Raw genomic sequence first — 122,897 nt, forward strand, 5'->3', positions numbered from 1 at the left:
CTTACGAGTTGACATCTTACAACATATTTTTGCCAAATGTATTCAAGGCTCGTCGAGCTGCCTAAGGTCTTGACCACCTCCTCTTATTTAAAGAAAAAAAAATTGTAGAGAAATGGTTAGGAGTACGAGGAATCCTAAGAAAATTCTTTTCCAATATGCCATTGTGGTTGTGGTTGAAAGGAGAGGAGAGTGTGTCAGGGACAGAGATAATATTACCTTTGGAACTGAAACTTGTGAAAAACAGAGGAATTGAAGCCTGAAGGAGGTTGTTGGTGTTGGAATTTTTGCTCTGCTTTTGAGGGATGATGTAACGTGTAAAATTATGGAACGGAGCAGAGAAGGAGTGATCCGGGAGAAGAATGAAGGAGCAGAGAGAGTGAGTGGGAGATGTGAGTGAGTGAGAGATTAAGTAAGGATTATTAAGTTGAGAGAAATGGGTTGTTTATGAGGCAAAGGGGTTATTGGCGTGAGAGAGAAGATGAGGATGAGTTGCCCAATTTCAGCAAGTAAGTGGCCAAATATAAAGGGAAGGTTGTTGCCCAAGTTTCAGCAATCCACCAAAGGTTAGGTCGAAAGAAACATTTATACAAATTCATAAAATTTATAATGCCACTTTTACTGCCTTGAATATTCATTTTGTATGTGTCCATTATTTTTCTATGTATTGATCTAAGATGGAAAAATCTTTTTACTAAGCAGGCTCATATGGTTAGGTTATCCCAATACGAAAATCAATTAGTTAACCTAGAGATCCATATCCAATTTTTTAAATGGCCTAATTTTTCAAAGAGAATTACTTTTGCAACCCTATTGATTCTGGGGCGCGCCATACGAAATTGCCAATATACCCCTGACCGCGACTTAGGACGCACGCATGCACGCACGCACACATATATAGGACTATGATCAGAAAAGAGTAAATAAACAGTGATGGTAAATGAACATTAATGGGAATAACAACTTTGATAGTTCTGTTAATGTCGTCTCTAAATTATAAAAATTTGAAAAAACTTATTTTATACGGGATAAGTTCTAAATTATATAAATTTCAAATTAACTATCTGTACAAGATAAATTCTAAATGATAAAATTGAGGAATATTTATTAAATGTGAGACAAGTTATAAATTTTAATTTTATTTTTAAAAAATACTTTATACGAGATAATTTCGAACTTATATAAATTTAAAATTAATTATCATATACGAGACAAATTCTAACTTATAAAAATTTCAAAAACTTATTTTATGCCGGACCAATCTTTTAGACCAATGAGAATATCTAACACACCATAAATATGTGAATTATCTTGGATTGAATTTCTCGCCCTTTCACTTCTGCCAAACTCATGTGTAGGGCAAGCATGAGCTGACCAAATCATATTTATTTCAAAAAGAAATTACTCAAATTAGCCAAACCCATACAACCCGCTTTATAATCCAAAAAAAACATGCATCTACCAAACCTCATGTTCAAAACTTACAAAGGTTAATAGTGGTAATCATAGTATGCAGGAGGAAATATAACCTTTCATGAGTGGATGACAAGCAATGATAAAATTATAATAATGGGTTAGGCACATTATTATCATACATATTCTCTAAGATTTGTCCTATTATCGGTGCTTAGTACAATTTAGGTGAAAAAGGTTACTGTGGTTAATGTGTAAGAATCCAAGTCTATAAATAATAGTAGTGTTACAATTCTCTCTTCCTATGTTCTTTTTTCTTGCTGCGTGAAGTTTATTTGTGTTGCTTCTATGTCCCATATTTTCTCTTAAGAATCCATATTTTCTTCTTCTTCTTTGCTCAAAACCTAATGGTACTAGGAATGGTATTAGGAGTAAATGAACATGTTGAAAATGAACATCAACAACATTTTAATGACAACTTTAATAGTTATATTAATGCCATCTATATTTGTTTTTATGTTACTGTTATTCTTATTGTAATCTTCTTACTCTTTGCTCTTTTTTTGAGATAATCCGTGTACCTTTTTTACAAACTTTTTTTCCTAACCGGCACCCGAACCGCCGTGATGTTGAATCTCCTGTGAGAGAACTTGGTCATTCATTACCACTCTCGGTTTCAATTTTAATGCCTGGAGAAGAGATTCCTACATTCATTGCTAACCCTGCGCCGCTTCCGTCTGAAGGAAGTTCATGGCCTTCCCATCAGCATACAACATAGGCGAGTCTATAGTTGAATTAGAATGTAATTTTCATTTTATTTGTTCCTGCAAAACAAACATATGTATTGAGTTAGTTGTTATTATTATTATTATTATTATTATTATTATTATTATTATTTATCCCACTTTTGTGTTTTTTCTTTTATTTGTTGCAATCTTTTGTTTTTTTTTCTATGTCACTGTGTGAATCAATGTTGCGATGCTAAAACTAAAAGCATAGTGGCACATTATACTATTGATTATGCATTTAAGCTTTAAGAGTAAAATTGATAGTCTTTAAATCGTTCCTTGGATGTAAAACAAAGTTCAATTAGTTGTCATGTTTCACACGCACGGACGCAAGGACGCACGCATGCACACACGCACGTGCGCACGCACGCACACATATATAGTACTATGATCGGAAAAGAGTAAATAAACAGTGATGGTAAATGAACATTAATTGGAATAACAACTTTGATAGTTCTGTTAATGTCGTCTCTAAATTATAAAAATTTGAAAAAACTTATTTTATACAGAATAAGTTCTAACTTATATAAATTTCAAATTAACTATCTGTACAAGATAAATTCTAAATGATAAAATTGAGGAATATTTATTAAATGTGAGACAAGTTATAAATTGTAAATTTTTTTTAAAAATAAATACTTTATACGGGATAATTTCGAACTTATATAAATTTAGCATCGCAACATTGATTCGCACAGTGACATAGAAAAAAAAACAAAAGATTGTTAGATTTGTTCCCAAAAAAAGTCTACGAGAGAAAAGAATAATCTTACCCCTAATTAGAGCTGGGTATGCGGGCTAGCCCGCCCCGTTTAACCCGCCCCGCATAAGCCCGCATATTAAACGGGGCGAACAAGCCCGTCATCAAATATAAACGAGTTTTAAAATTAAGTCCGAGTTCGGTCCGCGTAAGCCCGCGGGTTAAACGGTTAACCCGCAAATTATTACAAAAAAAATCTTTTTTCAAAAAAATAAACAAAATTAGTAAAATATTGATATAATAAAAGTTAAAAAAAACTATATTATTAATAATTTTATGTTATAATTTGAACTAACAAATAAAAATAAATAAAGTTTGTGATATATCATTGAGTTTATCTAGGGGTGATCGTATCCGAACCAAACCAAAAGCAAAACCGCAATCCGAACCAATCCAAACCGAAACCGCAAAAAACCGCATTTGGTTTGGATGAATTTGGATGATTTTTCTGCTAAACCGCGCGGTTCGGTTCGGTTGGCGGTTTTCAATTATGAAAACCGAACCAAACCGAACCGAACCGCAAGTATACACCAATTACATTTATTTCTATTTCCAAACCAGCCCACAGCCCAAAACAGAACTCTCTATATCCAATTATCCATATTTCAAAACTAGGGTTTCTCATATGATTCACGAAGCTAGGTGTCTCCTCTCTCTCCGTCGCCGTATCTCATTCACTCGTATCTGATTCACCGTATTTCAAAACAGAACTCTCTGTCATATCTCATTCACCGTATCTGATTCACGAAGCTAGCGTTTCTCCTCTCTCGCCGTCGCCGTATCTGATTCACGGAGCTTCAAAGTTTTTCATCTCTCGCCGTCGCCGTATCTGGTTCACGGAGCTTCAAAGTTTTTCATCTCTCGCCGTCGCCGTATCTGCTGTGTTGTGGCCTGTTTTTTTCTGCTGGTGTGTTGAGATTTGTTGCGGTTCTCAGCCCTGCCGTGGTTCTTGCTTTGTCTGCGTGTTCTTGTTTTTTGGTGTGTTGTTGCAGTTTTTGCCTTGCTGTGTTGGCTGCTGCAGTGGTTCTGTGCTGCGGGCTTTCTCATGGGAGTTGTGTTTTTGGCTTGCTTTTTGTTGTTTATTTCACTTGTTTTTGGCTTGCTTTCTTCTTGTTTTATATTTTGTAATGTTATTTAAGAACTATTATTAATGATGTAATGTTGACAGTGTAATATGTATTTTGGTACTGTAATGTTCTTGTATTATTGAAACTAAGGCCATATAATTTTTTTGCAATCCAGTATGTTATATTAGCCTAAAATATAGTTGGTGTAACCGCACCAACCGAACCGATCCTAACCGCATTGGTTTGGTTTGGTTTGGTTTGGATGTCTTTTTAAAAACCAACCGAACCAAACCGAACCGCATGTATTTTCATCTTGCGGTTAGGATGACTTTTTCGCTCAAAACCGCACCGAACCGCACCGCAATCACCCCTAAGTTTATCTATCTTCTATATATTTGAAAGTAATGCAACTAAAATCAAATTCAACTCATTTTTATCGTAATTATTTCTCCACAAATACCTCAAATCCATAAAATAAACCCAGATGATATTGAATAAGAACTTTAACTTGTTCAAAATATAAAAAAGAAATTTAATAGTCCAAACCAATATTAAAAGTACAACCAAAAATCTAATACAACCAACCGATTCAAAAACAAAACAGTAATGTATATAATTAACTAATTGAAAACTGAAGGAAAATAGTCACTCCTGCTTGATGCCTCCATTGTAACACTTGAAATCCCTACATTAAAGCATATGATTAAATTGTGTTATTTTGCATTAAAACAATAAAAGATAAACTGTCTAATAGTTAAACAAGAGGGCTTAAGATTACAAACCCAAAACAACAGACGGCATATCTCATCAATCATCAATAGTTATACTTGGTTCATCTTTCTCATCATCTTCATCATCATCACATTCATATTTTTCTACAATTCGTCACATCATAAATCATAATTCATAAAAGTGTTCGATTTGGATATGGACCAAATTATTTATAAATGGTAAATTTTGTAATTAATTATATATATAAAAAAAGAATGTGGGTCACGGGCTAACCCGCGAACCCGCGGATTTAACCCGCATAACCCGCGGTTTTAACGGTCCAACCCACACGGGCAAAAATATAAACGGGCCAAAAAAAAATGGTCTTAAGACCGCGCGGGCTGTGGGTTAAACGGGTTGGCCCGCGGACCTTGGTCCGTATACCCAGCTCTACCCCTAATAAGGAGTAAAAATTACTAATAATTTTTGGCATTACCAAATTTTTAATTCACATAATTTAGTCGACCATCCATGTTCAAAGAGGGAGGTATTAGTAACTATTAGTATCCACTTACGAGTTGACATCTTACAACATATTTTTGCCAAATGTATTCAAGGCTCGTCGAGCTGCCTAAGGTCTTGACCACCTCCTCTTATTTAAAGGATAAAAAGTTGTACGTACCATAAAGTGCAAACTAGACTCCGCATCTAGATCAAGTTACCTTTCAAACAGCGTATTCTCGGCATCCATGCACCAACCCCAGGCAAGACCCGATCAGAAATAACCCAAGAGGAATTAGAAGAGTGGCTGAAAAGCTCCTTTAAGCCATCAAATTTCCCTTCATTTACACGATATTCTTTTTTTTTTTTGTTTCGCGTTCGTACGTCGTTTAAATTTTTTGAGTAACAATTTTTTGAGTAACAAATAAGTCTTTTGGGTCATGTTAACATCCCCAGATCAAAAAATAGTTGGACAAGAATGGAAAGAAAAAAAATGCCATATCATTTAATCCCTTTAATGTTTTTCGAAGTCATTGGATTCGAGATCATATTTGTAGCATTTAAGACCATGTAACAACAACTGCAACATAAATGTTGTACTTGTACGTTTTAATCACATTGTTGAAAACATTAATAAAATTAAAATGGCACAGTACTAACAATCTGAGTGGTCAACAACAATGAATGAGACATATCTTGATCACTTTATAGTTGCTCTGGAAATGGAAGATGTGCATGGTCCACCAGAAGTCATAAATGGTATACCCTTAAATGTGGCCACGCCATTGTCATCAGTGAAAAGATTCTGCATGGCCAAAATAGAATAAGCATGAGCTTCTGAACATCATAACTACGCGTAATAAACATATGTGCAAGGAACATACCGGTGTAATCTTCTCCAGCTGTTTCTTTTTTGGGTTAAGTACATCTTCTGGCTTTCCATCAATCCTGAATTTGAAGAATAACAACAAAGTATGACTAAATTTAAAGATATCCGGTAAATTATGTCCGGTCACAATAAGACAAACAAATTTCGAACCATATACAGTCTAGAAATGGCTATACAGTTGTAAAAATGGTGAAAATTCATCCATTGATACGATATATAGGTCAAAATAGGACCAATATATATACTGTATTTTTTTTTTATCGATAGTTTAGTGTAGCCCTTACAATGAAACTCGATCTTATTATGATAATTCAAGTGTTGTCTTCAGTCCTAATGATTAATGAAAGGTGTATAGGGGAATATTATTTACAAATGATTTGTGTATTTGGCAAACTATAAAGAGGATAGTATCAAAACTAATAAGCATAACATGTCTCCTCTTCTCTAAGATTGCTGGCTACTAACCCCACAAATATGAAATATCTGCTAACCAATTAAACATTAATTTTTCTACAATACTGTAAACTCCTTCCAAACTAATCACTTGAAAGAATAAAACTGGAATTTTAGTAAAACAAAAAGAGGAGGGCCAACAATAAGCTCTGCATTATTCAATGAAAATCATGTAAAATCCCTACAAAATCATATCAATCTCACTCCTTATTTTGTGAGACCAGCATGTATTATTGTGTTGAAAAAGGTGAGTTACAGTATTTTTAAAAAAATTAAAGCTAATTGTGCCTACATGGTTTGAATGGCTATGCAAAAGATCCAAAATCATATTAGTAAATGAAAAATGTATTGCCTTTGGGTTAAAAAAAAAAAGATATTTGTTTTTGGGTAAAAAAGAAGTATTGACTATTGACAAACAACCTTTAGCCTACATACTACACAGGGCATCCAACCCTTAGCCCTATTGTCAGTTTACTATCAAACCCATTTCCTGATGGGCTGGCCCAGACCAGCTTGGCCCAATACCCAATTTTAAGTGACAACAGTAAAGTTTAGAAGCACTAGAAGAGTGGCGAACTATTAACTTCCAAGCTACCAGCTAACACATAGTTATGATGAAATAGTCATTTTCACTTCAAATGTTTTATCTAGATTCTAGAGGTTTGAACAAGTCACCTCAAAAAAGAAATGTGTCTGACTGCCCAGTCTAAAAGATTTTGAATAGCATACCCGGCAAAAGAAACACGTTCCCCAATTTTAGCTCCTTCTGGAGGGAGCAAGGGCTCGACAATGGTGGAACCTTCATTTGAAGCACACAAGACCTGTAAATAGAGCCAAATACATACAGACATTTGAGACTAATCGGCCATCACGAGAAACAGACTAGAAAACTATGTAACTTGTGTAACAAGGGCACAATAAGAATAAGATAAAACAAATACCAGTCCTTCAGACGTCACATCGCGTAGTTTTCCAGGTTTGACATTTGTAATAAGTGCAACTCGTCGGTTCTGTGCAATTAAATCAAACAGTGGGACAACCAAGAGTTAAATACAATTCAAAATGAATACAACAAATCAACACACTTGGCTTGGTAACTACATTACCGTCAACTCATCAGGATTGCAGTACTTTGCCAAACCACTGACAACCTGCCGCAATTTGGCATCGCCAACATCTATCTCCTCAACTAGCAAACTGCATTATTTAATTTATGCCATTATTTATCTAAACAGATGTTAAACGTATCAAAGTATAAAACGATTCTTAGGTAGGTTTGCCAAATGACCTATCTGCAGAGGGATGCTTCCACGCTTTGCGAATTAGCCCAACTTGAATATTAAGCAAACTGACGCTTAGTTCAGTCTCTTTCGCAGCCGCCTCTTTGCCAGCAGGTTTTGCTTCTTTTGCTGCTTTTGCCTTGGCTTTAGTAGGTTCGGTGTCTCCTGTTGACTTTCCCTTAATATTACAAAAATAAATGAAATGAAATTGTAAAGCCGTATCGAAGCAACTGTATGAAGAACTAAGATTCAATTAATCATGTACAAAGAATGAGATATATTGGAACTTGTAACACTCAATCTTTTCTAGTAAAAAAATCTGACTATCCACATAAATATCAACCATGAGAAATATTCATATGATGAATGAAAATGTTACTATTCAACAGCATTTTCAATCTTCTATATCAAGAATTGTCAGCCAGAAATTAAAGTAGTATTTCAGAATTCAGATCATTTTACTATTCTCATTTTCTTACTATGGCATTACGGTTGTCGCATTTTAAGTAAGTAGATCAATTTACAAATTTGAAGGAGACCATTGGAACAACATCAGGAGTTGTTTGTATGATTAGAATGTCACGAGTTAGTTTGCGGAATCAGCATATTGTAAAATACAAGGTAAGCATGCCCATAATAGATCTATAATGGATCTGACCCTACCATGTCGTGAGATCTATATAGTGCCAAAATCAATTTTCAAATTTAAAAAATTAAAAAATATACAAGTATTTTGCATTATTACATATGGAACAAGAACCGTGATGGATGTATATGCCACGCTTATCAACCCAACATGTGCAAGTGCAACACTGCATAACACATAATTTTTCTCGAAAAACGGCTTTATGACATTGTCTTAGATAAAACTAATACAACCTCAAACTGCCAGGTATCATTATATAGGTTGTCATCCGATGCAGAAAAATAAAAGCACTACATTAATAGATTCAAAAACCGGTCACTGGAAAATGATGAGATTGACTTACCTCAGCTTTGCTTTTATCCTTGCTTGTGTCTGTTTCTGACTTGTTTGCATTCTTTATGCTTTGCTCAGTCTTGTTTGGTTTGGTTTGCTCAGTCTTGTTTGGTTTTAAATCAGATTCCGCAACACCAACAGATTTTGTTACCTAGAATAAAAAGTAGGTACCTATTAAACTTGGCCGATCTCCATATTGATGTTTAAGGGTGCATAAATCATATTAGTACTTCTAAATACATAAAGACTGGCATGAAACCATTATTCATTCTAAATGGCATTTGCATTTCTCAAAGGATGCTCTGATTATCCTATAAGGCAAATGTCATTGAGTTGGAGTTATAATGAGATCTTCTAGCTACACTGTTTTAGATTTTGCTTGCAAACCAAAAAAATTAAAGATATTAAAGATATACTCAGATAACAAAAATAATACAGACAAATCTAGAACTTACTACTAACAAGCAGTTATTGGTTTCATATTAGCTACATGATGTTTCTTTAGTCTATGAAAACAATAGATTCAACTTGTCTTTTGACATTTTATACAGAACCATCCAACCCTAAGTTAAGTACTACATGGAGAATTGGAGATTGACTTTGATGTCAGCAAATCATTGGATCATGTTGACTACCGTGTCAGAACGATCAAAATTATTTAAGGAATATTTTTGAGGACCTAAAGTGTTATTTAACTTGTGTTTGTTTGAAATACGTGATATTACTTTTTGAATGAGTTATAGCCTGTAATGCATGCATTCCATATGAAATTTAGAATATTTCAACAACCATATGAAAAAGTATAATAAATGCATTCCAGCATAAAATTTAGAATATTTCAATTTGTAATGCATTTTCTAAAAATGTACAAAAACAGTTCCTAAAATGACTACAGATGTATACATTGGAACCTTTCATTGTTAAGTTATAAACACTCAGAAGTAATGAGGGAATGAATTCTCACCGGAGGCTCAAATTCAGGCTTCTGCAACAAAATTTCCTCAAATAAGCCTACAAATCCCTGTTTATGCTGAATAAATAATAGCAGTCAAAAAGTCAGAACTCAAAACAACTAACAAGTGGTTTTAAAAGAGAAGTGGAACAAAACTGAATAGATGTATTTGTTAAGGCAAATTGAACAAATCTAGACAAGTGTGTACTAACGCCGAGGATATTGTAAATACATGTTAAAAGACTTGAATATTTAGTCAACTTGGTAATGCAGACATAGCTTATATAGTTTTTAGGATAACTTATATAATTGTTAGGAAATGTGGTGTTAGAATATAAACCATTAGAACTGTAGCCTTGAGGTCCTATATGACTATAAGTTTAGAAAATCAAAAACCTACGTTTATACAGCAGAGAAGGTGTTTCCGCAGTAAAAACACAAAGTGCACATTATATTGCCTCATACCTAGAAAACATGTCATAAGTTCCAGTCCAAAAATGGTATCACCTAATTTTAATTAGGTTCCATGGGTAATTAAATAAGGTATCACCTAATTTTAATTATCAAGTATCAAAGGCCAGTGGTCTACTTGCTATTGATCTTTGCCATTTGTTATAGGAATGAAAACATGACAATAAGACACGGCCTTATAAACCAGCAGCAACATATTCACTATAATTCGCAGATTCTGAAGATGCCAAAAATTTACGATGGACGTAGCACTAATCAGTAATCACAATAATATTGTGTACATTATTACTTAGTGGTAATGCAATGCAATCTCTAGAGTGCGAACAGCTATGAGTATAAGCACGCTTATGCGGCTGCAAACCAACAATACCTGGATGTAGTCCACCCATCGCAACACATGTGGCAACTTTTCCTTGTTTGTATCTGGAAGGCTGATCTGGCAATAAGCAACCAAAGACATCCTGTTATTAAAGCTTAAAAGTTTAATCATTGTTAACAAACCAATTAAATGTATTGTGTTCTGTTCTTAAAATTTTAAAAGTGCCTTCATTTTTATTTTTTTTGCATAAGTGCGCCTCCACTTTAGTGCAAAGGAAGAATGACATAACATTAATTAATCTAACACAATGGCATGATGTAAGTACCTCAACTCAGATCAAAAGTGTTATTGACAATTGATATACACTACATGCATGTATATTGACAAAACAAGAAACAGCGATACCATTAAAACAAGACAAAAAACCATCTGATCAACTGTTTTCGTTCAAGGGGAATGGGAAGAAAAGTTGCTGATACACTCTTCTAAAAGCATAGTAAGTGTATGGTGCATATGTCAATGTCCATACCAGTGAAGAATGAATTGCTGAAAACACTATAACATCAGCTTCAGAGGGTTTCAATCCATTGCCAACAAGCACAGACTTTCCAGAAAGTTCATCATTTAATTTCTTCAGATTCTCGAAGCATTGATCAAGAGCCACCGGCAAAGATTCTGCAAATGCTACCCACTTCAACACCTGAAATAAAAATGAAGAATATGCAACTCAGAATTATTAACCGATAAAATGCAAAACAAAACAAATAGTCCCCCCCATAAGCTTAGCTCAGTTGGTAGGACATCCCATTATATATGCATGAGCCAGGGTTCGAACCCCAGACACCCCACTTATTTATTCACCTTATGGGTGAAATTCTAAACACTCGGCCACTTGACCCAAAAAAAAATGCAAAACAAATAAGCTCTTCTGAGCATAACAATTTCCGTAGGAACGCTACATTGAGATTCTAAATTAATGCTCAAACCCCATGATCAATTTCTGGTTGATCAAGGGCTTTTTACTGCACTGCATGCAGAAGCATTAATACAGTGAATCCGATGAAAGAACAAAAATAAGCAAAACAACGAAAAAAAGATACCTCATCAGAATGATTAACCTCGTCATGTCCAGACGCCGCCGCAATAATGCTTAAGTAGAGAGACTTAATATCACTGTCTAAAGTATCAGCTGGAATAACACTCTGCAAATAAACATAAATTCAGAAAAATTGCATGAAACATATGTATCAATCACATTAAAGTTAAGAAAACCAATCTAATAATTTTACTATCTATCACTATTACTAGACGAATATTTCGATAAAAACAAAAACATAGTATTCAAATTGAAATTGCATATTGTATGTAAAATTGTGAACATGGAATGTACTTACAGGATCCAATGAAAGGTAGTTGGAGAGAGCAAGAACCAGTGATTTCTTTCTATTGTCAACGGAAGCCATTACTGAATTATGCTTTCAACTTCAAATTAGTGTCTAAGAAACACGAAATTGTGGTTCGTTCTGCAATTTGCAGGGTTTTAGGTTTAGGGTGTGTCTTCTTCTTAGTTACTGTGTGTTTCAATTCAATTCAGAAATCAGAAACGATATCGTAGCTCTCATTGGATTGGATTGGATTTCAACAGCGGGCCTTTCCGGTATAGTTAGATGGCCCAATAACTAATATTTTGGGCCCAACTGTTTTCAAACAAAAATTCTTTACAAAATTTGCAAATAAAACTATAATAAACGGTGTTTTTCATAAATATTTACTTTAGAGATTTTCTTTTATTACTCTACTTATTTTTTCGTGCATTCTACGAATTTATCAAAATATCTCATTTGCTACTTAGATAGTGGACACTCCCAAAAAGCATCCTACATACCTTAATAACGTTTGCTAATATGCATGAGCTTTAAAATTTTATTTTTTTTAATCTTAAACAAACATGCCCTAAATCGCATGCAAAATTAAATGATTTGTACTACACAAAACACAACTGATATACAACAACGTCAACACTCAAATCCAAAAATTACAAAAAAGAAAACATTCCACACAAAAATGTTGATACGTTTCAAAGAGACCCATAGGCCACAACCACAATGTGGATTCACAAAAGTTATTTTAGCTTACTATTAATCATAGTAGGGGTGTCTAATTTGCAATAACCTACACATAAGGAGGCAGACCTTGATAGGGAGACCTTGATCGATACAACTTAAACAAGCAGTTAATGAGATCTTACTAAGACGAATCATTTAGTAGAATTCGAATTAAATTCTTAATAAAAATAATTTTGTAACTGAACTAGTAATAATTATCAGAGCCCCTTCCAAAACCATAACATTAGTAGTAGGGGTGGACAGGTTTGACCGACCCGACCGAAAACCGAGAAACCCGGCAAAACCGAACAACAAACGGGTGGGCTGGGTCGGTATGCGGGTTAACATGTGATAAAAATCGGGTACAAACAGGTTATTACGGACGGGTGCGGATCAAAATCCAAAACCCAGCGGTGTCCGTCCAGATCCGTTGGTAGGCAATTATGTATTGATGCTAGTGATAATCTTTTATGCCAGAGTGAATATGACAGGTCAATGAAAAAGTTAACCTCCACATGATAGATGAAGTTTATCTTTAGTACTTTATTATTATATATTATTATATTAATACGTAATAAGAAACAAATATTTTACTTCCTTTAATAGATTTACTTATCTCCTGTAAAATCATGTGTTGGTTCTCTCTGTTTGCTTCTTCAATAAAAATGTTGTTGGCCTGGCTCTCATCACCACCCATGGAAACTAACAGAGGCATAACCGTCCCATACACTTTCTCATCCTCCTTTTCTTTTTCTTTCTCTCTCAAATCTCAACTTTTTCATGTTTTAGTCATTTGTTTTTTTCAAAATTTAGTTCTTTGCTTGTTTATGTTACAGATCTGATGCTTGAGGTTGATGCCACTCATTTTTCTAAGCTTTTCATTATGTTTCTGTCTGGTTTTTATTTTTATTTTTATTTTTGTTAAAAAAAGATGTTGGTTGCTTGAGTTGTTGTTAACCGCATGAAACCATCCGTGTAACCCGAAAACCGAGTGACCCGAAACCCGCAAAACCCGCATGAGGACATGAGTCGAAGTGGGCCAGTGTATACCACCCGTGGTTTGAGACGGATCGGCAGTTTGGGTCCGCACCGACCCAACCCGATCCGTTGTCCACCCCTAATTAGTAGTACATAAAAAAAGCATTGCATTGCTGGAAAAGGTTACGGCTACAAGTGGAAGGATTATTGACCAACACACAAACCCCAAAGCTGTGTGAGATTCTCTACCACTTTGTTTTTGGAAGTCACAATTCAGTGGGACCAAAACATTGCCATAGTTTTGGCATCTACTTCTTGTCCCTTTTATCACTCTCTCTCCCTTCCATTGACATTCCTCCAATTCCAATTTTGTCTTCCACCTCATGCATTTAATTCTTCCGCATAACTCTCCTACTTATCACATTTTTAATCCCCTCCTCTTACATTAGACATTGCATTTTTTATTCATTCAATTATAGTCCTAAGTTGCTTTGTGTCTTGTTTTTTTGTTACTCAAATTTCATGTGGTCCTAGTGGTAAGTCATACACATGCACATGCTCAACTCTATACTTACCATAAATTTTATTTGTAATTGTTAGTTTCTTTTATTGATCGTTATACATGAAATTAATCTGACCAACTGAACAAAATTTATGAGATGTAAAGAATTAAGTTGAATGTCTTATTCTGTTGGTTGCAGAATAAAACACAAAGGGATGGAAATAGGATAGGACATAGGAGTCAAATGCATAGCGACACAAAATAGTATAATATAACTATAGGAATTGCTAAATTTAAATGGAACTCACGGGCTTTATCTCATCTCTTGCCAATTCACATCATTGCTGGACACAAATATATATAGTGCATAAAGGAAGACATTTTATTTTTATAATTTGAGGAAGACATTTTATAAGAATTACTATGATATAAGAACACATTGAGTGATCTACACCGTATATAATATGGTTGGTCATATTTCTTAGAGAGCTGCTATGGGAACACAAAACTTATTAAGAATATTAATATTAGTAATATTATTGTTTAAAATGTATTTAAATACCAACAATGAATTGGTTTAAGTGATAAGAGATTTAAACTCCTTAAGTAAGTAGTTAGATGTTCGATTCCTGCTATTATGTTCATAAAGAATTCAATTGGAGGAGAAAAATTCATCTTGCGCGCCATGACTACTTCTAAAAAATAAATAAACCATACTCAAATCTATTAACCAAAATTTCATGTTTGAACCTTGAGCATAAAAATTGGGTTGGATCTGAGAAGTCTACACTAAAAGTAGTTAATCAAATTTTTAAAGGAGATTACTCATTTTATATAATGGTCAGAAAAATGGGATATATTCAGAAGTACAATGGTTGCCGGGGAGGAAGTAGAAGTGACCCTCCCTGTATCCAGTTTAGTTTGATGAAATCTGAACAAAGATAGTACTGTATACACTGCTCCACAGCATTCACTCTCCACCATATTTCTCTATTTACTTTAATTGCAACCACCCACCATGGCCACCTACTTACCTTTATTGCTTTTCTATTTTCTTTTTCACCAGCCAACTAGCTTCCACTCTAAATTGTTCAAAGTACAAAATACCCTTTATCTTTTTCTATATTATTTATTTATTTGTTTTCACCATCAGCATGTCCACCAAATCGTATAATTGGTTTGGAAGTCAGTTCTGTCATCAACTGATTTCATCATCTTTCAATCGCAGTTGGAGATGGTTGAACATTATTTATTTTTATTTACTTAATAAAAGTCTACCCCATTCCGATTAAAAAATTTAAGAGCACATGCCATCCACAAAACTGGTGTTGGAATGGAAACAAGTACCACCACAAGTCCACAACAGATACTCTCCTTATAGAATTTTATATCATACAATAATTAGCAAGATTTGTATATTTTTTTCCCATTATTCATATACTAGTTTTTAACTATATATGCTAACTCAATTAATATATGCAAATTCTCGACTAGTTAAAGTGGAACTTTCTCATAAATACAGAATATTGTTTTCCATGGAGTTAGATACAGTATATAATCTGTCCATAAAATAAAAATAAAAATAGTAGATCTTAAATTGGGACAAATATCCTCACGTACAATCCATTGCGACTTGCAAGTGAAAAGCGGTATTAAGAAAAGTACGTAATAAATTGAATGGAAATGTAAAGATAATAAAGAATTTAAATATAAGCAAACAAAATTAATGATTGGTAGACTCAAATATAAATTTTGTAAAAAAAAGAAAGACTAAAATATTTTCAATATAAAGGAAATTAAATTTGCTTATAAAATATTACATATTCTCATTAGAGATGCTCAAAATATAATTTTTAACATTTTTCTACTTATATATTCGCTAAAAAATAACGGATAATTGATAAGATAGGTTATAGTGGATGAACTTTTTATCAAAAAAAAAAGTTATAGTGAATGAACTTATAGCGAATAAACTAACTAATTAAATTTGTAGTGTTTGAACTATGAAATAACATGAAAAATATATGTTTAACTAATATTTAAATTTTTAAAGTAAAATGACATAAGTAAAATTGGATGAAAAATGATAAATCATAAGCAACTTAAAATAACATTTAAAAAATAAGGCTATAAACTAATAAAATCTCATTCTCATTTTACCAATATAAAAATTTATCTTAAAACTTGTGCATGCAACATACTTATAGATGTAAAAAAAATCATTTTTCTATCATTAATTTTATTTTATTTTTTTATTTATTTTTTTATTTATTTTTTTTATGCTTAACTAGTGTTCGGACACCGTTTAGTATGACAAAAAAAATAGTCTAAGAAGTTTGACTACCAGCTAAGCAATCCACGTCAAAAGATAACAACCCATAATGACATGTCTGACACGTAGGATTTCAACTCCTCATACATACAGCCACGTGTACAAGTTCTTATTTATTTCCCCATCTACCAACCAGGACCCTTTTTTCCCGTTATTAAAAACCCAATTTTTATTTTCTGTGTCCAAACTCCAAACAACACAGCATACCAGAGAGAGACATCAGAGAGAGTCGTTCATTCCTTGTTCTCTTTCCACCACCACCGAACAAACCTCCGGTCACCCCTGTCGGAAAAACCTCTCAAATCTCTACATTTTCCGGTAAGTACACTTCTCCTTCCGGTCACTTTTCCGGTAAACAACAACAACAACCTTGTTTTGTTGTTCCAAATCCTGTCTCATAGTACAACATAACACAACACTATTGTTTCTATTTTCTTCAATTTTGTTACTTCTTTGTTTCTCTTCAAACTTGTTTCTACGGTTTGGTGTACACTTTACGTTTACTGGGTCTTTACTCTTTCGTACCTTTTATCATTCTGCAACTGTAACCGTTACTGTCACGTTTTATTTCACACTCTTATATCTTTTACCCATTCCTTTTTATCTTCATTTTCAAATCTACCCGTTACAAAAAACAAAAACTTTGAAACTGGGTTCTACTCTTTGTTTCCAAATTTAGAATCTTTCATACTCTTATTTTGTTTTTCCGAGCTTAATTTCAGATGGGTTTTTAGTTTGGAAGAAAATGGAAGTTTCATCCAAAATGAGAGTGTTTTTTGTGTGCTTGTTCTTGCTGTTTCTGGTGACTGTGACAGCTGTGAATCCGTCTTTAAACGATGACGTTTTGGGGTTGATTGTGTTCAAAGCGGATATACAAGATCCGAAGGGAAAGTTAGCATCTTGGAATGAAGATGATGAAAGTGCTTGTGGTGGTAGTTGGGTTGGAGTGAAATGTAACCCTAGATCCAATAGGGTTGTGGAGGTTAACCTTAATGGGTTCTCTTTATCTGGAAGGATTGGACGTGGTTTACAACGTTTACAATTTCTTCGTAGGCTTTATTTGGCGAATAATAATCTTACTGGGAGTATAACCCCTAATATTGCTACTATTGATAACCTTAGGGTTCTTGATTTGAGCAATAATAATCTTTCAGGGGTTGTTCCTGATGATTTTTTCCGGCAATGTGGGTCTATGAGAGCTGTTTCTTTGGCGGGGAACATGTTTTCAGGGAATGTTCCTTCCAGTATAGGTTCATGTTCAGCTATTGCTAGTATTGATTTGTCTGTTAACCAGTTTTCTGGTTCTGTTCCTAAGGAGATTTGGACTTTGAGTGGACTTAGGTCTCTTGATTTGTCTGATAATTTGTTGGAAGGTGAGGTTCCTGAAGGAGTTGAGGCGTTGAAGAATTTGCGGAGCATTAACTTGGCGAGAAATAGCTTTTCTGGGAAGATACCAGATGGGTTTGGAAGTTGTTTGCTTTTGAGGTCTATTGATTTTAGTGATAATTCTTTCTCCGGTAACATACCTAATGGTTTGAAGGAATTGGTGTTGTGTGGTTACTTTAGTTTGGGTGGAAACGCTTTCTCAGGAGATGTTCCTGAGTGGATTGGAGATATGAAAGGTCTTCAGACATTGGATCTTTCTCGGAATAGATTTTCTGGTTTGGTTCCAAACTCTTCAGGAAATCTTTGGTCATTGAAAACATTGAATCTTTCTGGAAATGGTTTCACTGGTAATCTTCCCGAGTCTATGGCAAATTGCACAAACCTCTTGGCCTTAGATGTTAGCCAGAATTCATTGTCTGGAGATCTTCCGTCGTGGATTTTCAAGTCGGATTTGGTAGGTGAAAACAAAAAGACTGGTAGGGTGAAAAGCTCTTTGTATTCCTTGAATGAAGTTCCTGTTCAGAGTCTTCAAGTGTTGGATTTATCTCACAATGCATTTTCTGGTGAAATCACTTCTGCTATTTCGGGTTTAAGCAGCTTGCAGGTTTTGAATTTATCATATAACTCTCTGACAGGCTATGTTCCGTCATCAATTGGTGGTTTAAAAACATGTTCTAGTCTTGATTTGAGTAATAATAAGCTAAATGGAAGCATACCTCTGGAAATTGGTGGAGCTGTTTCCTTGAAAGAGCTGATTTTGGAAAACAACTTCCTTATTGGGAAAATTCCAATCTCAATCGGGAACTGCTCTTCATTAACAACATTGTAAGTTCCTTTTCTACTTGCCATATTTGTTTTGGTATTTTATTTTAAACATGTGTGGAAATGCTTATATTTAGTATTTACTGTGTAAATTAAGTCTGTTCCAATCTTAAAGGATGTAGCTTATTATATGCATGCTCCATATTTGGTTGATTTGGTTATAAAGTGTTCAATTTACCTTATTTAGTTGGATAGATATATCTAAACTGAAGCTAGATGTTTGTTCATGGTTGGTATGCCCTTTGATGAAGACTTTTCTTGTGGTCTCTCCTATTCTCCGTGTTCTATAAATGATAAAAAAGCAGCTGAAAAAGTCTCAACTTTGATTTAGTCTTATTGTAGTTTAGTGTCATTTTGCATAAACAGGCATGTTTTGCACTGCTTATGCATTATTACTTCACAACTCGCAACATCTGTGTTTACTTCAATAATACTTCTCACTTTTTCTATACCCTATAATTAAAAAAAAAAAAAAAGCATAAAGGTTGAAGAAAAGATATCCATAATACATCTGAGAGGATGGATGGTGACTGCAACTTGAATTACTAAACCAAGTATCTTTTCTTTTATGTACATCAAATATCTGTTATAGTTGTGTAGCTTTAACTTTTTTTTTGCCATTACAGTTTCATGTATTTTTACTCTATTTGTCAATGGGCACTATCTCATCAGTGCTTTAGTCTTGAGTTATATTTTTAATTATTATGCAGTAACATCTATCTGTCCTGCTCTTATTTTTATTATGGTTCTGACTCCTGGTTTTGCTTATTTATTTCTCTTCTTTCTTTTTTGGTACACTGTGTAGGATTCTGTCAAAGAACAAGCTGAGTGGGTCGATACCTGCAGCAGTTGCAAAACTCACCAACCTGAAAACTGTGGACGTATCATTCAACAACCTTACTGGAAACCTTCCCAAGCAATTGGGCAACCTTCCCAATCTCCTGACCTTCAATTTATCTCACAACAACCTTGAGGGTGAACTACCTGCTGGTGGTTTCTTCAACACCATTTCGCCTTCCTCTGTATCGGGCAATCCGTTTATCTGTGGCTCTGTTGTGAACAAAAAGTGCCCTGTTAAACTCCCGAAGCCTATTGTTCTGAATCCCAACTTTTCTTCTCCTGACCTTGACCCTAGTTCGCCTACTCCAACTTTAGGTCGCAAAAGAAATATCCTCAGCATTTCAGCACTCATTGCCATCGGTGCAGCTGCTTTCATTGTAATTGGTGTCATTGGAATAACTGTTCTCAACCTCCGTGTTCGGTCCACCGCATCTCGATCTCCAGCTGCCCTTGCTTTTTCTGCAGGGGATGAGTTCAGCCGTTCGCCGACAACAGATGCAAACTCCGGCAAGCTTGTTATGTTTTCAGGTGAACCCGATTTCAGCTCTGGAGCGCACGCTTTGCTTAACAAGGATTGCGAGCTTGGGCGTGGAGGTTTCGGGGCTGTGTACCAAACAGTTCTTGGAGACGGGCGTTCAGTTGCTATCAAGAAACTCACTGTGTCAAGCCTTGTCAAGTCTCAAGAAGATTTCGAGAGGGAGGTGAAGAAATTAGGAAAAGTCAGACACCAAAATCTCGTCGAACTCGAAGGCTATTATTGGACTTCATCGCTGCAACTCCTCATATACGAGTTTGTCTCACGTGGTAGCCTTTACAAGCATCTCCACGAAGGATCAGGCGAAAACTTCCTTTCGTGGAATGAGAGGTTCAATGTCATTCTTGGAACCGCAAAGGCCTTATCTCACTTGCACCACTCCAACATCATTCACTACAACATTAAGTCAACCAACATCCTTATCGATAGCTACGGTGAACCTAAAGTAGGGGATTACGGCCTAGCAAGGTTGCTACCAATGCTCGATCGCTACGTCTTGAGTAGCAAAATTCAAAGCGCACTCGGCTATATGGCACCAGAATTCGCCTGCAAAACAGTGAAAATCACCGAGAAATGCGATGTTTATGGATTCGGAGTTTTGGTTTTGGAGATCGTGACAGGTAAGAGGCCAGTAGAGTACATGGAGGATGATGTGGTTGTACTTTGTGACATGGTTAGAGGAGCATTGGACGAAGGAAGGGTAGAGGAATGCATTGATGAGAGACTTCTAGGGAAGTTTCCAGTAGAGGAAGTGATTCCTGTGATTAAGCTTGGTTTGGTATGTACTTCACAAGTACCATCTAATAGGCCAGAAATGGGAGAGGTAGTTACCATATTGGAACTTATAAGATGCCCCTCAGGCTCAGATGGACAAGAAGAGTTATTGGGATGAATTGAATTGATGTTTTTCTTGATTAGGAGGAGGTTAGAACAGGTTATTCGGCGAAGATGAATCCGGTTTTTATGAATTAATTAGACAGAGAAATTGTTTTGTTTTCATTTTGAATGTAAAATTTGTTCTTGTTTATTACTATTAGTCTTTAGTAGTTTGTTCTCTTATTAAGATTTCTCTGTTATTGTGCTATTGCTACATGTAGGATATGCTGGATTCTTTTTCACCGGGGTTCCAACTTGGATCATCAAAATTTGAAAATTGTTGATGTTTGCTCAATTAATTAATGATGTTTCATTTTCATAGTCCAATTTGTTTGTTTTGGTGTCGTACTACTTTGTTGTTTTGAACAGCTTTTTCGGTTTTCCATGTCTGGTAACTGTAACGACCACTATATTTTTGTACGCTTTCTGTAAGAGGCGCATGCAAGAGTTGTTATCATTTTGTGCTGTCTTCTCTTTTTACTATTTGTCACTATCGTTTTTGTTTGGTGAAGAATCTTGTTGGGAAAAGTTAATTCTATCTTCAATTATTAGTTTTTCCTATTACTGGATCAGTTGAGTGTTTTATTTTAGTTTTAGTGAAAAATAATAATCTAAATCTAAAAGAATTTACACTAGTTATTATGTAAGTATAGTAGTATCTTGTTATAAATCTAAAAGAATTTACACTAGCAAAAATGAACATCACGTACTTTTATTTTGTTATTTTTTTAAGGCTGGTATCCGATCAAAAGACCGATTTATGCTTATGAAAAAAAAAAAGACCGATTAATTTAAGGGACACAAATTTCATTGTCCACTTGCAGGGGATCCGGTTAAAGTTAGAGCATATTGACCCAAAGCAGAAAGTGGCATTGGGAATATTGAGAATAGTTTTCTTTAAAGTCTTAAGCGTTTGTCCATAAATCTTAACTCAACTGATAAAAAAAAATACTAAAATTGATATTTTAGTCAAGCGCCATAATTGGAGTTCGAATCTCGATCTCTTCTTCTTATGTATGAGTTTTCAATGACTTCTCAATTGGTCAATTTTGTTTTGACAATTTATTGTCGGTCTATATATTGATTTATCAAAATCTAGGCAATTAATCAATCATTAGTTAATTTATTGGTGATTGACATTGAACTTGATAAGAATGACCACAATTCGATCCCCTGTAATCGAAAATGAGCTAAAACTACTCGATGCTAAAACTAACTTCCAAATTACATGAACCGGATATTGTGGTAAAATTAAACAAACAAAAATTGGGCAATTGTGTTGTAATAAAATACTAATAAAATGGCCATTTAGAAGTCAAAAGTGATTAATTGCCTCGAGTAATTGGGTCTTCCTGTAAACCTAGATTCTCGATTGTTCTCGATTATTGGATTATATAAACAAGTGATAATACTCCTAGTGAATTTCTTGTTAGATTATTGGATTTTGATTGCCCGATGTAATGGTGTCGGAATAGAAGCTTTATTTCCGTTGCAATGTCCCATTACTTCCCATGTGACTTCTTTTCCTTTTCGATTTTCTTGCTCCCCCACTCAGATTTTCATGTTTTTTTTTTATCAAGTTATGCTTAATGCGTGGTGACAAAGTATTGATCATGCTGAGTTTTTGAAGTTGGAATTCTGATTCTCAAGTTAATAATAAGGGTCTTGTTAACATGTGCATATAGGCCACATGATAAGGTATCTTAATATAGAAATTTAATATTTAATGATATAAGACATTTAATGCTTGAAAAGTTAAAATGCACAAATTTTAAGGCATAATTTCTATTTTTACTACCTTAACATGTGTCATATATGCACATGTTAACATTCTCCTAATAATAATAGTGTATTGTGTGAGTTTTGATTTTTTATCTTTTTTTTTTTATAAAAAGTGTCTGTATAAATTACTATTAACTTTGATTATCAAGTAATGTGAGACTTTAAAATGTGTTGGAACAAAATTCATTTTAGTTGTAGTTAAGGGAGCTTATGTTCGATTCTTACCGACGCGTCAATGTTCCAATCTCAAGTTAAATGTATCAAAAGAGATGGATCGAGTATTGAACAAATATTGGCCTAAGTAAGATGGATCAGTATATTGGAAACTCTCCCATAAGGGATTAAGTGTATATAAAACTCTCTCAAAAGAGATCGAGCATATGTGAAACATTCTCGAAAGGGATTAAGTGTATGTGAAACCCGTGAAAGCGAATGAGTACATGTGAAACTCTCTCAAAAGGGATCAAACATATGTTAAACTCTCCTAAAAGGGATCAAGTATATGTGAAACTCTATCGAAAGGAATTGAGTATATATATGTGAAACTCCATTGTAAAAGTCGAGTACATGTGAAACTTTTTGTTAAGGTCACATTCCTTAAAATGATGTACCATTCTTTCAACCTAATTTCTTAATCTTATGCTGTAAGTGATCCCAACCCATGGAATAGTGTCCGTAACGACTTCGTTTGAAATGACATCGCCTAGTGAATACCTCAATCGACATATGGATAAACAACCATTTTGATCCTCAAATGTATAACTTACTGTGACATTAGTCCCTGAATATATTAAAATTGCAAATAGATCCACAAATATCATTTTTATTAGTCATTTTGGTCCTCAAATCTATTTTTACCATTTTTGATATCTCACTATAAAATGAGATACTAAAAATGTATTTACAATTTCCATACATTAAAAAAAAATCAATATCACAAGTGTTTGATTCGTAAAATAGTAAAAACTGGACAGAACAGTACATGACAAAACAAGATAATACAAGACAGGACAAAACTGTACCGGAGAGATATAAGATGATAATATTTTTATATTCGAAAATAAAATGAGTATTTTCGTATTTTCTATAGTTGTACTGTGGACAAAAAGTTGTCTTATGGTTCAGTGAGGGACAAAAAATCTTGTTTTTGTCATGTCTCTTGCTACCTAATTTGTCAAATCTCATAACCAATTTTAAATCAAACAGAATACAACAAAATTATCATGTTCAGTCCCTTATTTTTTAGCAGATCAAACAGTTAAACCAGCAGGTGGTTGTTTAACCATAGACATACGTGGAAGCAAAAAGGCGCCACCAGTGTAACTCAAGATAGCGCGCGCACATGAATATCAACTTAAAACGACACCGTTTCATATCCAACACTTTCTCCAAACCCTAATTGATTATCTTCACGATTTCCACAAATTCGAACTTCGCGGTTCGCACCATGTCCTCCGATGACATCAATATCACTCCTGACCAGAGAATCGAAAACGGCCTAACCTCCCCTCTCGTCTTCCAAGACGACACTCTCCGTTTCAACTGCGGCGGTGCACCACAGAGACAAGTCGGTGATCGGGCTCCTAAAACCCGTGAAGTCGGCGGTTTCATAGATGACAAGATGTTCACCGTGAATCGCGATCGGTTTTTCACTTCCCAGGGTACGGAGTTCCGCCGGAACGTTTTCGCCGATCGGCCTGACCACAGGGATAGTTCAGATGTACTGAACTGGAGTGCCGAAACTCCAAGCAGTGATGATTCCGACGGGGAAGATGATGACGAAGACGATGATGGAGACACCACAGCTGATAGACTCGTTAGTATCGGTGACGACGGAAGCAAACGCAATTCCAATGCAATTATTGATGTTAACAATAACAATGGTGGCAGTGTTGTAAATGGGAAAGCTCAGCATCATTCTCCTTATGGTATGAATGAAGAAAAGTTTTGTTTTTGTATTTTTTTCTATTTATAGCTTTGAAAATTTGTCATTTTTGGTTCAGAATGCAACTTTTAGATTTTAATTTTGATGCATTTTTGGTAATTTTTTTTTGAATCGTAGTTTCTAGTAGAGAGATATTGGGAAAGGATGGTGAAATTGTACAGTTGGTGCATAACAATGTGAGTGGCGCTACTGGTGAGGATCAACTGCGAGAAAGATTAGGTAAAACTCAGAACTCTGTAACCGTTGCTGAAACTGACTGTGAGGAGTACTATTCGCACTATCTTCAAGGTGGGGAAGGATCACCTTCTGTTCAAAAAGTTATGGTGGATGACAATGGCTGTGGGTTTAGTGGAAGAAAGGATGCCGGGTATTCAAGCGAGTCTGGGGAGTCATTGAGGTCGATTCTTTCGGATCCTGTTACGTAAGTCTCTTTCAGTTAATGAAAAAAGGGTTTTAGTTGGTAATTGGATCTATTTTATGTTATTATGATTATGATGTTGTGCAATATTATTTTCATTTTTTTTATTGGTAATTGTTTCCAACAGTTCTTTTTGTTTTATTTGAACCGAATTTTCCCTGTGGTGGCCTGTAAAATTCATGTTTACAACTGAACTCCTATATTTACGTAACACCTATATGTTTACTACTGTCTTTATCTATTGTTTACCCTTTTATAGTCTTTGCCAGAAGGTATTTTTAAAATTTGGGTTATTGTCCTATAAAAACTTGCATAATGATGAATGATGATAAGGTTAAGTTCAGATTATTTACAAACGCACAAGCTTCCAACATATTGAGATTTTCTATTGACATCAGTTGATATCCCGCATGAATAATTCCCTGCGTGGTCTATTGGTAGCATTTCCTTGGAAAAAACAAACCTTTTTTTCCCCATTTTCTCTTAATGAGGAATGGAAATCCTGTGATGCAAAACAGGAGAATCTAATCCTTTATGGTGTTTTTACACCCCTCTACATATTTGCAAGTATAGGGGTCAAATAAGTTGTATCTGCGGATATCTTGTATGTTTCTTGTGTTGCTTCATACTTGTACTTTTATATGTTTGATTTTTATTTTTATTTTTTTTTATCTTTTGAAAATACAGTGGAACGCTTATGGATGATGCAATGATATTACCTTGCGGACATTCATTTGGTGGAGGTGGAATTCAGCATGTTATTAGAATGGTGGGTTCTAAGCCATCAAAATGCCATAATTTTCAGACTGACCTTTTCTGTGACTAGTCATCTGAAAAATATTAATAATTATGGATCTGGTAATTTTCAACCTCTTTTTCTCGTACATATGCCTCCATACAGTAGAATGGCAGAACACTCAAAGCTACTAATGACATTATTAATAAGCATTTAGCACAACAAATTCAAATTTCCTTTTTTTTTTTTTTGAAAATATGGAAAATTATTGACTGTATTTTGAGAAGATAGGAACTGAATATTAATCAACACTGATCAGAAGTTCAAGCGGAAGAATATATGAAAGTTGATAAAATTATTGAATGAGGATGGACATTGTATGCTAGGTTGTTAAAACCACTAGCGGAGCTTGGATTTTTTTTTTTGTGGCAGGTCAAATAGTTATAATTTACTGTATACTATAACTTAAATACACGGAATTTATTATTGATTCAGTGGTAAGGTTTGATTGTTTTAATTGTCAAGACCAAGGTTCAAATCATATTTCCAGCTTTTTTATAATGCCCAGCACATTTTTTATATTTACTCGAAAAATACAACTAAAATGTTAAAAGCAAGACTCGATCTCGTGTCCTATTAGACGCAGAAAGGCAGGTTTACCACCTACACCACCAAATATTACGTGACATATTACAGAATGTATAACACATATACACAAATATATATATATATAAGCAATGAAATTTTTTGGGTGGTCCCTTCCCTGTCCATAGTAGTATTAACTAGTTTATAAATATGAATAATATTGGCGTCGTGCTGTCCTAGATTTACAACATAGATTCTGTGTAGCTTTATTTCATACTCTTCCTGTTTACTTGTATTGTAAGAATAAAATTCTACTTATGGTTCTTGAGTATATTAGTAGATAATTCAAAGTTGACTTGGGAAATGCCTTCACTCATATATGATTAATGGACTAGAAATTCGAATGACTGTTAATATGGTCATTTGATTCGCTTATATGTTTCTGTAGAAATTTTCAAAGGTGGACATACATCCTGCCTGTTAAAATTTTATATTTACATGTTGCATATTTCAGAACTGAAGATTAATGGATTACAGCGTGACACATTTTTCTTTTCTTTCAGAAGGCTTGTTGTACTTGTTCTCAACCCACATTGGAGGAGTCAATATCTCCAAATCTTTGTACGTAAATAATGTAGAAACTCAAATAATTCTATTCAAATATGATATGGTCTCATAAATATGGATACAAACATCTTAATTTTTTTTTTTTCATCTTTTATATTTTTATGTTAGGTGCTTTTTTGTGTATGGGTTGTTTTGTTTTTATGGTTGAGAGGAGAAAGGGTAGGTTAGCAAGCTTTGAGGAGATCCTCCGCCCCCCTTTTTTTTTCTCACTTCTGAAGTGCACTTCATATATCCATTACACTGAAAAGTGCAAATTATACTGTATTTTTTAATTGAGTAAATTCAAACTTCTGAAAAACTAAATTGCAATGTATAATAGAAATATTTTCTTTCAATATTCTGACTTTCTTTCTGCCATTTCTTGCTGTGTTCTGTGGACAGCACTTCGAGATGCTGTGCAGGCATACCGCCGAGAAGAAGAATCACAATTTTACCGGTCATCCAAAAGAAAAAGAGAACGATTTGATCAGGTGTGTATCTCTATTGCCCAAACATGTTAGTTAATAATTTATACCTTCGTAGAGAGACTCTGCGACACATTAAAGGAAAATCAGGAACCATGTAGGCTGCTTAAGTTTCTTATACTTTAACTTGACATCTCTGATTTTTTAACGAGATATATTTCACATAAGACAGGGTGGTTTTGGAGAGTGTGCTGTTATTGAACCATCAAGGAGTAGAGGTGTTCAATTTCCATTTGCTGTGACGGACCGGGTTATCATAAAGGTAGTGTCCAAAAAGGCTGGAGACTACTTCTGAAAGTTATCTTTACAATTTCAGTTTATCTTCGCAATTTCATTTTATTCTTTAATTTACAAGTATAATAATTGGAGAGAAAATGGTTCAGGGGAACAAAAGAACACCACAACGCTTTGTTGGGCGTGAAGCTATTGTAACAACACAATGCCTGAATGGATGGTCAGTGACTTTACAACTTTTTCTCTCTATTAGTTGATATCAAATCTTGGTTTGCCATGTTTGTTTATTTTTTTAATACAGTAACATGGCAATTTATTTATTGACTAATAAAACTGACCTGATAGAATCTAGTGGAAGTGAACTCAAACTTCATTGTTCTTACTTAAAAAGAACTAAAAACAGGGAAATGCTAACATGTGCTTGGGAACATGTTGAGAAATTTAATATCGAAATATTGTCTTAAAAGCCATGCATTCAACTCCCTAAAGGTTTAAAAATTATTGTTTTTCAATATAAATTGTTTACTTTTGATTGCTTAACATGTATGATGTATCTTGGCGCACGAGTTTGCTATTGGGATCTGAGTTGTAGAAGTTGAATTTATATTGTTATAGATTGTAGATTTTTGTTGATAAATTTTATAGTTGGTAGGTATATCTAGAAATAATAGCGGCTTTTTTGTGGGCTGAGACATGGAAATAACGACATGCATTGTGATAAAAGTCTAACACTATTAAAAATAATAACCTACAGTGGTCAGAATAATTAGTCTAAACTAAAGGTCAGAATAATTAGATGGTTTCTGATCTTGTACTTCCATGCCTGAATGTTGCTTTCATGGAGCTACGTTAATCTTGCTTCTGTCATTAACAAAACACTTATTTATGTACAGGTATGTGGTGAAGACGTTGGACAATGCAGAGAGTGTGAAATTGCAGTATCGCTCCCTTGCTAAGGTTTCCGACGATCCTTCAAAACCTGTCTCCAGTAACATGGGACCTAATTGGCTTCAGATTTGCCGAACAACATCATAAGACGTGGTTGATAATTCTTCTGCATGCCGCTATATGTTTAACATTATGTTGTTAACACACCAAACAAAATTTTTAGTAATTCTACTGTTGTTGTATTATTGTAAGAAAACTGTGCTAGCAGAGTTTGTAAATACAAAAGCCTTGTGATGTTGTGTTTGTTGAGAGTATAGTATCTTAGCAACCTTTTGTATCAGATTCAGTAACATAATTATATTTAAATGGAAACTATTGTGGCCTAATATGTTATTGTTACTCAATAATTGATTTTATACTTATTAGTCAGAATAATAGTTTCCTCCATGCTGAAAATCAAGACCAGCTTTTTCAGGAGAATTTGTCAAGATAACATTAAAAGTGCACCATTCAGCTTTATTATGTTCTAACAACAGAAAAGATAACATAAAAGACAGAAGCATGTTCTAACAACATGGAAGATAACATGAAAGACAAAAGCAACTTGCTTTGGAAGATGTGGAGCTGAATCTATCTCATTCTCTCCATTAGTAGAACTCAAACAATAAGATGTGATCACAACAGTTCAACAAAAATACTAAAAGGGGGTGATTTTCACATTACCATCTCAATAGATGTTGAAAAAGCCCCTTCTTCACTATACATCCCTTTTAACCCTAATGAATCAATGATTGAGTACATCTTTTAGTGTTAATCCGATTGTACACAAGTTTTTCTATTTATATGTGACGAAAGATGCTTTTAGAAATAGAATTATTCATACTTTTGTTTGATTTTTCTACATTACATTGTTATAGATGTTTTTGGACTATATGTCAATCTTGTATTATTAGAAAAATCTAAACATATGTAGCAATTTTAAACTATTCTAGTTATCTTTAATACATTGTCACTTATTTTTATCACAACATTAAAAATATGCACCACTTTCTATTTTGTAGTTGCTCAAACAAGAATTTGTGAATTTATCTCCTCCTACATGCTAATTAGAAATCACAATTGAACTTGAAAATGAAAGCCAGCTGATACGATGCACTCTCCCACACTCATAACCAACCAGTACGATTTTGAAAACACTCGACTCATTTAAAAGAAAGACATATATATAAGCAATCGATGAAGTGGTGGCAATAACTTCTGGTGATGGATGCAAGATGTGAGGTGGGGGCCATGGGATGGGAGAAGCATCATCTAAGTGTAGAATGATACATTTTGATTGGATATGACCTCATTACCATGTGATGTTGTTGGATATCCCTTAACTCGTATACGTATTATGGGCGGATTCTAGTGTGGGGAATGGGATTAGGTCTCCCATTAGTGAGGGAGTAAAGAAAACCATTTTCAACCATTTAGATCAACTCAGTGGTTCAGATTAAAAACGATAACATGTGTGATTGTTACATATGATCCCGTCATCATTTTATTCCTTATATTAAAAAATCAAAATAATTCAAATACGTCCTGAAATTTGTAATTAAATTATTTTAAAAATTGGTTTATATAATCCTAAATAATAAATTATGCAATTAAAGATTCAATTACAAAAAATAAAAGGCTTAATTAGTCTATTGGTCCTTAAAGACATTTTAGGTTTTACAATGGTCCCTTAAAGAAAAAAATGTCAGGATTGGTCCCTTAAAGAAAAAAGGTCCGGATTGGTCCCCTAAAGACATATATTTTTGTCATATTGGTAATTTCCGTTAAATTTTAACTCCAAATATAACAAAAAATTCTAATAGTTAAAATTTTAAAAATTAATAAGATTTTTGGTGGAGCACTTACACTTAATGACATCCACAATTCAGTCTACTAAAACTAACGTTTTTTTGTAAAAAATTGACGAAAATGACTAATTGAGAAACAGATGTATCTTTAAGGGATCAATGCTGACTTCTTTTTTTTTTTTCTTTTTCTTGAAGGGATCATTGTGAAATCTAAAATATCTTTAAGAAACCAAAAATAAAATTAAAGAAGTTTCATCCAAATCTGGGTTCGTCCACTTTATCATATCATTGTTATTCTTATTCTCAATCTCATCTTTTTCATCATCATTGTTTTCAACCTCATGAATGTGGCAACTTAAGCAAAGAAATTCTAACATCCAAACATAACAAAGAAGAGAACCAAATCACAAATTCTTTCACATATAAATACAGATCTGGACATAAAATTAGAAAAATAACAAAGAAGGAAATTGCCCCCACATATTACAGCTACTTGCGCAAGAGAGAAGGGAATCAAGAAATCGAAGGCTACATTTGGTGTTGACAGGCGAAGAAATGAAAAGAACAAAGCTAATGAAAAGAAGCTTTGACCACCACACATTTGCATATGTTGCTTGCTTCTAAAAACAACTTTAGGGATTTTTTTTTATTCATTTATCTCCACAGATTCTATTTTAAAATCATCATCTAACTCATTGCCTCTTGCAAGTTGCAAGTATCTGGGTATAACGGTATACCGAAATTTGGGTTTATATGCTTTTCTTTTCCTTATTTATTTTTTTTTTAATTTATGGGTTTCAACTTTCAATATGATGAAATTAATTTTTGGGTTTCAAATGGATATGATAAACTCATGAACACTAATCAATGGAGTAATTTTGTCAAAAAAGAATAAATTAATGGAGTAATTTTTTAACATAAAGATTGTGTCCTTCTGTCCTAATCATATGTAACAATTACACATGTTATCATTTTTAATCTGAACCACTTATTTGATCTGAATGGTTGAAAATAGTTTTGCTTACTCCCTCACTGATGAGGGACCTATTCCCCTCCCCACACTAGAATCCGCCATTATTGTAGTTCCAAATTAGTTAAATGATTGAAGTCTTATATTAGACCCCTCACAATAAACATGGTTTGTTCATACACCTACTTAAACGTGATCAAAATTTTTGTTTTGTATTTTATGTTTTGATTTTAGTCACTTTAAAAAAATTCAGCAAGTTTTAGTTTCATTATGATATTTAGTTTTTGCTTTTATTATATCAATTCATGTGTAAACCTTCACATTTTTTAATGAGTTTTTCTATTTATTTTTATAATATTACTATGAATCTTTTCCACTTAAAATTAGAATTTTTTATTCATTTATGGGTACAAATCACTGCAAAAATAAAAAAATTGTGGCGGACTGTGGCTCTCCCCGTTTCATGAACAGCTCCGCCGCTGTGTGAGACTTATAACGAAGACATATAACAATATTTGTTTTGAAACATCATATAACAATATTAATTAGAAATTTATTTGAAAATAGAAGCAATAAATTTATCTAATTATTTTATTTATTTTTTACTTAAGTTTTATCTAAATGATTTTAAATGATTTTTATACAGGAACAAGGTGTTTTGTCAAATATAAATGCTTATATTTAAAGATGTATATAGTAGTTGACTAGTTCACATACCTGCTCCCATGTGATGTCTCGGTCAAAGTTTATACACTTTCACCTTGAAGTCCATGGTTCCAAGTAGGTAAAGAAGGAGATGGGAGAATCCAAGTTGAGTTGTTCACATTAAAATCTCCATGCTTAGATTCTATTTATTTATTTTTTTGTTTTGATGTACGGTTGATATTGAGTAGAGTAAGGTATCAGTAGGATTGTGTGATATACTTTTCGTGAACTTAATTCAGTTGATAGAGATATCACACTATAAGTATAAGAGCCGAGGTTATTGTCAAAACAAAAGTATAGAGTTAAGGTTTGAACTCCGGACACTTCAATTATTCATCTTTAAAGTAGATTTTCCAGTCATTAGACTACTTGATGATAAAAAAAATACTATTGTATATATTTTTATCCATGCAGTTTAACAAAAAAATACTCATATATGGTCGCATATCTGCACGAGTAACAACCTTTCTACCCATGCCCATATTATTTGTATATCCAAATATCTATACTTGTACCTTTTACCCACATTTTTACTAAAAATAAATCGATCAATTATAAAATATCATATCATTTTAATAGAATTATTGCTTTTTAAAAGATTTTAATGTTGACTCAAAAATTATAAACAAAATTATTACTAATCTCATACTAAAATTCATATCTCTATTGACATATTCACATCATTTTTAAGTTATGTTATAATTTTTTGAGAATTAAAATATTTATTTTTTTAAATAAATCATTTCTTTAAATAGAATGCTTAAAGAGTGTCCCAAAAATACTTGTTAGTAAAAATCATTTTTTTAAAGTGAAATACATATATTCAGCGGATATATGTAGCACACGAGTACTAAAATACATATATTCACTTATTTTAGCGGGTAATTACTCATATTCGTACTCGTATTTAAAATACGAATTTTTATCCTCTTATTTTGAATATTTTTCAGGGATATCCACTTAGATAAGAGTTCAATTGTGATCCTAATGAGATGCTTAGATTCTTTTTCACATTCATTATATTGCCGCAATAAATTACTCCATCCGTCTCAAAATAAATGACATAATTTTGACTTAGTGTACTATTCATATAATCTGATTTGACCATATTTTTCTACTAATATACACAAACAAATATTAACATATGAGATGTTGTTTGATTGGTCTCGACAAGTATTTTCAAAATATACAATTTTTATACTTTAATAATAAATAACTAAAGATATTACTCTCTCCGGTTCTTAATATATATAAGAAGTTTACTTTTTAGATATATTGAAATATTGATGTATCTAGATATCTAGATACATCAATATTTCAATGTATATAAAAAATAAACTTTTTCTTATATTAAGAACCGGTGAGAATATTAAGAATCAAAGTTGTGCATTAACAAATAAAATGTGAACAAACAAATCATTTATTATGGGACCTAGAGGGTAATTAAAAACCACACGGGAGATTCAATAGTAATTAATTATTTAACTAGCCCATATCTTCCGCATTTTAAATACACTGAAAATGCTTCAGTAAAAAAAATACGGTGGAAAAGCTGACATGGAAAATAATATTCCAATGTGTCATCCACATTGCACTCTACCAACCATTCTTTACACAAAAACCAATGTCCCGCGTGTGCCCGCCTTCATAATCCATGCACTTTCCCCGTGTAACCTCGTGCTTTTCTCATCTTCCTCTCATCACGTCACACTCCCAATCATCTACACCCATCCCTTCAATACCCCACTTCTCCAACCTCATCCACACCGTTCATTTCAATCAAAACCCCCAAAAGTAATCGCAACTAACGATCCTCTCAATCCGCAACAATAAATTCTCACTCGTTCGCGTGTGTAACCCGTGAGGAACACATAAAGCCACGTTCCTATGTTAACAAACCTCGTGCCATTCGGATTTACACGTTTAAATTAAAGGTTAATCCTTTCACAACAAAGCAATTACGGTATGTGAAGTGTTTTCAATTGTAAACTAATCTGACTCAGCTTTGAATCCTGACCCTTTCTTTTTGAACGCGTCACTTAAATAACAAACAATCTTCGTCATATCCTTTCATCTGTGTTCTGCTCTTTCACATTCTTGTTGTTTTTTATCATCCTTAAAAACACCGAAACATCACACAGCACAAATCCACTTACCGGTTTCGGTTTTTGTTTTCTCATCTTGTTCCTCTGATCAGTGTTTGTTTCTTTGTTCTTCCAACTTTCTTCTCTCCGGCCATCTTCATCGATGGCTTCTTCTACGTCGTCTCTAGGCATTGCTTGCGGCGGAAACAACCGTTTCGCCGCCGGAGTTGGTATTAAGAAGAGTGTGTCAGTCTCTTTTGTGTCGATCGGGGATTGGAATCGATCGACGGTGAGGAAAGGGAGGATTGCGGCGGTGATGACGGGGAGAGGAGAGGAGAATCGGATGATTGTGGAACAGGGGAAAAACAGGGGAGGAGGAACGAGAGACGCTGTTGAGGCTCAAGAGAAGCTTGATCGGTGGATGAAGGAATCGGTGGTGGATATTGTGAAGAATTTGAAAGATGCACCGTTGCTGGTTCAAGTTTATTCAAAGAAGAAAGGTGAAACGATGTTAGCGACGGAGAAAGAAGTTGTGGTGGATGATTGGGAGTTGGTGAAGGAGAGATGGGAGAATGGAGAGACTCCAATGCCGGAGGGTGTTATTTTTGTGGAGGAGTTGGGTGAAGATGAGACGGCGGAGAACGGTGGTGAAAGGGGGTTGAAAGAAAGAACGACGAAGGTTTGGGGAGTAGTTGTTCAAGGGAAAGGTGTCGGGTGTGACCCGGTTTGTTATTTATTGAAAACGAGTCGGGTCGGTTCAGGACCCGGTACAGGAATGGGTGTTTTCTCGACCCACTTTTGCTTGGTGAGAGTGAAGGATTTTAGAGAAACTGCAAAGTCTCAACTTAAAAATTGTTGGCTTCAACGGACTCATTTGCTTAGAAAGTGATTAATCGATTTTATTTGATTAATTAAATTCATGTTGTACAGTTTTAGGATGCAATTTTTTCAGAGTTGCTACAATATCATCATCATCATAAATGGTGTGGATTTTGTATAGGGCTAAAGCCAATATTATTTGCACTAATTGGATTATTGATCGATTGATCAAACTCTGAAAACGCCACTTGTTTGTACTTTCTTGAATTATTTTTGCTGTAACTATTGATAATTTAAGGGATTCAATATTTGAATAGTAAGGGTCACGTAGATAGGTACACACTAAGATTCTATTCGGCATAGTTGATAAGCTAGTTTACCGTGGACGAATCTATAGCGAATGATTTATAAGTTACATTTTGACTTAAACCAACAAGTTAGTTTATCATAGACATTTGAATTGTTTTAACTATAAAATGAATTTACCATTTCATTTGTCGTTAAAGATTTTGGTTTTCTGCACGTGATGAGAAAAAATAAAGTTGATCCTGAACTTGATAGGAATCTATCATAAGCTTCTGTTGCTGACGTGACATTCAAAGTCTCTTCAATGCAAGACTTCTGACTCTTCATATCCGATCTTCTAACTTTGACTTCTTCAAATTCTAGTACTCAAATTCAGTCTTACTTCTAACTTTTGAACAAAAACTCAAGTTTTTCTTCAAAAGAACAAGTTCTCGTAATTGTATATCTTCATTTAAATTTTAATTTGTGGTCGTGCACACTTTAACATATATTAGCAAATTTGTTCTTTTAATATTTTGTTATCATCAAAACTCTAAGATATTGTACAAAACCAATTTTTTCAAAGAAACACTTTTTTAACCTTAATAATATAATTATATATCTAATTCAAGGTTGTCGGAATATAATTTTTACATCAACTCATTTTGGCTAAGTTGAATCAAAATGTAGATTTAATTCGTAAACTTATAGAGTTTACCTCATATTAAAATAAATATATATAATATATATTTTAACTTATTTAATTTTGAATGAAAATCTAAAATTAATTATTTTATTTAGAAATGTAAGTGTTATGAATATTAATTAAAGAAAATATGACAAAATTGATATATTACTAATTTTAAATTTTAGATAATTCACATTTAATTGACCTTCTCTCATTCTCATTAGTTGAATATGACTATAGTCATGCATTACAAAAACAAATAACACAATAACTATATGCTTATTAATATATCTTGTAAATAAACAATATCTCTCTCATTCTTTTTCAAGTATTAAATATGACTTTTGAATCATGTATGACATGTGGGATTGTATTTTATGTATGATTGAAATACAAAGTGATTATATATTTTAACTCCTATTGTTTTATTTTATTTTTATGAAACCCTATTATATTATGTATCTTTTTTTACAACATTTATGCATCTATTATTTATCAAATAACTTATTACATTTAAATATCCACAAATTTTAGCTCATTTGGCAAAAATGTCGAAATTGTTTGATACACATGTACTAAAAATTATTATCTATCTAATACTTAATATACTCCTTCCGTTCCTCCGTCCCCTTTTATAAGAAAAAAAAAATTCTTTTTAGGATAATTGAATAATTGATATACTGTCTATAATATACACCAAATATATAATTATTCGACCATGAATTTTTGCTTATAAAAAAGAACATATAAAGTATATTATTATAAAAAATAATCACAAGTGTAAATAATTGTTACTTCTATCATTATTAGCATATACAATAATTATGTATTTAGTCCAAATTTTTAACCAAATACTTCAACTTTCTTTGACCAATTTTCTCCTATATTTTGGGATGAGGAGTACTATTATAAAAAAAATTAAGAGTCTCTCTAGATATGATGTTATATTCATTACTAATATGATAAAATTAAACTTTTGAATGGACAAAAAAAATAAGTTTTGGAATGGTTAGGTGAAAGCACATGAGTTTAGGTGATTTTACTAATTTTATAGGGAGTCAAATCGTATAAACTCGTTTTGAAATTTGATTTTACTCCAAATGATTTTAAGTATTGTTTAACACGAAAGTCATACCTAAAAATATAAAATCCATTGGATTTATGATTTAAAATGAGATTTTAACAACATTGATCTATAATTACCAGTGGCGGAGCAAGACGAAAAAACTGGGGTGGGCCGCTATAAATATAAACGGGGTTTGAATCGTAAATATTTGAAATTCATGTATGTATTACTATGATTATACTCATAAGGATTAAATAAGTTTTTAGAGTTTATCAATATACTATATTTCAATTTTAATCTCTTTAAAAAATTTCAAGCAAGTTTTGGTCTTTCCGAATGTTTTTCATCATGACATTTGTCCTATTTTTAAGTCAATTCATGTGTAAACTTCACATTTTTTTTAATTAGTTCTAGTATTTATAATTGTAATATTATATGAATCTTTCTCACAAAAATTTATAATTTTTTAACCAAAGATAGATTAAACATGAATTTTTATACACTAAAACTCTATTTTAAATAAAAAAATTAAATACTTTTTAAAACAAAAAGAATATTTTGACAAAATAAATAACACATTTTATAACATTTAATAGGTTATTAAATAATATAACATTAGAAGAGGTGCTTCAAAAAGTAAATTAAAAGGGACATTTGAACTATTAAGAATAAAAAATAAAAATAGCAGAACAAGTTTAACGGGAGTTTGAAATAAGGGTCTGAAACCCCCGCAACTAAAGCGTAGTGGGAGAGTTCTGAATACAAATACGCCGTAGCGGGGGTTTGTAACCGCCGCCCTCTACTACCAAAACCGCCGCTACACAGTGTACTAATGAAAAAAAAATTAAAAATTTTGGGGCGGGCCATGACCCTGCCCAGCCCACATGCAGCTCCGCCTTACTCTCTCCATTGTTTTGTAAGTGTATTTTGACCGTGAATTTAGCGTTTCTATTTAATTGTCGTTTTGGTATTTTAAGGGTATGATTTATCAACTATACCCTTTGTCAATTACTCTTATCTTTTTCAATAAAATTAATTAATTTTATATACTTGGAAAACTAAAGTTTGTGTTTTTTGGTACATAACATATTAATTTTGTTTTACCTAACATATTAAATTCATTGGAAAGAGAAAGTGTGTGCATAAAAATAGAATTTTATTGGGGAATTAAAATGAAAGTATAGTAGGAAGAAAAAAAATATGCAAAAATACATTTCGCTAATTTGGTGTTAGTGTTACTATTCCAAAACAACATTTAAAAAGAAACGGAGGAGTATATTGCTAAGATTGTTCCGGTTTCGCACGGATTTTATCCTAGTATAGTATTTAGTATAGTATTAATATGTGTTATTCACTAAAAAAGACGGAAAAGTGTTATAAGTGGAACCACATAACCTTAAAATAGGCCTAACATTTATGTATAGTGCCACATGTTTTTGTTTTTTGTCAAAACATTTGTTCACGAGTATATATCTAGCTACTCAATTTGTTACATCATACCATAAATATACTTGACGACACTTCAAAGCCCAGAGTCAAAGGCTCGATCGTTGTAATTTGTTTTCTAACCCCTTCATATATTTTATTTGACTATTTCACTCATATTATGACTATCTAGCGTTATATAAGTCGCTTTATAACAATTCTCATATTATCATTTGATGTCAATATCATTCACTTTATAACCGTTATTTTATCACTGATTTACTCATGATATTTTGTTAATTTCTCTCTATATCGACTCGTTCATGTTGATTATTTTTTTTTGTTCGTTGTAAACCTTTCTAGTCGACCTCAGTACGTCTTGTGTTGGGGAGACTGTTTTTGTTAATATATCTCTTTTTGACTTGTTAAAAAAAATAAAAAAATAAAATGAAAGGTGTTATATTTGGAACTCATACAACCTTAAAATAGGTCTGACCTGTTTCATATTTATTTATGAATTTCTCTTTCCATTCACGTTTTTTTTTTCTTTGTATAAAAATTTTGGAAAGCATTTTTCAAGTTCAAATTTTGAAAAAATTCGAAAAACACATTCTGAAGTTTTTTCCAAGGCAAAAAAAATTTGAAAACGCGTTCCGAAATATTTATTCACGGGTAAAAATGGAAAGTCGAGTGGCGGAAATGAAACACACTGGTTGGGAAGAGAAAAATTTCTTTCTTTATTTGTAGTCCCACAGGTTGTATGTTTGTTTTAACTCAAAATATTTGTACTCAACTCAACTCAAGTATATCTCTAGCTATTCAACTTTACAACATACCTTAGATATATTTGACGACATCACTTCACAATTCACAAACACAAATCACAACATACCTTAATTGAAAAAGCCTAAATCCAAGGCTCAGTCTTTATAATTCATTTTCTCCTCCTTCATCATAATTTTTTTTTTCTTTCATTCTTCCCTTTACCTATTTTACTCGACTATTTCACTCATACTACGACACTCTAGCCTTCAACCAACCATTATATAAGTTGATTTATAATAATTCTCATATTATCGTTTGTCCTCTACCATTGTTTAAGCCAGCTTTCTGAACATAGCATCAACCAAAAACAGCTGAAAAATGAGAATGTCAATTTGGTATAAATATTCCTTGTTTTTTATCAATGTTTTTACACGTAATGTTTTATTAATTTCTCTCTATCGACTTGTTCATGTTGATTGATAGTTTTTTGTTCGTGTTAGTCTACATCTCCGAGAGATTGTAGAAAATGCGTCTTAGTGGTTCGAAAAGTGTGAATGTTGTATATAAACTAACCTTAACCTCGATTACCAAACGATGTGAAACTATTTTAGTGTATTAAGAATAGTAAAAATTCCATAATTCGTTAGAGCAACATTACCTCAGGTTAACTAGTAGCCAAATTCCTTACGGTCAACATAAACAATAAGAAACCAACACTATATGATATATGACATGGCAAGTGGATGTAAATAAGCAACGACAACAAACAAATTGTAAAGCCGAAAAAGTATTATTTTATTCAATCAAATCAGTGTTAAATTATTTCCCGCCACTATTTGTGTATAAACGAGTAATTACAAACAAAAAAATATAAATATGTGGGGCCAAATTTTGGTTCATTAGAAACAACCAACCATTAAAGTAAAAACTAAACAACCATCATTAAAGTAAAAACTATTTGTTCTCGTGAGCTTATCTCAGTTGGTAGGAACATCGCACTATATGTGCAGGAGCCCGGATTCGAACCCGAGACACTCCACTTATTCACCTTTAAAGTAGATTTTCTAGTGACTAGGTTACTTGACAAAAAAAAGTAAAAATTACTTAAATCAACTATAAATCTATTAAATCCTATAAATCACTTTGGACCCACAAAAAGTAACTTAGTTTACCCATTTAGTTTAATCCCACTAAAGATCTCTTAGTGGCAAGGTTTTAAGCCCTCGTGACCACCACCGTACATTTTATCTATCAATCTAATACTTAATTATTAATATATTAAAATCGATTACCACCAAAATTACTAATTTATCCTTATTACTTTTAACTACGTTGCAAGTTTTATATCCTTCATTGTAATTTTACTAAAAAGAAAATATTAAAAAAAAAATAGAAAGATGATATGCTTAAAAATATGAATAAAACGTAACAATATATACACAAAAATAGAAAAAAAAAAACAATAAAAACAAATATAGAAAGATTAGTCAATACAAAAAATTATACAAAGAATATAGAAAAAAAAAAAGAAGAAACCGTATAAAAATAGGAATATAAAAAAAACACTCTGTAAAAAAAAAGACAATACTCTATAAAAAAAACATAAACAATATTAAAATTTCTATTTTTTGATTAAAAATATACATGAGACTATTATTTGTTTGTCACTAAAACATAAAAAATTGAAGAAATAAGTTTACAAAAAATAATTAACAATGTTTCACAAAAAATAAATAAATAATTAACACAATAATTTCACTTATTTTAACAATATTATATAACAATTTTTTAAATATTTAATTTGAAATAAACTTTCTACATTAATATAGTGACGAACTCAAATATCGAATAAAAGACAATAGACTCGTGCTCTTATTAAACTAGTTATATTAAAAATACAAAACAAATACAATATAATAAAAACTACTGGAATAATTCGCACGAGTCTTATTAAACTAGTTATATTAAAAATACAAAACAAATACAATATAATAAAAACTACTGGAATAAATTGAATTTTTTTAATCTGTCTATGTTCTTCGCAACAATACCTATCAATGAAAGTAAAAATAAGTTCTTATAAAAAAAAAAAGTAAAAATAAGTTTAGTTAAAAAAAATCTCAAGAAAAAAACAAAAACGTGATCCTCTATTGTAATCTATATCAATTGAGCAACAATGACTAAACATAAATAAATTCTTTTTATTTTTGTTACAAAACATAAATAAATTCTAGGATTATAAAAAAATAATAATAAAATTCTAGAATTACGATCCATATCATTATGAGATAATCTAACTATGAAATCAATGTAACAATTAAAATCTAATTCTTGTGATGAATACAAATTGAAAAAGCTTGTTTGAAATCAAAGATTATCCCTTTTTGCATAACAATTAACATGTGGTATATTTTTTAGGGAAAGAAGTTAATAAATAAAAGCCTTGGAATACCATAAGAATGAACATATGTTTTTTTTTTTTTTAAATAATTAAAAATACTGACTTTTAAATCCTGACCATTGAAATTTGCAAATGCCACATGTTTTACATATGTTTAGTGAACCGGGTAACTGGACTAAACTAGGACTTTGTTACACCATAGCTGAAAAAATTAAACCATGCTTATCACAAAAACAAAAAAACAAAATCACAAAATAAATAACCTAACTAAAAAAACCTAAATCTTTATACTTCATTTTCTCATCCTTCATGATAAATATTTTTTTTTTCCACCTTTCTCTCAACTATTTTACTTTGACCAATTACTCTTTAGACTTCAACCATTACATAAGTCAGTTTATAATAATTCTTGTATTATCTTTCTTTTTCTCCTCCTTCATCATAAATTCATCTATTTTACTTTGACTATTTTAGTCATACCGTGACTCTCTAACCTTGAACCGTGTGACTATTGCTTAAGTTAGTTTTCTCAACATGACTAGCATCAATGAAGAACAGCTTAAAAATGAGAATGTCAATTTGGTATAAATATTCTTTTCTATCACTTTTTCATCATTGGTTTTACTCGTGATGATTTGTTAATTTCTCCGTGTTTCGTCTTGTTCATGTTGATGATTTTATTTTATTTTAATTATTTTTTGATAATTGATGATTTTATTTTTTATTCATGTTGATGGCTAAAAAAAATTGTTGATGTAAATTTACAATCATGAATGGTTGTTTGATGATTGAGTGTTTATCGATTAATCACAGTGACTTATGATCACTAATTATGTTATTTTTTTTTTTGACAAATCATGAATGCTGATTTAAATTTTTGCAAGTGTTCCATAATAATTGTACTATGAACTCTTGATTGTGGTTTATGTGAGTTAACCCCAACAACATACTTCACACATATGAAACTCCCAACATTATATAAATAAATCAATAAACAAATAGACAATATATATTTTTTTTAGTGACATATTTTGGCTAAATAATATTTCTTAGGGTTTTATTGGATCGATGCTTTGGCTAAATATTATTAGTATTATCTAAGTATTGATTGATTGATGTTCTCTAAATCTCTACTCATAATTTTTATTTTTAACAATTTTACCACTTAGATGTTTTTTGATTTATAATGAGTTGTGAATCGAATCCAGGACCTATATGACATACTACCAAAATTCTTCTAAACCAAACCTAGTGGCTTATCAGTTAGTTAGATTTAATCTTCCGATTTATATTTTATGTGAAAAATTTATTTTCTTTGTCAATTTGTTACACAAAATATTTTGACTATCATCTAAATAGTAATTTTTTTTCCTTTAAAAATTTGTCAAATTATCGAGTAATTTGGTTTTTTTTTTTATATTTTTTTTTAATTTTTTTTTTATTTATTTATAAATTAAGAGCCTAGGTATAAGAATTGAGTAGAAACGGAAACGGAAAATAAATAAGTAATTTTTGTTTTTTTTGAGAAATAAATAAATAAGTAATTTGGTTTCTTTTAGATTCTGTTTCTTTGTAAAAATATACACAAGTGATTTTTTAATTGAAAGCTTAATTTTCTAAAATAATTTATCTTTTCAAAATCACTCGAAACATTTTTAATATGACTGTGATTCTTTATGCGGCTATTATCCCTCTTTTATTTTTGAAATTCAAATTACTTCTTCAATGTTCCATCATAATCCTTTATGTGATGATTTTAATTACAATAACTGATTACCTATTTTTTTGTTACTTATAATTTATCGAAGAAATCTTTCCTGTAGTGATTTAGAGGCCGTTTGTTATGGATTAAAAAAATAGTGATTTTGATCTAAAATAATTTAGAGATTAGTTTTTAGAGATTTTTAGAAAAGTTAAAAATCAATTTTTTTAAATAAAATAATCTTTACTTTGTTTGGATAGAACTTATAAAAGTGATTTTTTTAATTATAAATAACTTTATTCTTTTAACATTTCTTTTCTCTCTCCTCTAAAAAAAAATCTATTATTTTATAAGCTACTCTTAGTAGCTTCTTATTTTTAGCTATTTTCTGATTATTTTTAACTTCCGATTATTTTAAAAATCTATAACAAACAGATGCAAAACAATTAAAAGTGATTATTTTTATAAAAAAAGTGATTTTTTCTAAAATAAGCTATAACGGGCTGTTAATTTATATACAACTCACTTTTAAAATGAATTCAAATAAACTCAATTTTATGTTCCACCCAATCAAACTCACTTCATATAACTAGATAGGGGTAGGAAACTAGTAATTCATCAATCCCTTCTACTTAAAGAACTTCAATGAAATCTTGTTGACTTGTAAAGACCACTTTTTTTAAATAAAATAATCTTTACTTTGTCTAATTCATAATAATATTTTGAACGATATGATTTAAGGTATACACTCTTCTTATGTAGCATACCCTAGAGTGATAAAATGTCATTACAAAATTATCTATTAATATGCTAATAAGTCGTTTAATGGCAATTCTACCTAAAAATGAATTGAATTATTGATTGCGCCATACTAACCCTTATGTGCACACCCCAATATTCATACATGATGTACACTATTTCTAAATAAATTTATTGCATGATATGAGTGTATATTTCTAACATATAAGAGTATGTAATTTAAGTTTATTTCTAAGTATAACCTTGTTGATGTTGTTTTTTGTTACTAGGAACGAATTCCATTGAATGAAGTGTTTGAACACCTGAAATGTTCAAGGGAGGGTCTCACTTCCGATGAAGGAGCCAACAGGCTCCAATCATTTGGACCCAACAAGCTTGAAGAGATTAAGGATAGCAAATTTTTGAAATTTTTGGGTTTTATGTGGAACCCTTTGTCATGGGTTATGGAAGTTGCTGCCATCATGGCGATTGCTCTGGCGAATGGTGGAGGAAAGCCTCCGGACTGGCAAGATTTTGTTGGAGTCGTTGTTCTCTTGGTGGCCAACTCGACAATCAGTTTCGTAGAAGAGAACAATGCTGGCAATGCTGCGGCCGCTCTTATGGCTGGATTAGCTCCAAAGACAAAGGTTTAATTACAATTCTCTTCACTAACTCATGAGTATACAAAAAATTTTGGTGTGGACTTTTCATAATACCAACAATACTCTTGACTGTTTATATATATATATTTTTCTGAACAGCAAAAATATTTTATTAACAAACTCACCATAACACAAGACATGTCTCTTTTTTTAGCAGTAAAAATATTTTATTAACAAATTCACCATAATATAAGACATGTCTTTTTTTGTTTTTTTTTTTTACATAAGTTAAATTTCATACTAGTTGATTTTTATTATTAACATTTGTGCAACTTCTTTTGCCACAAAAAAAAATTAGGTGCTAAGAGACGGCAAATGGAGTGAGGAAGATGCTGCAATTTTAGTACCAGGAGACATAATTAGTATCAAGTTAGGAGACATTATTCCTGCCGATGCACGACTTCTAGAGGGCGATCCATTAAGCGTTGATCAATCTGCTTTAACAGGAGAGTCACTTCCTGTGACAAAGTGTGCAACTCAAGAAGTGTTTTCAGGATCAACCGTTAAGAAGGGTGAGATTGAAGCAGTTGTGTATGCTACTGGTGTGCACACATTTTTCGGCAAAGCAGCTCATTTGGTGGATAGTACAAACCAAGTTGGACATTTTCAGAAAGTGCTAACAGCTATTGGTAACTTCTGCATTTGTTCAATTGCTATTGGAATAGTCATTGAGCTTGTTGTGATGTATCCGATTCAACACCGCAAGTATAGAGATGGAATTGACAATCTCTTGGTTTTATTGATTGGTGGAATTCCAATTGCAATGCCAACTGTTTTGTCTGTTACTATGGCTATCGGTTCTCATAGGCTTTCGCAGCAAGGCGCAATCACAAAAAGAATGACTGCTATTGAAGAAATGGCCGGAATGGATGTTCTTTGCAGTGATAAAACTGGAACTCTCACTCTGAATAAGCTTAGTGTTGACAAAAACTTGGTTGAGGTTTTTGCTAGAGGTATTGATAAGGACCATGTGATACTTCTAGCTGCAAGAGCTTCTAGGATAGAAAATCAGGATGCTATTGATGCTGCAATTGTTGGAATGCTTTCTGATCCAAAAGAGGTAAACATTTCAATATCGAGGACCAAAAATGCTGATTTACTTATCTATTTCTTTTGGACTAAATTTATTGAATTTGAGATGTTGATAAAATTCAATTTAATGTTGTAATTGATCAGGCTAGAGCTGATATCAAGGAGGTGCACTTTCTTCCGTTCAATCCAGTCGAAAAGAGGACTGCTCTTACCTATGTTGATTCTGATGGAAATTGGCATAGAGCTAGCAAAGGAGCCCCTGAACAGGTAAATACGAGTTTCATCTTTTATCAGTAGGAATTGAACTCGGTATCTTTGGATTTAAACACTCGCACACCCTGAGCACCAACCACTTGCGCTAGACTACGATGGTATCTTGTTATGTTTTATAAGATGACTAACTAAGCCAAACTTTGTTTTAGATATTGAATCTCTGCAACTGCAGAGAGAATGTAAGGAGAAAGGCTAATGAAGTGATTGATAGGTTTGCTGAGCGTGGACTTAGATCCTTAGGCGTTGCTTATCAAGTAAGTAAAGATGATATCATTATCAGCTATGTTTATTTTTCTACTCGAAAGAAATTCCCTTTTTTTATCGTTGATTGAATTTGTGATTTGTGTAACAGGAAGTACCCGAAAAATCTAAAGACAGTCTTGGGGCTCCATGGCAATTAATTGGATTATTGCCCTTATTCGATCCCCCAAGGCACGACAGTGCTGAAACCATTAGAAGAGCACTCAGCCTTGGAGTAAATGTAAAAATGATCACTGGTAAGATTTGAGGTCATGCTTTCTTTTTTACATAGTTCTCAACTGCAACATGTAATTGAAATTGCAGAAGCAATGTAAAGGTTATTGAGATAGTGCAGCCTCAGTTGTGGCTGATAATTTTGCCTCAATATCAAAGTTGGTAGCATAGAGTAACTTTGACCATGACCGCAATTTAGAACTATTTAGGTTTGAAACTAATTGTGGATTCTGTTTTTATCTAGGGGACCAACTTGCCATCGGAAAGGAAACAGGCAGAAGGCTTGGAATGGGAACGAACATGTATCCATCATCTGCGTTGCTTGGAGAAGGTTCTTCTATTTCAGAAGTTCCTATTGATGAGTTGATCGAGAAAGCTGATGGATTTGCAGGAGTATTTCCCGGTATGTCCATGTTAACATTGATTTTTGGTTTTAACAAGAGTTTCGATTGTCGAAAATCTTGTACTGCAAGTAACTAAGGTTTCACATTTCCCATCACTTATATTTAATCATTTTTCTTTATATGATATGGTAGAGCACAAATACGAAATAGTAAGAAGGCTTCAAGAGAGGAAACACATATGTGGCATGACAGGTGATGGAGTGAACGACGCACCAGCGTTGAAGAGAGCTGATATCGGAATTGCTGTTGCTGATGCTACAGATGCTGCTAGAAGTGCTGCTGATATTGTTCTCACTGAACCTGGTTTGAGTGTAATTATCAGTGCTGTGCTCACCAGCAGGGCCATTTTCCAAAGAATGAAAAACTATACTGTAAGTTTCCTTGCATATATAATTCAATCTTTTGACTTTACTTAACTCTTTTAATTCTCTAATCACAAAATGTTTGATTATGTAACAGATTTATGCTGTGTCCATCACAATCCGAATTGTGGTATGTATTGAAATAAACTTTTTTTTTTTGAAGCATTATTGAAATAAACTTCACTAAAAAGTGTCTCATTTTTCTTCTATGTACTTGAACATTTAAATCATAAATATACTTAATTATGATCATTGAGTTTTTATTTTTCATTTTGGCAGTTTGGTTTCATGTTCATTGCTTTGATCTGGAAATTTGATTTTGCACCCTTCATGGTTCTGATAATTGCAATACTGAATGATGGTAAGAAAAATTTGATTACTTTCATTTTAATATTTTCTAACTAGTAAAATCTTGAATTTGATGTCCTAATATTAATTACCATATACATTTAGGTACCATAATGACAATATCTAAGGATAGAGTGAAACCATCTCCACTACCAGACAGTTGGAAACTGAAGGAGATATTCGTTACTGGTATTGTGCTTGGCAGTTACATGGCACTGATGACAGTCATATTTTTCTGGGCGGCTAATGATACCGACTTTTTCTCGGTAAATTAATTTACATTTCTTGTTTTTCCCCCTCAATATCATCACATACTAGCTGAAATCCTAAGTGTGAATAACTTTAAATATTTTGCAGGACAAGTTTGGTGTGAGATCTCTGAGAAATAATCCTACTGAAATGATGGCAGCTTTGTACTTACAAGTCAGTATCATAAGCCAAGCATTAATTTTTGTGACTAGGTCTCGCAATTGGTCTTTCTTCGAAAGACCTGGCCTTTTACTACTCGGTGCTTTTTTCATTGCTCAAATAGTAAGTCCGGACCTCTTATTTTTGTGACGTCTCTCTTTGCACGCTAGTACTCTATAAGAGATCATCTATATTTCTGTTGGTAACAATAGTTTGTTATGTAATTGACAGATTGCAACACTTATAGCAGTGTATGCTCATTGGGAATTTGCCAGAATTAAGGGGATTGGATGGGGTTGGGCTGGTGTTATCTGGCTGTACAGTTTGGTAACTTATATCCCTCTTGATTTGCTCAAAGTTGCAATCCGCTATATTCTAAGCGGAAAGGCGTGGGATAATCTTTTGGAAAACAAGGTAGTTTATTTTTATTTTCGCTTATCATTTTGTTGAATTGTTTATAACGAACAAGTCTTGGCGCAATGGTATGGTTGCTGCATCGCGCACTGAGCCGTCCTATTTGTGTTCATTTTTTTCATCCAATTGTGTTCATGCTTTTAAATCATAGACCGCGTTTACTACGAAGAAAGATTATGGCAGAGAAGAGAGGGAAGCGAAATGGGCGTCAGTGCAGAGATCACTTCATGGTCTTCAGGCTTCTACCTCGAACAACATTGTCAATGAAAACAGGAGTTACCGCGAACTTTCAGAAATAGCCGAACAAGCCATGAGACGTGCAGAAGTTGCACGGTTAGTCATTTGAATAGTAATAATTAACGTATGACCGAAACATGTTTTAGTGTTTGACACTTCAGATTGGTGTCCGACATTAAAAGATGCAGTAGTTATAACTTATAGTCAATTATTTTTAATTTCTTAAATTATTATCAGAGTCCACGCGTTAATATAGTATTTTGAGTCTTTATCCGTGCTTCATAGTTAATGAATCGATGATATGTATAAAGATCCTAAAACAACTTTTGAAATGTGTTACAGGCTGTTGGAGAAGAACACCCTGAAAGGGCGTGTTGAGTCGGTCGTCAGGCTTAAAGGTTTGGACATTGACACCTCCAAGAATAATTATACAATTTAAGAGCTCGTTTGATGGGTTATGATATGATAAAGACAGGATATGATACAGAGCTGAATAGAGACATGATATGATATAGACAGGATAATCATATATTCTATCATGTGTTTGATAAACATATATTTTTTTATATCATTTCATATTAATTCAAATGTTAATTTTACGAAACACTATGAGGTCAATCAGATAGCTTTATCCGCTTATTCACTATATATTTTGTCTAGCAGAGCTAAAATGCAAGAATAACCAAGGGAGATAAAACAAATACAGCTTGATATTTCTATAAAAAAAAAAAAATCTAAAAACAGATAATTAAAGCTATAATTACACTCGGTGTCTAACAAAAGGTGAGATAGTGTAGAATTTACCTTTCTCAAATTAAGCAACTATGTACCTCCTAAACCAAGAGAGCTTGTTGAAATTCAGCTATGCATACATTGTTTCTAAGTTTTTACAATTAGGTAAAGTAAAACAAACCTGCAATTAAGTAACAATGAAACAAATTAATGGCAAATAGAAAAAGATTAAGGGCACATTTTGGAGAGACAACATTTTAGGCTCCTCCTTTAGTCTTGGTTATTTTGCATGTTCGTTTACTGCGGACAAACTATGAAATTTGTTGACAAAAAATTGAAATGGGGTTCCACTATATTTGGCATTGAATAATTAAGAATCATATCATAAATATTTTTTTAGAAGAATCTATAATATGTATAAGAAAGAACTATTTGTCTTAACTAATCGTTAGTTGATTCAATGATGATTGACGCTGAATTTGATAGGGAGGACTGCAGTTCGATTCCTCGCAACTGCGATCGGGAGATGACTATAACCACTTGATATCAGAACTGACCCCAAACCAGATTAAACCGATGGTAAAAGCCAAAAAAGAAAAAGAAAAAAAAACTATTTGTCTTTCTCTTCCCTCGAAATTCCTTGTCTTTCACGCATTCTCTATTGTGGATTTGTAGTGCATTTAACGATTAATTCATTTAATATTTTTATAACATATTTCTATTAATTAAATAAAAAAAATTCTGAATTATGTACCAAAAAAAAATTCTGAATTTAAGTTTTACATTATATATTTTTGTCCATGAAAATATTTATAATTTAACCGTTTTGATAATATTATTAAAGGTGACATTATACATTTGGCGGTTACATTATTAAAAATTATTAAAAATAAACGTCTCAATATAATATTAATTATCATAAAAATTTACTTATAATTTTATGTTTGTATAGCTAACTATAAATATAAATAATTACACCACAACAAATTCACAAAGTTATTTCATTTTTATTTGTATTTGAAAATTTGCATTGTGTTGCTTCTCTCATTTTTTGTATGAAAACAATGTCTCTTATGCACGATTTTATTATTGGTATATCACAAAGGAAACAGACATGGATAATGGTTGTTAGATTTGTGCGTGTTTGAGAAATTTAAGATTGCAAAAATAAAAAAAGTTTTATTTATTTTTTTTCTCAAAAAGTTTAGATTATATTGATTTATTCTTTATTATGTAGGGAGACCGAATTGGAGTTTTTATGCGAAGAAGATTGATCTGCAAGTTCAAAGATGAACTTCAAGGCATGATTTATAAAATATCCTCATTTGATCCGATGTTTGTAACTAATACTATATAATAATATTAGATGTTTGTCAACTTAAGTTTTTGATGATAGGATTTAATAAAAAAATTCTCTAAAACAAGCACTAAAATCTCAAAAGAGAATGATTAAATCTCTGCAATTGTTTCTTCATCGTCCTTAATTTGGTTCATCTACTCACCTTGACCTGGTTTATCTACTCTATATTGAGTAATGTGTTGTGTTGAAATTAGAATTTTATTTTAAGATGATATAAGTTTCTAGGGGATTAACGTGATTTGGATTTCTGTTTATTTTATTTTTTTTTATTTTTTCGACTCACATTTTTACTGGGTAAAACGTAGAGGGTTGATACTAAATCTTTTTCGTATATAACTCTCCGCCAATTGTGATATAGTTTTATTGGGTTTCTTTAAGGCTTGTCCTCTAAGAGCACCTACATCCATACCACCCATGTTGGTGGTATAAATGGGCCACACATAATATACTATATTATTTTATACTTTTCACCTATTTAAACTACTCAACCATATTTTCTAAATATTCATACCACTCATTAAACATTCTAACATGGACCCCACAACATTCTCAATATAATCCTAATTTATAAAATGTATAATTGAAACAAATTAAATCAATTATATCATAATGCATTAAAAAAACAAATATATAAAATAAAATATTTGAAAAAAATTGAAAATATATTAAATAACATAGTACATGACACATAACTTATACGAAAGCCACCATTTTGCATGAAATTGGACCATGGATTGTGGTGGTTGGGGTTCATTGGCAAATGAAATGTGTGGAAGAATTTTTTTTTAAAAAGTTAAAATATATGATTCAAATTTAGATTAAATGTAGATGAAAAATTGTGATAGATTGAAATGGTTAATCACTTATTTATACCCAAACTACATTTTATAACTAAGTAGAAAAACTTGTAAAAAAATTTGACTATGAAGTGCAACGGTTATTTTTCTAACGATAATAAATATTAAATGTGATGCTACAATTTTATTTTGAATATTTAATTTGGCTTTGAAAAAGAAAAGGAACACAAAGCACTGTGTCCATTCCTAGAAGTGGTGGTATCCTATTACCACTCTAAGCCTTTCAAATATCCCAACCCCTCTGACAAAGGTTGCAACATGTTGGCAAAAGTTTGTAAAGCCACCCGCGATGTTGCTGCTCTAAGTTTAGCTTTTGATAAGCAACCAGAAAGAATCTGTGGACTTCCTGTTCTAGTAAGTATGTGTTTGGTTTTGCGGTGAAAATAATTGATTCTGACAGAATTGAGTTTGACAAAATTGATTTTAGTTAAAAGTGAGTTGAATAGAATTGATTTATGTTTGGATACATTCTCTAAAAGTGATTTTTAACATTTGATGTTGTTTGGGTAATTTTAATTAAAATCGCTTTTAAATGTGTAAATTACCAAAAGGGTCTTAACATAATAATGTAATATTATTATAAAAAATCACAACACTTCAAACGTTATTAATTTAAAACGTTATTAATTTAAATTTATATTTTTTGGTGGGTTAATTTAAATTTGTTACTGATTTCAATTTTGTTCTTATTTTAATTTTTTCATAATGTTTCCTATAAAATGTTATTAATTTTTAATTATTAGACTATATGTTATTAATTTAACAAATAAAATAAAATTCATAGAATTATAGAAGCATGGTTCCACTGATTAAAAAAATATAGATGCAAATTTTTTATCAAGTTAAAATGAAAGACACGGTTACAAGTGTAAGACTAAGAAATAAAACAAAGGCACGTACAACAAGGGTATAATTGACATACAAGGATTTAGGGGTGTGCAAAAAATCCAAGTAACCTTAACCAAATCACTAACCAAACCATATCCAAAATTAATAACCAAATCCATTTTAAAAAAAAACCACACCAATCCAATACAAAAAAACCAATTATAAACCATATCCAATTTTTTATAATTGGTTTAAAATTGGTTTTTAAATTGAGGCCCAATAAGGAAAAAGCCCAATAGTTTCTTTTTAAAAAAAAAAAAAAATTTCAAATGCAATTAATTATATAATTTAATAAATAAATAATTAATAAGGTGGTGGAGGAATTGGTCAACGCGGCGGTCAACGCCGGACCACCGGCGGCCGGCATGGCGGAGCTCCGGCGGCGGACGGCGGCGGACGGTGATTTTCCGGCGACCTCCGGCGAACTTCCGACGACCGGCGCGGTGGTTGGCGGCGGCGCTCCGGCGGCCGGCCACCGTCAGCCACCCTTTAATATTTAATTATTTTTTATTTAACAAAATTTATTTATTTTAAAAATAATTATAAAAAACAGATTTTTGATGGTTTTATTTTTTAAAAAAATCTATATTTTAATTATTTTGGGCTTAAAAAAATATGTTTTGTTGGGCTTAGTTTGAAATATGTTTGGGCTTAGAAAAAAAATTTTTATGAATTGATTATAAACCAATAATTCATAAAATTAAAGAAAAATTATGTTTTTTTTATAAACAATAATTATTAAATATGTTCTTTTAATCAATTAAACAAAAAAAAATTGGCTTAATTATTGTAAAAAAAAAAGTTTAAATATATAGGAATTAAAAGTTATAATAATGCATTTTTAAAAAAAATAAAAAATTAAATTAAATTTAAGATGAATCGGTTATAAATAAGTAACCTATTTTTTATTATAAACCGGTTATAAATTGGTTTCGAACCGATTATAAACCATATCCAAATTAGTTTTGCAAAATAACCAATTTTTCATTAAAATGATTTTGGTTCTAAACCAAAACCATAAATATGGTTTGGTGTGGTGTGGTTTTTAAACCATGCACACCCCTACAAGGATTTTATGCAAAATAAATTTTCAACAAAATAGCAGAATTGATTTTGTTTACCGCAGAAGCTACAAATACCAGCTTCATCCAGAATCAATTTTGGGCACTAGAATCAAGTTGCTTTTTATGAAGCCAAACATAATTATTTTTCTTAGCCATAAACGTGCGTTTTGGTGCACTCACCGTGCAACCAAACAGGCACTAATTAGTTCTGTTAATTAAATTAAAACATAGTAGTTAGACAACAAAGGAAGTTGTAGAATATAAACAATAAAACCATTTTAAATCCAAGATGTTCTTTGACCCTTTTGACTAGAACGTTTTTAAATAGGTTTCTCATTTTGTAAATATTTTAAAAAAGTCTCTATTCTATCAAGTTTTACTCATATCAATCTTTTAAAGATGAGTTTTTCTATCATATACAATTTTGCACATGTTAATAAGTTGAAAATAGTAAATTTGTATTGAAACTTGTGCATTATATATTATATAAATTATTACTTTTAATTGTTTTAACATGTGTAATATTGTACATGTTAGATAAACTCTTCAAAGGTTATGCTAAAAGACCAAATTGATGATAAATTAAATCTATCTGAAAGTTTCTACAAAGTAACTTGCTGGTTTATTCTAATCATATTTCACTTATTGTGTGTTTTTTTTTTTCTTTTCATTTTTTCCTATCATTTGTTCAGCACTCATCTTCATTTTAGGGTAATATCACCGTTAAGAGTTGCACAATAATTATAAGATAATATAAAAATATATTTATAAACGAGACCAATTCTACTTTATAAATTGATTTTGTAGAGTTGAGTTCTCAATCTAAGATAATATTAAAACTCTTCTACAATCCGTTAAACTACCTATTATCAGACTTCTGAATGAGTTACCCACTTGCATAATACTTATATTTTTTGTTGAGGGTCAATAATAATAAACAATAGCTTCAAAATATGCAAACCGCATAAGAGTACAAAATAGAGCTGGATATAAAATAGTACACTTTTTTTCTATTCATGGGGCCATGGGGGTAGGTAGTAAACTAGTAGTAAGTACTTAGAATGAACGGTGGCGCTCGTGCCACCAACCAACCGCATTGGTGGCTGAGGAACTTCTAAGGAGTCAAAGACAACGTAATTGACTTTAAATGACACAAAACAAAACAACATGCCAACATCAACAACATTTATAAACTCAACCCCATCAAATATGTAATAATAAAAATGAAAAATTAGATATTCATTTCTATTGGTAAAAAAGGAAGGTAGTAGTTTGCAAAGATGATTAGGCAGGACAAGGAGTTTATGAGAATCAGATTTCCTACGGTTACATCAGAGTGTTTAACTGATCATCAGTTGAGATTATTTTACTTTATAAAATTGATTTTAAATTTAAATTGTTTGATCTCAAATCAATAATTGACGGCGATAAATCCAAGTCAGAGTTTATATATGCAGTTTGCGACCTACATTAACATTATTAATTAATTTAATATTATCTACAGAAAAATCCACTTGGGGTTGGTCGAGTGGTGTTGGCTTGGGCCCTTGGAGTATGCTCCTCTCAAGGTCTCAGGTTCGATTCCCACTGGTGCCAATTTCGGTGGGCTAAGTCCATACAGAGCAAAAAAAAACTCTGGCTTTAAATGGGGCCCCCGCAAGTGGGCGGTGGGATTGATCCCCTTAGATTAGTCGGTCCTAAGGCCGTATACCAAGTTTTCAAAAAAAAAATATTAACTACAGAAAAATACCACTTGAGAAAGTCACAAGTATGTCAACTCAATCTACCTACCACCTTAATTTATGTCTCAAACAAACAACCTTATATATTGCTTCTCTCTTCCATTCTTACACATCATTCTAAGCTTCTCTCTTAATCCCTTTATTTCTATCTACATCTCCAGCAACTAACTAGTAAGACCTACCTCTCTTTTAATCAAATATGTTACTTATAACTCTTGTTTATTGATTTTAATCATAGATTAATTAATTGTTTGTTTATGTGAATTTGATTGATTTCAGTGGCTAGTGAAACAGTTTTGGTTGATGAAATCTCTTACCCTTCCAAGATCACTACTACCAAGCCTCTTTCTCTCCTTGGTCATGGTAAGTTTCTTATACATGCATGCTCCTCTTGAAATTTTTCCAACTTCTTTATTTTGATTTGATTTTGGAACTGTGGTATATACATGGTCTACATTTGTTAATTACTGTTTCTGTTAACTAATTAATGATTAAATCCAAGTATCAAAAGTCAAAGTTACTAAGTATATGCTAATATATGCATATGCTCCTTTAGATTTTAGTTTCAAATCAATTTAAACTTGATTTCAAGTCATTAGGTTTAGTCTAGTGGTGAGGGGTTTAGTTAGTATGCTAGAGGTCCTGTGTTCAATCATCAACTCCATCGTAAACAAAAAGAAAATTTTAAACTTGATTTTCTTATTTTGATTAGGGATTACCGACATGGAGATCCATTTTCTGCAAGTGAAATTTTATTCAATTGGGGTTTATTTGGAACCTGAAGTAGTAAGTCACTTGCAACAATGGAAAGGTAAACCTGCCAAGGAGTTGGAAGGCAGTGATGACTTCTTTGATGCTCTCATTTCTGGTAACTTCTGATCCCTTTCATAATCCAATACTATCTTAATTAGTGTGTATGGTTTTGGCAAAGCTTTGATTATTGATATGAACTAGTCTATTTATTAATTAGTACTGGTATTAATTAGTTGAACAACAATGTTAATCATATCATAAATGTCATTTGCATAACAAAAATGTTGTTTAACTATATGTATACTTTTTTTTTTTTGTGTAAACTGGGTATCCTTGTGATTAAACTAGAAGAGACCTGTGTCTTCTCATCTAACGTTGTTAGGTGTCCAACTATATATACTATTAGACTTGTTGGTTGGTTGGTTATCATTTGTATACATAAGGATTTGTTTTCCATTGTTAATCAATTGATCAAATTATCGATATATGAAATATTTAGTAATATGGTATCAGAGTCGGATTATGATACCAAATTATAGAAAGAAGAAGATAACAAGATAACTAACAAAACTAACTCTTAACTAACTTTATTTCTAATATACACTATTTTTTTCTTCTTTTAAGTCACATCAGCAATTATATATACGTGGTGTATTTTTATGCGACGTTATTCAAATAACATCACTCTAACTATATTGCCAAATGTTAATTAGTAATAAAAGTGAATGTGTATATGTGCAGCTCCTGTGGAGAAGGTAATCAGACTTGTGGTGATTAAAGAGATTAAGGGTGCACAATATGGTCTTCAAGTTGAAACTGCTGTGAGGGACCGTTTGGCAGCTGATGACAAATACGAGGATGAAGAAGAAGAAGCTTTGGAAAAAGTAGTTGAATTTTTCCGGTCTAAGTACTTCAAGAAAGATTCGGTCATCACATATCATTTCCCTGCAAATTCTCCAACTGCTGAGGTAATGTAGTAAGCAGCATTAAGCATTAACTACCTTAATTGATGCTATTCATCTTAATATTAGTTGAAGTTGGTTATAGGTAGTTACAAGTTTGTTAGTACTAATTGCAACTTTGAAACGAAAAAATGTTGGAAAAAGAAAATTATTATTAATAACGGTGATACTAATGATCATTTTATAAGTGTCCGATTTGAGATTTGAACTCTGTCCCTCCCTTGACGTTACAAAGTCAAGTTCTTACCACTGAATTGACATTCTGTACTGATCGTAACATTTAACCACCTATAACCAACGTCAACTAATTCTAACAGATATTGCGTTTAACTAACTAACGGCATGGTTGTTTGTTCTACAGATTGCGGTAACTTTGGAGGGGAAAGAAGACACAAAGTATGTAATAGAGAATGTGAATGTGGTAGAGACAATCAAGAAATGGTATCTTGCTGGCTCAAGGGCTATATCTCCTTCAACCATTTCATCTTTGGCTGCAAATCTCTCAGAGGAATTGTCCAAGTGAAGAAAACTTTGTGTTGTGTAATCATGGGAATCTATGTTCTTTGTTGCCAATATGTATTAATTGGAACTCTCTTTACACTGTTTGCGGAATTCGGCTTTTTTTAACTTATCGGAATAATGTTAATCTTGTGAGACATGCCAAATTGTTGAGTGCTCTTTAGTCTATACTTTGTTTTTCTTGAATATAAATTAGAAATCCATAGATTCTATTAAAAATATATAAACAAATGGGATGGTAACTTTCATCAAGGTGGCGATGATGTCAATTGCAAATTTGTAATTAGGAGAATAGGAATGGGCACATCATGGATCACCGCCTAATCCCAAAGAAAAGACATTTTCTCTCTCCACTCCCAGTTTCTTTTCTACCCAAAATAAGCACAAAAATTTGGAAAATGTTTTCTGAATTTTTCTGCGTGTTTTTGGTAGAAAAAAAAGGGGTTGAGACTTGAGAAGATAAAAATTCCAAAGAAAATTGTTCTATGTCCCCATATTGCCATAGCCCCCAAAATTACCAATTTTACCTTTGAACAAAGAGCGGAATTTACTTTCCAGTCTGCAAGTTAGCTTTGAAAGATATATTCCGCTCGCTATGTTTTAGAAGATAGATTATTAACTATGTGAAATATATGACAACTATCGGTTGTTCTTCAACACTCATTCTCTTTAAAGTTACGATATTTTCACGTTTTTTGAATCTCAAATCCATATTTGTTAGTTCATAAAGGTTTTCTACACTCATTTGGTGTTAAAGAAAAGGTAATGTGTCTTTTTAACCGATTGTTTTTTATTTAACATTAATGTTCGAGATAATTTGATTAATTGAATTCTTTATGAAGCTGCAAATGTAGAATTTACTGCGATTATAGAGAAAACCATTTTTTGTATTGGGTTGTGAAAGAAGTGATGTGTCCAAAGGAACGGAGAAGAAAAGTTGGAAAGAGAAGACACAATTCGAGAAATCATCATCATTCAACAATTTTTTCTACTCTTATATATACATCTATATCTTGACTTCTTCATACAATGATACAAGTGCACCATAAACATAAAAAGATTCACATTGAACATTCAAAGGCTACAAACCAAGGTTTCGGAAAAATGTCCGCGAAGACAATCTAATTTTTTTATGTCTCCACAACCATATCACATCCGCAATTGAGCCTATTTTGCATACATTTAACCGTGATTCTCTGTAATATCCAATATCTCAATGCGACCACGACCATTGATTTAAAGCCGTTGATTTGTGTTCCCTACAGCTGCAGCAACAGTCACAGCTACAGATGAAGCTTCAGAGCTAGTTGGATACTCAAGCAAAGACTGTCTACAAGTAGGACAAGAGGAGTGTGAAAGCAGCCATTTATCTATACACTCTACATGAAATCCATGGTTACAATTTGGCAACACTCTAACTTTCTCCCCATCCATAAACTCCCCAAGACAAATTGGACAATCTGTGCCTACAAAACTAGTACTAATACTACCTGAACCATAAACAACTATAGGGATCTTACACAATGCACTATTTTTTAAATCCTTTGATGCTAAACGAGCTATTATTTCATCTTGTGTCTCAAAAGCATACCTACGGCTACGAGCACACCTTATGATATAGTCGAGTACAAATACAAAAATAAGTGCTAAAGCAAATGAGATAAACATCATCGGTATGTCAAATTTTAAGTCACCTGTACTATAGAAATTTCCCATTGGCTTATGCATGTTACCTGATGCAGTTTTTGAAGGTGAATTTGTGTCGAGTAAAAGACGGTGGAGGCCTTGACGGAGAGACATTGTGGATTCTCCTCGTCAACTACACTTAAAACACTAGTAGTACACTTAAATCAAACAGGACATAGATATAGTTAAGTTAGGACATGAAAGCATGACAACTACTTTGTGTGTCTCCTTCCATCTACTATTATTGAAGTGAGATAGTATGATATATTATGACATGAAGATGGTTGCTGATTTTAGAATCAGAGTAGAGAAATATTATGGCAACCGATCCCACCTAGTAATTAAAATTAGCTTAATTAAGTAAGTACTTATTCTCAGCACCAAATCCTTTACCTACTACTCTGCCACTAAACCATAAATGTAAAGTTGAAAACTTATCTGTTCACTTCATTTGTTTTTGGTTTTATTCACATCCAACGGTCATTGTTTTTTTGACACAAAAAAACAAATTGTGATTAACTTCATTGTGATTAAGTGCATTATTTGCAAGGAAGTGTTGGTTTGATATTTCATTTCATTGATTTTAATTTGCTTTGGCAATATGCTGATTTAACTTGCACAATCAATGTAACATCCCATTGTTTTGAATTGCACAATTGGGAAAGAGGTTTTACATCTGGTTTTTCATTGTTCTATTTTTCAATTACTTAAAAAAACATCAATGAACGGTGTTTTGGACTGCGCCGAAGGCCCAATAATTGAGGAGATCTACCTCCCAACCGTCGAGTATGGCCCAATTATGGAGCAGTCCAAGATCCCAAGGTCCAAGTCAATGGGCAACAGTTATTGATGGCATTAATATGCTCATCAATGGTCTTGGCCCAACGCCGGAGGCTACATGCTTCTCTCATCTACTTCACACTCTTGCTAACTTGAGCGTCGGAGCACCTGCAGGTAGAAAACCCCCCTCTCATTCACCGGAACGAAAGATGAGCACCACCGGACAAGATCGATTCTGATCCACGTACGATCAAACAGAATGGTAAATGCTTCGGGAACATTTGATAGGTTGGAGTTCAGGTTTAAATTCGCAAGTTTTCACTTCTCAATATTTAATGTGCTTGAGTTTTGGCGCTAAACTATTAAAAATATATCAACAAATGGGATGGTAACTTTCATCAAGGTAACAATGATGTCTATTGCAAATTTGTAATTAGGAGTGTTGTGAATTCGTCTTAAAAATCACACCATTAAAAGAACATGATGTGTGAAGTAATATAACGACAACCAAATAACAAGCGGAATAAGCAATAATAATAACAACGATAAACAAGATAAAGGAGAAGAAATAACACGATAATTTGTTTATCCAGTTCGGTCCAATAATGACCTAGTCTGGGGGAGAGAGTCACCCCTCCGTTCCACTATATCAAAGAGTAACTTTACCAAGAAATTCGCAATTGGGTTAGAAGGAATTAATCATAATTCTACCCAAAACATGAATCTCTTCCCGTGACCAAGAGACTCGATTTGATAAGTGTTTCCAAAGATGTACCACAAAGATAGTTCGCCCACCCTAGAGTTGTACCAAGAGAAAACTTTTTTTCCTCTCTAAAATCTTAGCCCTTGTGTGGTGGCAAACCCTAATCCTTGCCTTACATCTCTACGTTGCTCTCTTATTTTTCTATGAATAAATCAATCTCTATTTATAGAAAAATATATGTCTAAATCCTAGAAACAAATATGTTTTAAAATAAAACAAATTCAAGTCTGAGTGTCCTCCAAAAAAAATTTCCAAAAAAAACAGCAAAACAAATGTGGCTTCATTAACCAATTGTTTTATTTATTTAATGTTATAGTTCGAGATAATTTGATTAATTGGCTTCTTTGTGAAGCTGCAAATGTGGGATTTACAGAGAAACCCAGTTTTTGTATTGAATTGCGAAAGGAGTGATGTACTGATGTGTATAAAGAAACCAAGAAGAACAAGTTGGAAAGCTAAGACACAGTTTCGAGAAATCATCATCATTCAACAGTTTTTTCTACTCTTATATATACATCTATATCTTGAAATTCTTCATACAATGATACAAGTGCACCATAAACATAAAGTTCCACATCGAACATTCAAGGATACAAACTAGGATTTCCGAAAAAAGGTCCGCGAACACAAGTTTTTTTTTTTGTCTCCGCAACCATATCACATTCCAATTGAGCCTATTTTATTTACATTTAATCATGATTCTCTGTAATATCCAATATCTCAATGCGACCACGAGCATTGATTTAAAGCCGTTGATTTGTCCCTACAGCTGCAGCAACAATCACAGCTACAGATGAAGCTTCAGAGCTAGCTGGATACTCAAGCAAAGACTGTCTACAAGTAGGACAAGAGGAGTGTGAAAGCAGCCATTTATCTATACACTTTACATGAAATCCATGGTTACATTTTGGTAACACTCTAACTTTCTCACCATCCATAAACTCTCCAAGACAAATTGGACAATCTGTGGCTACAAAACTAGAACTAATACTACCTGAACCATAAACAACTATAGGGATCTTTCGCAACGCACTCTTCTTTAAACCCTTTGATGCTAAACGCACTATTCTTTGATCTTGGGTTTCAAAAGCATACCTGCGACTACATCTTAGAGCACACTTTATAATTGAGTTGAGTCCTAATACTAAAATAAGTGTACAAAGTAAAGCTGCTAAGATAAACACCATGTTGGAGTCAAAATTTGAGTCACCTGTGATTGCAAAAGATTCACTTGGCTTATTCATGTTACCTGATGCAGTTGTTGAAGCTGAATCTGTGTCGAGTAAGAGACGATGGAGGCGTTGATGGAGAGACATTGTGGATTCTCCTTGTCAACTACGCTTAAGACGCCTGTAGTTTCTGTTCCAAAGCGGACAATACCTCGGAAAAAATGGTTCAATGAACTTGAGGTCGAACCGTTTTCAATATAGCTAAACTAAGAATTATTGGGACACATAAGAATTGATTGTGTTGATGTGTTTTGTGGTTTTAAGAAGTTTCATAGACAAAGTTTCACAGGCAAACAGGACATAGATATTTATGTTAGGAAATGAAAGCATGACAAGTACTTTGTTGTCTCCATCTATCTATTATTGAAGTGAGATATTGATATAGTATGATAACATTGAAGATGGTTGTTGATTTTAGAATCAAGGTAGGAAAGAAATTTAAATTATGGTACCTGATCTGATCCCACCTAATGAAAATTAACTTAATTAAATAAGCACTTATTCTGAGCACAAATCCTTTCCCCACTCTTCCACTCAACCATGCATAAATGTAAAGTTGAAAAAACACTAATTTGTTCCCTTCATTTATTTTTATTCTCATCCAACGTTCATCTTTGGCATTATGCTGATATAACTTGCACAATTAGTCCAAGTTAGGAATGTTACAGCTCACTGTTTTGAATTGGAGTATTTATTATGTGTACGAATTTCATTGTCTTATTTTTAATTACGTCAAAAAAATAATCAACCAACAGGAAGGTTACGTTTAATCACGATAAGGAGGATGTTTATCCGTAAATGTGTGTGTCATGCCAAGGAGAAAAGGAGTGGGCACATCATGGGCCACTGTCTAAGCCCAAAGGCAGTGTAAGGACCACTCCATGGCAAATAAAAAGGGTCCACAATTGCAGTTCACGGTTCACCTCCACATTTTAGCGACTGTTTGGAACCGCGATGGGACAGAGGCAAATGCGCGGTAGTAGCAAATTAAAACCAAGCAAAACTTTAGATTTTATATAACTTGGAAAGGTTTTAAAGAGCTTTAAAACATTCTCCATTCTGAAAAATATTCATTTACTATTTTGATAGGATCTAACTTCGTATCGATGAAGAGAGATAAATTTATAAATACAAAATTTCAAAATTATAAATTCATAATGAGAAATCTACTCGTCACACATTTTCCTTCATGGGATTGGGAAGATTCTCACAAATTGATTACCACAGCCAGTACACATGCAAGTTTTCCATCAATACAAATGACATATTCTCACCTACTAAGTTAAATATTGCTGGCCTCACATGTTTTTTGTGACTGAAATTTTTCTATCTACCTTAATTAATAAGTGGAAATTGTTTTGATACTTACATGATTTATGCAATGAAGCATTGCCTTTAAGGTAGCATTGCATATTTTAGACGGGAGGAATAGACATTGGAAGCAGGCAACGTCAACTACACTTATGTTAAGAATCAAAGATTCAAAGTTGATAGAACCAAACTAACCTATATGTATATAACATGATTATTAGTTAACATAAGATAAGACAAGATTTCCTTCAAAAAAAAAAAAAAAAGATAAGATAAGATTAATAGGTGTAATCCATGATTTATGCCTGCTGTGAATAACATGGGTATGTATGTCACTGACTGGAGGACCCCAACCCACATGCTTATAATGTGTCGTGCCTCAAGGGAAGTCCCTGCCCAGTGCTCCTGTTAGGCACACTTTCATCATTTTGTCCATTTCTTTCTCTAACACCAACTAGTATTTTTTTTTTCTCTTCTTTATGTGAATCAGGTATCTCTAATTCTCTACATGTAATTGTAGAGACCAATCTCTTAAGTCTTATGTGGGACACAAATAAGCTGTAAACTCTCTTACAAGTTTTAACGTTATTGCATGTCGCTAAATTAGAAATCGAACTAAGGATCTTAGTTAAACTATAAGAGATCTTCGTCATATCATCTCATTTTAAATAGCAATGAATAATTTTAGAGTTGTTATAATATTATGTGAACAACACTTACTATGTTAATTTTCTTATAAATAAAAACACGTACCATAATTTTATTAAAAGTTAAACCTTGCATACATTTTCTGTTATATATATATTAGATTTTTTTTGTCAAATAAAACTTAGTCACTAAAGTCACACAATTTACGTGTAAAAAAGTAAAGGAAAATGCTAAAGGGTCACTAGTTAAGGATACAAATATAGAAATTTTATCTCGTAAATTGTGTATTCAATGTTTTAATGATGTGAAAAGTTATTCTCTCTCATCATTAACTTTATCATTTATTTCCTTTTTTAGTATGCTTAACTAATGCCTCTGGGCACTATTTAGCATGACCTAAAAGTAAATAATTTAGAGTTTAAAATTCGACTCTTTCACTAATATCATAGTAACTATCAATTGAGATACTCTTACAATTTTTTTAAGTATAGTACTAATATTTTGCATCTAGTTATTACTATTATTATTAAGATTTAATTTAATAAAACTATTTTACACATGCATCCGATCAAATCATGTCATTTGAGATTATATTTTACATTATAATATAATTTTTTTGGATACAAAAATATTATTATTAAAAGTATTAAAGCTAATACTCCCTCCGGTCCTTATTATAAGAAACACTTTGACAAAATCACACAGACCAAGGAAGGTAAATTTTCTCATTAATGATTCTAACATTTTATGTTATTGTTTACGTTGGAATTTGGTAAACAACCGCTAGTTTAAGTATTTAAACTCGCGAGACCAACTAGTAAATCTCAGGACAATTTTGTGTTTATTCGCTTCAAGAAAACTGTTTGAATGTTCGTTTGAATAAGGAAACAAACACTTAGGAATTAAAATATTTTAAAGCACACAAGAGAAACTAATTCGAATCGCCTCGAAGTAGCAGTTTCTCAAGCAAGTATCTGGATTCAGACTTAGGAAAAATTACTGGAAAACAAATTGCATTGCATTGAATGAAAAACAATTACAAATAAAGATGGTTCACAAAACATACATTTCTCCTTCGAATTCCGTTCGTTCGATCGCTGAGTACTTAGAATTTTTAGAGAGAATGTTTGTATAAATTTTGTGACCCTTGTTCTGAATGAAAAACTACTATAAATACTACTACAAAGTGGTAACTGTTCTTCGATCATCTGGACGCTCCTCCATTTGCCACGTCGACCACGTTCTCCACTTTCATCTTTCATTCCTTCAGCGCGCGCCAAGATCTTTTGGGCCGTTCGTTGTTTCTTTTTTGGGCTTGGCCCAACTATCTCTCGATTCGATTTTGCGCCTTCGATAGCCTCCTGGTAAAACCAAAACTATACGCATCCTCTACAGCTCTCGAAACGCTTTTCTGCTTCGACATAGGGAGTTCTCGACACCAACTTTGAAAGTTTTATTTTGATAATATAACCTCCAAAATAAATATTGGACCCACCAATTATATTTAATTGATAAATACCAAATTTATGTCCAACAAATTGCCCCCCAAAAATGCCATTTTCGACGGTGTCTATCGAAAGAGGAAGTGGCATTTTTGAAAGTATTAATGGATAACTTTCTTTTCCATTTATCTCTCCTATCGTTTAGGCTGCCATTCAAAACTTTGGATTGGCTCCAAAACTTGTTTTTTTTTTTTTTTTTTTTTTCTTTTCACCTGTCAAGGGGTTTGGACACTTGTCACCATAAGAAGTTGAAAAACTTTGTTATTTTCCTCAATCTGTGTGCCTCTATAAATAGCCAGATTCTTCCTTTATTGCGTTTTTCTCCAATTTTCGCTCTGTCAACTGTTCATCTTCTTCTTCATCTTCCGCGATTCTTTCTTGAATTCTTGCTTTCAAAAGACTTCTTGTTCTCACCTTTCTGTTTATCACCTAGTCATCAACTTTCTTTTCACTCGGATTTTCCTCAACCGTTGCAAACAACCTGCGATTCCCAAATTTAACCCTAATCACCATTCTTTCACGCCATCTTTATACCTTCATCAATGGCGTCAGATTCAGGTGTCAGAAAATTCCTTCCTTACGCCGGTAAGTGGACCGCCGCCACTCTTTCCTCTTACGATGAGGATGTGGTTCCAGAACCATCGTTGCGTCTGGACTTGCAAAAGTTTTGGGAAAGTCAATTAATCTTTCCTTATTCTGTTGATAACCTTGTGCATGCGTTTGGGGGACCCAAACCAGGTGATAAAAGCCGTAATTCCAAGGTTCTGTCTATCTTTCCTGTTTATAAACCTTGTGTTCCTAGGGTTTTCATTAGTGAACCCTATAATTTTAGCTATATCAAGGCGCCTAACAGAGTGTTTCGATCAGCTCCTTCTTTGAATGATCAATACCTTGGCTGGTTAGACAGGGTACAACGTGATAAGGCTGACATTTGGCAAGCCTGTGGTATTTATGACCTTATTCAGCTTTCTCGGACAGGCCTTAAATATCAGCAAGAGATGATTATTGCTGCTTTACACTTCTTTGAGTCTTCCACCAACACTTTCCACTTCGAATGTGGCATGATGACTCCTACACTGCTGGATGTTGCTGCCATTACTGGCTTATCGCCTCTTGGCGACACTTACGATCCTTGCAAAGCTTCCGACACCATCAAATTTGATTTTCGAAACAAGTCTTACTCCAAATACATCGTGGAAAATCGAAAGACTAGCGATGAAGTAAGTGACGAAGAACACATCGCTTTCTTAACCTTATGGCTATCGCAGTATGTCTTCTGCACTCAATCTCTCCAAGTAGCCAAGAAATTCATCCCTATGGCTATTCAACTACATGAATGTCAGCAATTTAACTTCGCTCGACTTATTCTTGGATGTCTTTATGAATCCATGAGGGATGCTTGTGAACACCTTAAGAGAACAGGCGATGGATCTACCTTTTTAGGTGCTGGCCCCTTTTGGTTGCTGCAATTATGGCTAACTGCCACTTTTCACGCTGAACTTGACCTTTTCTTGCCTGAGCCATACTATGAGGAATCAAGAACACGTCGAGTCGAAGGCACAAGGCTGGCGAGGATGGTGCCTAGGGAAAGAGGCCTTGGTTATGATGTAGCCTTCCAACAGTATTTTAATGCTTTTCTCAGCCTGAAGAAGTTCAAGCCTAGCTTTGCTCCTTTTGTAGATAGGCCACTTGGTCCTCCTTGGTTTACTCACAGATTTCCTTCTCCACCAGAATTTGAGATGGTAACCAACAGCATTTGGAATGCTTACTTGATGCCTACAGTCTTGTCTTGTCGAATTGGCTTGACCTCTGGAGATTTTGGGTTAGTTGGCTACTTCCCAAACTTGGTGTCTCGCCAATTTGGCTTAACTCAAATACTCCCTAAGAGCATATACTTGGAAGAGAGGGAGGTTTGTTTAGGCAAGCATGGCATGACAGAACCACAGTTCCATTCATTCTTGAACCACTTCAATCAGCCTTCTTATGAGCTTACCCCATTCGACTTCGCTCCCTCACATGCCTGCACTAGGGAATTTTTTACCTGGTGGTCTCGACACTATGAAGGACGCCTGGTTGACAAGACTGCCTTACTCACTGCTATCTCTAATGGGTTCGACTCATCTATTTTGAACAAGATTAAGTCGAAATTGAACGCTAGAGGTATTCTTTTAGTTTTACTTTTACTTGCATCATTTTTACCTTGCGTGCTTTTCTCTTATGCGCACCTCTTCGATGCAGGGAGTAAGTCGAAGGCAGGTTCCAGCGACTCTAGTAAGCCTCTTCCTCCACCATCTAAGGTTGAACTACAGGTAGGCTTTTATCTTCTTGTAGCTTCTCACACTTCTGTAAGATTTCTATGTTAACTTTGATATGCCCTTCCTAGATTGCTTCACGCAAGAGGCCTCATTCAACTGAAACTCCTTCTGTCTCGAAAAAACAAAAGCCTGTTCCAGCCACTTGTTCGAGTGCTCCAGATAAGGTACTTATCTAGCAAAAGACTTTTCTCTTCTTTTCCTTACCTGCGAACTTACGGAGTTGTGGCTTGCAGGATATTCCTGTTCTCTCGACCATCCCTGAGCATACTACCGCTGCTACCACTCAAGATCTTTTTCCCAGTGCTGAACCCATTACTGATGAGAAAAAGAAAAAGAAGAAGAAGAAGAAAGAGCGCCAAACCAACCAAGAAAGTAATCCTGAGCGCAAGTCCTCTGAGATTGAGGCACAAACTGATACTCTGGCATCACCTGAAGATCCTCCTTTGGAACAATCGGAGAGGAAGAAAAAGAAGAAAAAGAAGCAGAAAAAATCTCCTGCTGCAACTACTGTTGTCGAGGCTTCTGCTACTGCAAAAGAAACAACTTCGCAACCTGAAGCTTCTGCTACCCCTCACACCCAAGTAAGCCATTCTTATTTCTTGTTACTTCTCCAGCTTTTGGCTATGTTACTCATTCTTTCATGGTTTTATTTGTTTCAGCCACAAAACTCTGTTCAAGTTATTTCTCAGGATGAGCCTACTCCTAGCAAAGCGGCTGAAGGGATGGTCGAAGGACCAAGTGGTACGCATCCTGCAAGTGTGGCAGAAAAACCTTCATCTCCTCAGCCTGTCGAAACGGCCGTCCTTACTGAAACCTCATCACCACCCAAAGCTCCTGGCTCGCCTCACCACGCTTTCGAAGATGATACCCTTAAGCCTAGCAATGAAGAGGACCAACTTGATCAAGGCCCACCGCAACAAAATCCTTTGACGAACCCTGCCCAAGTATTAGCTGAAAATGATCCTCCAACCAATTTTCAAGTTGACCCTGCTGCCAACCTTTCCAGTGAACAAAGGCCAACCGTTGATGGCGAACATTCCACTACCAATCAACCACAACCAAGTGGGTCAAACCATGAGTCCAGTTCACCCAGTGCTGGCACTTTCGACTCTGAAGATGGGAACTCCTATATTGGTGATTCACTTGGTGAAGAGGGAACTTCCGTGTCGAAACCTCCTCCTACTGTTGTCTTACCGGCTGAACTTGCCAAAGAGCTAAGAGATTTAACCCCGGCAGATGCACTCAACAAGCTTTTATCAAGTCATGGCGCCTCTAGCTCTGCTGTTGGGAACACGGAAGATAAGGAAGATGCACTTGCGCAAGAACAGTTTGAGCACGAAATCAGATTTAGGCGAGAGATCCTTAATGGGGATATGCTGGGCCTGCTTGAACATGATTCTTCTATATACTACAATATCAAAGCCCTTTTTCGCAAGCTGCAGAACCCAAGGACTGACGAAGCCATGTTCCTTCTAGTGACTCAGGCTGAAACCTTTTTAGAACAATTCGTTAGTCAATCTCAGCTCCTAACCAGGACTAGCAGCCTTTTGACATCTCTGCTTGCCACCCAGCAACACCATTTCGAGCAAGCTAATAGTTGCAATGCAGAGGTCACAACTATCAAGGCTGCCTCTGATGAAGCTCTTGAGCAACTTGTGACTTGTGAGAACAATATTGCTCAATGGCAATCTGAAATCGAAGCGCTAAAGGCAAAGATTCGACAAGAGGAGGCTAAGATGGAACAGCTAGCTGCAGTGGCCATTGAAGCACAAAAGGTTAAGCTTGATGAGCTAGCACGTGAAGGTATCCAACACTACAGTGATGGTCTGGCTGTCCAGAAGCGAGTTGAGCACCTTGCTAGTGATAAGGAAATGCTACAACGTAAACTGGCGTCCATTCGAACTCAGTATTACCAATTTCAAGCGGCCAATCGAAAGCCTCCTTCAACATCCCAACAACAACCTTGACTTTATAAATTTTCCTTTTAGTCTCAAGTTTTTGTTATTTTTGGATGTCGTAATTGTAAATCTTTTAACACTAGCAACCGTCGAACAATGTTGTACATGCTTTTTTAGATGTATGCCCTTTTTGGCCTTTTATGCTGCATGTTCATATATTTGCTGAGTATTTTATTTTTCTTGTTGCTTGCTTTCCCTCTTTTGGGCTATTCTCCCAAGCCTTATTAATGACACTTTGTAAGGAATGAAGCGAACGTGTTTCCAAAGCAGTCAACATAATTAACTACATGGCTTTGAGCATTAATGCAATGGCCTTTCCTATGCAAACTGAACGTGGTTAGTTGTAACTGCCCAGTCATTAACGCGTCTTAATTCTTCTATAAATACCCACACCTTGCAACTCTTTTTGCTCGTCACTTCATACAAACTAACGCATCAACACCTCCCCACCAAGAATGGATAACAAGAAAGATCTTCCTTCCTCTACCCCGGGCTCAAGCACACCACGTCCTCTTGGAAGGGGACGAATCAAGATTCCAGCTTCCAAACCTCCACGCACTGGAATCCTTCGCCCTAGGCCGGCACCAGCCAAGGTAGTAGAAACCATCATTCTCTCTTCTGATTCTTCAAGCTCTAGTTCAGATGATGAAGATGAGGATTACCTTGAGTTCCTCAGTACCCTAGAGCCTGATGAAGAATACCCAGGAACTCCAACTCCTTCTTCTGAGGATGAAGACTCTCAGATCTCAGAACTTTCCAATTCTGATTCAAAGGATGAGGGGACTCGGGTTCAGGGTAAACCTTAAGTGTTTATCTTTCAACATTCAACCATTTCTTGTATTTTCTTGAACATTCTTGAATGATTGGTTGTATTGTTGATTTTGTATGAATAAAAATTGATTCTTGGCATTTTCTTTTACCATTTCGCAAATTTTATTCTTACGTTATTCATTTTTTATGGTTATTTCTTGCAACATTGGCTTGTATTTCTTTAAATATTTGCCATTCATGTTGACTGAACGTTTCTCAGGAGTTAACTCTTCAATCTCATAAGCTCCATTTGACAACACTTGAGAAATCTTAAATGGTCCTTCCCAATTGGGTGACCATTTTCCAAAGACTCGATCTCGCCTGTCCATGGGGAGGATGACTTTCCAAACTAAGTCTCCTACGTCAAAGAGTTTGGATTTAACCCTTTTGTTATATGCTCTAGCAATTCGTTCTTTTTGTCGAATCAAAGCATCTAACGCCTGCAACCTTTCCTCATCCACGTCTGTTAATTCATCTAACATTATGTTCTCATAGTGATCAGGAGGTAGTTCCCATTGCCTTTGTACTCGAATCGACTGCATCATTATTTCAACAGGTAACACGGCATCGTGACCATATGTTAGTCGAAAAGGTGTCGAACCTGTTGACTCTTTAGGAGAATTCCTACATGCCCATAGGACTTGGTCCAGGGTCTTATGCCAATTCTTTGGCTTTTGGGCAACGTGCTTCTTAATTAAACTAACTATAACCTTGTTGGCTGCTTCAACTTGGCCATTTGCTTGAGCATAGTAAGGCGTCGAAGTCATTAGCTTAAAACCCAATTGTTCAGCAAAATCTTGCATCTTTCGACCAACAAACACCGTTCCTTGGTCTGTAGTGATCGTCTCAGGAAGCCCAAACCTATAAATAATATGGTCTTGGATAAAATTGATCACTGTCTCCTGATCCACATTTGTCAGGGCAACAGCCTCTATCCATTTGGTAAAATAATCAATCCCAACTAGTATATAACGTTGGTTCTTGGATGACGCGGGCCTTATCTCACCAATTAAATCTAAAGCCCAGCCTCTAAAAGGCCAAGGTTTGATAATCGAATGCAACTCACTGGCAGGAACGTGTTGTATCCCCGCGTGTTTTTGACACTCTTGACAACCTTTCGCATATTCTATGCAGTCCTTCAGCATGGAAGGCCAATACAAACCCTGTCGAAACAAAAGCCATTTCATCTTGTGGCCTGCTTGATGGGCACCACAGGCTCCACTATGGGCATTTGAAACTGCTACATACGCTTCGTTTTCATTTAGGCATTTCAACAAAACCCCTTCAGGAGTCTTCTTAAATAGTTCATTTCCCATGATTGTGTAATTCAAGGCTCTATACTTAACCTTCCTATCGGCTGTACCTGTTGGATTTTCTATGTATTTAACAATGGGTTGTCTCCAATCCGTGTCAGCCAAATTGTCAATCACAAAGACTTCAGTCATTACTTCATCAAAATGTGCATCAGCCATTTCGGACTCCCTTTCGCCATTTGGCTCATTTGCCCCCAGCTGATAGGGTATTACCTCACATGAGATTAGTTTTTCTTTAATTTCAACTATCTCATCTAATTTTTTCCCCGTTACCTTATAACCAGAAGCTATTTGGGCTAAGTCATTTGCTTCTTGGTTTTCGATCCGAGGCACGTGTTGAATGTCGCACGAATCAAACCGTTTTAGTAACGAGAAGGCAATGACAAAGTATTTCATCAAATGTTCTTGAATGCATTTGTATTCCTTTGTCAATTGTTTTATTACTAACTCAGAATCTCCTCTGATTTTAACATGTTTTGCCCCCAAGTCCAAAATAATTTTTAGACCTACAATTAAAGCCTCGTACTCGGCTTCATTATTGGAGCATGTTCCATTAATCTTGTACTTAAATTTTGTTGGAATCTTTAAAGGAGAAATGATTAAGATTCCAACTCCTGTACCATGTTTGTGCTTCGAGCCATCGAAGTACAACATCCAAGGTTCATGTTCTACATATGTTATTGAGGTCTCAGTCACCGAGTGGTCAACAAGAAAATCAGCCACTACTTGACCCTTTACAGCCCTCAGGGGTTGGTAAGTCAATGAATATTCAGTTAAAGCTAAAGCCCATTTCCCAATTCGACTATGCAAAATTGGTTTTAACAACATATGCTTAATGATGTCAAAATGAGAATAAACATAAACATGAACTGGTTTGATATATTGCTTAAGTTTGGTACAAGAGAAATACAAACATAGACAAAGCTTTTCAATTGGACTATATCTAGTCTCAGCATCATTCAAGATTCTACTTAGATAGTAAATAGCCTTTTCTACGCCATTTTCATCCTCTTGTGCGAGCATGCTTCCAATAGTCGAATCTGATGCTGCGATGTACAACTTCATTGCTTTGTTTCGAATAGGAGGCATTAAAGTTGGAGGCTTCGACAAGTATGCCTTAATATCATCAAATGCCTTTTGTTGTTCCATTCCCCATTCAAATACATCACCTTTCTTGAGCCTCAGCAGTGGAGAAAAAGGTTGAGCTTTACCACTTAGGTTTGATATAAACCTTCTCAAGAAATTGACCTTTCCTAGCAAAGATTGAAGCTGTTTCTTCGTTCCTGGAGGTTCTGTCTCCATGATAGCCTTTGTCTTATTTTGGTTAATTTCTATGCCCTTCTTATGCACAACAAAGCCAAGGAAATCTCCTGCATGCACACAAAAAGCACATTTCAGTGGATTCATTTTTAATCCACATTTTCTCATTCTTTCGAACGATTTTTTAAGATGTTCGATATGTTCATCCTGGGAAGCGGATTTCACAACAATATCATCAATATAAACCTGCATAAATATTTCGATAAAATCATGAAAAATTAAATTCATAGCTCTTTGGTATGTTGCTCCAGCATTTTTCAATCCAAAAGGCATCACCACCCACTCATAGGTGCCTAAAGCACCAGGGCAACGAAATGCGGTTTTTGGCACATCATCTTCATCAATAAAGATTTGATTATAACCTGAATAGCCATCTAACATACTCAAATATTCATGCCCTGCTGCTGAATCAACTAACATTTCGGCTACAGGCATGGAATATTCATCCTTAGGTGTAGCATTATTCAAGTCTCTAAAGTCTATGCAAACCCTAAGTGATCCATTTTTCTTAATAACAGGAACAATGTTAGCTAACCATTCCACATACCTGGTTGTTCGAATGAACTTGCATTTGAGCAACCTTTCAATTTCTGCTTTGATCTTTGTCATGATTTCTGGTGCAAACCTCCTTGGAAGCTGCTTTACAGGTTTCTTATCTGGTCGAAGGGGTAGCCTATGCTCCACAAGATTTCTGCTTAACCCAGGCATTTCGTTATAGTCCCATGCAAAGCAATCTCTGTATTTCTTAAGCAACTCGACCATTTTTTCTCTCAAGGTTGGGTCTATATTGGCACTAATGTAAGTTGGCCTTTTAACAGAGCCATCTCCAATATCAACCTCCTGCAAAGGGTCTTGGGCTTGCATTCTCTGAATCGAACTATGTGGATCTTTCTCAAAACCCAAAGGCTCATCATCATAGATGCAATCTAACCTTTGCTTCTTCCCATCATTTACTTCACTAGCCTCCAAGGCCAGTTCGTTCCTTAAGTCATCATTGGCTTCGACAGCCATATTTTCTTGAACATTAATGGCCTCAAGAGCCATTTTGATTCTATTCTCGGCTGCGTAAGCCGTAATTCGATCCCATGCTGGGGACTCAATCATCAAACTCATCATGGTTGACCCATCCAGACACTGGTGGGTATGCATCCTCACACAAGGGTTTCTCTATGTCTTCCCTCTCCCAACAAAAACCATGGGTTGGATGTAACTTAACTGAGTGGTATACATTTTTTGATACCACTTCATTTGGATCGAAGGCAGCATCTTGCTCACCACAAGGAGCAATCGAGGCCAGGTTTTTGTCGAAATTCTGTAAAGTCACAGTGCCTGTCTCTGAAACATATGCACTTTGATCTGCTTCTACATTCTCGACTAAACCATCTTCTCTCCAGATGATTAACCTTTGGTGCATGGTTGAGGGAACAGCTCCAACACCATGTATCCATTCTCTACCTAATAACAGATTGTAATTAGGTTTGGCAGCTATGACCATAAACAAGGTCTTCCGAACTGTACTACCAACACAAACTTCCAACTGCACTGCCCCCAGGGAATGACCAGTTTTTCCTTCATAGTTGGCCAACACCACATTGTGGGAATGAAGGTCTGTGTCATAGAGACCTAATTTCTTCAACATGAAGTGAGGCATGATGTTCACCACAGCTCCTCCATCCACTAAGACTTTATTGATTCCCACATTATTGACTTTTGCCCTAATGAACAAAGCCTTCAAGTGGTTCTGCATTCCCAGATCTGGCTTTTCGAAGACAGCTTTTTGCTCTTCGACACAACCATTTTGCATAACATAATAACACATTGGCTTATGATCAGCCAAATTGAGGGCCTCGAAGTCCTCTTCCAGCTCATTGACTTCAGTAGGCACATCATATTCCAGTGGCAGAATGGACACCACATTGACCATGACATCAAAATCAGACCCCTCATCCAGGAGATCATCATCCTCCATGTCATCCACATCTTCTGCCCCTCCTTGGGCATTTTCAGCTATTGGCTCTTCCAATATTATGGAAAGCCTCTCCTTTACTGGCCTCTTGGCCATTTCAACCTTTTCAGCCTTCTGGGTTGCTACAGCTTTGCCCCCAGCCTCAGCCTCTTTTGTTGTCAACTTTTGTTTCCTCTGGAACCTTCGCCACTGAGTGCGGGTCATAGGATTTTTTCCCTTATAGTTATTCCTATAAGAGTATTTGTTGACTTCAGTGGCAGCATTCACTTTTTCCTTCCCAGCTACCACTTTTGAACCCTTGGGCTCAGATACAATGTTCACATTAACATTGCTAGAGCTTCCATTTTCCATCATCCTTCGATTGAAAGTGACGTACTGTCCACTCACCCATTGGTTAACAGGTGCTCTCCCAGATGGTTTGAAAGTGTTTTGGGGGCCTAGCCTTTGCTGGATCGAAAGGCCTTTAGTAATAGGCTTTCCCCAGTTGGCCCCTTTGTAAGGCCAAGCTTTCTGATTTGGCCTAGATTTTGGCCATTTTCTCTTGTTTTCAGCATAAGGTACAACACCTTGAAGGCCTGCAGTAGCCTCTTTGTCGCACACAGCACTGCATCTAGGGCAAAGCATCACTTCAGCATTCTTCAGCTTGCACCTATTTAGGAAGTCCACCAATTCTTCCTCAGCATTGGGGTACACCTCACGTACCCTCTTTTCATACTCCTCTTCAGGCACAGCCTTGATTGGAGCAGCAACGTCTATCACTTCAACCATGTTGCAGTCATAGACTTCGACATAGGTAGCGTCTGCAGGTGGCAAGGGATCTGAATCTACCTTCATTGGAGGCTTTGCCTTATCAGCATACTTCAGCCTTCCTTCATTCAGCGCTTTTTGCACCAAATCCCTGAAAACAACACATTGATAAGTTTTATGTCCCAAATAATTATGAAACTTACAATAACCTCTTTTCTTTCTTTGTTCTATTGGTGGTATTTTCATATCTTTTGGCACAATAATTTGGCCGTCAGTCACCAATAAATCAAAAATCTCATCACATTTAGTAATGTCGAAAGTATAAGTCTTTGTAACAAACTTATCATTTTTTGGTTCGATAGGATTTTTTCCATTCGACGGCCTCAACAATTTGCAAGTGTAAGGAGGCCCAGGCTTTAATTCAGCCACATTAATATCACTATCATCGAAATCTAAGTATTCATCACTCATTTCATAATCGATTTCATTATCATAGGAATCAACAAAACCTATTTCTTTCTTTTTCTGAAACTTAGAATTTCTAACTTTTTCAGCTTTTAACCTTTCGATTTGTCTCACTCTGTCAGCCAACTGTGACATGTCTCGAAGGTATTGGGTATCTAATTTCTTTCGAATTGAATAATCTAACCCACCAGCAGCCATTTCCACTAGCTCGTGTTCAGGCACTTGAGTAAAGCACCTGGATTTCAGCAAACGAAACCTATTTAAATAGTCATCAATTGACTCTTGGTTTTTTCTTTTTACACTGGCTAACTCTTTCAGACTTATCTTGGTTTGGCCCATATAAAATTGCTCGTGGAAAATCCTTTCCAATTGGGCCCAACTATTGATCGAATTGGGAGGCAAAGTTGTAAACCAAGTAAATGCATTCTTGGTAAGCGAATTAGGAAAATACTTCATTCGCAAATTTTCATTATTCGCCAAATTCCCAGACTCAGCTAGATACCTGGCAATATGTTCTACGGTTGATTCATTAGTATCCCCAGCAAACTTAGTGTATTTTGGGACTTTCCAACCTCTTGGTAACTCGGTTTGCAGCACATATTCAGTGAAGGCAGAGACAAAGTTTGGCCTTCGACAACCCGTGTTTAGGCCGTTCTGGGCCAAAATCGTTTCGACCATGTTAGCCAAATTGTGTTGGCCAAGCAAATTATTGTTTTGCACCTCTCGCACTACCTCATCAGGATCCTGGTTCCTCCTAACCATTACCACTGGAGGGTTCTGATGTACCACTTGTGGATTTGGGTTCATAACAGGAGGGTTTGGATTTACTAATTGAGGCATTTGATTAACCTCGTGAGGATAATAAGTTTCCTCTTGTACAACTGGTGTAGGTGTTGGGTTAGGAACTGTTTCAGTAGCCACATAGGTTGGCCTTTGCTGCACTGGAGTCGAAGACATTGCAGGTAGTATTACTTGTGGAGTAATGGGATTTACTCTAGGAGGTGGTGGGGGTGTCCCAAAAAAATCTGCAATTCGACTCATTTGAAATGCCAACATTTGATAACTCTCGTTGGTATTCTGAATTAATGGATTAAACACAGTACCCATTTGTTGTGTTAAAAGATTAACCATTTCATGGTTGCTCTCATCCATTTGTTGTCTCAAAGACAACACAGATGCAGTTGTTAAGGGTGTAGGAGTTACCCTTGACGAAGTATACCTATCAGATTCGAAACTTGGCATCCCTAAACCAAGTGTAGGGGGAGGCCCATACATAAAACCCTGACCTGACGGTGGTTTCGAACGTCCAAAACTAGCAGTTACGGACGGAATTGCCATAGTTGGAATTGGCAAAGTTGGAATAACATCATGCACAGTCGAAATGGTTGGACTGGAGAATATTGGAACATTCACTAACTCAGATGTTACCACACTTTGTGGAGGTGGATCGACTCCACCACTCGAACTTGCTTCGCTACTCATCGCACTAGAACTTGGAGTTTTACTAGGATTAGATCTCTGAGTAGTTTTAACCATAACCTAACTTATCATGAGTTATATGCAAGTAACAAGTTTTTTATTCCACAATATAAAAATAAACACGACTTTAACAAACACAAAACCAGTCCCACTGGGCGTGCCAATTTGTTTACGTTGGAATTTGGTAAACAACCGCTAGTTTAAGTATTTAAACTCGCGAGACCAACTAGTAAATCTCAGGACAATTTTGTGTTTATTCGCTTCAAGAAAACTGTTTGAATGTTCGTTTGAATAAGGAAACAAACACTTAGGAATTAAAATATTTTAAAGCACACAAGAGAAACTAATTCGAATCGCCTCGAAGTAGCAGTTTCTCAAGCAAGTATCTGGATTCAGACTTAGGAAAAATTACTGGAAAACAAATTGCATTGCATTGAATGAAAAACAATTACAAATAAAGATGGTTCACAAAACATACATTTCTCCTTCGAATTCCGTTCGTTCGATCGCTGAGTACTTAGAATTTTTAGAGAGAATGTTTGTATAAATTTTGTGACCCTTGTTCTGAATGAAAAACTACTATAAATACTACTACAAAGTGGTAACTGTTCTTCGATCATCTGGACGCTCCTCCATTTGCCACGTCGACCACGTTCTCCACTTTCATCTTTCATTCCTTCAGCGCGCGCCAAGATCTTTTGGGCCGTTCGTTGTTTCTTTTTTGGGCTTGGCCCAACTATCTCTCGATTCGATTTTGCGCCTTCGATAGCCTCCTGGTAAAACCAAAACTATACGCATCCTCTACAGCTCTCGAAACGCTTTTCTGCTTCGACATAGGGAGTTCTCGACACCAACTTTGAAAGTTTTATTTTGATAATATAACCTCCAAAATAAATATTGGACCCACCAATTATATTTAATTGATAAATACCAAATTTATGTCCAACAGTTATATTCCAAAACTAACCTTTGACTAGCATGTGAAATAGGACTATCTAATTAATGCACTAGCATTATAATGAATTATTTGATTGTATTTAATAAGGGTACAAATGGAATTGTGTCAAAGTGTTTCTTATAAAAAAGACCAAATAAAAATTCCAAAGTGTTTCTTATAAAAAGGACCGGAGGGAGTATGATTTTATGTAGGAGCCCAAGTTCGAACCCGAACACTTCACTTATTCACCTTCAAGATGAATTTTCTAGTAGCTACTTAAAAAAATACTAAAGCTTACTAAAATGAGAGGGAGGGAGAGGGAAATTACGAGAAATAAACAAACAAAAACAGCAGTACTAAATATTCTTATTATTATGATGGCGGAGTTTTCATTAGTAATAATCAATTCAATCCTTTATTTCCCTCTGAATCTGAAACCATTTTTTATTACTATTATTGGAAAGTAAAAGACGAGTGTTACAGAAGAAGAAGAAGAAGAAAACGGGATTCAAACCAGATCGGAAAACACCAAAACGATGTCGTTCCCATTCCACCGTCGATCTCAATCGGAGGTACATTTCCGAATGCCCGACGATTTCGACCTAGAAATGGATCCCTTCGACTTCGACGCTTCTCCGATCCAATTCCAAGATCCACCACCACCACCACCACCACACGACGATCTTCTCTCTTCCTACATTGATTCCGATAATTCCGGATCCAAACTCAACTCTCCCACCGCCAATAATGCAGATACAGCCAGACCTAGTCACCGCCGAAGCAACTCCGCCGATACTTCTTCTTCTTTGTTATCAGAAGGAATCGAATCTAAGAAAGCTATGTCTCCTGATAAACTCGCTCAATTGTGGACCGTTGATCCCAAACGCGCCAAGAGGTTTTTCTTTTTCTTTTTCTTTTTCTTTCTATAATAATCTACCGCACAGTTTTTTTCTGTTTTTGGAAAGTTGTTTCATGATAGATCGTGTGGATTTAATGCAGGATTCTGGCGAATCGTCAATCTGCCGCGCGGTCGAAAGAGAGGAAAGCTTGTTATGTAGTTGAGCTTGAAAGAAAAATTCATACTCTTCAAACTGAAGCAACAACTCTTTCTGCTCAATTAAATCTTTTTCAGGTTCTTACTTATTAGTATCATTTTCTAAGTTGAATAAAATTATTCTTAGGTATATAGTTTAATAGTTATTTCAATTTTAACCACCTATAGTAAAGATTGTGTTGTTACTTGTTAACACTAATATTCGGTTTTTATGCAACTAAATTATCTGGTTAGTTACATTGGAGGGTATTATACTGTTTTATTTTTTTTGTAAGTAGCTTAGTAGCTAGAAATTCACCTCTTGTGATGAAGAAGTGGGAAATTCTGAGTTTGAACCCGACCCTTACATATGAAATGCAATATATTTACCAACTGAGCTATGTTTACCAGAACAAGTTTATATATTGTTTATTGTGTATAATTTGAATATATCATATATGAATATGAGAAATATTAATAGACGGTGTGAAATATTTATTGATGTTTCATGTTGCTTTGAAGTTCAAATGGGTTAGTGTCAGGAATAGTTTTCCTATCCTTTCCTTTGGTGATTTTTTTTCATTGGGCTATTGGTTTGCTTTTTTCACTCTCCTTCAAAATGAACATGTGTTGTTTCCTTTGATTGAATTTGGTTTCCATTTTGTTAAATTCCATATATTAGTGGCCGGGCTTTCGTATTATGCTTTGTGAGACTTATTCATTTTGAAACATTTTTTTTCCAGAGAGATACAAGTGGTCTGTCTAGTGAAAATACTGAGTTGAAGCTTCGGTTACAAGCAATGGAGCAGCAAGCTAAGTTATGTGATGGTACGTGGTACCGTGCAGAAATGCAAACTGTTATTTCTCCGTTTCATCTTGTTTTGCTGGTTTTCATTGTTGTTTTGCATCAGTATACTATGAATGCCTAGTGATTTAGTTTAGCCCATGAATTAATGAAAGCATCGGTAATTAAAATTTGACTTAGTTGTATATTTGGTCTCTGTAGTTTGGCAGTTGGATGATTTTAGTTTTTATAGTTTCTGTCAGAATATGAGAAATGAGAAAATATCTTTAATAGATTTATATTATGGTAGAGTATATTAGTTATCTCGTAGGATCGGTTTCTAACCCTCATACTTTTCAATCCAATGAACTTAGTCCAAACTCCAAACAATAATGTTTTGCCTAATTATTAATATTTGAGCCGACGTGGATGATATTTTGTTATGTGTCAACTTTCTCTGATGACATGATAGTCCATTTAAATTTGGAAGTATATATTCTGTATCTGATTACAGAAATAATTAGCTGGCATGGATGACATGCTACATGACAGCTGCCTCAGATGTCATAGGAATCCTTTGTGCGATGCCATGCCATCTCAAGTTGTTGCTGCATCACAAAATATCATTCACATTAGCTTACATTCTTAGTAATTGGATGGTATTATTAACACTTGGACCAGATTTCATTCATTTGAAAAGTGTGGGGTGACTTGATTTATGCAATTGAAAATGTAGATACCAAAATCACCCATCTACCAAACTACAGTGATAAAAAATACAATGAAGCCTATAGTACCAAAAAATAAATAAAAATACATTGACTTAAGCGCATAAATCTCTATATAACTTGATATCTTATAAGTTTAGCTCAATTTATCACAGTATATTATTCCATATTGAAAACCATATTCATTTATCACTACTTCAACTACGGTGAAACAAATGAACCATGGATCAAAACCTTCACTACTTTAATGACTAGTCCAGTTTTCAAATCATTGCACATGATCAATAACCTACAAGTAGTGTTTCTATTTTGTCAAAATTTCAGCTTATATGTTACATACAACTCATTACATGACTTAAACCTACAATTTACAAAATAATTATAATGAAATGTACAGCTCTAAATGACGCATTGAAGAACGAAGTTGATAGGCTCAAGCTTGCTACTGGAGAGGTACCAACCCATGCTGATGCCTATGGTTTGGGAATGCATCAACTTTCATATTCTCAAGCTTCATCCTTCCTGCACCAACCACAACATGCTCCGAGTCCAAACGAACTTCAGGCCATGCAAATGCAGCAGTTTCATTCAATCTCATCTAACGCATCCACTCCCCACCATACTCAGTTTGATCTACCCACTCAATATGATTTGTCAGAAATGTTGTCAAGTGATTCTATCGGCCAGTTTCAGGGGCTGGACATTGGCCACAAGGTTTCTCATGTTCTGATGCCCGATGGTCCCTCCATTTCTGTTAATAAAACCAACAATGCCTTTTGATGCTAATTTGACTAACATGTCACCACCCTGTTTTATTGGGTTGTTCATAGATTGACATGAGTGAGACCCAAAGGTACTAATTTTTTGTTTTTCTATTGATTTATTTATTTGATTGAGGGTGTATGTGGATTAGCTTATCTTGAAAAAAGGACTTCATTTTACTGGTTTTTGAGATTTTTTGAAAGAAAAAAAATTCCTTAAAAATAAATTGAAACAAATATCTTCAAGGATCTTTTTTTTTCTTTTCGTTAGACTTGAAATTAATTTATGGAGATTAAAATGTGATTGATAATTTTTGAGGTATATGATACATTCTGGTCATTTTTGCACAATATTTTATTAATTGTGATAATATTTTTCCTAAGAGTTTTTCGTCAATTTTCTGTACTTAATGGCACCTATTTAACATTTCTCAATCTGTGTATTCATTTCTGCACCTGGCACAGACTAGCAGGTTCTCATTTCTTACCTTGTTGCACAAAGTAACCTTTTCTCAACAATTTCAGTTTCTGTAGACTGTAGTTCATACATGTGAACATGGTATGCCATGGACAGACCATTGAGTTCATTTTTTGTGCATGCGAAATGTAGATGTGCTTTTCTGTTTAACTGTCCTATCAATTTTTTGAAGAAGCCATTTGAACGAGCATCCATGTACCTGTACCTAACTGGTTTTGTCGTGTATTAGGCGCATGGCAAGCACTTGGTGTTGTCATTGTTGGTCACTTTTCCACTTTCTATTTTCGTTTTCCTTCCCTTTTCATTTTAATTTTCATCTTCTCTGGCAATTTCTGTGTTACATTAGCAAATGATTGCAGGAAAGAGTTGCATTTTATAGCGTTAGATTTATTCAAAGCCAAAAGCAAATCAGCTGAACAAGGAAAGAATAGCATGATATATTTCTCTCGTCTAGGCCGAGTAATAGTTTCTACTAACAATTCAGACTGGTGGTATTATCTGCATTTTGAAGGAAAAAAGTGAAAAAATATGCCTGATAGCTGATGCAACAACCCTGTCTGTAGATATATGGGTAAGATTAAGAGTGGAGTGGAGTATAGATTTAGCAGAGTTCTTAAGTAATGGTTCAACCCTTGTTAGTAGAGTGCTTGTTGTAGAACCTTAGATGATGATTAGCAAACACTACTGTTTAAGGGCTATGGAAAAATACACTCTTTAAATTATTATTTTTATCACATTATTTATAACCAAATAAGAAACAAAATTTGCATGCTTTGGTAGATTTCAAGTAAATTTTATGTAATAAGAAAGAAATATTAAAAACTATTACTAAAGATGATATTAAGTTCTAAATGGCCTCCTGCTCTGTGCTAAAACTGCCAAAGAATTGACAAGGCAAAGTTTGTCCAGTAATCACTTGAGTTTTGACATTTTCACTCAGTTAATTACCTGGATTGTTATTCTCTACGTTAGAAATTAGGTTAGGTTCACTACCATCCCAATCAGGAAAAAAATGCACAGCTTTTAATTTCTTCTGTTGACATGATGAAAACCGTTTCCACACTTTACACTCCACGCCTATTTTCAGCTTCATATCATAACAACCTCTATACCTAATCCTTCAACAACTTCAACTACACACAAATCCTTGTGATACGCAGGTTGAGTTTTAAAAAACATTTAAAAGCAACTTTAACGGTTCAACTTCTTTTTTTCCCTTTTGAAAAGGCCAAAATTTTATTAGAGAAAACTTAAATTTGTAGCAAAAGATGTGTCGCACATAACTAAAGTCATAAACAAAAGAAAATGCCACAACACAATAGATGTATCATGTATGTTTCGATTTCTTAATGGCAAATCCATACGCCCCTTTGGCTGGTAGCACTTTCTTCCCAACACAACGACGCCAATGCCTTATTCCCAATGATCTTGTAACTCATTTACATATTCTCTTGCTTTATATTGCCCGAAAGAGCAACTCCAATGTTATGTACTAGATTTCAAGAACATATTATTACTGTTTTAGTTTTTGTGTTGCGTTGGAATACTGGTAATGTGGATGGTCATATGGAGAAATAAGAACATGTTCTTATGAAGAAATCGACCTAACGGTCTATTGGTCTAGGAGTACTTGAGGAACAAATCCATATTATGATGGGAGTATGGTTGTTGACACCAAAATTATTAAGTTTCTGGTATTGAGAAAGATTTGGTGTTTATTTGTCGAAATTAGTCATATTAAGTGGAATTCGACTAAACTATTTTGTGACATTCGACTAACATATGAAGAAGTCATTCAAAGAGTCGAATATTGACATGGTGCGTCGATCAAGCAAACAACTCCTACAAAGAAGTTATCGGAAGTTATTCAAAGGGACAAGTGGCAATCTTAAATGCTAGAAGTTATTAAAAAGACACTTGTCAAAACCTTAGATGTAGGAAGTTATTTTCTATTCTCTATAAATATTTGTAACTTCTATGTATTAAGGGTTGTTGAATCTTATTTTATGAAAGTCTTGCAACACCCACGCCGCGGTGGCAAACGGGTTCAAGGGACGGACATAGATGGATTTCAACCACTATTTACATTCAAATGCAATTTAATCTTTCAAGTTCATTAAAGTTTCTGCACTTTATCATTCCATTGCAATTTACCTTCAGGTTCTTTAACTTTTATTTGCAAATCATTTAACAAATTTCTGCAAATTTACTTTAATCTTTTTTGTATTTTAATCTGATCATTCGACTTCGTCGAAACAGTCTGTTTTTAATGCATTTAATGCAAATCAGACAATAAATGTTCAAGTAAAAACGATGAACATTCATATTTTTCTAGAAAATAACGCACAAATAGTTGATCTCTCAAGTAATTAATTTAAATTAGCGCTTGTTTACCAAAAATCAGTGTAAACAATGGTCTACCTGGTATATTGCATAAGCGAACCTGCGTTAGTTGTGAGGAATGACGACATGTTGAGTTGAATCATTGATAGTTGGCTCATTGTATTGGACTTTGGCCCGGTCTAGAATATTTACTATATATACATGCAAAATGTAGGTTGCGATATTTTCTAAACTTACGTTTTGCATGGACACGAAATGTTTGTTACTATTGTAATGACACAACACCAGCGACTATTTTTTATAATATAGTAATTGATTTTCCGGTCTCTAAATGATGTTTTTCGATTTGGTAGTTGGAGGTTAGTTACTGCTTGTAATTCTATGGCAAGAAAGTTATGTTACTACTAAAATGATACGACATAATGACTTTGCTCCATTTATTATCCTTCATTTATTGTCGGTTTAGAAGAGAGATATACACAATTGGAAGATTAGTGCAACCTATTAGTGGAATCTACTTGTTAAAATAGATCTACTCCATTGTGTTTCTTATAAATCAACAAGTAAAAGATAGATAGATAAATGAAGTAAAGGTAAACTCAATCTCAACGGGACATGTATGCTCATCTTAATTAAGTACTTAATTAAGTCGGATTTGGATCCTCTCCTTCACTCTCCTCTCCATCTCTCTCCATCCTCTCTATCTCTCTCTTAATCTCACTCTCTCTCATTATTATTTTAAAACTTTTTATTGAAGAGACAGATTGAAATTAAGAGAGAAATAGAGAGGATTGAGAGAGATGGAGAGGAGAGTGAAGGAGAGGATTCAATCACAATTAAGTCCTTGAACTTTTACAAAATTGTAATTTAATCTCTAAGAGCATTTCTAATGGTGATACCATTTTGGATATCATATATTAATAACAAGTGGTCCCTACAATGCTATGTAATATTTATGTAACTCATACATATTTTGTTCAAATGGTGATACCATTTTTTTAGTATCATACATTAATAACAAGTGGTCCCTTCTATATTTATTTTTTATTTTGTCTAAATAATTTTTTTTAATTTAATAAATTAATAAATAAAAATATAATGAAATATAATGAGAAATACATTGACAATAAATAAAAAATGGTGAAAAATGCATAAATATGACCGGAAATATATAATGAAAAATATAATAATTAATTTTGATCATTTTCTTGTCCGAAACGCTCCCAAATGTGTTTCACGAGATCTGCTTGGAATTGTCGATGATTTGTTTTTTCACGAATATGTGCTCTCCTTTTCACGAATATGTGCTCTCATTTGAAGAAACGAAATTGAATGAAAACTTATGAATTGAAAGGCAACAAAGAAATAAAACATTTCTATAGTAAAAAAAAGAAAAAACAAAATCTGGTCATTGAATGTCAACGGTAATATTTTGACATATATGAAAGCTAATAATAACATTAAATTGATGATATGAAACCTTATTTAAGATACCGGTATCATCAATTTTGATATTCTATGTGTCACGTCATGGAACTCCAATGATTAAAAAAATAAGATACCGTATCATTAGTCTATAAAACTCTCTTAGATACTCTTATTGGAGATGCTCTAAATCCATGGACTTTAATGACATCTTGGCCGGTACCACAAGTGAATACTCTCCCGTTCGGGAGTAGTAATTTCAAGAAACATATGGGGTACCAAATTTATAAGTTGTAACCAATTGGTCACTTGCAAACGGTTATGGATGACCTACTAGATTAGACCCCCCCAGCACCCCATTTAAATCCACATGGTAGGGTTTGGAACATGTTTCAAAACAATGTAGTTTGAGCTATGCAAGAAACTACCTCTTTTTGAAAGACTTAATTTGTGTTCTACATATGACCATTGCATTTAACTACCACAAGAACAAAAACAAGAAAGTGACACCTCACGAGTGTTTGTTAATGATCCAAGTTCAATCTATATTCTGAGGCTTAATTTTATTGTTGCTGCCCAAGTGGGTCTAGGGGACAACCCTTGTGGACGCCACTTTCATATACATTGGTCCCCTGTACATAAATCATATGGAATTAATTTACTTATCCATTTATGTGGATCATATTTCTAGTGTTGTTCAGCCATTCCCTTCGAGGGATTGTTTGAATTTCTTTTTGTTTGATTTTTCAAACACTATAACATGGTTCTTATCTACATTTTTATTTCAATAGTTTTTTGTCATTATTTTCTCCCTTTTTATTGTAGACTCATTTAAAGAAAAGGTGGAATGTTGCATACATGGTCGTAAATGTTTGGCCAAGGAACTTAATTGTTTTCCCTTTTGGTCTTTTGCTTTTTGGACATGATAGTTTTCTTTCATATTCATCAAAAACTTGTACTCCCCCTTGCACAAAAGTATTTAGATGACATAATGCGGGTTTCTTTTAGTTTAATTTTTATTTTGCATTCGATTTTTGATTTGGATATGCAAGTAACAATAAAACATTTTAAGAAGAGTTTAATGTTCACTTAAATTCCACAAAACTCAAGAAATATTTAGTTTCTAAAGTTTGTACTCCCTCTTGCATATACAGATAATGCGAGTCTCATCTAGTTTAACTAATGTCTTGAATTCAATTTTTGATTGCAATAACAATAAAACTTTTGAGAAGAGTTACCAATTGTTAGTTAGTTTAGTGGTGATTGACATAGTACTTGATAGAATGATCATGGTTCGTTCCCCCACAATTACGATCAAAAGGAGACTGAAACTCCTTGATATCATGGCATCCGAATTAGTCTTGAGAAATAACACTTTTGAGAAGAGTTTATCATTTGCTTAAATTCCATATAACTCAAGAAATAATTAGTCTCTATAGTTGGAAGTTGAGATATCCGGTTTACCCTAAAAAAAACTTGTACTCCCTCTCTGCCCTTTTTTTTAAGGCTTTTCCCTCTGCCCTTTTTTTTTAAGGCTTTTCCCTCTGCCCTTATTTTGTGGTAAAGTCGTAAATCTTGACTTCATACCATTACTAGCACCGAAAACAAGTGCATTTAAATCACATTGTCTCTCTATCTTTAACTTTTACATTTTGTATGGAAACTACCCAAAATTGACAAAAGATGAAAAAGATGAAAAAGATGAAAAACCACTCACGGAATTGATTAATTCATTATTCATCAAACACTCTCCTTTATTATTTTAATTTTAATAATAAAATAAAACACATAAGAAGACAATTTTGCAGGCTTCATGAAAAGATGTTCTTACGGTGATTTAAAAGGGACATTTATATACGTGTCCTAATATAAATTGTCACGGTGCCATTAAAATATTTGATGCCCTAAATAGTTACCATCTCTTTTGTCCTATTTGTTCTTACTTTCCATTAATTATAAGTAGTAAAGTACCACCCATGATGAAGTTTCCTCTCTTCATGGTGCCATTAATAACATAGTATTGTACAAAAAATAAAATATGTTGTACATTATTTTAATAAAAAATAAAAATTTACATGTTACCACGATAAGAAATTAAACATAATAAATTGGGCATGTAATAAACTAATAATAGCTAAAGTATCTTCTATCTTTTCTTTTTTTTTTGGTTACAAAAGTATCTTCTATCTTTAATTAGTAGATAATAAAAATAATCCATCAATATGAAGTGCATACCCATCACTGATGTTATATACTAACCACTAAAAGATTTATTTATTTTTTGTGAAAGTCATTATCTAAATATGATTTAATTATGATTTTCAGACTAGCTTTCTTTCTTAAATATAATATTCAAAATATAATTTTTTTTTATTTTTTTTGACAAGGAATTATTTATTTATTTATTCATTCAGAAAATGACACTTGAATAAAATGGGCCGTAAAGAACGGGACTTGCATGTGCCCCTAACATGGTAGGGCCAATATCTGATCTCCCCTACACTTTTCTCTACTACACCGTCAAAAGTTTTTCTAAATATTAATTACATTACTATATGGGCATACAAAAACAAGTATCATATACCAACAACATTTAATATAACATATTTAGTCAAAAAAACATTTAATATAACATTAGTATTTGAATTCTTGTTAAAAAAAAAAGTGGTATTTGAATTCCTAACTCAACAACTTATAATATAATGTATAGTATAAGTAGTAGGTATTTAAATTGTTAACTATTTGATTTAGAGAATTTAAGTTATTTCAAAGTATTAGTCTTTGTGCTTGTATATATAACAAAATAATAGTTGAAAGTCAGAGGCGTCTTTGCCACATGTGCAACGGCATAAGGCCTCATAAAAATAGGGGACTCTAAAAAAAATTAAGGGTAGTAGTATTGGTAAATGAGAGGTATAAAATTAGGGAATGCAAGCTTTCAAATGAGAGATTGTGGAGTTCAAATACCTGAGATACTCTTTATTCTAAAATGATGAATTTATTTGTTACAAAATGTTCCTAAAAGTTTTTTTTACTGTGAATATATTTTTTAGACGTTTTATAGCTAATTGTTATACTATAGTTTTATCAAATAGAGAGACGTGCAATAGAGATTGTCTTGTTTACCAAATTTTTTTTATATTAGTAAAAAAATGATTATTTTTTAGGGTTATTGATGTTATTTTTAATTTAAATCGTTGACAATTTTTTTGAATTTTTTCTTTTATTAGGACCTATATTTAATAATCGCACGGAGTCTCCAAAAATTTGGATACGCCCCTGTTAAAAGTATTTCTTTCAGAAAAAATAATAGTTGAAAGTATTGAAAACTTTGTTTCACACTTTCACTAAAGAAAAAATTAATAAATCAACCACTCTAATGCATTCTCTTTGTTTATTGTTAATGGTTTAAACGTCTTTATGTCCGTTCATTAAACCTTGTAATAATTAATGTTTTTTGTTTTTTAAACTTTTTTTGGTAAGTTTTGTTTGTTAAACTTAACTAGTCCTTTGCTTGAACGCAACCACGTCCACTTGGCATGTTCTTAATAAGATGTGATTTGAGATGTATACCCTATGATATGATTATTAAAAAGGGACATAATAATTTTCTTTTGTTAACTACTGATTTATTATTTTTAAAAATATAATTAAATTATCACAAATTATTTTACTCAATTTTAATGATGAAACATTCGTGAATTTTCCCTATTATAATACAAGTATGAGATAAATAAAATCTGTTTAAAAGTTATTCTCACCAAAAATCGAATTCGTGAGTCATTCTTACATGGAAATTATCATTTGACCGTAGAAATAAGCATAAGCATATTTAGTACTTACTAGTTTTTCACCGTACAAATAAGCATATTTGCGTATGCAATATTTTTCGATTTGTGTATGCAATATTTTTCGATTTGTAGAGAGACACTGCGTTGTTACTTAAGTATTAATATAATTTGCTTATTAGTGTTGGGGTTGATTGCAATGTAAGTCCCACATTGCTAATGAAGAAAAAAAAAAAGGTCAAAGAAATTATATTGAAGAAGTCGCACATCGCTTAGAATGGTGAAGCAGTGAGGGAATCAAGACTAACTATATAATGGACCTAAGTTCTTTGTTTATAATTGCACCAGTCAATAGCACTTTAAGCTTATATCTGACTTTTTTTTGTTTTTCTCTTGTACTCTTGTATTAGAGGGTTGAGAGATGTAGTTAGGTATTTGCTTTGGAGAGTGTGGGTGTATTGGGGGCCAAGTGAAGGTTGAGGGTAGTCTATGTGTTGTAACAATTTTCACATAGTGTTTATTCTCTGGTTGTCGGTTTTGACAACGACCATGGTTTTTTTCTCCGATTTGGAGTTTCCACGTTATATTCTTGTGTTGTTGATTGCGTTCATTTATTTTCTCTATGCCGGTTTTTCCCAATAACTGGTATCAGAGCTCTTGGTTTGATTCAGGAGGAGGGAGTTCCGCTGTGAAGTTTAGGCAAGAGAAAATTGATGTTTGGCTTATAGAAAATCAAGTCAAGGATGTGTTGATGCAATCAGGGTTACACAAGGTGAGCTTGGAGAGGCGGTGGTAATAATACTCGACATCAGTCTGGAGAGGTGGTGCTAAGAATACTCGGGTTACGTCTGAAACAACAACTTATTATGAGGATGCGAAGGTGCTAGTGGAAGTTGAGAATCGGTGGAGTGTTGAGTCATATGGACTTTGGAAGCTCCTATCACATGTGTTTGAAGAAGAAATACTTTTGAATCCCTATAGCTAGTTGAAGGTGGAGTAGTTCATCTTGGTGACGGAAAGCTTGTAAGGTTCAAGGTATGGGTGAGTTTCTTTTAACACAATGCGAGGTATTTTCTTGAACTTTGATGCATAGATAGTAGGTAGATTACTTGTTAGATAGTTCTACTATTATTGGTTATGCATCTGTTACTAGTGGTGATTCTCATGTTTTGGTTAAGTTGTGGATCTTCGTGTGGGTACTTGTTAGTGACATGAGTTTAGTTGGACTAGTGAAACAAGGTTTACTAGGTGATGTAACTAAACTGGAATTGTTGGAGCCTAACAATGGCCTGCAGGTGGTTTTAGAGCAGTTTGAAGTTGTTCAAGTGGCACATGGGCATCGGTTGACATGGATGCAAGGTGTGTGATGATAGCGTGCAGGCATTGGTTGGCATTGATGCAAGGTACGCGGTTATCTCGATGGCTGATGAACTTCCAGAGAAAGCCAACATGGAAGTTGCACCATAAATTTTCAGCGAGGTTTCGAGATGAAATTCCTGGGATGGCTTAGTTCCAAGTGAAGAAAAATCTTGGGATGGTTTAGTTTCAAGTGAAGAAAATTCTTGGGATGGTTTACTTCCAAGTGGAGTGTACTCTTTATGGTGGAGTATGATAATTTAATATGTCGGTATAGACAATGAGAATTATGATTGTCGGTGAAGACAATGATTGTCGCTATAGACAATGGAAGCAGAAGATAATGATTGTCGGTGTAGACAATGAAGATTGAAGACCATTACAATCAAGGTGGAGATTGTTGGGGTTGATTGCAATGTAAGTCCCACATTGCTAATGAAGAAAAAAAAAAAAAAGGTCAAAGAAATTATATTGAAGAAGTCCCACATCGCTTAGAATGGTGAAGCAGTGAGGGAATCAAGACTATATAATGGACCTAAGTTCTTTGTTTATAATTGCACCAATCAATAGCACTTTAAGCTTATATCTGACTTTTTTTTGTTTTTCTCTTGTACTCTTGTATTAGAGGGTTGAGAGATGTAGTTAGGTATTTGCTTTGGAGAGTGTGGGTGTATTGGGGGCCAAGGGAAGGTTGAGGGTAGTCTATGTGTTGTAACAATTTTCACATAGTGTTTATTCTCTGGTTGTCGGTTTTGACAACGACCGTGGTTTTTTTCTCTGATTTGGAGTTTCCACGTTATATTCTTGTGTTGTTGATTGCATTCATTTATTTTCTCTATGCCGATTTTTCCCAATAATTAGAATATGGTTTATCACGGTAACCGACAATTAAAATATATGATTCTTTCTAAGTACTACTAATCATCTGAAATGACAAATTGTCTAAATTAATTTAATGATATGGTAGGATTAAGAAAGTTATTTTATGCGAGCCAAAGAGAAAGACAAAAGAGAATTTGTAGTCCTCTCTTTTTTTAAGTTTTGGGGAGTACCATATCATAGTAGACTTTAAATTAGTATTGGTTTTTAAAATCATCTTAACTTGAGCAAGTTAATGACACACGTGTAATCAAAAGGTTTTAGTGTCTCGTAAGCGCAACTCAGATGGTAAAATATTGTAAAAATATTTAACATGTCAGGTACGAGTTTGCATCTGCAATACTGTACTTCTCTTCTTTATACTTATTTTTTGTTTTCACCATCAGTATCCGACATACTGAGCCGTCTAATATGATTTAAAGGTCAATTCTGGCATCGGGTGATTTCAATCTTCTTTCGATCGTAGTTGAGGGATATGAACCGTAGTCCTCTCTACTATCATCACTGAACTAACTAACTATTTTCTCTTCTTTATACTTGACATGTGTGTGAGTTTCACGGTTAAATTTCTTGAAACCAAAGTAAAAAAATTGTGTTGTTGGTTTGTATATGGAGTATACTACAGTTAAAGTCGGCTAGCTATGTGGTCTCTGAGTCTGTCTAATATTAAATCCTTCTGCATACAAATTTAATGTTGTAACTGTTTGGTCATTTTCATACACAATATGAAGAAACCAAATAGAACTCAGAAAGGATTCTGTATCAATAGAGAAAGGGAGTGGACATAGGATTGTAGCAGTCACAAAACAAAACTACTACAACTTAATTACATTGGCTCATTGAATTTGTACCCAAAAAAAAAAAATGTCTCATTGAATGCAAAGTATGCAGCATCCGGAAATTGACTTACCAATAATTAATAAAAGAACTTACCAAAAATCCGGAAATTGAAATTGGGCTAGCAACAACTACAATATCAATAGTGATATAAACTAGTACACTTACTTGGTCACAAATTTAAATAGAATTTATTGAAGTTCACATACATAAATAAATAAAATATGAAGAAAAAAAAGGTTCGGAATGTTTAATTAGTTTTTTTTTGTCAAATAGTCAAATGATTAAAAATTCATCTCTTGAGATGAATAAGTAGAAAATTACAAATTCAAATTTTGATCCTGCATACTCTCTCCATCCTTAATTATAAACAAAAATCAACTTTTCAGATTTATTGAAAAACTAATGTATCTGACCTATATTATAGACTAAATACATCCATTATTAAATGAATCTCAAATGTATAATTTTGCTTATAAATCAGGATAGAAGGACTATCTCTCTATTAAGTGAGTTATGCTCACATGGACCATTAAAATGTTTAAGTTATTCATAGTTGATATTAGATTAACAAGTGACACTTGAATTAACAATTGTGTAGTCATTTCCCTGCAATTGGAGTTGCATGATAAATGTTATTGGGGTGATTACATCGAGGAGAATCAGAACAACTAGCTATATCACTGTAGTTACAGTGGTTAGCCTTGAATTATCATTATGATTATATATTGGGGTGAGGAGCATTAGAGCAGCTCAAGATTGTTAAACCAAGATCAACATTGTCAATAATAATAATTCTTTTATGACCAAATATATATTGCAAATTGGTTCTCAATAATATTTTTAAAAAATAAAATTGGCAAATACATTAACTTCTCTATTGTTACTATTGTTAGAGCTATGAAGAGACATGTTAATTGAACAAGTACTTGTATTGTACATTTTAATCCTACATTAATAATAGTTTATCAAAGATCAGTGTATCTATGAAAGTTAGGTAATCACAAAGCACAAGTTTGTTAGCAATCACAATTGTGTTAGACTAATTAGTAGCAAATCCACAAGAGACCTAAATTTATTGGCAAGTTTGTCTCTAATTGTGATTATATTGATGTTAGGTAAACATAGAGGAACATTTGTTACGACTGTCTAATCTATTGTTGCAATGGTCCAATTGTCAAACATTGCATGGTTATTCACAATTTTTTTTTATGTTCATTTAAGTTTTTTATTAGATAAAACTCGAATTAAAACACACGACTATGAAATTACTCTCAATCACAACTATTGATGAGAGAAATCAAATGGTCACGATTAGACGTGGTAGATGAGCAGTGGCGGAACCAGGATTTTTTTTTTGGGTGGGCCGTTAAAAAAATTTATAATATATAAATTAAATAAAAAAAATTATATTGCGTATAAAAATTTAAGTCATAATAAGCAATAATTTGATAATTAAAAAATTAAATTACATACAGAAAATAATACACTGCGTATGTCAAGTGACTTGAAATCATCAATAATTGACTTTGAACTAATGCTTGCTTAATTAGACAATAAAAAAAAATTTAGATTGAAATTTATTCATTAATAAATATAAGATAATAATTAGACACGGATTAAATAAATTAAAAATAATTGTGTTTTATTTTTTTGGTAAAAATAAAAATTGTGAATTGATATATCATAAGAAAAACATTAATCTCAAAATTATGTCTTTACATGTTTAAACGACATTTATCCTCAAGGGTGTGTGTTAAAGTTGATTTTTGAAAGGAAAAAAAAAAGCAAAACCAAGGAAGGCATGGTTCAAACCCATGACCTTCACCTCCAAATGCATTAGGAATTGAAACCTCTACCATCTAGGCTAACCTTGCGCTTCTGTTGTATTTACCTTCACAAATATATATAGTATTATAAATAGGCAAATGCTAAATAGTGCCCCCGGGGCACTCTTTAAGCCCATAAATAGTAAACTTTTTATAGAATTTTTATCGGAATGCGTAAAGTCAACGCATTGGAAATTGTAGTGTTTAACTTTTTGAATAAAAAGTTTCTTTAAATAGAATGCTTAAAGAGTGCCCCAGGAGCACTCGTTAGCAAGACCCTTATAAATATGTAATTTTATGAAAATACCAAGGGTATATTAGTAATTTCCTATTTTTTGGGGGAGGGCCACGGCCCGCCTCAGCCCTCCCCTAGTTCCGCCACCGTAGATGAGAGAAATCACAAGTTAGTTAGTACTATATCCAAATTTATCTAAATTTTTTTTAAAACATTCTCCTAACAACTCATAGTGAAATGCACAAACCTATCTTATGTAATTTTTTTCTTCACATCTATAAAATTGCATGAAATTAATGCCATAAGTCTACTGCGTTTGGTGCTCACCTCAACTGCACACCAAGTTGGACGTATTATACAGGCCGGTTAAGATAACCCAAAATTAGTGTCCATTTATCTTATGTAAGCCGTGATTTAAGGGAAGCTTAATAAAAATACAACATTTTCATACGTAACGACCACTTGAAAAAATATTATAAAAAAAATACAAACAGTTGAGAATTGCATGTGCCAAGTGGGACCGTAGATTAAGCAGTTGGTAGTGTAACCGAAACATTTCCATGTGCACATATGCATAAGTTTTTTGTTGTTTTGGCTCCCTCTCTCTCTCTTTAGACCCTAACAAATCCTAACTTGTCTCTTTCTAACACAATACCCCATATCTCACTCCCTAACCTATGCTTTTATTTCCTATATAAAGGAAACTAACCTTAGCTAATGTATTAAGCACTACCAAGTAGTAAAGCTACCTCTCCTATCTTAAAAGCACTTGCTATAACCTAAACTTCTTCTCTAAGTACTAGAAGTAGTATACAGTATACACACACAATGGCTATTATTGTAGCTACTTCATACATCTCAATTCTTTGCATTCTTCTTAGCTTATGCCTTAAAGGCACTTTTGGTGACTATGGTGGTGGATGGGAAAGTGCTCATGCCACATTTTATGGTGGTGGAGATGCATCAGGCACAATGGGTAAGTTTAAATAAATATAACTTATTTGTAATATTTATTTATTATTTATTTTCAAATTATATGTTATTTACTAAATATTTTTCAATAATATATTTTATTTATATTTTAACTATCTTTATATAAATAAATTAGTAACGCTTACTACAATAAAGACATTTTAGTCACATGAGTGACTGTGGTTCAGCTTTTGTCGTTTCGATTTGTGAAAAATACTATTTTATTTATGTGGAGTTTGTGGATATTGCAGGAGGGGCCTGTGGTTATGGAAATTTATATAGCCAAGGATATGGAACCAACACTGCTGCACTAAGTACTGCTCTTTTCAACAATGGATTGAGCTGTGGATCTTGCTACGAGATGAAATGTAACAGTGACCCTAAATGGTGCCTTCCCGGTAGCATAATGGTCACTGCTACAAACTTCTGTCCACCAAACTTTGCAGAGTCTAACACCAATGGTGGATGGTGTAATCCTCCCCTTCAGCACTTTGATCTTGCTGAACCTGCTTTCTTGCAAATTGCTCAATACAAAGCTGGAATTGTTCCTATTTCCTTCAGAAGGTACTTAAACCCCAAAAATGAAACTCAACACAGACACGAACTACAAACATAACACTAACACTGACACATAGACATTGATATGTGACTACATATATTGACATATTGGACACTGATACATGTTAGACATCAGACACGTCTTTAATTTGAAGTGTCAGTGTTACATGGCAAAATTTAAAGCATATTTCTAAAATTTTCTCAATTTTAAGCTACTACCATGTACTAACATGAGATTTTAAACTTTTTGGTGGTCTTAAAACAGAGTCCCTTGTGTGAAGAAAGGAGGAATAAGGTTCACAATCAATGGACACTCATACTTCAACTTAGTTTTGGTGACAAATGTTGGTGGAGCTGGAGATGTACATTCAGTATCCATCAAAGGATCAAAGACTGGATGGCAAACTATGTCTAGGAACTGGGGGCAAAATTGGCAAAGCAATAACTACCTCAATGGTCAAAGCCTTTCTTTCCAAGTTACTACAAGTGATGGCAGGACAATCACTAGCAACAACGTTGTGCCTGGTAATTGGCAATTTGGACAGACATTTACAGGGGGACAATTTTAGAAACACAAGTTTCATTTCAAGTTAAAAAAAATCTCCGAAAATCTCCGAAGTCTAGATTACCGGGGCCCCTTCCCCAGAGAACTAGAAGGTCAATACAACAAAAAAAAAAATAGTGTGTGTGTAATATATTGCATTGTTTCCTTTGTTTTAGTGGGAAAGTGTGAGGAAATTAAAAGGTAGATTAGGAGGAGTTAAGGCCAAAATTTGGCTTATAATGCTGTGGTGGCATATATGGCACCCGCTAGGCCTAGTATCATATAATATATAGTTTGTTTTTTGTTTCATGAAGTGATTAAAGGGATGGTTATCTCAACCTCCTTTGTATATTTGATCCCAACAATGGTATATACAAAACCAATTTGGGAAAGTTTATCATATTAATTTAATGATGAATTTTAATTTCAAACTTGTTTCAACTTTTGTTTCTTTGGTTACTGAATTAAATTTGACTATTGATAGATCTTGTTGAGCAAAGAAAATTGCACCGACATTTTTCTTGGTACTAGTACTCAATAGTCAATACTAGAATACTAATTGTCATGTGTTTGTTAAGCGTGAGAAAAAATTAACCAAATTGTGGTGCCATTTCTTAACATTGAATATGGTTGTTGCATTATAAATATACTACTACTAGTGACTATGCAGTGTGTAATTTTTCAAGTCAAGAATTGTAAGAATTAGTGCTATCTTTCTTTTACTTGTCTAGTAGTATTTATTTTTGAATTACTGGGACGAGGAACTTGTTTGACTTGGACCATCAATATCAGCTACCAAGAATAGAACTGCTATGTTTACTAGAGCCAAAGGGTAAATGAATAAAAGATTTGAACGAATATATTTCAGTGTGAAAGGTAAAAAGATTTAGGCTTTTTTATAGTTAAGACTTAAGATGGAAAGAAAGGGGGTGCGGCTTTGAGAGATGGGAGGAAAAATAGGGGAATTTCGTATTTTGTTTGAAAGAAATTTTTTAAAGGAGAGAGGAGGAGAATGTTAATGATTTCTTTGAAAATTCCTTTAAAATCTTAATTTTTTTAAAGATATATAAGTCACTAAAACAAAGGTAAGGACTACATCCCTTTGGAATTCTTTCCTCATTGCTTTTTTCTCAAAACATTTTTATCTATATAAATAAAGTCTTAAAATTGGTCCTGCCATGAGCTACCTAGTACCTAACCTACCTAGTTCAGTTATTTGGTCCATATACAACTTTTGCCCCAAAAAGCTTGACAGTTGAGACAGGTCCTTTTGAGTTTTGGCCACAGAAATGGTCCTGAGTCTTGTTGAAAACGATTAATAACTTCATGAGGAGTGCTATCATTATTAACACACATCTAAAACAAACACTCTAATTAGTTAAAATTAGTTAAAATTCAAGTTAACCACAATAAACTTATGTAACCCACATAAATTTAGTGGAACCCAATTGAACTTCAATAGGTAATTAGTTGTTGCTGGCTTAATTCATATCAGCTTTTTATTCCCTTTCATCTTTACTAGCTATTTTATTAAATTTCTCTAGTACCCTTAACTTAACCACTCATAGAATATAATCAAGACAGCTGCATGCGGACAATAGAATATATAATGCTTGTTTGCCTGATGATTACATGTAGGAAAGGGCTGTCATTCGACATTAATAGCAAGAGAACGAGAAATTCGTTCATAATGGCATCATATTGCTTTTTCCTAACTTATCGAATCAACTTTCTAATTCTTTCTAATTCTCATAACTTCAATATGCTTCGTAATAGGACTGACATTCATTTCCCTGAATTTACAACAGAAATTAAGGCAGTAACCTTGTGTTGATAAGGCGTTAACAGTAACCTTGTGTTGAGAACTTTGTGTGCTTTCAATCCGTATTTCACTTTAACCTCTCTCTGCGGAGTCTCTCCAATTCCTTGGCCATTTGCCAATGTTCTAGTGACATGGTGGTCTCACCAAAGCTTAAGCACATGAGGCGGCCCATTGTTACCAATCTGTTCAGAGAAGGTAAGGCAACAACTGATTAGGGAGGAAAGGCTACAAACAAAATACTACAATACATGTAATATAGTCACTCACTAACCTGCTTAAATCTTGGGTATTCAAGCTCCTGTCTGCTTGTATTGCGGCAACTAAATCACTTTCTACCATCTGGAAACACCCAATACAAGTATCGGCTTAGTATGCATTCTCATTGTCATAAAGATTAAGTATGCTTTAGATATCTTTGTTAAGAAATTTGGTTTTTACAAATAATAATGATGAAACGAGAGAAATTGGCTAAAAGAAAATTGTAACAGTAATGCAAAGTATAAGTGCCCAAAAATCTATCGTAAATACTAATTTGAATCTTGTGTGTGCTTTAAGATATTTCTAGGTTGCAGTGGATAATGTAAAAATCAAACACTTCTGCCCAAATTTGAAAGTCATCAGTTCCTGAGTTTATATGCCAAGAGTAAGGCTAATAGCTAACATAGATCTTTAACCAGTTCAATTTAACCGTAAAGAACCTTTGTTTACGAAACCTGTTATTAGCATCAGTCATACCTTCTGCGTTTCTGATTCAAAACAGTGTGGAAGTTGTCTAACACTGGCTAAATACCACCTCCAAGCTTCCAAATTTTCTGCTGCCACATCTTCCGAGGAATTGATTGCAGAAGGCCGGATAGGTACAATTACATCAGCTGGCAAGATATTTGATTTCCCCTCAGACAAGACTAGCAGCTGGACATCAGTTGCCATTTCCATTTTATAGTACTTGAAATCATATTCCACCTGAAATGCATACCAAGTGTTTGTCATCATCTTTGAAAAACAGTGCAAGTAATCAATTAAAAATGGAAAATTGTGTTTTTTAACAAGAAACGATTGTTCTGAATGCAGATAAGTTTATCTCAGAACTGAAGATTCATAGCATAATAGAACACGTGACCATGCAAAAAGATAGGAGAGCTAGACAAGCAGACGATTACCTTTTGCAACTCCATTAAATTTTTCAGCAACCTTGCATTCTCTACACCTACAGAATTGAGAGTTCCAACGTCTAATTGTGTCTCATCAACAATTAAATGTGAATCTTCCGCTAGTTGCAAGACTCCGGTTTCTAATCTGGAGCATTGACAATAAAACTTGTAAATATATTTGTATACTAGTAAGGAGTCAATGTTCAGAAAGATTATCAAACATGATCACCTACCTATTTGTATCATAATTCTTTTTTGGTGCAAGAGAAGCGGTGTTCAAGTATTCCACTGTAAGGGGTATGCAATGTGTGAAAGGTACGAGGTTCTTGACAGCAAGGTTTAGTTGCTTTCCGAATATAGACGCAGTTTCTTTGCTAAAACAAGTAAAATTTACTGAGAACTTTCCCACAGCAAGAGCATCTACCCTAGCTTGCACCTGGTCAAAAGTAAATCAATTAATGCAAACACTCAAGAATGGAGGGCGAGGGGATTGGGATGCATACACTCGATCGCATGTGTAGGAAAGGGAAACATGTGAGAAACAATACCCAGATCATTTACAATGTTTGAAAAGATAGAAAGGAATGATCTATTAAGAACTGCATACCTTGGATAGGAGATGCAGCAACATGAAATGAGCAGCTATATCATCATTGCCTAGAACAGCTGAGAGATGTCGTAAAAGAGCCTCTCTGATGCCTTTGACCAAGTCGGGTTTTGGCTGTAACAAAAAGCATGTGCTTTCTTTATATTTATCAAGGTGTTTTCAAGTTAAGAACTATCCCAATTCAAGATACTAATTGTTAAACACAAGCCATTTGGTCAGATAAATCAATCCATTTGAGTGTGTACCTCGATAACAGGCTTATTCTGAAGGAAGTCCAGAACCGAAAGTTTCCTGTGAATCAAACAATGAAGACGTGGCACCTGCAACTTAAAAATGTTAAAACTTATAAACCAGATGCTGCGAGGACATAGAAACAATATACAAATGCATATTTATGCTTCTTTTAGGTTGGTAGTTTTAATTAGAACAGCAACATGCAAGCCTCTTACTATTTTTATTGATCAATTACCCTTCAAGGGATGAAACATACCTTGTTAGGTGGGAAATGATGCAAGGGGTCTTCACCAAATCCATTTGATAAATCAGTATCTGTGTTGTCCTCCTGAAGCTCTGGATCAGATGTAAGGATACCCACAAACTCAAAAATGTCATTCAGCTTCAGTTCAGACTCTGGCGCATCATATATCTAGCATGGTCCAGAGGAAATGAGAAAATAGATTTTATATAATTCCATGAAATTAAAATCAAGTTAATCCTTTGTCAATAAAATACATTTCATAAGATCCTAAAACCTGACAAGACTAAATTTTACCTTTACAATACAACTAGCTGAGTTACCACTGAGACCATGCATTAAACTCGTACTAGAGCCAGCAATTTCAGGTACAGCTCCCTGAGGCTGGGAGGCAAGGGAAGGGCATTCACCTTCTCTCTGTAAAAGAAAGAGTGAGACTAATTCTTAAAAAGAACAAAAACAGAAGATTGTGGCAATTATCAAACTCAAATAGTCCTTCCCTTGTGGTAAAGAAACAGCTCATGATTTCATAAATCATAACTTGTAAACTAAATAGGATATTGAAAACATTAGGTTGTATAGGCACCAAAAGTTTGAATATCAGATATTGTGGTTAGAATAAAGCTCAGCAAAATATTGGCCATAGTTTCTAAAAACATCTCTAAACAAAATATCCTTAAAGATAATTCTTAGATGGTTCTTTCATGTCAATCAAATTCATAACACAAAAGTCAGAGTTAGATGAAAGCCATCCATACCATTCTTTTAGTATTAGGAGAGCCCTCCACTTCGTCACCATCAACCTGTGAATAAACACATATCAGTCAAAAATCTGAATAAACACGCAATTATTCACAGTTTATAGCATTATCAAAAATTTAATGGAATCCAACAGAATGACTCTAATGTATGTTTCAATCTATCAAATTTCTCTTGGGGCACGAGAAAACAGGCAATGAACTTAATGTAATGGTAGGCAAGAAATTACAGTCATGTCAGAAGACTCATCGTCTCCTCTCCTTCGCTTTTCTCTTTGTTCAGATGCCCAATCCATAGATAGATTGCCAACTGCTTCTGGTGAAGGTTCTGCCCACGGATTCAGTCCCGGAACCTATGCATAAATAAATGTTAAACCTTGAGGAACTACTATTAAATTTAGAATAAACCATCAATTTAACCACTAAAGTATCATTCTTTCTCCAATTTAGTAGTCTGTAATTTACAAAATAAACCATCAGAAGTCAAAAGAACAGCAAGAAATGGAAAGCTCACCGGAACACAGTAAAGCAATCGGCGTTCCCAGATCCGCGTCTCAGCAGAGGAATCCATGGGAATAGGATATTGAGAAATATCCGTAAATTTATTTGTCCTCCACACCGAACCATCCTTCAATTTACATTAATATACCCAAAATTAATCTTTAATTAAGCCACAAAATTTTAACAAGATAAAAAAAAAATTAAAAAACCTACCTTGTAAACGCCAACATAAAATTCATTTCCAAGCATATCCTGAATCATTCCACGATACCGAACAAGAGTATTGGGTTTCACGAATCTTATGGTGGATGGAGTCAGAAGCGGAACCTAATGAAACATTGGGTTTAATAATTAGGGTTTGATTTGATTGGAACAGAGGAGTGTGAGTTTGAAAGTTGAGAGTGAAGGTTACCTGAGAGAGTTGAGATTGGTCAGAAAGAAAGTGGCGGAAGAGATCGACGGCGCCCCAGTCACGGCCGTTTAAGGAGGTGGGATCTGAACCGGACACTATGGCGGTGTCGAAGGTGGATCTGACTGCACCAAGTGGATTAGCGAGAAGATCGTACTGTGGGCCCACCATCGTGACTCGCTGACTCGGTGATTCGTGAGTTGAGAGTGTGTGGAAAATGGGAATCGGAGTTCGCAACGGTTATCTTTCTCGACCTATGCTGTTGTTGCAGCTTTGTAGGTTTTCTTTTTCCCGCCAAAACTTCGATCCTTCCCGCCATTTCTTAATCTTCCTCTATCGTTTTTTTATTATTTATATATTTAGGCTTAAATGCAATTTTGCCCCCCTGTTTTGATTAAATCGGAATTTTACCCCCTGTTTCAAAACGCGGACTTTTACCCCCGTTTTATAATTTTTTGGATTTTGTCCCCCCTAAAATTCTGCTTTCAAGTCACAACTTCAAAGCTTTGCACACTACTCAATTTGGATCAATAATTCACCAAAAGGATATTGAAATGACCGTAATCGAGTTATCTTTCCACAGAATCAAACCTCACTAAATTTGGAGTTACAAAGAGAGATTAATTACCGTTTTAGTGAAGGTATATCCCCAAAATTCTGCACAAAATCTGCTTTCGAGTCACAACTTCAAAGCTTCACACACAACTAAATTTGGATCAATAATTCACCAAATGGATACCGAAATGACCATAATCGAGTTAGCTTTCCACATGATCGAACCCCACTAAATTTGGAGTTACAAAGAGAGATTAATTACAGTTTTAGTGAAGGTCTGTCCAATTACTAATTTTGTAGAAATCTACTTATGACATTCAAATTCAACATCGTCTACCAAACACATCGTAACTCCAAATTTGACGAAATTTAAATGACAACAAGGGTAATTTCGTTAGCTTTCCGGAAATGTAAATAATATTGAAAAATGAGCTACAGGGTGAGAGACAGTACAAACATAGCAGTAGTAGTTCCATACATTAATTGATTTGGACAGACCTTCACTAAAATGATAATTAATCTCTCTCTGTAACTCCAAATTTTGTGGAGTTTGATTCTGTGAAAAACTAACTCGATTTTGGTCATTTCGGTACCAGTTTGGTGAATTATGGATCCAAATGGAATTCTGTGCAAAGTTTTGAAGTTGTGACTCGAAGGTAGATTTTGTGCAGAATATTTAGGGGACATACCTTCACTAAAACGGTAATTAATCTCTCTTTGTAACTCCAAATTTAGTGGGGTTTGATTCTGTGAAAAGATAACTCGATTAGGGTCATTTTGATATCCGTGTGGTGAATTATTGATCCAAATTGAGTTGTGTGCGAAGCTTTGAAGTTGTGACTTGAAAGCAGAATTTTAGGGGGGGCAAAATCCAAAAAATTATAAAACAAGGAGGGCAAAAGTCCGCGTTTTAAAACAGGGGGGTAAAATTCTGATTTAATCAAAACAGGGGGCAAAATTGCATTTAAGCCATATATTTATCATTTATTATATTCTGATTTTATTTTTATATTTTTTAACTTTCAAAGTCTATTTGTTAATCTTAGTAATTTTATTGAGATTTGTTTTATGATCTATTTTACCAATTAAACTACTCAACTTCTTCTATGGTGATTATTTATCTCTCTTGTATTCTCTTCTCCTCTATCCTACATCATCTACCTTTGAGAGGGTGATGTAGGAGAGACAAATTACCAAGGGCTTCAAAAGATTAATGGCTTGTCATTATTTTGTTTACTTTTAGAACTTGCTTATGCTTTATTTTAATGGAATGTCATTTTGAGTACTTCTAGAATTTTAATGGTATGTCATTTTGAGTACTTCTAGAACTTCATGGAATGTTATTAGTCCTTATTTAGAACCTATTTTGATGGTAAATGACAATATTTAGTATAATTATTAAGTAAGAAAGTCCTTTTAATTTTGTGTATTTTCCTATTTTAGTATTTATGTATGTTGTTGGAATTTATGTTTAATTTGTACATGACCGCTATAGCGCTACCCGCTATACCGCAATAGCATTTTTGAGGTTCGGCGCTACGCGCCGCTATCCGAGATTAACAACATAGGCATGAACCAGAAGAGTTAGACCAGTTTTAACAATGTGTCCTTGCTTTCTTTCAACATAAACATTTTTTTTTTTAAATTTCAAAACTTTTGGGTGTGCTTGTTTTCCTTTTCTTGGGCCATATAACACACATAAAATGAGTTTTCATTCTAGGGAACGCATCTTTCTTGGTTACTCTATTGTTCACAAAGGCTGTAAATGTCTAGATGTAAAATTTTCATTTTCAAAGATGTTGTGTTTTATGAAGCTAGATTCCCTTATAGTGAAATGTTCCCTTCAGATCTACCATCTGATCATTCATTATCTGCCAAAGTTGCTCCTAGATAGAGAAATGGCCGATTTTACAAACTTACCAGTAGACAATTCAAAAACAAAAGAAAAAAGAAAATAAAACAATACAATACAAAAAGAAGAGATGAAAACAAGTAAAAACAAGCAAGAAACAACACAAATAAGTAATTATATTTTGATAATATAATATTGCAAAATTTTATGTGATTATTTAAATATAATAAGATTTTTTTTTGGTAGATAGACGAAATGGCATATGACCTAACAATTTCGACATTTTTGTCAGTTGAGCTAAATATTTGTGGAGAATTAAATATAATAAATTATTTGATAAATAATAGATACATAAATATTGTAAAAAATACATATATAATATAAAAGGGGTTTCATAAAAATAAAATAAAACAACAAGGGTTAAAATATATGATTACTCTGTATTTCAATCATATATAATATTCAATCTCACATGACATACATGATTCTAAAAATCATATTTAATACGTAAAAAAAAAAAGAAATATTATGTCTTTACAAGATATATTGATGAACATATAGTTGTTTTTTTTTTAACAAGCCAAAATGAAATATATTAACTAAAATGAACATATAGTTGTTGTGTTATTTGTCATTGAAATGCATGACTATTATCATATTTAATTAACGAGAATGAGAGAAAATTAATTAAATCTATTTTTTTTATTTAAAAATAATATATTAATTTTGTCATATTCTTTTAATTAATATTCATAACACTTAAATTTCTAAATTAAAATAAATTTATTAATTTCATATTACATTCAAAATTAAATATGTTAAAATATATATTATATATTTTATTTTAATACGATGTAAACTCTACGAATTTATGAGTTGAATCTACGTTTCAATTTCACTTAGATGATACCGTCAAAAACAATGGGGGCATTTTCATCCTTATAAAATGAGAGTGTTGTCCTAAAACATGCACACTTGGAATCAACTTTCTGAAACAGTAAAAATGGATTTATGGTTGGGAGGTCAACCACTTAAACGGATCTCGATTATTTCGAGGGGATTAGTCGGAGGATATTTTGGTTTTAAAAAATGGATTTATGGTTTATGATTATGATAAAGACAAATACAAAATTTGTATGGCTAAAATTGCAACGATTCATTTGACCAAAGAGGAAACTATAATCATTTTTCATTAATTCTTGTATTGATTGTATAATAACAAAACATCTATGATCATAATGAGAAGAGTCTTGTAAAGAAGTTTCCAGTTTTGGTCTTCTCTTCAAGACATGCTACATGAACATATCTTCCAAGCTTGTCCACTTGCCTTGCTTCACCCTTGGTGTCCTTTTTACACACCTTGCATGTTTTGTCTACCCAACCCTCTTCAACATATGCTCCATCCACTGCAACAACAACAACAATAAGGTGAATAAGTGGGAGTAACAGGGTTCAAACCCCGATCCCTAGCTACAAATGATAACATGCAGTGTCTCTATCAACTTAGATATGCTCACGGAGACATGTTTCAGTTCAATCTATTACTAAGCCAAACAATAATTCAACTAATCACATGCTTCTTTTCATATTTGACCATATAACATCAATTAGAAGAACATTCATTAGTAAAAATGTTACTACAAAACAATAACTATACCTTCAACATAAGATTTGAAAAAGTCCTTGTATGTTCCACCAATTTTCCTTCTAAGAGCTCCATACTGCATTATTTACAAAAACATTAAGAAATTAAGAATCATAAAGACTAAAATAGGAAAAAATTTCACTATCTTATGTGAAAAAATGATTAAGAAGATTCTGAATTATTATATACCTGTTCTCTGCTCATCTTTTCTCCAGATTGTGTGGCTTCTCTAGCATCTTGTATAAGGCGAGCATCTTCTACGGATCTCGGTTGAGCAAAATCAAGAGCATCAGTTACACTGGTAAAGAAAGATTGTTTATCCTTATCTTCTTCCTTCTTCTTCTCTTGTTTGGCTGAAACTATGAATGTTTTGCTTCTATTGCAATTATAGGTATTTTTATGTACAAGTCCTGACTTTGAAGAGAAACTTGTACAATAAGGTGGAGTCAATGGCAAAGTCCCAAGACCCATTTATGCTTCTTTGAGCAATCACCACCTTGATTTCTTGAATGAATTTGAATTCTGCTAATTGTATTGTGTTATATATATATATGTGTTTATGATATGATTGTGCTTTATTCTTTTAGTATTTGTGGTATCAAATTGCAGCCACAGGCTAGGGTCAATTTTGTCCACAATATTGTTGCCATTCACAAAACTTGGGTGGTTAAAAATGTGGACTATGTGGCACACTAAGGAGCTCTTAAAATGATTGGATCTCTATTTTCTTCAACTTGATTCCATGTAATTATTTAATTCATGTGGATCATTAATTTCTTTGAGATTCTAAAGAAGGATACTCAATGAATCTAAGAATTGAATCAAGTTGAGTCTATTCGTAGGTATCTTTGTGAGTCTTTTTCAAATCAGCTATCTTATCAGCTGTCAGTTATTTTTTAATGTTATCAACTTACTTCATTAAGTTATTACTTAGGTTAACACAGTTTCTATATGTAGTTAGATCATATTTGGATTGACATTAAGCCGTAATCACGCGACAAGAGACTCAGGGGTGATTATATAATTAACTATAATATTGTTTTAGTGAGACCTTTGCAAATTGAAATTATTGAAAGTAATTAATTATAAAGTATTAAGTTTCACAAAAAGAAAAGAAAAAAAAAAGTCTTTACTAACAATCCTCATATAGATACCTATAATTAATTGTGCCACAGTCCCATTAACAAAAGTCTTGTAAACTGCACATTGCTCTGCCATTAAAGCCTGTAAGTAGTTATAACTTATAACACCTCTACATGCAAAAACACAATAATAATAAAAAGGAAAGCTAATTACATGTTAGTTTTTCTACACAATATAAACCATTCCAACCTCCAAAAGAGAAACTGGTGGAACCTTAAGAGCTACATCAGGCCCTCTACAATTCCTTCTCAAGAAATTGTATCCATAGTTAAGTGCCAACTTCTTCAAGAGTGATGAACCTTGCTTTGTTTTCACATAAGAATGTCCAAGAATGAATGCTATACCAGCTTCTTGAGCAGCATAAAGATCTTCAAGCTCTTCTTGCATTTGCACACCAACTTCAGACCTTGTATCACTTTCATGATCATCATCAAGAGCAAACCTCACTCGTCTTTCGGCTGCATGATCTATTGGTTCCATCTCGATAACATCTGTCAAGCTTTGTACAGTTGGGAATCCAACAGACACACTTCCTTGTTGCACACTCTGCTGACTCTCGTATCCTTGTTGGCTGCAGAAACTAGTTGTTCCAATCACAGTTAATCTGTAACTTGATGATTCGTTTGAGTGTGAACCATCGTCTTCAATGCTCATGCTGTTCGCACGAGTTCGATACCAATCGTATTGGATAAAATCAGACAACTTTTTTATTAGTTCGGTTTCAAAGGAATCAACATCCTGGTGAACGTCGCGATATCCATATCTGACTATACACCGATAAGATCGATGAGCAGCTGGTCCTACACGGCCTACAAGGTATCTCTCAGCAGGGGTTACATGAGGAACTGGTACTGATTTTACACAAACGAAAACAAGAACGCGGTGATAAGCAGGGAGGTTGGTGACAAAGCGAGAGAAGTTTGCCGGAATGCCAGTGGTGAGATCAGTGAACACAAGGCCTATTCCAGGGACTCTAGCAATTCCTAAGCTTGGACCTAAAGCTAGAAGCCATTCTAGTGAAACCTTGTTGTGAAGGTCATATTCGTATTTCTTGATTGTTGCGTAGTGCCAGAGGAACATTATAATCATTAGGAAGAGGGCAAGGAGGATTGGCAGCCAGGCACCTTCACGGAACTTTGTCACTGAAGCCGAGAAATATAGCAGTTCAACAGAACCAAAAAACAATAGGAAACAAAAGGCTAAGATCGGCGGTTTATTCCAACAAACTACAATCACTAAGGAAGTTAGGCATGTTGTTACCAACATCACAGTCATCACTGCTAACCCTGCATAAAAAAATATTGATTTTATATTAGCCGAAAACTTCAATTGCTCAACAATACGGCAAAAACCATTATCCGGTTAATCGGGTGTAAATTGTAACATACCTGATGCATTTCCCAGGTGTTTTGTGTCTCTAAATCCAATGGTAACAGCAATGCAGAGGATCATGAGCATCCAATTAATTTCTGGGATGTAGACCTGACCGTGTATCTTGTCTGATGTATGAACAACCTTAACTCTCGGGAAGCAGCCAAGTGATTGGCTCTGATTTATAATAGAAAATGTTCCACTAATGATTGCTTGGCTCCCAACAACAGAAGCTAGAATAGCTAAGATAAGCACCGGCCACCTCACGCTTTCTGCAGCCAAAATTTTGCATAACGTTTTCTATAATATGCTATTGTACAAGGAAAATAACAACCATAAATTTTCTGAAAACTAAAACAGTGATCTGCGATGATGAATACCTGGAACGGAGACATAGTAGCTGATTTGGAGATCAGCATTATGATGCTGTGACAAGTAAGCGGCTTGACCCATATATGCCAATATAAGTGCAGGATATACCAAAAAGGTGAAAGCAATCTGCACACATGACAAATTGTTAAGAAGTGAAAAAAATTTCATGTTTAAATGACCTATCCCTTAGGTCTATAAGAGCATACTCATATAGCATAAGAAAAATTAGCAAAGGGAAAATGAGAAAATATTTTAACCAACCTGAATGGCCATATAATTGAAATGGCCAAGATCAGCAAACATAGCTTCTGAGCCTGTTCACAAGGTCAACACATAAAAAATGTCATAAAGTAAACTAAATTAACTATAGAAATTTTACAATGCTCCATGTTAAACTAAAATCTATTGATTTGAGGGCATAATATCTTGCTTTGACATATTGAAAGTATATTAAATTTGATATTTGTTCAAAAGTATATATCCACAAAGAACTTATTCCATGTCTTAATCATATCATAGTTTTGACTTTGAGGTTTCTAAAAAGATGCTTTAGATATAATAGTATTATGTCTTACAACAGCACAAGATATGCATATCTGCAGATAGAGATAGGTTTTGGATTTAAAGAATAAGTAGTAGAACAGCACAAAACATTATTCTACATATATATGTATATATAAATTGCTACTCTTTACCTGTTATGCAAAGTAATATTCCACCCAAAGAAAGCCATCCACTTATCCTTGTCTTTTTCAAGAACTTGAACATATAATACGGCGAAAGAGCTTTATATACATGGGGATTCCATTTGAATATATTATATAAGCCGAGAGTGCTAATGCACAGTAACCATGTCAGCACAATTGGTGCAAAAAAGAATCCCACCTTATGTGTACCATAGTGTTGAAGTGCAAATAAACACACCAGTATGAAGCAAGTGATAGGAATCACAGCATCTGCAAACACAAATCAATACGTTAAAAACTCAAATACAGAAACAATGAATGAATCCTTCAAATTAACTATTTCGACTAATATGACACTGTAAATAAACTCTTCGATCATTGTAAATTTGTAATTGTATACTAAGCTGACACAACTAAGAATAGTTTTCCGGTTATCTTCAAACTTGTTTGCCATTTAATTTAAAGATATTCACTCAATTAAACGCCGCTAACATGCTATGTTGGAATATCAGAGAATGCTATAAGTGAAACTTACACTGATGGTGTTTCTTGGACATGATTGATACCTCAAGACCAGATACTGCTGAGAAAACTAGATGAATGGAAAGCTAGTCAACAAGTTGATATGAAATATATGCTACTATATGGCATTGACACTTCAAATTGAAACGGACATATTTTGGTGTTTGACACCGACACGACACTGATACCAACACGACACCGACACATGTGATTATGTTCAATTATACAATTTTCTCAAATTATTACCGGTGTGTCGGTGTGTCAGTATTGTGTCTTGTGTTCGTGTCAAGTACTTCATGGTATGAAATTACTTGTAAGACATTGTGAAATAAGGAGGATATAGGATTGTTACCAGAAATGGCTGGTGTAAGCACTCCATCCCCAATTACCATACAAGTACCAAGAAGAACCACAATCAACAAAGCAGTATGCAAAGTCTTATACTTCTCAAGCAGCATCTTCACTTTAGAATTATCTTTCTCTGGAGGCTCCTCCATCTTATATGAAGAAAGTGCCTCATCAGCATGTTGTCTATTTGGTAAAAGACTCACTTTTGCATGCCTACAAATCAATGAATAGAGAGCAAAAGTACCACCTACAGAACCATACATAAAAATCATCAACAATAGAAAGATAAGAATCAACATATTGGTTTCACTAATCTATTCAAATTCAAATACTGAAATGCTTACCCTCTCCATTATCATCAGCTCTAAGAACAACAAACACATATTTGAATAGTGGAATCAATGTCAAAGTCCAGAAAACAAAAGAAAGTGTGCCATAAATCTCTTCATTAGTCTCAGAATGTTCAATATCTTCAGCAAAAGTGCTTGTGAAAACATACAATGGAGAAATACTCAAGTCACCATATACAACACCAAGACTTTGATAAGCCAAAAGCATAATAGTCTTCCAAGAACCCTTCTGAAACTCAAAATTCAACAACAACATACTCAATAACCAATGAACAAAACCCACATTAGAAAAATGAAATCTTTACTATAAAGTTTTGATTTTTCAAGTTAAAGAACTAACCTTTGAGCTATCCCAGCACTTCCCAGGTTCAAGATCCATTCTTTCAATGCTCTTCACAAAAAGTGTATCAGTTTATTAACAGATCTGAACTCAGCAACAACAAAAACAACCTCAAAGAGTGAAGAAATCTGAGAGCAAACAATTACAGCCACTCAATACTGATCCTGTCTGTTTTATGTCTGTGTCCAAAACCAGAAGCTAATAATAGAAGCATAGAAAGGAAAACATTCACTCTCTTTTGGATGAATATGAAACTCACTCATATCACATGGCTTTTCATATCTCTGTCAAATCTTGAAAAGTGGGCACACATTATTTCTTTTCCCAAAAATTAAGGAGAAAACAAGATAAAACCATATGAACAGTACTACCAATATAAGCATAACACTTTTTTATTTTTATTAAATTACTATATCAAGTTCACATAACATAATATTTATACTATATAATAATAAAAACAAGTTGATTTGATAAATTCAAAACCACTGAGACAAAGAATGTATGGAAATGGAATACTGGTTGACGGTTGTACACCACTGTGGCACTGTCACATTATTTTATAATTTTTTTTTCTTACACCACTGGTTTAATCTGGTTTGGAGTTAGTTATGACATCGAGTTGTTTTAATCTCTGTTGATCGCAATTACAGAAGATCGAACTGAGATCCTCCCTACTAAATTCAGCGTCAATCACTACTGAACCAACAATTACAATCGGTTTATTTTATAATTTTTTTTTTCAATTTATCTATTAGTAGTTTTTTTTTTTTTTTGGAAAGGAAAAGAAATGGTTTTAGTGTTTGTTGGAAAGTCGAAGACGAATGATTTCAGGAATAAATTATGTGTGTTAAGGAGTTGGTAGTTAGGACAATGATAGAGAAAAGAAAACAAAAGTGAGCTAATTTCACGGTTTAGTTATTATCAAAAAACAAAGAATGCAATGTGAGAAATGTTTCATTGATGTTGACTCAACAATGTTTAATCACGTGATTTAGAAGCACTTACAAATTTACTTGTCGTTAGCTTGTGTTATGTTGTGCCTAACCAATCCAAAATGTGAAATGAAAATGAAAATTTCTTATAAAGAATTATGTGAAGTTATACGTGTCAAAATTAGAAAGACGCAACGATACCTATGTACGATATGAATATTTTGATGTTTAAATACAATGCTGCCGATATGTTAGCAAGGGCATTATTATCTTATGTTCGTTCTCAGTGTCATGATCATATGTCATATTGTATTGAATATATTATTAGTAATGAAATGAGTTAATTTGTATAAAAAAAAAAGTTAATTTGTTTTCTGTCAAAAATAAAATGAGTGATGTAAAATAAGGACAATTTTGAGAATAGTTATTATCATTTTCAGATTGGTTTCTTGTTGTTTTCATACAGGCTTTTTAATTTTGGGGTTGTTTTGTCATTTTATTTATAGATTTATGGTTTGTTTATTAATCATACATTGCATGCATAAATATAACAATAATTAATGAAACTTTCAAAGTTCCCCACTGACCTAATTAACTTTTGAAATTCTTTGGTTCTTTATGTTTGTGGGGCGTTTCCTACATGGATGATAACTGAATACATCCAATCAAAGAGTTGAAAGAATTTGGACAAAGTAGGTAAACCATAATGTTACAAATAAATAAATAGAGTAGTAAATTTTGCACTGAAACGGCTAGATGGAGAGAAAAAGGTGGTAATAAATAATAATGACAAAAGATAATTTGTTTACGCCTCCCGTTCACTTGCGCATCCTCTGAGTCTCTGACACACTCTTATTATGAATGAAAATATTATGAAAAAATGTGAACTTTTATTTTCATAATATTTTTATTTATGGGTGGCGTAAATGTTGGACTTGAGTCAAATAATATTGTCACTCGCAAAATAGAATGCGAACAGAGCTCACATTCTAGAATGCAAGAGATTATTTTGATAATTTCAAAAGACACGTAAGGATTTCTAATCAGGGCGAAAAGTAAATCTTATGAGAAAGATGGTATTGAAGAAATGATGGAATGAACCATATTTTGTTTTGTTGTTATTTTGGGCTACCTAAAAAGAAAGGGTCATGTGAATCACTATAAATGTAATTTTGAAATGACTATAAAACCTTAACAACTGAACGTGCCCCCTTACCGGTACTAAGTACTAACTGGTAACTACCAAGTCCCCATTCCTTATTGTGGTCCACTATTTTCTTTAATGGCAATGTGGTCCAATATTAATCATAGCATTTTTGTGAATAGACAAAATAACAAATTATTAGAAACTCACATATGTCATTCGATCTAACAATTCCAGTAGTATTTCTGTTATTTGAGTTATTAAGGATGTGTTTGGTTCTGCGGTGGACATAATTGATTTTGACAGAATTAAGTTTGATAGAATTGATTTTGATAGAATTGAGTTTGACAGAATTGATTTATGTTTGGATATATTCATAAAAAAATGAGTTGAACAAAGAATGTGAGTGTAAAAATCAATTCCAGAATCAGAAGCTACGATTTCTAGCTTCAAGTAGAATCAATTATGGAGACAGAGTCAATTCTACTTTTGAGAAACCAAACAAGCCAAAATCAATTCTACACGTCTAAAATCAAATAAGCCAGAATCAATTCTACACGTCTCTTTGAATCACTTGGTCGGTTAACTTGATTTTGGTTTTGTTTCGGAAAAAAAGTAAATATATAGTTGATAATAGGTATGGAGTTTGCATATTGCAAGAGCAAGTTCAATCCCTGACAGGGTGAAAAATAGAACCACAATCCAATATCCAAGGGGGGTATGATTTGGATATTCCTATCTTCTTCAATTTCTTCATAATTTGAAGTGCATTTTTATAGAATTAATTTAAGAAAAGTGAAAATATATAATTTCATTATAAGTCGGAAAATCGGGAGTGCATATCAATATTGTTGGGTTTTGGGCTCCCTTCCTATGTGGAGAAAAGTCCAATTTTATTAGCCCATTATGTCTCACTTATATAAGTGGAGAGTGGTCATACTAGGGTTATCATGTGAGTAAATTTTGTGAGAGAACAACCTTCAAAAAGAGAGAAAAGAAGAGAGAAAACAATTTCCGTTTTTCTCAAATCAGTCCCACTAAAACTCCGATTCCCGATTCGTTAACCGTTGGATTTGGCTCAAATTTGGAAGGCAGGTTCGCAGCTCCAGGGGCTACGTTTTCACCGTTCGGATCGTCGAAATCAGGTCTGGTTCGTGAGATATTCAGTCCGCACTGAAGCAGTTCTGTTTTGGGTATTTTCATCTTCTTGTTCTTGTTTTGTAAGCTTTAGTGCTTTGTTGTGTAATTGGTTGTTAGCACTTATTTGTGCCTCACTTGGAGACTCTTTTGTACCCTTATTTGATTATAGTGGAGCTATTTCTTTGGTCTGGACGACCCGTGGTTTTTTACTCTCACATCGGGGGTTTTCCACGTTAAAATTCCGGTGTCTTTATTTTGCTTTATTGTCTGCCATATTATTTGTTGTTGATCCTCAAGGTTCTTACAAGTTTGGGGAATTTTATTTCCGCTGCGTATTGCTCGTTATTATTATTATTGTGCTAATTCCCCATCAGAGTGGTAGCAGAGCTCTTGGTTAAGGGCAATTTTACTTGTTTGAAAGATGGAGTCAAATACAAATATGAAGATGGTATTGTTGAATGGGTCTAATTACCATTTGTGGAAGGGCAAGATGAAAGACTTGTTATTTGTGAAGAAATTGCACTTACCGGTATTTAGTTTCGCAAAGCCGAAATCTATGTCTGATGAAGAATGTGAGTTTGAACATCTACAGGTATGTGGTTTTATTCGGCAATATGTTGAAGATAATATTTATAATCATATTGCTAATGAGACACATGCAAAAACTTTGTGGGAGAAGTTAGAGTCCTTGTATGCCTCTAAATCAGGGAATAATAAATTGTTCTTGTTGAATAGCTTCATAAGTTTGAAGTATAAGGAGGGGACTTCTATTTCAGATCACTTGAGTGAATTTCAGGGGCTCCTTGATCAGATGTCAGGAATGGGTATTAAATTTGAAGATGAACTTTTGGGACTATTTCTATTGCTATCTTTACCAGAGTCTTGGGAGACGTTTCGGGTTTCTATTACAAGTTCTGCTCCTAAAGGTGTTGTTTCTTTGGAAACGGCTAAGGGTGGTATTCTTAATGAGGAGATGAGAAGGAAGGGACAAGGTACTTCATCTCAATCCGAGGTACTTGTCACTGAAAATAGGGGGAGAAGTCAGAAGAAAGAACCGAAGGGTGGTAGAGAGAATAGCAGAAGCAAGTCCAAAGGGCGATACAAGAATATGGAGTGTAATTATTGTCATAAATCAGGGCACATACAAAAGTACTGTTATCAGTGGAGAAAAGATAACAAAGGCAAGAAGGGTAAGCAGAAACAAAGAGATCATGAAGATCATGATGATGATCGTGTTACTACTGCTATCAATGATGATCTTGTTATTCTCCGTGATCATGAGTCCATTAATCTTGTATCAGATGAGAGCATGTGGATTGTTGACAGTGGTGCTACATTGCATGTTACACCGAGGAAGGAGTTCTTCACATCTTATACTTCCGGTGACTTTGGAGGGTTGAAGATGGGTAATGATGGTGTAGCTAAGGTAATTGGTGTTGGTGATATTTGCTTGCAAACCAACATGGGAATGCAATTGTTGCTTAGAGATGTCAAACATGCTCCGGATGTTCGTTTTAATTTGATCTCTGTGCATATGCTTGATGATTGTGGTTATGATAATCACTTTGGTTCTGGAAAGTGGAAACTCAGTAAAGGTAACTTGGTTGTGGCTAAAGGGGAGAAAACTTCTAAACTGTATTGGACAAAAGCTTTGGTTGCTAGAGACAGTGTGAATGTTATCGACATGAAAGCATCTTTGTGGCACCGAAGGCTTAGTCATATTAGTGAAAAGGGGCTGAATGTTTTAGCCAAAAAGGATGTGCTTCCAGGATTAAAGAATGCAGATTTGGAGAAGTGTTCTCATTGCATGACTGGTAAACAGACTAGAGTATCCTTCAAGAAGCATCCTCCCTCAAGAAAGTCAGAGTTGCTTCAATTGGTGCATTCTGATGTTTGTGGTCCATTAAAGGTAAAATCTTTTAGTGGTGCACTTTATTTTGTTACTTTTATTGATGACTGTTCCAGGAAACTATGGGTATATGCTATAAAGACAAAAGACCAAGTGTTGGAGAAATTCAAAGAATTTCATGCTTTGGTTGAGAGGCAATCAGGTAAGAAGCTGAAATGTGTTCATTCTGATAATGGTGGTGAGTATTGTGGTCCCTTTGATGTCTATTGTAAGCAGCAGGGTATTGCACATGAAAAGACTCCTCCTAAAACTCCTCAGTTGAATGGTTTAGCAGAGAGGATGAATCGAACACTTGTTGAGAGAGTTAGATGTATGCTCTCTGAAGCTAAGTTGCCTCAACATTATTGGGGTGAAGCACTGTACACGGCGGTGCATGTTATTAATCTCACTCCTACTGTTGTTTTGAACAGTGAAGTTCCAGAAAAAATTTGGTTTGGTAAGAATGTTAAATATGATCATTTGAGAGTCTTTGGTTGTAAGGCTTTTGTGCATGTTCCAAAGGATGAAAGATCCAAGTTGGATGCAAAGTCAAAACAATGTATCTTCATCGGCTATGGGCAGGATGAGTTTGGTTACAAGTTTTATGATCCTATAGGGAATAAACTTATCAGAAGCCGCGATGTTGTGTTCATGGAAGACCAAACTATTGAAGACATCGATAAGGTGGAGAAAACTACACCCGAGAAAGATGTTAGTTTGTCTAATATTGATCCAGTTCGGTTGCCTGTTCATAATCTGGATACTATTGGTGGTGATGTTCAAAATGGTGAGCCACATGATTATGTTGATGATCAACAACTTGGAGAAGAGGTATATATTCCAGCTGATAATGATGAGGAGAATGATATGTCACAGGATGAGAATCTTGGTGAAGCTCCAGAATCATCTCAAGTTCAACTTAGGAGGTCCAACAGACAGAGACAACCTTCTACAAGGTATAATTCTGACGAGTATGTGACTTTGACTGATGAGGGTGAACCTGAGTATTTTCAAGAAGCCATGGAAAGTGATGAAAATCAAAAGTGGTTGGATGCAATGAATGATGAGATGAAATCCTTGCATGATAATCACACTTATGATTTAGTGAAGTTGCCTAAAGGCAAAAGGGCTTTGGAAAATAGGTGGATATATAGAGTCAAACATGAGAGTAACTCTGAGTCTCCAAGGTATAAAGCCAGATTGGTAGTGAAAGGTTTTCGTCAAAGAAAGGGTGTTGATTTTAATGAAATTTTCTCACCTGTTGTGAAGATGTCATCAATTAGAACCGTGTTGGGTTTGGCTGCTACTCTTGATCTAGAGGTTGAACAAATGGATGTGAAAACGGCTTTCCTTCATGGTGATTTGGAGGAAGAGATCTACATGAAGCAACCCGATGGTTTTCAAGTTAAAGGCAAAGAAGACTATGTGTGTAGATTGAGAAAGAGCCTATATGGGTTGAAGCAAGCTCCAAGGCAGTGGTACAAGAAGTTTGAGTCTGTTATGTCTGAACAAGGATACAAGAAGACTACTTCAGATCATTGCGTCTTTGTTAGAAAATTTTCTAACGATGACTTCATTATCCTGTTGTTATATGTTGATGATATGCTTATTGTAGGGAAAAATATTTCTAACATTGACAGGTTAAAGAAGCAGTTGGGCGAGTCATTTGCCATGAAAGACATGGGAGAAGCTAAACAGATTCTTGGCATAAGAATCACGCGTGATAGAAAGGAGAAGAAACTTTAGATGTCACAAGAACACTATATCAAAAGAGTGCTGCAGAGATTCCAGATGGAAAATTCTAAGGCGGTAAGCACTCCTCTTGCTACTCATTTCAAGCTGAGTTCGAAACAAAGTCCTTCAAATGAAGATGAAACATTTGATATGAAACGTGTTCCTTATGCGTCTGCTGTGGGTAGTTTGATGTATGCAATGGTGTGTACAAGACCAGATATAGCACATGTTGTTGGTACAGTCAGTAGATTTTTGTCAAATCCAGGTAGAGAGCATTGGAATGCTGTAAAATAGGTTTTAAGGTATCTTCGTGGTACTACTTGTATGAGACTTTGCTTTGGGGGAGATAAGCCTACTTTGGAAGGGTACTCTGACTCAGATATGGCTGGCGACATTGATTCTAGGAAGTCTACGTCGGGCTACATGATTAAGTTTGCAGGGGGATCTGTAGCTTGGCAGTCCAGATTGCAAAAGTGTGTAGCATTGTCTACTACAGAGGCAGAGTTCATTGCCATTACCGAAGCATGCAAAGAGTTGCTATGGTTGAAGAAATTCTTGCAGGAGCTTGGTTTTGTTCAAGACAAATATGTGTTATTTGTTGATAGCCAAAGTGCTATTCATCTTGGTAAGAATCCGACTTTTCATAATAGGTCCAAACATATTGATGTAAGGTATCACTGGATACGTGATGTTTTGGATGCTAAGTTGTTGGAACTAGTTAAGGTTCATACGGATGATAATGGTTCAGATATGATGACCAAGACGTTACCAAGGGGAAAATTTGAAGCATGTTGTGATATCGCCGGTTTGGCGATTTCCTCCACATAGTTGTGAGGGGGAGATTTGTTGGGTTTTGGGCTCCCTTCCTATGTGGAGAAAAGTCCAATTTTATTAGCCCATTATGTCTCACTTATATAAGTGGAGAGTGGTCATACTAGGGTTATCATGTGAGTAAATTTTGTGAGAGAACAACCTTCAAAAAGAGAGAAAAGAAGAGAGAAAACAATTTCCGTTTTTCTCAAATCAGTCCCACTAAAACTCCGATTCCCGATTCGTTAACCGTTGGATTTGGCTCAAATTTGGAGGGCAGGTTCGCAGCTCCAGGGGCTACGTTTTCACCGTTCGGATCGTCGAAATCAGGTCTGGTTCGTGAGATATTCAGTCCGCACTGAAGCAGTTCTGTTTTGGGTATTTTCATCTTCTTGTTCTTGTTTTGTAAGCTTTAGTGCTTTGTTGTGTAATTGGTTGTTAGCACTTATTTGTGCCTCACTTGGAGACTCTTTTGTACCCTTATTTGATTATAGTGGAGCTATTTCTTTGGTCTGGACGACCCGTGGTTTTTTACTCTCACATCGAGGGTTTTTCACGTTAAAATTCCGGTGTCTTTATTTTTGCTTTATTGTCTGCCATATTATTTGTTGTTGATCCTCAAGGTTCTTACAAGTTTGGGGAATTTTATTTCCGTTGCGTATTGCTCGTTATTATTATTATTGTGCTAATTCCCCATCAATCAATATCCCTATTACCAGCTATATCTTTTGAAATATAATTTTGAGACTCAGTAGGGGCAGATATGAGAATTGAATTAAGGAGGTACAATTGGACTCATACTAAGTGGATACCTGCAAAATATCTCACAACGGAGAGGAGTAAAAACTCACATATGGGTACGAGCACGGGCAGAAAAAGGATTTTATGTAGTAACAACTGGACGTAGTAATAAATCATAGTCGTAATAAATCATACCTATTAAACTAAGAATAATTTCAAACATTCAAATCAAATCGGACAACTATGATTTGATTTGATTTATTCTTAGTAGTATTGCGGATAATGAGTGCGAGTATAAAGATTATTATCCACAAAGATGAGTTCGAGTCCATGTATGTTTTTAACCTGTATGTACGAGAATGAGTACTATAATACTTTATTCATTCTCTACTCATTGTCATCCTAAATTGCACTCAAGCCCTTATGGAGTAGGAAACAACTTATTAACTAATAACTAACTTTACCAACCTTCCTTCACATCTTGATGATACATTGATTAGAATACCAAATACGCCCACAGAAACTAAACCTAAAATAGATTTGACAAACAAAACTCAATTATCAATTATTATAAAAGTTAACACACTGAAAATACATACACAGTAGTGAATGTGACATCCTATCCGAAAGACATGAATCACATTCAATTAGGCTTTGAAAATTATGCAAATAGTACAAGTGCTTTCTTGAAAAATAAATCATCCATCTATTATGAATCTCAAATTAGTAAACAAACTTGCACACATGAAAATCAAAGTTTCATTCTAAACACGTTCAGTGAACAAAACCCATCGTGCAATTATAGTAGGCTGCATGTGTCACGTGAAAATGTTGAGAGATAGATCCAATGTATTGTATTTGTATCTGTGGAAGATTAATGGAAGCTCAACTTGGACACCCTTTTGAATTAATCACATAAAGAATTCATTTTCTTTTTTTAGTATAAGGTTTTTTGGTACATTTTTTTTTAGTATAAGGTTTGAGAATATACTATAAGATAGTGGTAAAGGCAGATTTATGTTACTGATTAAACGAACACAATGCAAGTGGAGGATGTTAGTGTTAAATTCTGTACCTACCAACAGTGACGAATCTGTAAATAAAGAATGAGAACAAAACAAAAATTACTATTTTTTTTTTTAACTGGCAATTGAACATGCATGGATAGAAACAAAGAATGGAATGTTTTGGATTATTATATATACAATTTTATTTTTATTGAATATTTTGACAAACATGGTGGCGACCAAAAAAGTGAAAGGGAGGAAAATATCATGATTTTTCTACATTGTGGTGGAGCCTCAGTCCAATGACTTTCTTGTTTAAGGATATTGTTCTTGGGACAAAAACCATGTGAGGGAGGATGGGAATTGAAGGATACTTGTACCGAGTTTAATTACTTGGGACGATAAAAAAAACTTATGTTATTTTTTAGGCTTAAGAGTAATTAATTTTGACTTTAAATTTTATTTTGATTTTAATCTCTTAAGTTTAATAATTGTTCGATTTTGACCTTCAAATTTTAATTGCTCGATTATGACATTCTCAATTTATCCAATTTTGCGTCTCTTGTTGATTTTTTTTTGACTGAAAATTACTATGTTGCATTTAAAAGAAAAGAAAAGTTTTTTAAAATAGATCAAAGTTGTTTTTAAAATATAAAAAAATAAAAAGTTGTTTTTTAAAAATAGAAATCTTATAAACTATTTTTTTATAACAATATTACTTTATAAACTAGATATAACAAAAAAAAATGTTCTTTTTGAAAAAAATATTAATGTTTTTTTTTTGTTGGCAAATATTAATGTTTTTTTCTAAACTATTTTATAGACTAATTTTTTATTTTAAAATGTCTAATAAACAATTTTCAGTCAACGAGAAACTAATAAATGCAAAAAGTGGTAAACTTTGAGGCTATAATGAAAGAATTGAAATTTGAAAGACCAAAATTGAACAATTGAAATTTGATGCGACAAAATCAAACAATTATAACATTTGGGAAGTAAAATTGCATTTAATCCAATTTTTTATGACCTTACTAAAAGAACACCAGGAAAAAGTAACTTACCAAAAAAAACTGGAAAAAGAGAATAATGCTTAGATTGACACAAAAGTATGGACACCTAACTTGGTCAGTGGTCACACACAAAAAAGAGAAAATGAAAAAAAAAAAAAAGTAATTACTAAATAATATATACTTT

General features: G+C 33.9%; 12 protein-coding genes across 17 annotated transcripts; 6 read left to right on the top strand and 6 right to left on the bottom strand.

Moving 5' to 3' along the window:
• Window positions 1-5,716: 5,716 nt before the first annotated feature.
• On the bottom strand, window positions 5,717-12,213 carry LOC123913412 (methionine--tRNA ligase, cytoplasmic). Its single transcript, XM_045964143.1, has 12 exons — window positions 11,975-12,213; window positions 11,681-11,782; window positions 11,110-11,280; window positions 10,632-10,697; window positions 9,803-9,868; window positions 8,849-8,989; window positions 7,868-8,037; window positions 7,686-7,776; window positions 7,521-7,589; window positions 7,309-7,400; window positions 6,122-6,185; window positions 5,717-6,042 (listed from the first exon to the last, which is right to left on the bottom strand). The coding sequence occupies exons 1-12, from the start codon at window positions 12,041-12,043 to the stop codon at window positions 5,938-5,940; spliced, it is 1,206 nt and encodes a 401-aa protein (XP_045820099.1). The 5' UTR covers window positions 12,044-12,213; the 3' UTR covers window positions 5,717-5,937.
• A 4,429-nt stretch (window positions 12,214-16,642) lies between these two features.
• On the top strand, window positions 16,643-21,283 carry LOC123913413 (probable LRR receptor-like serine/threonine-protein kinase IRK). 2 transcript variants are annotated; one of them, XM_045964145.1, is made up of 3 exons: window positions 16,643-16,815; window positions 17,220-18,708; window positions 19,511-21,283. In XM_045964145.1, the coding sequence occupies exons 2-3, from the start codon at window positions 17,243-17,245 to the stop codon at window positions 20,970-20,972; spliced, it is 2,928 nt and encodes a 975-aa protein (XP_045820101.1). In that variant the 5' UTR covers window positions 16,643-16,815; window positions 17,220-17,242; the 3' UTR covers window positions 20,973-21,283. The 2 variants fall into 2 exon arrangements, with proteins under 2 accessions (XP_045820101.1, XP_045820100.1); XM_045964144.1 differs by having other exon boundaries at window positions 16,644-18,708.
• A 2,745-nt stretch (window positions 21,284-24,028) lies between these two features.
• Window positions 24,029-29,021, top strand: LOC123913414 (U-box domain-containing protein 62-like). 2 transcript variants are annotated; one of them, XM_045964146.1, is made up of 8 exons: window positions 24,029-24,666; window positions 24,801-25,104; window positions 25,789-25,870; window positions 26,986-27,043; window positions 27,431-27,519; window positions 27,686-27,775; window positions 27,897-27,967; window positions 28,641-29,021. In XM_045964146.1, exons 1-8 carry the CDS (start codon window positions 24,186-24,188, stop codon window positions 28,780-28,782), a joined length of 1,317 nt encoding a protein of 438 aa, XP_045820102.1. In that variant the 5' UTR covers window positions 24,029-24,185; the 3' UTR covers window positions 28,783-29,021. The 2 variants fall into 2 exon arrangements, with proteins under 2 accessions (XP_045820102.1, XP_045820103.1); XM_045964147.1 differs by having other exon boundaries at window positions 24,046-24,666; window positions 26,989-27,043.
• A 4,995-nt stretch (window positions 29,022-34,016) lies between these two features.
• On the top strand, window positions 34,017-49,183 carry LOC123913416 (plasma membrane ATPase-like). Of its 4 annotated transcripts, none has more exons than XM_045964148.1 (15): window positions 34,017-34,686; window positions 44,421-44,777; window positions 45,091-45,852; window positions 45,969-46,091; window positions 46,247-46,351; window positions 46,450-46,594; window positions 46,816-46,974; window positions 47,108-47,346; window positions 47,435-47,467; window positions 47,617-47,698; window positions 47,791-47,951; window positions 48,043-48,216; window positions 48,325-48,507; window positions 48,659-48,840; window positions 49,087-49,183. In XM_045964148.1, the coding sequence occupies exons 1-15, from the start codon at window positions 34,405-34,407 to the stop codon at window positions 49,181-49,183; spliced, it is 3,084 nt and encodes a 1,027-aa protein (XP_045820104.1). In that variant the 5' UTR covers window positions 34,017-34,404. The 4 variants fall into 4 exon arrangements, with proteins under 4 accessions (XP_045820104.1, XP_045820105.1, XP_045820108.1 ...); XM_045964149.1 differs by lacking the exon at window positions 34,017-34,686 and adding an exon at window positions 42,225-42,272 and having other exon boundaries at window positions 46,247-46,355; window positions 46,454-46,594; window positions 46,816-47,001; window positions 47,045-47,346; XM_045964152.1 differs by lacking the exon at window positions 34,017-34,686 and adding an exon at window positions 42,225-42,272 and having other exon boundaries at window positions 46,247-46,355; window positions 46,454-46,594.
• Window positions 49,184-55,401: 6,218 nt separating this feature from the next.
• LOC123913417 (chalcone isomerase-like protein 2) lies at window positions 55,402-57,767 on the top strand. The gene is made up of 5 exons (XM_045964153.1): window positions 55,402-55,558; window positions 55,667-55,750; window positions 56,100-56,255; window positions 56,882-57,108; window positions 57,464-57,767. Coding segments are annotated over exons 1-5 (630 nt in total). The 5' UTR covers window positions 55,402-55,557; the 3' UTR covers window positions 57,626-57,767.
• A 346-nt stretch (window positions 57,768-58,113) lies between these two features.
• On the bottom strand, window positions 58,114-59,779 carry LOC123913418 (RING-H2 finger protein ATL74-like). The gene has a single exon (XM_045964154.1). It carries the CDS (start codon window positions 59,419-59,421, stop codon window positions 58,858-58,860), a length of 564 nt encoding a protein of 187 aa, XP_045820110.1. The 5' UTR covers window positions 59,422-59,779; the 3' UTR covers window positions 58,114-58,857.
• Window positions 59,780-61,316: 1,537 nt separating this feature from the next.
• Window positions 61,317-63,597, bottom strand: LOC123913419 (RING-H2 finger protein ATL74-like). The gene has a single exon (XM_045964155.1). It carries the CDS (start codon window positions 62,164-62,166, stop codon window positions 61,594-61,596), a length of 573 nt encoding a protein of 190 aa, XP_045820111.1. The 5' UTR covers window positions 62,167-63,597; the 3' UTR covers window positions 61,317-61,593.
• A 15,559-nt stretch (window positions 63,598-79,156) lies between these two features.
• Window positions 79,157-82,379, top strand: LOC123913420 (bZIP transcription factor 18). The gene is made up of 4 exons (XM_045964156.1): window positions 79,157-79,745; window positions 79,850-79,982; window positions 80,627-80,711; window positions 81,793-82,379. The coding sequence occupies exons 1-4, from the start codon at window positions 79,387-79,389 to the stop codon at window positions 82,173-82,175; spliced, it is 960 nt and encodes a 319-aa protein (XP_045820112.1). The 5' UTR covers window positions 79,157-79,386; the 3' UTR covers window positions 82,176-82,379.
• A 13,675-nt stretch (window positions 82,380-96,054) lies between these two features.
• Window positions 96,055-97,831, top strand: LOC123913421 (expansin-A8). Its single transcript, XM_045964157.1, has 3 exons — window positions 96,055-96,302; window positions 96,550-96,862; window positions 97,122-97,831. Exons 1-3 carry the CDS (start codon window positions 96,155-96,157, stop codon window positions 97,423-97,425), a joined length of 765 nt encoding a protein of 254 aa, XP_045820113.1. The 5' UTR covers window positions 96,055-96,154; the 3' UTR covers window positions 97,426-97,831.
• Window positions 97,832-98,972: 1,141 nt separating this feature from the next.
• On the bottom strand, window positions 98,973-103,447 carry LOC123913422 (mini-chromosome maintenance complex-binding protein). Its single transcript, XM_045964158.1, has 14 exons — window positions 103,127-103,447; window positions 102,928-103,041; window positions 102,728-102,841; window positions 102,444-102,566; window positions 102,214-102,258; window positions 101,753-101,872; window positions 101,471-101,626; window positions 101,226-101,300; window positions 100,981-101,094; window positions 100,607-100,809; window positions 100,383-100,518; window positions 99,958-100,185; window positions 99,494-99,561; window positions 98,973-99,404 (listed from the first exon to the last, which is right to left on the bottom strand). Exons 1-14 carry the CDS (start codon window positions 103,292-103,294, stop codon window positions 99,290-99,292), a joined length of 1,779 nt encoding a protein of 592 aa, XP_045820114.1. The 5' UTR covers window positions 103,295-103,447; the 3' UTR covers window positions 98,973-99,289.
• A 3,242-nt stretch (window positions 103,448-106,689) lies between these two features.
• On the bottom strand, window positions 106,690-107,725 carry LOC123913425. The gene is made up of 3 exons (XM_045964160.1): window positions 107,365-107,725; window positions 107,188-107,251; window positions 106,690-106,936 (listed from the first exon to the last, which is right to left on the bottom strand). The coding sequence occupies exons 1-3, from the start codon at window positions 107,644-107,646 to the stop codon at window positions 106,764-106,766; spliced, it is 519 nt and encodes a 172-aa protein (XP_045820116.1). The 5' UTR covers window positions 107,647-107,725; the 3' UTR covers window positions 106,690-106,763.
• A 578-nt stretch (window positions 107,726-108,303) lies between these two features.
• Window positions 108,304-113,230, bottom strand: LOC123913424 (potassium transporter 2). The gene is made up of 9 exons (XM_045964159.1): window positions 112,308-113,230; window positions 111,962-112,196; window positions 111,622-111,864; window positions 111,283-111,339; window positions 110,757-111,017; window positions 110,323-110,375; window positions 110,070-110,187; window positions 109,707-109,961; window positions 108,304-109,604 (listed from the first exon to the last, which is right to left on the bottom strand). The coding sequence occupies exons 1-9, from the start codon at window positions 112,344-112,346 to the stop codon at window positions 108,484-108,486; spliced, it is 2,382 nt and encodes a 793-aa protein (XP_045820115.1). The 5' UTR covers window positions 112,347-113,230; the 3' UTR covers window positions 108,304-108,483.
• Window positions 113,231-122,897: the final 9,667 nt, after the last annotated feature.

The sequence above is a fragment of the Trifolium pratense genome, linkage group LG3, assembly GCF_020283565.1.
Source record: "Trifolium pratense cultivar HEN17-A07 linkage group LG3, ARS_RC_1.1, whole genome shotgun sequence".
Classification (NCBI taxonomy): domain Eukaryota; kingdom Viridiplantae; phylum Streptophyta; class Magnoliopsida; order Fabales; family Fabaceae; genus Trifolium; species Trifolium pratense.

Excerpts from the sequence above, each read along its gene's own strand:
- LOC123913414 (XM_045964146.1), top strand. The coding sequence starts at position 24,186 with ATGTCCTCCGATGACATCAATATCACTCCTGACCAGAGAATCGAAAAC. Across the intron at positions 25,871-26,985 it reads TTCAGCATGTTATTAGAATG|AAGGCTTGTTGTACTTGTTC; the intron begins GTGGGTTCTAAG and ends CTTTTCTTTCAG. Across the intron at positions 27,044-27,430 it reads GTCAATATCTCCAAATCTTT|CACTTCGAGATGCTGTGCAG; the intron begins GTACGTAAATAA and ends TTCTGTGGACAG.
- LOC123913413 (XM_045964145.1), top strand. The coding sequence starts at position 17,243 with ATGGAAGTTTCATCCAAAATGAGAGTGTTTTTTGTGTGCTTGTTCTTG. Across the intron at positions 18,709-19,510 it reads TGCTCTTCATTAACAACATT|GATTCTGTCAAAGAACAAGC; the intron begins GTAAGTTCCTTT and ends TACACTGTGTAG.
- LOC123913421 (XM_045964157.1), top strand. The coding sequence starts at position 96,155 with ATGGCTATTATTGTAGCTACTTCATACATCTCAATTCTTTGCATTCTT. Across the intron at positions 96,303-96,549 it reads AGATGCATCAGGCACAATGG|GAGGGGCCTGTGGTTATGGA; the intron begins GTAAGTTTAAAT and ends TGGATATTGCAG. Across the intron at positions 96,863-97,121 it reads GTTCCTATTTCCTTCAGAAG|AGTCCCTTGTGTGAAGAAAG; the intron begins GTACTTAAACCC and ends GTCTTAAAACAG.
- LOC123913412 (XM_045964143.1), bottom strand. The coding sequence starts at position 12,043 with ATGGCTTCCGTTGACAATAGAAAGAAATCACTGGTTCTTGCTCTCTCC. Across the intron at positions 11,783-11,974 it reads ACTACCTTTCATTGGATCCT|AGTGTTATTCCAGCTGATAC; the intron begins GTAAGTACATTC and ends GTTTATTTGCAG. Across the intron at positions 6,043-6,121 it reads AGCTGGAGAAGATTACACCG|AATCTTTTCACTGATGACAA; the intron begins GTATGTTCCTTG and ends TTGGCCATGCAG.
- LOC123913425 (XM_045964160.1), bottom strand. The coding sequence starts at position 107,646 with ATGGGTCTTGGGACTTTGCCATTGACTCCACCTTATTGTACAAGTTTC. Across the intron at positions 107,252-107,364 it reads AAAAGATGAGCAGAGAACAG|TATGGAGCTCTTAGAAGGAA; the intron begins GTATATAATAAT and ends TAAATAATGCAG. Across the intron at positions 106,937-107,187 it reads TTTCAAATCTTATGTTGAAG|TGGATGGAGCATATGTTGAA; the intron begins GTATAGTTATTG and ends TTGTTGTTGCAG.
- LOC123913417 (XM_045964153.1), top strand. Across the intron at positions 56,256-56,881 it reads CTTTGATGCTCTCATTTCTG|CTCCTGTGGAGAAGGTAATC; the intron begins GTAACTTCTGAT and ends GTATATGTGCAG. Across the intron at positions 57,109-57,463 it reads CAAATTCTCCAACTGCTGAG|ATTGCGGTAACTTTGGAGGG; the intron begins GTAATGTAGTAA and ends TTTGTTCTACAG.
- LOC123913419 (XM_045964155.1), bottom strand. The coding sequence starts at position 62,166 with ATGTCTCTCCATCAACGCCTCCATCGTCTCTTACTCGACACAGATTCA.
- LOC123913416 (XM_045964148.1), top strand. The coding sequence starts at position 34,405 with ATGGCTTCTTCTACGTCGTCTCTAGGCATTGCTTGCGGCGGAAACAAC. Across the intron at positions 46,352-46,449 it reads CCTTAGGCGTTGCTTATCAA|GAAGTACCCGAAAAATCTAA; the intron begins GTAAGTAAAGAT and ends TTTGTGTAACAG. Across the intron at positions 47,699-47,790 it reads AATTGCAATACTGAATGATG|GTACCATAATGACAATATCT; the intron begins GTAAGAAAAATT and ends ATATACATTTAG.
- LOC123913422 (XM_045964158.1), bottom strand. The coding sequence starts at position 103,294 with ATGGTGGGCCCACAGTACGATCTTCTCGCTAATCCACTTGGTGCAGTC. Across the intron at positions 102,842-102,927 it reads TTTATGTTGGCGTTTACAAG|GATGGTTCGGTGTGGAGGAC; the intron begins GTAGGTTTTTTA and ends TGTAAATTGAAG. Across the intron at positions 100,186-100,382 it reads ATTTAATGGAGTTGCAAAAG|GTGGAATATGATTTCAAGTA; the intron begins GTAATCGTCTGC and ends TATGCATTTCAG.
- LOC123913418 (XM_045964154.1), bottom strand. The coding sequence starts at position 59,421 with ATGTCTCTCCGTCAAGGCCTCCACCGTCTTTTACTCGACACAAATTCA.
- LOC123913424 (XM_045964159.1), bottom strand. The coding sequence starts at position 112,346 with ATGGATCTTGAACCTGGGAAGTGCTGGGATAGCTCAAAG. Across the intron at positions 110,376-110,756 it reads AATATTACTTTGCATAACAG|GCTCAGAAGCTATGTTTGCT; the intron begins GTAAAGAGTAGC and ends CCTTGTGAACAG. Across the intron at positions 109,605-109,706 it reads ACACCTGGGAAATGCATCAG|GGTTAGCAGTGATGACTGTG; the intron begins GTATGTTACAAT and ends TTTTTTATGCAG.
- LOC123913420 (XM_045964156.1), top strand. The coding sequence starts at position 79,387 with ATGTCGTTCCCATTCCACCGTCGATCTCAATCGGAGGTACATTTCCGA. Across the intron at positions 79,746-79,849 it reads GATCCCAAACGCGCCAAGAG|GATTCTGGCGAATCGTCAAT; the intron begins GTTTTTCTTTTT and ends GATTTAATGCAG. Across the intron at positions 80,712-81,792 it reads GCAAGCTAAGTTATGTGATG|CTCTAAATGACGCATTGAAG; the intron begins GTACGTGGTACC and ends TGAAATGTACAG.